General features: G+C 43.5%; 2 protein-coding genes across 7 annotated transcripts; one reads left to right on the top strand and one right to left on the bottom strand.

Moving 5' to 3' along the window:
* Window positions 1-48,520: 48,520 nt before the first annotated feature.
* On the bottom strand, window positions 48,521-91,298 carry USO1 (USO1 vesicle transport factor). 5 transcript variants are annotated; one of them, XM_065634446.1, is made up of 26 exons: window positions 91,123-91,298; window positions 87,254-87,340; window positions 87,069-87,133; window positions 78,309-78,388; window positions 76,085-76,096; window positions 72,904-73,004; window positions 70,833-70,935; window positions 70,614-70,669; window positions 69,863-69,983; window positions 67,923-68,101; window positions 67,012-67,152; window positions 66,091-66,179; window positions 65,183-65,337; window positions 64,719-64,930; window positions 63,837-63,857; window positions 59,537-59,647; window positions 58,788-58,906; window positions 58,011-58,192; window positions 56,968-57,089; window positions 55,858-55,996; window positions 54,470-54,633; window positions 53,802-53,888; window positions 52,945-53,031; window positions 51,323-51,421; window positions 50,643-50,858; window positions 48,521-49,450 (listed from the first exon to the last, which is right to left on the bottom strand). In XM_065634446.1, the coding sequence occupies exons 3-26, from the start codon at window positions 87,101-87,103 to the stop codon at window positions 49,373-49,375; spliced, it is 2,709 nt and encodes a 902-aa protein (XP_065490518.1). In that variant the 5' UTR covers window positions 87,104-87,133; window positions 87,254-87,340; window positions 91,123-91,298; the 3' UTR covers window positions 48,521-49,372. The 5 variants fall into 5 exon arrangements, with proteins under 5 accessions (XP_065490518.1, XP_065490514.1, XP_065490516.1 ...); XM_065634442.1 differs by lacking the exon at window positions 91,123-91,298 and adding an exon at window positions 88,064-88,207; XM_065634444.1 differs by lacking the exons at window positions 63,837-63,857; window positions 91,123-91,298 and adding an exon at window positions 88,064-88,207.
* Window positions 91,299-91,419: 121 nt separating this feature from the next.
* Window positions 91,420-118,931, top strand: G3BP2 (G3BP stress granule assembly factor 2). Of its 2 annotated transcripts, XM_065634476.1 has the most exons (12): window positions 91,420-91,593; window positions 100,513-100,631; window positions 105,567-105,648; window positions 106,671-106,844; window positions 107,745-107,835; window positions 108,824-108,926; window positions 110,372-110,549; window positions 111,824-111,922; window positions 115,173-115,275; window positions 117,397-117,525; window positions 117,720-117,838; window positions 118,562-118,931. In XM_065634476.1, exons 2-12 carry the CDS (start codon window positions 100,537-100,539, stop codon window positions 118,832-118,834), a joined length of 1,446 nt encoding a protein of 481 aa, XP_065490548.1. In that variant the 5' UTR covers window positions 91,420-91,593; window positions 100,513-100,536; the 3' UTR covers window positions 118,835-118,931. The 2 variants fall into 2 exon arrangements, with proteins under 2 accessions (XP_065490548.1, XP_065490549.1); XM_065634477.1 differs by lacking the exon at window positions 111,824-111,922.
* Window positions 118,932-144,179: the final 25,248 nt, after the last annotated feature.

Below are 144,179 nucleotides of genomic sequence, written 5' to 3'. Positions count from 1 at the left end.
CAGACACAAGATCACTCTGCTGTAGATGTGCCATGTACTAAGGATGCAGCTGACAAAACCTCACTGTGTCCCAGTGTCTCTTCAAGACCACGTCAGAGATGGCCTGGAGAGGGGGCTAGATCAGGCCTTCTCTTGCTGCAACATTGCATGTGGTTCTCTGCACTGTGTCGTAGCTAGTTTTTGCCCGGCTCTAAAGTTTACTCATACTTTATGTGAGTGTGGCGTATGTAATGCAAGAAGTCTCTAATTTGAGTTGAGAATTAGCTAAGCATCTGGAAAATTCTTCGTGGAGGAAACAAAATAATTACAATGCGTTCCAGCTTCTCTTAAGAGACTGTGGCTTCTGGTATCATTTTGGAGTGAGCAGTAGGAAATTACAGTGAATCCGTTACACATTGCAATCCCTCATAAGCCACAAATAATGTATATTAGAGCCCCGTCACATCCTAGGACTGAAAGAGGGGTGTCCGCCCTGATGGAGACAGTACATGCAGTGGACACGCTCTACTCTGCCAAGGGGCAGAAAGGATTGTCACTGTAAATACTTGTGCTGTTCTGCACAGTTCTTCTTTGTTTCATTGTGCCACTTCAGTTGACACAGCGTGTCATGCTTGCCATAGTGAACCTGTTGGCATCTTTTAGATTTACGTAAATTCTGGTGTTGATGAATTCAGCTGCTTCCTCTTGAAAACCTTTATTGGGTGGCTTTCATGCTTCCCCCACACAGCCCTGTTCCTTGAAGTCAGTGGGAGATCTAGGTGTGGTGAAAAGTCAAGATCAGACCTGTAAATCAGATGATAAAGTGAATTAGTAGGAAATGCTCTTGGGGAACAACATATTCCTCTCCCATCAGTTAAAAGCACAGGGAATGGCTCCGGAATAGCTTCCCTCTGACACATAAGAAACTATATTTCAGCAGCATAATGATCTAATAGAACTTTCTAATAGGTTGACGACGTAAAAGCATGCTTGTACTAAATAAATTGTTAAGGCCATCTAATAAAATCCATTTCTGAAGAAGGATATGCAAATTTGTGTGGTTGCTCCAATGATGTTTTCAGACCTCTTGTATAGCATTAGCATATCCTGTGGCAGAGCCCAGTCCCCAACAAATTGACCTGCTATATACTATGCCCAAAAATGTTTGATGTGGCTATTTGGCTATTCGGGCTTCAGGTGCTCAGCCCTAAGGGAACATATTCTGCTGCATCCAAATGTCTTAGGTATTCTGAAAGTCTCCCTTATTCACTGGCTCCTCCAGAAATATCCACGGCACATCACCATGGAAATTATGTGCCATGTCTGTCCTTTTGTTTGCTGTGTTTATTTAATTATTGTTATTCCAGCTTTCTTCCTGACTTTCTTCTCTCTTCATTGTTTTATAAGCTAGTGGTACTTAGCCTGTTGTGGGTCATAAGTCATCAAAAGGTTGCCCATGACATCATTGCAAATAAAATAAAAATGCATAAAAACATGCCCATGCACGCAGAGGACCAAAGTGGAGAGACCGAAGTAGTAAATGAATGTGCAGGTTTTCACTGACAGCAGTTGCAATGTTCCTGGTACTGTTTGCTCATGTGAGCTGCTCTGGCACAAGCCGATTCTTGAACTTTGTCCCCAGAAAATTAGGTAGGCTTCCATTAGAAAACAGACAGAGAAATGGCATTGCCAGTGCTGGACATCTCTGCTCATGTTGCCTGCACTTGCAGCATTTCCTGTACTCCTCCCTTGCCCATGTTGCCACGGCTCTGCTTGTGCCACCACCCCATCTTGGGACTTTCTGTATTGCTTACAGGGCAGTGTTTGTGCAGCTGAGTGCCTTTTCATGAGCTGTTTCATCATGTTGCTTGAATCATGAACAGCAGCGGGGCTAATAAAAGAACCTTTGAATGCTCTACAGATGGAAGATGTCATACTGGGAAAATCAATCTGCAGATCTGCTCTTTGATGGAATCTAGCTGCAGGCAGATGCTTTCATGTACAACAGCATCTTCCCAGACAAATTATTTCCTTGCTCACATTGTGTACAGTCATGCAAGTCCTGGGATAAGCAGCTTTGCACTGCAGCACTTTTATAAACATAGCTAGAGTTCCTTTCTCATCCAGACTGCTTCCTTTTGGAGGTGTTGGGGGATGAATAAAAGAGAAAACAGACTGGCAGTGACCATCTGACTCAGTAAATCTAGTCCCTGGGTTAACAAATAGCGATTCAACAGCAGATTGCAGGAGAGACCCATTCAGTTCATGTGAGCTGCAGTCACGTCTCCAGACAGCCCTCAGTGCGATACACACTGAGATAAATGAGATGATATAGCAAATATCTGGCATGTCCAGTTGCTGAGAAAAGGCAGGAAGTTGTTTTGTCAGCATTTCCATCTAGTTTCCTCACAATTTTTAAGGTTAAAAAAAGAAAAGGTACAGCCATCTCTGTTGCTAGGAGTGGAACGATAAAGATCAGATAGGAGCTCTATTCAGGCAGCTGTGCAGAAATGGTCTGGGTTCTCATCAGAAGACAAGGCACATTGAAACATGTTGCGATACTTTCTTCTATTATTCATTATCACATTTGTACCTAGAAACAGCATGAAACTCCCAACAGGCCAAGTGTTACATCTACCAAGCTCCAGAGAGCCTCTATAAACAGAGAAAAGGGCATCCCTTTGTACATGCAGATCTCTCATCACACGCTGAAACAATAATAAACCCAACTACTCAACTCGTTACATTTTTATGAGCCTACGTTTTGGGTGGGAGTTTCTTTTTAGTGAGATTTTGTTTGGTATCCTTTTTCAGCAGCTAAAACTAGAAATAGTAAATTACCACTTAATCTAATCTAGTGACTCAATTACATCTTCCAGGTTTATTTGTTTTTCATCTCAATGTCAGTTACTGAATATTAACAGCCTTCCACAAGAGAACTTATAGGCAGTGCCAGTTCAGGGGAAACACAGGAAAATACAGTGTAGTGTGAAGGTTTGTGAACTTTTTTAATGAGGATTGTGCCTTGCAATGGACATTGCCTCCTAGCACACCTTCCCAATCCATTTGCCTTTGTAATGCCCTCTCTTCCACCCATAGTTGCCCTAAACACACCTTGTGGCAATGTGAAAAGGTATTTATTTACATGGAAAAGAAACCTTGGGATAGTGCCAGTGTGCTTTGTCTTTGGTATGAAAAGCAAGTGGCCTTTGTCTTTAAAAAGTTTTTTATTTTTTTAGCTTTTATTTCTTATTTTACTTCTCATTGTATATTTTTCTTCCTATTTTGCTGCCCACAGCCCTGGAAGCTTATTTCCACCAGGAGGTGCACCTGTGCATTACCCATGGACAAGAGAAGTTGGCTCTGCTCCACATCACGCATGAGAGGGGCTGTTAAAGAAGAACAGGCAGACTGAAATTCCACCTGAGGCATTTGCATTCAGCCATCCCTGAATTCCCACGTAAGTGTTGCTAAAATTTAAACCAAACTATTTGGCAGTTCTGGCTGTGGGGCACAGCACTATACATATATAATAGTCTGTCCATCTTTCCTACACAACATTTCAGTGACTTCCTTATAACAATTTGGTCTCTATTGTTTTGCTGTTTGTTCTTCCAAAGTGCAGAAAGGTTATTTCACTTCAGATCTCAGAGTTAATGGCAGACAAAAGGAAGTGGGTGTGAAGTAGCTTATGTGAAGGTAGCACTGTGAAAACCAGGTGCCCTTTCTATTTATAGGTCTACTTGAACTTTCATTCACTTAGTTGCTATTTTGGTATGGCAAACATTCCATCTCTCAGGGAAAGTACGTTAGCAGTATACATGAGCAGGAGGGAGAAAACGTTGGTCATGCAGACAAATATTTAATGGCCCTAGAAACCATTGCCATTCCCAGAAAGCATATATAACCAAAGCGATATTGAAGTGAAGCTTCCCTTGCACAGTCATTCAGCTAATAAGCAGACCAATGTTTTGAGGTAAACCAAAACCTTTTTACTGACTTCATATCTTTTATTAAATTTTAAATCAAAGGATTTTTCAATATTTCTGATCTCAGTGGAATAGATTTTTCTAATAAAATGAATACCCGTGGTCACTTGTGCTATGCTCTGCTTTCTGGATAGAGAGCTGGCTAACAAGCATTAAAAAGCTTTAGGTGGGATTTTTAGTCCTGGCCAAGGGGTTTCCTTAGCTGTTCAGTGTCTCACATCTTTCTGTTACAGTGCAGCCAGGATTGGCCGCGAGTCCAGATCACCAGGCAGGTCCATAGTGCTCAGAGAGGTCCGAGGTCAGGTGGGAAGGTGACCCACAGGTTGAAATCAGTGCCCAGATCAATGAAGATTATTACTTAACTTCTAACATGGCTAAACTGATATGCAACAAGTTTAATTCCCATGGTAACACAAAGCAGAAAAGCGTGGGTTTCCAGTGGTCCATAGACTCTTCACAAGAGAGAGAGCTGAACAACTTCATGGTTGGATGTCCTATCACATTGAGCCAGGAGCTCACATTGGCTATCTCCAGCTGCCCCTAACTGCTCAGCCCGAATGACCAGGCACCCATCTGCATCTGTTTGAAATAAGAGTAGTGTTTGTCTTGAAACAAATTTATGAATAATTGTTACACAGACCTATGCTCTAGTAGCCTCTGTGACACTTCTGAAAGTAAGGGGTCGTCTCAGTACTGCTTGTTGGCGATGGTGGGACTTCGAAAGAGGGGTATGCTTGGAAGTGGGTACTTCAGAGATAAGCTGTCAGCTCTAACTAGATATCAACTACATTGCCATTGTCTGTGTTGCAGAAGGTGTGAGAAACTCTGTAAGCCCACTTTGCCAGCAGGCATGAAATTATCTTAGTTAGAACTGCTGATAAAAGGGGTTCAGTTTGTGTGAGATAGGTAAGTTAGGCAGGTGTCACTCTTGCACAAGCTGTAGCTGTAGCCATACTGCATATGATGGGTGCAGTTGCAGTATAAAAGGGAAGATCAGTTTCACAGCAGATGGGCTGATATGAGTCTGTTCTCAGCCCAGTATTCTGTGGACCACATTGTTAAATGGTGGAAATCTGTCTCTGCACACTTATTATTTTCTCTAGCCAGAGCTCTCACATCTTTCAAAGGCTAAAATCTGTTTAAGTCCTGCTCATTTCTTCAAAGAGAAGATGGAAAATTTCAGGCAAAGGCCAAATCCTGCCTTTGCGCTGTAGCTGCCTCCAGTGATTAGTGATGATACTGTCCCTGGAGTAGGTGGAGAGTTTGCTTGCTCTATCCGCTATGCTTAAGGGTCTCTCCACTTGAGAGAGAGAGTCCCTGGCCATACTACGGCCATACTTACAGTTAACACCTTCCTCCACATTGTCATTATTTAGCCATCATCAGAGTTTACTTGCTCACTGGCTTGGCTAACTGATAGATGGTATTTTTAAAGAACCAGAGTTGTTGGTTCCTGCCTTCTTCTCCCATTTTTATCCAATAATAGTTTTATCCTCCAATACAGACCTTCTTTGCATACTGAAGTGTCTTCTCACTGAACACTGATATTTACCTGCTGAACAGGCAGGGCTTCCTTCAGAGAAAAAGTCTGAGGCATTGGCTTCAATTGCAGCAACTTCATGAAGGAAAATTCTGGACGTGGTCTGATGTAGCCCGTAATTCAAGGCCTTATGTGAAGCAGATGTATTAACAGGCAGAATGAAGGTTCATTATGAATTTTGACTGCTGGGCTTGAGAACCTCAATAATACTGCAGCACAAGCTGGGAGAGGGAACTGTATGTGTACATATCACTGAGGCCTGAGGCAGGCATTTCCAGAGAACTGTTTGCTAGTCTATGGCCAATCTGAGTACTACTGAATTTAATGAGAAACCAGGAGACTTGACGTGTCACTTACGGCACGACAAATTACTGATATATTTGGCATGAGGACATTAGGCAGCCAGGTCCAGATACTCAAAGATCTTTTTTCTCCAACAAGAATTTAGAGTCTTACTGTCTTTGAGGATCTGGCCTTTCTGCCACAATTTGGGGACACCCAGATGTGTTCTAACATAATGTCATGTCTCAGGAGTCACAGGAGGCTCCCATATATTTCTTGTATGTCAGTTATTGTGGAGCTAATAGAAAGGCTTAAAAAAAAAGAACAAAAGGAAAGAAGAGTAGAAAACTGCTTTCCTAATTCATCACCTTTACTGTCTCTTCCCTGGAGCACAGAGAAGTCAGTAGCAAAACTTGTGCCTTAGAAATTTCCTGGATCAGAAATGTGACATTTGACTCATTGATAATAAAGAAAACCAGGAGTTACAGGCCAGCTTACCAATTGAGAGACTCTGTAGTGCTTTGGGACAGGTACGAGAATCTGCCGCAAGCATCTTTCCTTCCTATGGGAGAGGCACCTCTTGCCGCATTTTTCTCACATCTAATCCTGACTACTAATAGTCACAGGTCTTTGTTTACCAACGCTGCCTTCACAGAGTTACATGAATCATTTTAATCAGTGTTGTAGCCAGGTTAGGAACCTAGTTGTAACACAAGGCACACTGACTGCTGCTGAAGGTCTCCCTCTAGCTCAGGGTGAAAGATTTACTTCAAATGTGAACACCTGCCCTGCAACCATTTAACTGTGGTCTTTATTTCAACTCAGAGTTTCGCAGGACAAGTTCTCGGCCTATTGTATTAGCACCAGACTGCTTGGTTTCTTGCTCATTTCAGAACTTCTCCAGGTTACACTGGCATGAGGATTTAGGTGCCTCCTTCACCCAACACCTATCCCCAGCTCCTACCCACCATCTATTTCCTTGGATCTTGTGCTTGCAAAATAGTCTCTGCACCTCAGCTGGGACAAGGAGGAATTAATATCAAGCAACTCCCCTCAACCTCTAACCCCTCTTAACCCAGTTTGGGCTACAATGGCCAAAATCTGCTAGTCAGTGACTTAGTTGACTACTATCAATACACATCTTTTCTTCTGGTTATGGACGCAAAATAAGAATTCTTGCCATTTTCCTGGTAGATACTGAGGACACAGATGTGAAATGGCATTTGCTTCAAGCTGTTGTTTGCTTTATGAAGAGAAGTATACACTTAGTGATTTTATGACCAAAAGTAGCCCCTTTCTATTTCTGTGGCAGGTCAGCCAGGTGTTATGCAGGAGGTAATATTGTGGAGCCACAAGTCTCTGTTTGAAGAAAACTGAAAACCTGTTACTTTGACTTGCCTCTAATTGCACGTGAGTTTATCTGAAGAGGTGGAAGGTCTTCCACTAGATGGAATAGTAGAAGAGAGAACTTCCTTGATCCTTTTCTGCAGTCAGTTTGTAGAAGCGAAGAACTTTGCAAGCATATCACTCAACAGGTGTCACTCTTTCTCTCCATCCTGGGGTTAAGATCCGAGGGCAGAAGCAGACATTGAGAAGAGAGCTGTCCTGTGACTATAAATGAAGATGTGTGTATCGATACTGACATCTCCTATGGCTTGAGCAATCCTGGACATGGGGCGAGGTCATTCACACTTTCATGTGCTAGCCAGCGAGTTGAATTCTCACACCCTTATCTATTATACTGGCTAAGGCGTCACTCTGTTTTCTCTTCTATCTGCATAACCAGGTGTTGAGCAACTGGAATGTCATTCCAGAAATTCTGACTGGCTTGGGTGTGTGCTCCTCACAGGAATTACTTCTGGGAATCACTCGGGAGGGCCAAACAATATAGTTTTCAAAAATTATGTTGCTGTACAGTATGCATTTAAATGAATTGCATAATATAGCATTATATAGTTGTAGAGTGGCAGACTCCTCTGCCTGCTGTTTCAGAAGGTTATCCATCTCCTAGGAGCTGCATGCTATTTACATAGTTATAATGTTTATTTATAGTATGTATATGTGCCAGCAGGGAATTAGGGTTTGTTTAATATTTTCTCTTGTTTTAAAGTTGCAGCAGCACTCTTCAGCCTCCCACAGCCACGTCTTCATAATTCAGCCCCATCATTCATTTCACTTGGCTACAGGCAGGACACATTCCCAAATGGAAGTGACAATGCCACAGGCACAGGTGTTGAGAGGGAGCAGCCTTCAACAAGGTTAAACACTACTTTCTGTGCCTCTGAGCAAAACCCTGGCATCTAGAGCAAAAGACTGCATCGTTGTGAGCAAGGGGGCACAGCATGCAGGAAAGATTGGCCAGCCAGGGAGCTGCCTTCCTGCTGAGCCCCTATCTTTCTGGGTACACATAAGGGGGATTCCCCTGCCAAGAGCAGCTGCAGGGCAGTTCCCAGCCAGAGACAGAGGGCAGAATGAACCACATATCCCTCCCAGGCACCACAGCAGCATCAGAAGCCCCCCATACTGGCCCAAACAGATTAGAAGCAGCCTTTAATGGCCAAGTCTGTTGTCTGTGTTGTTGCCACATCACGTGGAGTTGCCCTAGCTTTGCTTACACCGATTCAGTGTCCGAAGGCTACATCTCAGTCACTTGTCATCTGTACTGTTTACAGGCGGGCTGGCACTTTGGCTTTCACCTGAAGCAAATCAACCCACTCTCCAGGGAGGAAAAGTCACTGCTCAGAGTGATACCTGGTTGCACAAAAGCTCCACCCTTACAAGTAGTGTGGCAGTCCTCTGCTGTTGGAGCAGCAAACCCAGAGAGAGAACAGTTGCCAGAAGGCACATAGACATAGCTCAGAAACACATGATGAAGAATTCTGCCCTTTTTCTTCACTTGATAGCTTCCATTTTTAATCTCTTTTTCTGGTACTTTAGGGGAAGCCAAGGGATCTGACAAAGCAGCCAAGATCAGTGGGAGTCAAAGGAAGGCAAAGCTGCAAACTCTTCAGGTGCCTGTCACCAAATTGCAAGGGTCATTTTGAGCACTGGGAGCTCAACAGCCAGGACACAGAGGAGTATCTTCTGAGGGAATTACCCTGTACGCTTTTGCTGGCAGGGAGCAGGCAGTAGAGAGCTGTTTGCCATTCAACGCAGCATAGAAACTAAGAGCTCAGTCTAGCTTGTGCTGTACTTGTATGTAGTAGCTTGTATGTAACTCCACTGGATGTTATCTGATGGCCTAGGATACAGCTGCCTTATATTATAAATATGGTCCAAAGCTTATATAAAGACAATCAAGACCTTTTAATAGAGGCTATGACAAAAGAAGATAAACAGGGCCTTGAATGGGGCATAGTTAATGTTGTCTTAGCAAGCAAACGGGATGTGACAGCTGCCCTGAGTCATCAGAACTGACCATATATGCAGAATACCAAAGCAATTCATTCTGCACTTGTGTGCAATACACCAGGCTTTAGCAGCTTTTCTAAAGGTTGAGATTTCCATTTTGTTTGTATGATTCTACTTACACGTGTGGCCAGGGCTAACATAGGTAAGTGACTATGCAGTTGTCTAACCACAATGTCTGGCTTACTGCTTGTGTGGCTTCTGAGACTCCCTCTGAATATCTAGCAATTTCATTGCATCTAGATCTCCCTTCAGTCTCTCCTGCTTTGAGTCTCGGCGCTCAGGGTTCCCTGAGAGTTAAAGGACAACATGCCATATTTGACACTTGAGTTCCCTGTTGGTCAGGTGCAATGAGTGACCATGGCCTGCAAACCTTTCAGACTCTAGTTAAAATTAAAGCCACAACGATGTATTCTATGTGATCCAAGAGCAGGGCAGATGCACAGCACTGGGTCTCATCCAGTTTTCGTGGAAGTCGCTGAAAAGCCTGTCATTTGGTAAAGCTCAACTCCACAGCTCTTCAACTGCTGTGAATTTCCTCCCTCCACCTGCTGGGCAGTAACCCTTCCAGAGGTCTCCCGAGGTTTTGCACAGGGAGAGCAATGACAAGGTGAGCTCATATCTCCTTCCAGACTATGGCCAATTGTGCAGCACTTAAGTGAAGGATTATGCTAGAGTTAGTGCAATGACTTTGTGATATCTTGAAACATGGCCCCGTTTAGAGCATTTACAAAGATAAATTCAGCTGTAATGATGAGGACAGATACTAGTTTAAAAACTTTGACTGGCAATCATACCTCATACTTAGCTTACTGTACAACCGTGTTTCAGCTGTATGTTATGCAACTGCTATTAGCATTAATGAATTACAAGGCTAATATACTGATACTGTTCCTAGAAACAGTCTGCCTGGGAATGCACTCTTTTGAACTAGTTAGGGGAGTTAGATGAAGCAGAGGGGACCTGCATACTTTGATGCTGTATGGGATATCTGGATCCAAATCCAGATGTGGGTCTGGTCTTCAGCCGTGAATTTCAAAAGTAAAAAAAAAAAAAAAAAAAAAAAAGCAGCCTCTGTCTGGAAAAGCTACCTCTGTCTGAGTTTGATATCCAACCTGATGTGGATATAGGGGACCAATTTAAAAGCAACTATTTAAGACCTATATGCTGAAGAGCAAAATAAAATTCACCCCCAAGAAGATAACCTGCCATGGAAATCTCATTTAATCTTTATTTTCAGTAAGATGAAAATAACTTTCAAGTGTTAACATTTCTAGTACTGGTGTACAGAATTACATTTAGAAGAAGCCTTCCGCCTTAAAAGGAAGATCTACAATAGCCATGAGCATAGCTTCATCCATCTCTAATAGACCACTGATGTCAATAAATTGGCATTGGTTTCTCGTGACTGAACTTTGTACTTGTTTTTGGGCTAGCAAAGTAAACCCCAGCTTTCTGGGGCTGTCAGACATGAAATTGAGGTCTCAGATTTGTGTGCTCTCTCCAAAGGCTGCACTTGCACTCACCAAGAACTATTTGCATGTCCAGACCAGGCAGTGGTGCAGCTGTGTACTTAGCTTCACAAACCGGTACTGATTTTGCTTGTGCAAAATGCAAACACTCTCAATTACCTGTGGAAAATCCTCACCAAAGCTTGAGATTTCTGATCTGCTTGGATGTGACACTTCCTATCATGTGCCCTGGCAGCTGCACAGAAGAGCCTGGAGGAAGACGAGGAGACTATGATAGTTTTGGTTGAAAGGTAAACAGATCAAAGGCAGGTGATTAGCATCAGAGCCTCTCATCAGGACGAGGTGTCTGAGTGCAGCCTTCCCCTGTATCTCACCCCAAGAGACGGGTCACTCCTTTGTTTGCATCAAAGCCTCTCGGGTAAGGGGCAGCCTGTGCATGGGTCACACATCAAACAAGCACAGGCAGGAGCCCAGACAAAACATGCGGCTGGGACCAGCAAGATGCAACTGGAGATTCCCAGGATGCCCTCAGCCAAACACGAGACCTGAAAGACTGGTGGGAGATGGCCAGGTAACCAGAGAATAAAAGCTGGGGTTCTTGAGCACATAAACAATAGAAACCACAGAACAATCACACTTGCTCTGGAAAATGGCACCTCACTTTTGGGATCAAACAGCTGGCCAGATGCTCAGGCTTCAAAGGCAGTAACTCAAAGCTAATACCAGCCCCTGATTCACTGCCTCATGCCTAAAAGCCATGACATCCTCAAGGCTGTCACAGAGTGGTGTTGAGGAGAAAATTGTCTTGTCGTATCTCTGTTGTCTGCTTTCGTGTCGAGATACTGCATCACAGCCTGCAGTGCTGAGCCTAATGCTGATCTATGGATATAGATCAGGAAAAGCTTGGCTGAAGTAAAGAATCATTCCAGACTAAACTGGGAACGAGAAAGAAGTCTGCAGACTTCATTCACATGTTCTCACGCTGTTTTAAAAGCCTGAGCAATCCTGTTTTCCCTAGCCAGACTGCAGAAGTGCATTTAGCTGTCTACACATAACTTGGTCTGTAGCGCCCAAGGACCCTGTGCTACTTTAGGGTGTTTATAGAGATTTAAGGGCTAAGAGATAACTGGGGAATTTTCTGAAGCACCAGAGCAGGTTAGGCGCCTAGTGCTGGAGTAGGTGGTGCCTAGAGAAGACTCCTTGAGTATATCCACTGCTTCTTGCCTATTCCCTTTGGGTTACGGGAATCATCCTCAAAAAGCCGTGCCTTAAGCACATCATCCCAGGTGTGCCTTTCTCTAATTCCCTCCTTTAGGCCCCACAGGGATCATAGCCTTTTTCAGGTAGAGGTTTAGCTGTTTATTGTAAATACGTAGACAGGGTGCTCTGGTGTTAACCAATTTCTGCCTTCGTTGCTGTCACTGGCGTCTCTGCTTTGGGGGAAGCAGAGGTGGACTACTGCGAGCATGAAGGGAACCTTCATCAGCATCTTTCCACCTAGCCCCTATGCTTTTCTAGGGTGCAGTGCCAGGGATCAGGCCAACCTTTCTACCATTAACTCTGGCAGTCTGTATGCATTAGTGCTGTTCCTGTAGCTTTGTAGCGCATGCTTGGCACCCTAGCATTAACCATCAGAAGAGGAGACATCCATCTCTGCTGATTGTCTGCTGTCAGTGGAAAAGGCGGTAGTTTCACCAAGAGGGCAGTTTGTTGCCCTGTGTCAGGTAGCTCCTCAAGGATGGTACTCTGAACTCCAAGGAGATGAATCTGCACAAAACAGATTGTTGTGTACACAGAGGAGGCTATGGACTTGCCACAAGTACTGTTTTCCTGAGATGTGCAGCATACAGTTTTGCAAGGTATTCGCTGTTCACAAGTATTTAGAAATAGTCTTGTATTCCACTGAAAGTGGAAGAAAGTCTTCTGTAGGGCTGGGCATGTACCTTCAGCTGCCATTTTTTATCTCTTTTCCACAGCCCTCCATACTGGGTATGGCTGTGGGAAATATTCCCAGATCTGTATACTTATGCGTAGTCAGTGTATACAGAATTGTACGTGTATGCTCAGCTCCCATTGTCAGCAAAAAGAACATGTGCTCAATGTTGTCTTGGGATAGATGTGCTCTGAGGCACATGTCTTTGGTCTGAAGTAAGCTCCTTCTCCACAAAAATCTGTCAAAGGAGAGTTTGACTTGTAGGTCCCACAGAAAAACCTCCATGTGCAGATGGTTTCATTCACCCATATAGTTACTGTCCAAAAGACTGGGAAAACCTTCACTGTTTCCCAATCGAAGCAGCAGCAAATAAATCCGCTACAATTATATCTGTCATAAACACAGAGGAAAGGAGAAATCACAAAGAGCAGAAAAAGGAAGAGACTTCTACTGAAGTCCAAATGCTTGGTGTTAACACAATTTTCTTCATGCCCAATTAGAGCCTGATGCTATGTACTCTTTTGCATGCCAGTTTTACAGTCTTGGATGCAGCCTAAAAATAACTTGGGAAGGATTTTTTTTTTTTTCTCAGAGGCACAGATGAAGCTTAAAAAATGCTTCGTATGACTAGTTGCCAAACAATCACAAAACAAAACCACCCCCAAACTTACAGGGGAAAGAGACAACTTTAGCAGAAAGTAAACCTCTCTTGAGTTTTGCCCATCTCTGGTGATAAGCCACTGACATACTTTTCTCTCATTCTTTCTGCAGATTGGCTGCTGATGCCCTGCTCTCTAAGTAGGCCCTCTCCAGCTTTGTGGAAGAGGTGAGAGTCTACATGTACAAAACGGGTACACAACAATAATGTGTCTGTGGTACTGTTCCAGCCCAGAAAGACAGTGCTTGCCTGCCCACATCTATGTTCTTTGTGGAGCTCCTAGGATATAAAAGCAACTTTCTCTGCCAGGTAAGGAGGAAGATGCTGCAAACAAAATGTGGTTAGCTGCAGGAGATAGTTAGAGAGATGTGGTCATGTGCACAGACAGCTAGGCAGAAATTCATCCTGCAGGTTCAAGCATTTAGGGCAGGGGCCACAATGTACAGTGGGCTACATTACATTGCTGATAATTCCTCTGCTCTACTACACTGTCACTGCACCAGTGACAGTGAGGGACAAAAATTTCTCAAAATACTAACATTTCCTGACCTTGGCATACCAAACAAGAAACACTATGTGACCAGGTCAGTTGCCCCAACCAGTATGGGACAAGCCCAACATTTGCACAGTTATCACTGTGGATAACAAACCCCACCTGTGCCTGCACAGGAGAGGTGAAAAGCTGTATTATCTGAGGAAGGCCATGGCCAAGCTTTAAATGCATCAGCTGCTTGGCCATTCGAGCATCTGTGTTTGCATTCCATATGAAGCCCTTGCACAGCTCCAGACAGAAGCAACGTTACCAATAATTAACAATGGAAATTTAATTTCCACATGCCCTTGGATAACAGGGTAATTTAAAGGAGGTGTTTTTCTTAGCCTCTCAAATTCCTGACAAGGTGTTGTAAAGCTGGTTAATTTGCATGGGTGCTGTGCTTGGAGTGAACACTTACCTACAACAGAGGGAGTAGTCTTCGTCTGTCATTAGCCTCTGTGAGACTTTGGATCCACCTTGCTTGAGTACAGTTTTTAAAAGTTCCTATGTGATTTAGGATTTCTTCACACAGTTCAGTGGCCAGGTCCTGTAGTGTGGATGCAGTCGGGGCTTACAGGTACAGAGGGCCAATATACCTCACTGAGCAGACCAGCCTCTGAAAGCAAATCCAAGCAGCCATGATCTTCATGAGAAATCTTTCCAGATAAACTCATCAGTGATCAGAGACTAACATGTTTGCTTTTCTTTCCTTTCCAGACTGCTCTGACAAAGAAGGATCCCCTGACAGCCATTCTGCCTTGTTCCCATGTTGCTGCTGGCCTTCTCAGGTGCATGCTGCCTTCCTGGGAGGATGTTGCAGGTCCTCCTCCAGATCCCACATACTGTGTCTGCACCTCCAGCCAGACCATCTTGGCCAGTCTCTGGTAACTCAAGTCCTTTGCTGACCCGTAGGGGAAAATCTATCTTGTTGGCCATGTTGCAGGATTAAGCTAGCCCTCCTGTGGTGCCTGGCTATGTATTTTGTCCAGTCTTGTGCAGACAGGAGTTGGATGGCAGGCATGCTGGTGTCACAGTAGCATGAGGAAAGGCAGAAATAAGACCTCCACATGTGAGGCCTTTTGTGGACGGTGTGTGCACCGATATCTTAGTATTATCCCCAAGACAGACAAAAGGATGGCATAGTGCTTCTTGAAGGGATGTGCTACTGGAATAGCAAAGGTTTGTGAATCAGCTTCTCTTCAGAAAGCCTTAAGATGCACTTGTGGTGGGGCTTTCGGCCCAGGGATCCAACTGTGTAAAAAGGATGTACTAGGGCCTTGTATGTGAATGACTTCAATCCAGATCTGCTCCTAGTATGCCATGCTTGATGGTAGTACTGACATAGCTACTCTGAATTGTGCATAGCTTCACCCAGGTGAATGCGTCAGAGCTGTAAGATGTATGTTTCCTCAGGTAGTGGGTAATCAAGGAAATATATGGGTTGTGATGTGAGAAAGTGCAGTAGCAAGTCTGTGGATTCTCCAGAACCAGAAATCACTGAAGAAGGAAACAAGCTAGAGGGATTAGGTCCAACGTTTGTGTTTTAACTGTACCTTCTCTCCTCCCAGGGCAAACAACGGACATAGAGATGAAGACAGTGTCATTGTGCATTGAACGGGCTGTGGAAGATGAAAGATGGCAGTGAAGGCAAGTCCTCACTTTTATCAAATCTACACTAGTAATCCTCACACCACAGTTGACTCCCTTTGGAATAACTGCACTAACAAGACCCTCCCTCCCCATACGGGAGAATGGCAGCAGGACTTAGAGCCGTGGTTCCCAGACCTGGGGAACATCAACTCGAAGCAGGCTGTCTTTGTGGTTGTTTCAGGTGGGAGTCTGATAATAAAGGAGCAGGAGAGTCTGCCAGAAAAAGTGCAAGGGTCATCAAACAGAGTTCTTAACCAGCTGATTGAGAAGGCTTGGGAACTGTTATTTCTGACATCACTCCTGTCATTAGTCCTCTTCTGTGGAACTGGACAGGCCACTTAACCTCTTCACAGACAAAGTGAGTAGAAATCTTAATTTCTGGTCTTTTCTGGGTAGTGCATTTTTTCTCTTCATCAACGGATTGTTTACAAAGCCAGTCAGCAACACATTTAGTGAACACTCAATGATTTCCATACCTAACCCTCACCCTGCAGAGCCTATTTTGAGCTGCAACTTTGAATTTTGCAATCTACAGTGGCAGCATGGTGGTCCCAGGAAAATCCTGCCAACTCCCTTACTTCAGGCAGCTTTTCGGAAGTCTCTTCCCCAAACATTATCCATGGCTAAATTTATAGTCTAGCAGTTTCACAGCTTAGGGCCTCAGCAAAGGCCCTTGCATAAATAGCAAATCTGCTGTGACTAAGCAATCAGCTGCAATTTTAGGGTGATGGTGTTTTAAAGATTAGGACATGTTTGACTACATGGAACAAAAACAAATATCTCCTCACTCATGGACCTACCATTTCCAGATCTGCATGTGGAAAATTCTTTTGTTTTGTGTCTCTTGTTTTCTCTTTCATGGTAATAGTTGGGCATGACTGTGGGTTTCCTTGTTTGTTTTTAAAGGCAGTAGATGGAACTGGAAAAGGTTTTCTATGCAGGAGGCGTGAGCCTGCTGATTTAGCTCTGAGTAAGGGGATTATAGAGTCAGAAACGTGGGGAAACCCTGTTCTGGTAGGTCCTGTACACATTCCTTCAAACTGTTTTGGCGTGTGTCCAAAAACAATGGTGGTTTATGTAAGGTGTTATGAGAGAATGACAGGAACATGAGTATAAATCTGCCTCTCAGTAAGAAGAGAAAATATGCTTGCTATTTCGTTCAAGCTTGTTCAGGGGTAGAAAGGTTAGGCAGGCATAATGCTGAGTAGTAAGGTAGGCGTTGCCAGTATCCACTGAGGAAACCAGGATGGTTTCTCACATTAGTAATCATTCCTCCTCTCATTTTAAGGTGAACAGTTCAAAACAATTCAGCTTGGCAGTGCTGAAGATCTTTGGGAAAGGGGTGCAGTATTATAATTCAAATCAAAACTAAAATGCTTAGGAATACCTTGGGTTTGAAAGGATGTGGAGGCCAAGGGTGGGGTTAGCTAGGCCGTTCTGGCTGCAGCTGAACCATGTAAGAAGCTTCTGCCCCTATAGCTCAGCACTGTCTTACCCAGATGGAGGATGTTGCCCCTCACCAGACTGATCCCTTGGGGTTGGTGCCTGATCTTGGCTCCAGGAGGAGACAGGCTGAAAGCAGCCGTTGCAGTCACCGGCAGGAGCCTGTCTTGACTCCAGACCCCACTCCCCAACTTTCTCGTTCCATCTTCCTTGAGGAGTGAATATTGACTTTCATGGTGAAAGCATTCCCCTCTTCACGGGCATGAGTTACATCCCACATAAAGCTCTGCTGCATTCTGTGTTTACTCCCCAGACTGTCCTTTTCCCAAAACACAGCCCTCATGGGCTCCATTTTTTTCCCTGTAGCGAATTTCCCCTCAAAAACCAGGAAGAAACTATACTACTCTCTCTTCTTACTTGCCATGTGAATAAGCAGTAATTCTGCTGACCCAAACCTCTTCCAAAGTGCCAAAACCATTCCATTTGGCTTTTTGATTGAATTAGTTGTATATAAGGATCCTTTGGACTGTACTAGAGTCAGAGATGCTAGCAGTACCTCCTGGGGTGTAAATCTCAACCAACCCACATGGCCACTTGTTGTCCAGGAGCTCAGTTATTCTAGCACTTTGTCATGGCGCTCTTTGCACCCTGGGCTGAAATCTCACAGTTGGCTTTGTCCAGGCTCCGCACTTTGTGCCATGAGAGGGGTGCTTTTGTCGCCAGCGCTCAGCGATCCCCCAACACCTTCGACAGAGTGACTACTCCTTGCAAAGTCAAGGTGAAGACTGCCACCTACTGAGTCACCAGAGCTGCCTTCAGGTACACTTAAGTGTGCCTTTGAGGTTTCTAAGCAGGCAAGCAGGCACACCGAGCCTCATTTCCAGCCCTTCAGCAGCCAGTTGCTCTATTGCAACCAAATGTGAGACATACGCGTGTCTCTTAGCACTCTGTATGCCCTTTCTGCTCATCTCACTGACCAACCCCGGAGCTCTGCAAGAAGCTGTGTTTGCATTACCCTAATCCAACAGAAACAGGGGCACATGCCGACAGTGCCACAGGCACAGGTCTCAGCACAGGATTCAGCAGTACACTTCAATCTGAATTTTTGATAAGCAGCATCAATCTCTTGCACTGTTTTTACATTTAGACACATTTCATTTGGATAGAAGGACTTTGGTATGAGTTTGCTCAATGCAGTCTTGCTTTTTTAAGGAAGAATCATCTTCAAAACCACTGCAAGGATGTTACCCCTTGTTACCAGTCCATGACAAGAGGCTCCCATGGGAGCTATTGAAAACCGCTTCTGAAAGTTATGCCCAAGACTAAATACTGGGGAAGCCAACCACAGAGGAAATCATATAATCACTCCTGATCTTTAAGTGCTCATGTTCTGACTGATGTGACACTTGACAGTTTGAAAGGATTGGAAAAGAAGGGCTTTTTTCCTCCCTCTCAAAATCTTGAAATTAAAAGCATTTAGTCACCAGGAACTCTTGTTGATCCCTGTCAGCACACACGTACACAGACATAGAGTAATTCCTGTGTTTCCAGCTCTCCCAAATAAGTTTTTAACTCTGTGAGGAATTCATTCTACTCAGAAGGTGCCTCCTGAGAGCTGCATGCTGCCTGGTCTGATAATGCAGATCATTAATTGCCTGGCTGCTGACATTTGCAGATTTCCCTTTCTGTTCCACACATACTCATGGAACTTTATACCAGTCAGGCAAATGATACTGATCTGCCAACTTCGAGATTTTTTCTCCTGTATTAGGATGAGGCAAGAGTCCCCTTGGACTTCTCGCATCAAATCTTACATTGGAGCAACCTCCTGTTTATTCTTGTACTCAGGTCTCTGCACACACTAAGGTGGGCTTTATTGTAGTTAACTTTGGTAGTCTATATATTAAGCATCCCATGCCTATCCTCCTTTATAGCCAGTAGAAAGAAACATCTCCAGTGGATGATTCGTCTGGATTATTTTAGATACCTCATTTTAAATTAATTTCCCTGTGGAAGTGCCTTCTCCTTCACTCTCTCAAAACAACTAACTGAAGTTTGGCACTTATCCACTCAGTGGGTAAACATGGGGTGGGTGAACACAGCATTAGTTTCTACAGATAATTCAATACTTTAGACCTCACTGAAGTAAAAAAGGCCACAAGGGATAGACTGACTGTGTATAACAGTGGATATTTAGCCACTGAACTCTCTAACATGAGTGGTACTAGATGCCAGATTTACTAGAATCATGTTCTTAAGGCAATTAAGATCTGATTGTATAATGAATGAATTGGAGATCACCACAAAACTACGAGTTTTCCACCCTTGTTTCAAATTGCAAAGACCTGGGATCATCTCATATAAGCATCTGTTGCAAATACAGTTTATTGTGCCATTGCTGGGAGGATTATGATAAGGGAACAAAGCTGCAGATTTAATTAATTAACTGGAGGGGGAGTACAGTCAGGCTACAGGGTTCTCCATACCTTTCTCAGGGCTCTTGTTACTCTGGAATATGCTCATGGCTGCTGCCGTGAGCCGGAATTGACTTTGATCTGCAGATGGTCACAGGCCTGCTTACAGCTGGTGGATGTGTTTGCACTCTTCTGTCAGGCTTCATGGAAGGCACAATTAAACCCCACTTATGTAGGAGATAGCCTCAAAACAAGAGAAGCCAGCACCCCGAGAATCACAGGAGAAAGCCTGCTCAAAGTTAGATTTTATGGGTAACTGAAAGGGTCTTGCTATTCAGCTTGCAGTTACTGGGGAAAACATACTGTTTCTGTTTGTATTAAGCGAACTTCTTCAGGAAAAGATGGTTTTCATTTTTTTTTTCCAATGCCTGTTTTTAATTAATAATTGATTAAGCCCAGACAGGTTTTTGGTTTGGTTGAATGGGACTCTAGTCTGACTACCTGCTGACAGAGGTAAGGCTGAAGAGCTCTGAGTAACAGCACTGAAAAGGGAATGATAGCAAGGTACTGCCTTTGGAAACTTCAAACACATCACTTTATCGAAGTGTGATTCAAGACATCACTCAGGAAGTTGCTACAGACAGCTGAATACCAAGCACATTCCAATAACTGCCTCTGAAATGAGAAGAGAACATTTCTTACTCAATATTGGTCAGTATTACATCCTTCCCCTTTTGAACAGATGTGAGAAGAACTTTTTGTCTTAGCTGAGATGACAGGCCTGGGATCCACTGAAAGTTCTGGGAACTAGCAAAAATTTCTAGGAAGAAGAGCTCAACATTTTTTAAATGTGCCTAGTTATTTAGAAAAAGAAAAAAAATAATATTTGCAAAAGCTATGGCAGTCCAGTAAGGAGTTTGAACTTTCAAAGACAGAAAGGAACCCTGGAAGCCACTTCACTACATGCACATATGAACTGCTTTGCACTCTCTTCTCCCTGCAAGAGCAGTCTCCCCAGATTCAAACCTGAACTGACAAGAGAGGGAACCGTGGGCTGGAAATACCCTTTGTTTCTCTGCATGGTTTGTTGTGCAGTGAGTCACAGTGCAAGGAGAAAGCAACTGTCAAGGGCACAAGGGATGGACAGCCTGCCCAAGGCACAGCTCTATCCTGATTCTGGCTGCTCCTGTCAGGGGATGTGGACATGAAGACCACGCTTACACACCTTCCTCTCCTCTTTGGAGAGAAAGCTGCCTGAAGTTCATGTGCCAAAGTGCTTTGCAGTACAGAAACCTCACGTTGCTTGGTGAAGCCACAGAAGGCGGGCAACTATGCTGCATCACAGTACAGTATCTTCAGCTTATTTTCCTAAGGAAATGAGGCTTAGCTATTGTGCAACATGTGTCTCTCTTAGTCCCGTTCTAACAACAAGCCAAATTCAGACACATATCAGGGATATCAAGGATATGGTGTTCCTGTCTGTGTCATGAGTACAGCTCACTGCAGAAAGAACAAAATCCCCCTGGTGCCCCCACTAAGCAGAAACTGTCAGTGCAAGCTCACATCCAAGAGCTTGCGGGATCCACCCCCAGATACTTACCCAGAAGAGACCTGGGATCATCAGTCCCTGGGGAGCAAGTGCTTTTGAACAGGCAGCGCAGGGACAGTCAGAGGAGTGAAGATAAGAAAACTGTAGGAAAAAGCCTTTCTAAAGCTCAAGCCCATCCTTCCTTTAGTCTTGCTCTGATCACATTGTTTATGCAAATAATTTGATAAGCCTTAAGAAGTTGAACCAGTTGGCTGTTGACGTAAGCACCTGTCAACTCGCTGGCTGAGGATACCCACTGGTCTGGCAGGATGAAAGCCCAGTGTGAAGCTATGATCTGGTTTAGCACTCCTGACCTGTATCAGCAACATGAACCAGAGAAAAAGCAGCAGAACTTTTCCCATCACTTTTCTCTCTGATGCCAAGACAGTGTTTTATTTACAACTCAGGCAGCTCATCTCGGTCACGAAGTACAATTGAAAGGGGTCAAAAGAGCATTCAACTACAACTACTTGTTATAGACCACAGCAAGCATGTAAAATATAAGTGACTGGGCCTCATAACATTGAAACTGCACAGCAACTGTTTTATTCTAAAAAAACCCCACAACATATTAGAGATACTTTCTTGTTTATCAACTGGTTTCTTGGCATTTTGGATGCACTGAAATAATGTTTTCAATTTTTGTGTCCACAGCCCTGAGGGAATAAACAGCTTCATACCTTGTTGAGAAATCCACATCTTCTGGGGTCTTAAAATCTTGCCAAACTAGCAAGAACTGGTAATTCTTAGTCTAATATGTCAGAGAAGTTTGAATGGATTGTGTATACACCTAATAGCGCTATTCCAAGCATTTTGTCTCCTGGCCTGCTTGAAATTTACTGATGCCTGGAATAAAGTTGTCCACTTAGAGAAGCAGCTGCAAACATGGCCAATGGGCATCCAAGGCCTACAAAGCCTTGACCAAAATCCTCCAGCTCTAGAAGTAGACTGGTATGAGGCACTTCACCAAGCTACATTAGCTCTTCGATGCTTGTCTGCAGTAGTCACTGGGGCCTTGTTTGTTCCCTGCAACACACACAGAAAACCTAGTACCTTGAATTTGGAATTGGCTTACCACTAGAAATATCAGATAACCCACATGGAGCTCAGCTGTGAATTACTCATTCACACAGATCAGGAGGGAATGCATTTTGGGCTCTGATCCTTGTGATGGTCACAGAAATATATGAGACAACATGTCTTAGGAGGCTGGTGCCTTGGGATCAGTAGAGTTGTGTGAACACTACCTTTCTCTTTGTTGTTGAATCCTGCTGGAGATTTACATGCTGCACTGCATTCAAGGTGGTGCAAGCAATGCACCAGCAGTAACCTAAAGTGAGCTGAATTCTGCATGAGCAGCCCGCGTAACTGGGGTTCTCATTCACTAAATTCACAAGCAAAGAGCAGGGGCAATGTCTGAGCTGTGAGGGTCCTGGACAATTGTTTAACACATGCATTTTTGTCAATTTTGTGGAACCTGACAGCCTTACATATCACAGCAGCAGTTTCCTCCCTCCTCCACCAATGTCCATTTGCCTTTAAACAGCAGGCAAGATTCAAAGTAGGATGTGTAGGAAAAGCGTACCCCTACTTTCACTGAATGTGCTACATGGGAGTGAATGTAGAGGTCACAAATCAAACTGTATGTCCTTTGAAGAGTTTCTCTAGAGCAGACACATTTTCTGGATAAAGGCTCTGTCCTCTTTCTCCCCCTAATTTATCAATAGCAGAAAGCAACAGCATCCTGGCTATGCGTTTGGTGGGCATAAAAGAATGTCTCATTAGCTTAATGGAGAGTTATCTGGACAATAAATACATGAATAAGAAAACATGACAATGAGTCACCATTTGATTGTATGCCTAGGTAGAACAGATGCAGGTACCATTTTGCTAGGGATTGGTGTAGGTCAGAGTTCAAGATGGGTTCAGGATGCTTTTTTTATAGCTAAACTACAGACGTTTAGCTGTAAGATGCAGTTGCCAAGCTCATCTGGATTCACTTCACTAGCAGCATCACCCAAATAGGATCAGTCTTGCTGGATGGAGAGATCTTGGAGCTACAAAACTTCATAGGCACCATCACACAACAAACAATTGCAGCTGTTTTGGGGAGTAGAGTCACCACCCTGAAGTATGGTCTGTACCACTGCTTTGCTTGCATTTTTCCAGGGTGTGAACTGGATTTGCAGGTGCTAGTGGAGTTGCTTTATGCAAGGCCATACAGTAGGCAGGGGCTGCAGCTGACCTGGGAGAGTTCATGGGCTTTCTGATAAATATGAAAAGAGAGCAACTGGATCTGGGGATGCAGATGTGGATGTAGGACTTCACTTCTGCATGGTTATGTTATGTCTCTTGCCTCAAGCTCGAAGATGACTTCGACAAACGTGTGTGGCCAGTAGCAGTTGTGCTGGGGTGTCATCTACACTGGTGGTGTTAGTCCAGAATCAGTGTGCTCCCTGCGTTAACCCCATATTGTTTATGGCAATGCTTCCCATTGTTCACATCAGGGCAGTCACATCTTTTTAGAGGAACATCTACCCCAGTCAAGCTGAGCCTAAACCCCAGGCCTACCTGAATCTCAAGCAGGGAGTAAACAGGAAGCACAATCCCCATGCAACTCTGAGCACTAATGTTTGATGTGTCTCACTTCCCCAGAGACAGCCAAATTCCCACCCTCCACAGTGGTCGGGGCAACAGGACAAACAAGCAGGACCAATATGACACTGCTGCCAGGTGTTTTGACACTAAGGATTTGAGGGAATTCACAGCAGAATAACAAATGCTACTGCTCAAAAAAATACTTTCCCCCTCTTCTAACAACTCTGGCAAAAGCCAACAATCAGTCCGAAGTGCCACACACAGGACTTGGTAATTGCATGAAATCATATAGTCACATGATGACAGGTCATAGAAGTCTATGGGGCATATTGCTCAACCCTCTTAGCGTCTTTCTATACCTGGAGTGGCTCCTCATCCAGGGGAGATCTGCCAAGGGGATCTAGCAAGGAAAAGGCCAAACTAATATGGCTCGTTGGAGCAAATACTTTCAGTCATATCTCACTACAAGAGTTCTTCTGTCTTGATAGAAAAACAAAGCACATGAACTTACAGGAAAAAAACATGTGGCTGCCACAGCATCAAATCTTTCCTTTTCCTAACTGCTATCATCAAATGTCAGGCACACTGCTTGCGTGTTCATGGGCACACGGGACTGCAAGCTGGCTGGGGAAAGCAGGGAACTGCCTGTCCAAGGGAACTTAAACCGATCACAGGCAGTCCCACATTTCAAAAGCAGGGAAATTCAGGAGCACCCAGGAACCAAACTGCAAACCATATAGCAAAATTTAGGTTAACATTTACATACATGAGTGCTATGTGTGTGAATTGTAGTGTTAGTATAAAATACATAATGACAAAACTTGAAATATAGACAAACTGGGTGTTTTTTTCCCCTGTGCCGCACCTGTGCAACATCTAATGAGGTCAGGGAGCACTTTTATTTAGATGGTTTAATATGCATTTTAGGCTTTGTGTATAAATATAGAACTGGAAGGTAATTCCTAATGGCTCAAGTCCAGCCTCAGAAGTAACAATATAATTTAATTTAAAATAAGGTTTTCATTGTTCCCTGGAATTGCATGCCTCAAAAATTAGTAAATGTGATACTGATTTAGAGTTTTATGTATAAGGTAACAATTAATTTTTAATGGTGCAGTTCTCCTCTCTCAGCTTGATTTTCTAGCTATTTTATGTCTGTCTTCCCTGATGGACCCTAGTCCCCTGTGTTCGGCAGCTCATGGGCAAATTGTCTGTAAGGTGCTTGGTTCATGAAAAACAAAAGGGACATGAAATGCACTTTTTATTATTATTATTTGGGAAAGTTTTTTTTTTTTCTTTTTTTTCTCTTTTTTTTTAATTTATGTACCACAAGAAGTGTTGTGGTTTGTCATTGTAGGATCTTGTTCTTTCTAACTACTCAAAGAAATGGTGATAACATTGGTAAACTGCTACGGAACAACATTATTTGATGTCTGCCACTGGGCTGGTTTGTATATAAGGGTACTGTCTAGCTCTCCTGAGACAAATACAGAAATTCATACTCATCTCCATGAGGATCGACACCAGTATTGCTAAAGACAGATTTTTTAATGTTTCTTTTTAAAAAGATCACGACCCAAGAGCATTTATGTGAAACACAATCAGTACACAGGCAAGTCATTTGTTTGTGAACACAAACAGAACTTTAGCTGCCAAGAACCTGAGCCCGCATCACCTGTGCCCTGAGACAAGAGGGAAGGAGAAGAGAGAGAGGCCACTGCTTGTACCAGGAGCATGTCCCAAAACCTGTAGCTGACCCCAGTAACTGTTGTGGCTTCTCTGGACTTCAGTCAGGCCCCTCTCTGGTTGGTGGGCACACATCAGCCCTGCAGTTGTGGACATAAAAGAAAAATCAGGGCCCAAGCCTGAGGATCAGGGCCTTTTCCAAAGGAAAAAAAAAAAAAACAAAACCACAAAACTCCCCTTCTGATGCTTCTTCCTTCCTTTCCAACCTCTCCCCTAAATCCAGGTTGCCCAATTCCAACATGATTTATCTCACAGCTGCCACTTTGAAATGCTTTCCTTCTGTTACCCTTGTCTGCCCTTCACTATTTCTTAACCATTCTGTCATATGCCTTGCATTGCATGACTTAATCATTTGAGACTTTGGACTAAATTTACATATATAAACAAATAAAATGATACACATCTGCAGTTGCTTTGGCCAACTGGCAACTGCCTGAGCAATAGCTGCATTCCTGGATCATGACATTTAGCAGAGCAAGAGTTGTGGCTTACACAAGCTCCTCCTCACTGATGAGCATTCGCAGCAACCAGTGCCTTTGCTCCCCTTGGCCCTTCTCCCATGAAGTTGAGGCACAGTGAGAGGAAGGCCAAGAGCACCAGATCAAGCCATCGCTGCTTCTTTTTGTGCAAGCACCTTGCATCTCCTCCAGCACACAGCCCAGGACATTCAACCAGAATTGTGGGAGTGGCTGAGAATCTCCAGGCAGAAATTGAGATGCAGTTTTATCTGCAGTCGTTCACACAAGTAGCAAAGACAGGGCATGTTCCTGCTACCTCGTTGTCTCAATCCAATAGCTTCCAGTGGGAAAGGAGAATCGAAAGTGTGGGATGAGAAAACAGACATATTCATGTCAAGCCTTGGCTTCCTTCAAAAGATTAGCAAACTTCCCTTTGCCTTCTGTGTATGGGCAAAAACCTCAGCTATGTTGTCTTTATAATCTGAGACAGATGACAGTTGTGGCCCGGGGTATCCCCTTTGTCCCTACCACATAAGCTGTTCAAGTATTTCATCTCAGCTGTAAGCTTACATACAGCTTGACAAAAATACATGTTACCACCAAGGGCCACCATCAAAGCGTCCTGATATTTAAGTTTTGTGTGCGAATGTCAAAGCTTAGCTTCTATCTTGAAAATTTTGACAGAAATGGTTCCAGATATTATAGACTCCGACTGAATGCAGCTCAGAGGCAAACAAAAATCTACTGATAGCTATTGCCCTGACAAAATCCAGACATTTCTTTAGCAAGAAAAGAAAGATGTAGCTAGAGCCCTGCTTAGTTTCAAGGGCACATTAAGTGCTCAGTGCTTTCTGATGAGGGATTTTGAGTAGGACATGTGAGGAACTGAGGTTAATAAATGTTCAAACATTTTTGATAGTTAACATTTCTTGGCATTGTGTGAAAAGCATTGGTAGCTCCTCTGGCAGAAATGAGAGTGCCCACATTTTAAGTCAGGCATGTGTTTAAACACTTGAGTCAATTAAAACTCCAGGGCAGCACAAGTTTCATCAATGATAATCCAGTGTTTCGCCACAGGATACTCTAATGGTTCCTCATCAGGAAGATGTGATTCCAGGGACAGAAAGATTAAGCTTTTAAGAAGATCAAATGATAACATTGAAAGCACTACCCTAAATGATAATGAATTGCCTGTTCATCTTGTAGACTTTGATGACAGCAACCAAAACACATGCATGTTGTGCAGCTGGTTTTGGGGACAGACTTCTTCTGGATCACAGCAAACCACCAGATAGGAACCTATCACAGTTTGAGGAGTCACAGTACATCATGCTACCAGTTCAATTTTCATTAGACACTTGGGAGCTTTGCAACACACTAATTAAGCTTTTCTATTGAGAAAAAAAACATGCAGGAGCAACACAGCATCTCAGCATAAGCAATGAGAAGTCTAGATGATTGTTGTGATTTGGGAAACCCTGTGCAGAGACGGTGCTGCTCCCTGCTCCCAGGTGGCAACTCAAAACTTTACCCAATGTAATCCTTGTCATGGGGTAACTGTGCAGAAGGCACTGGCTGTGGAGACACCTTTGGAATTCAAACAGCAAATGAAAGCAACAAAGATCAGAGGGAAGGATCAAGACTGTCTCACGGACATCTGGAGAACTTTTTCTATGTCAGGATTCATTCTCCCTACCTAATCGCTAGCCGCCCTGGCCTTTTCTCTGCACTCTGCTGCTTGTGACCAGGAACTGTGCAGGAAAGATGTCTGGAACACATGTGCAGCCACACAAGAGACTTGTGTGTGGAGGAACTTCTCTCTCTTTTTCCTCACATTTAGAAAACTGCTCCCTGTCTCATTTCCTCTATCCTCTGTTGGACAACTGACCATCCATTAGGTGCTGCAGGATGAAGTGAAGTGGGTGGATATCCGTGACATAAGTGAAAAGGAAATCCAACTCCTGATCACCACAATCCCTTCTCACCATGGCCCTAGAAGGTATTTACTCCTGTTGCCTGCAGAGCAGCTAAGAGAAGTGATATTTGGGACTTCAGCTCCTGTTGGTCAGCCTCTAAGGGCATGCAGGCAAGAACAGTTAAGGTTCTCATAAGCACTCTCACCCAGCAAGTTACTTCTCCAGTAGGATTTTATCCTGTATTGTATTTTGAGCTACCACCAAGAATTCTCCTGCTCCTCATGTGCAGAGATTCGTAGGCAAAAGCCATGTTATAAAGACAAAGAAGAAAGGGGGGGAAAAAAAAGTTATTTTATTGCAGTTGTGCAGATGAAAGGGAACCGAAAGCAGGGCTGTGAAACTGCTGGGAATTAAACTAATGAGCAGAGAGTTGCAGTGCATTCAGGAGCTTGGAAAGATCTCCCCAGACGTGCGAGTGCTGTTCAGAGCAGGTTATGCAGAGAGGAGACATCCCAACGGACTGCTTACAGATGGATGGCATGAAGAGAACACCTGGTGTGAATAGCTTCAATGGGCAAAGTAATTAATAAGAAAATACAGGATAAACACATGGGAGAAGCTTATAGGAGAATATGTGACAGAAAGAAGATGAAGCAGCTTCAACCCAGATGAAGGGTGATCATGGGATCTATTAGGAAGGCTGGGCAAATAGTGTCCTCTGTGTCAAGAAGATAGCCACCAGCTATCACCTGTGTCACCTTGAATAAAGGGGCATTCCTGTCAAACCCTCTTTGGAGTTTAGCCTTATGGCGGGGCAAGGCTGGGAGCAGTTGGATCAGAAACCAGCTCTGGAGCACTTGGGCTATGGCAGCAGAGGAGCAGCTGCCTGCTGGGGTACTGATAATGGGAGAGGCAGACCCTGGAAGCAGCAACCACCAGCAGCACCTTGGCATGTCAGCGCAAAGCACCCAGGCACCCGGCTCTGTTGACTCATTGTGTGACAGCAAACATGCCCTTCTGCATTGAGAAAAACTTTGGGGATCAAGCCCCAAAGACAAGCTGCTGCTGTCCCCACATCTGTCAAGAAAGCCAGCAGCAGCCATACTGTGAACAAGGCAAAGAGATGAGCATGGAGGAAGCCAGGCAGCTCTCGAGGCTCTCCAGACCAGTGCTGCAGCAATGGAATCTGAGATGTTTACCCAGGGCAGGTTAAAACTGGACAGAAGGCAGCATTAAAGACAGATCCAGAGATAAAAACCCTCAGATTTACATATATTACCTCGCCACATCATTCATAATAACACTTTGATCTTAAGTCATCTGTTGCTATAATTACTGAAAGATTCTTGATGCAAACATACTTCCCAGTGTGGCCGGGTCACTGCAACTGGGACTTGCTTGTTCTGGCACTGACCCAGGCTTGTGTTGCCATTCTTTTATAGCAAGGGCTTCACACTGTGTGTTTTCTGACAAGTAACTATTCTTTGGATATCAAACCTTCTTGACAGGCAGTCAGTTAGCCCTTTACCATATATATGAAGCAATCACTGTGGAAACAGGCTCTGGTATAAGGGAGAGAGATAGGCTCTTCAGAGCTCATCTTGGGCAAACTACTAAGCCATGCCTGGGGGTAGCTCAGGATCAGACAGTTTGGGCGCTTATCTGCAGATGATCACTGCACCTTTTGATGTTCCCCTGCTGCTGTTTGGACAAGCCTATTCAGGAGCTGTTCCAGAACAGCCACTGCACTTTTCAGTTTTAGCAGAGTAAGACAGGATCTGATCCTATATGTAAACACACCTTCAATAAAACAGGTGCATTTTATCTTCTGCAGCTGCCTCCCTCACAGCCTGCCTCCATCAGCGAGGTCAGTCCTGCACAGCTCCCACTGCTCCCTCGGCTTGTGGATGGCATTCCTGTGGGACAGGCCACAACCTGCAGGCGTTTGCTTTGATGCTGCCTGCAAGCTGCAGAGGATATGCCGATGTGGGGAAGAAATTGCTGCTTCATGAAAAAGAGAGTAGGGAAATTGCTGGAAGCAGGGATAGCAGCAGGAGAAGCCTACAACCTGTTGTGGACAAGAGGGAAAAGGAGGTACTTTAGAGATGCTGTCTCCCTTGAGCTGGCATACAATCATTAATCCAGGGGCTGGAGTTTAGTCTTAATTAAAAACGGTCATGGACTCCAAATCGTCTTCATAGAGGAGCCAGCACTGTCAGGTTTTGTTGTGAGACTCATGCAAAATGTTACTGACACAGGCCTTATAAACAGCCAGCACGAGGAAGAATCATCTGCACAAGCACAGCAGCATGAACTGCTGAAGGACAGATTTGCATCTGTAGAAAGTCTGCAGGGCTGGTGCTCAGACACAGGCCCACGGGTTCCTAAAGGCTGCCTGAAATAAAGATAGTGGTGTTCATTCCAGAGAGAGGACCAGAGTGAGATGCAAACGTCTCTGGGTGCAGCATGGAAGAGAGGAAGAGGTCCGCGGACACACCACATAGGGCCTTCCTTTAGTAAGCACTTGAACATTAAAACACTTCCAGCAAAATATTTCTCTGTGTCTTGGGCTGGATATCTCCCTGTCTCAATGCAAAGGTCTTTCATCTTCTACTAAGCATGATAAAGCCTTGCAGAGAGACTGTGCAGAGCATGGCAGCTGCTTGTACCCACGGTGGAAAGGACAATTTGGCCTCCATTGTTTTCTGTGGTGAGGGAGAAGGAGTTTTAATGAGGAGGTGGTCAGAGGCCCTGGACACTGCTGCCTTCCTAGAGTTTGGTGTGTGACATCCCATCCATTTTGAGTTAGAAATTTCCCTGGTCCTATCTGAACTTGCTGCTTTTTCTCTCTTTTCATGCCAACAGCAGGAATGACATCAGAGGCACTGAGTCATGAGCGGATGTGCCTTAGACTCTGCCATGTTAGCTCAAATGCTGTGCCCTCTGCTTTTTTATAGAAAACACAATCCTTCCTGAAACGGGTCTCTGTTACCGATGTCAAAGGCCACTTTACCAATGTAGCCCATTGCCCATCAGGAAAGGAGAGGGATTTTATTGGTTTTATCAGTTTGCATTTTGCCATATGAGTGGTTTCGTTTCCATTCACTGTCCATCCAGTTTCACTTGCTCCTAGGGCAGTTACAGTCAGATTATGTATGTTAGCAGTTGTCACATGGTAATTTGACTTAAATAACAAGTAGCACACAGGAAATGAGAAAATATTTATGGGAAGTGTAATTTTTGAGAAACAGGCCACTTAGTGAAGTTTGTTTCAGATACTTTGTTTGGAGGTTCTTCTGCTTATATGTCACATAATTCGTTAGGCAGGAGAAGGGGGAATTCCCCTGTATATGTAACTGTAAGGTTTTTTATAATAACACTGCAGAAGAGACTCACATGGGAATACAGACTTTGAAAGGCCAGGATTTCACAAGCAGAAGATCCATGCTGAAAATTCCAAGTTAATGCTCAATGTTGCAATGGCGATGCAACCTCTAAGAAGAGCATTTTCCAGGTTTCCTGGTTTCTTTGCTGTGGATCAAAAGTAAGTCACGGGCCCAGAAAGCCTGCAGCTTGTCTCCATCCTTGGTGCATCCTTGACATCCTCAAACCTGAGTAAGGAAGCCTAGTGTACCTGTGATCTAAAGTTGGATGCGAGTTCCTCTCATTCCACCCATGGCTTGAGGGTAAATAGTTCTGGTGTTACAGCCCATCAGCCCTAGTGAGGAGGTCAAGGGAAGTAAGGGTAGTTGTCGGCAGTCATCTCAAGCAAATCCACAGTGATGGCAATCCAGCAAGGCCATTCACTGTACCGGGTACTTGAAACCTGAGTTCTGCTTCTCTCCCACACAACCCAAGGCCGCTCTGCCCACTAGAAATCAAAACCTATTCCTGTAGAAGATCTCAGGAGTGAGGTCCTGAGGGAAGGACTCAACATAGCACTGGACCTTCACTACTTCCTGCTCCTCTCCTGCTTCTTTCTGTAGATCTTCAGCCTTCCTAGGGCATCCTTAGTCCCCTTCTGACTGTTTTCCTGCTCTTGTTGTAAGAAGACAAGAAGAATCTGTTACAGGCCCTATCTGCTCCCTCCTGAAACAGCCCTTCCAATACAGCAGTTCTTCAGCCCCACCACTTCCTTACCTCTCACCAGGTCTGTTGCAACACACAGGAGTCAAGGCCTTGCTCCAAGAAGTCAGCTCTAGCTTGTCTTCTGCACAGAAAAGAAAAAACTGAGAGTTTCTGTTCCAATCTTTACCTCTTGGGACACACAAACACTTCCTCAAGTCAAAATGTTTTATTGGAGCAGGAAGCTGAGATTCAAACTATAGTCTACGATCAAGATTCAGTAGGAACATGTTCATCTTTCACGTCATGGTGCATGTGCGCACCAGTGGCGACCAGGACAGGTGCATCTGCTCATCAGCCAGACTCTTGTCTTCCCAACCACTCCCGTGTGCCAGGTATTCTTCCTCTTTCTTCTCTTCAGGTTTCCTTCTCATAAGGACTGCTCCTCATCCTGCCTCCAAAGACTATAATTTTCATTTATTTATTTTGTGTTACTATTTCCATTTCATAGTTATGTTTAATACTGTCTCAGGTATTAAATGAAATATGTCATTACTGCCTTTTGACAGACTAGTATTTTCACCATTGTCAAAATGAAACACACTAATGCTATGGCAACAAAGCAATTGCATTGTCAAAACAGAAAGTTCAAGTTCTTTAGGATTCCCATTCTGTGGGAAATCACCAGCTCTGGAGTTTTGCTTGTATTTGGCCATGGGGGACCCTAGAAAGTCACTGCTGAATGAAAAGAGGCTCCAGAGACTTTAACCCTCCTGTTTTTCAGTCATCTCCAGTGACCAGTAACACAAATCATTAAATATGTATTATATGGGTCCATTCCAATTCCAACTGCAGGAGCTTTCTGGAAGGAAGGAAGGAATGTCTGAAATCTCTCATATCTGAAAATATTATAAATACTGTTGTACTTTACTTTGTGTTAGCCAAATCTGACCTCACTCTCTGCAAAGATCAGCCTCACTAAAGTGCATCCACGTCTAACAGCCTGGTTACCAGCTCCTTGGTAGGAAAGCAAATGGAAAAGTACTGCCAAGGCAGACTTCCCTCACCCCCTCATCAAGGGCCGATGATACAACATAGCATGTCTGGTATCCTCTATTTCTCAAGCATCCTCTGCAATAGATGGAGCTGATAAAATGTGCCCACAGCAACTACGAGGAGGTCACAAGGAGGCATGGCTTAAGATGGTAGCATTGAGAATTATGTCACATGTGCCTGCTCCATGTATCACCACCTCTGTTGCAAAAAAAAAAGATAGGATCAAAGCATCTATAAATAGTTTAAGTAACCTGTGGCCTTGTGAAGGACTGTAAGGAATACTGGTTTTTAGGTCACAAAACAAGCAATTATGTGCCAAGAGGAAATTGTCTAAATATTTGCAATGCATTGTTGCTTTTCTTAATTTCGCCTTCATAGTACGTCAGTTACAAAGGGTCAATTATGCTTCCAAAAGATAAATGTTTCTGTAATTATACTGGGTCCACAGTTAAGCTAAAGTGTGCCCTACAATCTGACACTTGACTATGTGAAATACTGTGGGTATGGGTAAGACAGCCCAGGCAACCCTTAAGCATCCTCACCTAATGACTGCCTTTCATTTCAGTTAATTGCTGGTCTGCTTTGAGAAGCACCACACCTTTCTCAGGCTACCAAAGACCCAAGGTTTCTGCCTCTGCTCCATGCCTTGATCAGTTCCCAAAGTCCATCAGGGACCCCAGTCTTGGGGTGGGAGGGGCGTTACAGGAGACAGCAGAGAAACACAGTGGTGTCCTGAGCCAGAAGTGAATTTCACTGGGAGAAGAAGGGTGCATTTTAAATATCCATAGTCCTAGGAAGAAGGCAAGTCAGATCATATAATTGAAACAAGGCATCTCATGTAAAGAGGTGCAATTCCTTTATGTTTGATTCTCGGTTTTTAATTCACCGAACTTGAAATAGTTTGGGAAAAGAGTTTGCAATGCAAAAGAAAGTTTGGCCCAAGATTCACACCAAAGGTTTTACCTGGCACACTCTGCCAGCATTCACAAAAAACAGCTGCCATGTAGGAAGCTGCAAGTCACATCTTCCATCTAGTGTATGAAAAGGGATGCAGGAAGTGGGGCATCTCCCTCCAATCCAAGTGGGGCATCTAAGCAGTGAGGAGGTACTGAGCCACTGAGCTCCCATCTGGATGGTGGTCAGGGTGGCTGGCAGTACACTCCTCTCCTAGGGGGCAGCAAGCCAGTGGGGTGGCAGAGCAAGAGTCTTTTCCCTCTTGTTTCTGCTCTGCCTGTTTAGTTCGTGGGTCGGGGTGGCCCATGTCCGGCCAGACATGCACCTCACATGCTGGCCTCACTGAACATGGGTAGTCCTGCTTCTGAAATGAGTAATACTAACTGGGAGAGAGGTGATAAACAGCAGCCCAATCTGTGAAACTCTGTTTACTTGTGACACTGGTCTTGGGAGTTGTGTAACTCTTTTCCAACCTCTGCTTTGAGGCCTGCTGCACCAGCCTCTTTCTTCAATATTTGGTTTGTTTCTAGAGCTTTCTCATAATTCATGAGGCTATTCTGCTAGGAAACGAAGGCAGGAGAAGCCCATCTATGGCAAAAACCCTGATGGCAGGAAGGAAGTGTTCAGCAGGTGGCATTCAGAGCTCCCACTCGTAGCCAGCCCTTCCCTACCAACAAAAAATGCCCCAGCTTTGAAGTTTATTTGTAAAGCTTTAAAAATACTTACTAATTGCTTTGCATAGATGAATTGGGATACAAAGAACATTTTGCAATGTAAATATGCTCCCTTGGTACGCTGAGAATTAAATAACAATACCAAGCTCATGCCTCCTGCAGGAAACATAGCTCGTCACCACTGCAGACTCCGTCTCCAGAGACCTTGAGTTATTCTTTTGCCTTTTCATAGTGAGTGGTTTCTGTGCTGAAAAAAATGACATGTGAAAATGTATATGCTTAGTGTCTCTCTGATCAATTTTATGTTCCATCTGTAGCACTAGCCAAAGGCTTTTCTCCCAGACAACTCTGCAATTCACCCAGCCCGGTCCATCTTTGTCAGCAGACGATTAAAATAAGTTCCCATTTCCCAAAAAAAGCATATCTGAAAAGCAAAAGGAGTAACTGGCCATTGCAGAGATAAAGTCTTTCCCCATTCTGTTGCAGGGCCTGACCTGTGGCTGTTGGCACAGATGCACAGAGCTGGGAGCGCAGCAGAGTCTCCAGGAAGACAGGGAGGTCCCATAATGCAAAAAACTGAAATGGAGCCCAATGCCAGGTGGGAGAACACCCCTAAACCAGAAAACGCAAGTGATTGATTGTTTCTACAAGATAAATACATGTAATGTTAGCTGGAGCCAATCTGAAGTAACATGGGCATGCTGGGGCAAGGGAGGTGTGTGGATAGGGAAATGAAAAATCTACTGCTAGAAAGAGCGGGTGGATTTCAGAAAAGATGTGTTACTCTAACAAAGATTCAGGCCAGGTGAAATGGGATGCCAGAGAGAAAAGTATGGGGCTGTTGTTCCAGGCTGCTTCTTCCTGGTGAGTATTGGCTATGTTTACAGCTGTCTTACCTTATCTGTGAAATATGCACCTCTATCTATTGCCCTGTAATCTTTGTCAGCTTTCAAATATCTGTGAAGGAACAGCAAAGATAGGAGCAAAGACATTTTACTCCATTTTACATCCACGACCTGGTTCTACCAAGAATTTTAGCCTTCCTTCTAGCTCATGGACATAATTCCCTTTCCTCATTCCTCAGCCAGCCCTAAATGTTCTGAGACTGTGACCCAGCTGTCTATAAAGGTACTGGCTGGCAGAAGTGCTCCTTTGACACCTACATCATAACAAAGTGCCATTGATTCAAGGAGACCAGGATCAGGTCTTCAGAAAGGAGAGAACCTACCAGTTAGTGGAAACTGGTCAGGGGAGATAGCAAGGGCTGATTTTTCACTCATCTGATAACGTTACTGTAGAAGTAAGGGAACTTCTCCTTCAGGTGTGGGCACGTTCCAGGTCCTGGCTGGGTGGGGGATTTCCTGGCTGCATTTAGTTTGTGCCTCTTCCAAAGCTTGCGGTTTGCAGGGTGGTTTGTGCCTTCCATTAACATCTGCTGGATGTTTAATTCATTTTTAATTTTACGACTGAGGAAGTGAGTCCTGACTTCTGCAACTGGGAGAATGCATCCTGGCAGCTGAGTCTGTGCTGCCTTCTTGTGCCTGCTGTAAGCCGGACCGTTTGCTCGGTTTTGTTTCACTGACAATTAAGTTGGTAATTGGAAATGGAAACCAAATAGATATAAAGAAAAGGAGCAATGCAGGAGCATAGTTTCTGAGTTATCTTTGTTGATTTGCCAGCAGGTTGTGCAAAGCCTTGCATTCTTTATGCAGGCTCTAAAAAGCACCCTTTGCCCTCCCAAATATAAAATAAAACTCATGAAATCTTCCCAGTCTACACGTGAAGCTGCCTCAAATGTGGCCAGATTACAATGAAGGAACCAAAATCCTCCAATTTCCTGAACACATGTGAGCTGCCAGTATTTGTGAGTACTCATAGACACTGTGTATTCTGAATTCATAGGGAGTCAGCTTAACCCTCTTTTTCCCCAACTCCAGATCATACAAGATCAACTAGATCAGCTACAGCAGCCTTCCCTTTGGAGCAACCATGCCACAGAAACCTACTGCCTTTCACATGCAACCATCTGCTTCAATGAGCAGGACAGGCACTTCATCTCAGCCCATTTTTGATCAAGCAGTGTTTGCACCTTGGAGTCTGGTGGAGCTGGAGAAACAGCATCAACTTGGAAGTGCTGCTTTTATTTTTCAGTTTCAACTTCACAACCTCACAGACTGTGAACAGCTATATTTAAAATACATCTGCTGTGAGTAGATACATTCAAAAAGTGAGATTGAGAAGGGCATTTTTGTTAAGGATGAACCAAAAAAAGTCAAAGAAAATACTTATCTTTTGCATTAGCCTGAAAGTATTTTTTCAACAGAGTGAAAGGAAGACTCATAAAACTTCCTTTGGTGTTGACCAAAACATTTCCTTTTTTTCAGCCTCTAATCCTAGCTATTTTCACCATGAACGCATCTAGAAAGTAAAAAATCCAAAGCATTTCCTTGAAAAGAAATGAAATTATATTAAACTAAAATGAAACAAAAATGAAAAGTGTCACACCCTCCTAATCCTTGACTCAGACAAATGTATTTGCCAAATCCAAGTTATAATCCTCGTTTCCTGAAAATGTATTTCTTTGACTGTACAAACAATCCACCAGATTAAAATAATATTAATTCATCCAGTGGTAGTATTTAAATACATTCTTGCCATAGTTTTTTTTCCAGTTTCATGCCGCAATAAAGATCTTTATGTTTTTTGACAGATTTTAAGCCACAGGCTTCTCAGGTCAATGGGAACTTTTCATCAGAAGCTGTGGGTTTTGCTGTGACCCAGACATACTGGTCACCTGAGGGTGTCCTGGCTGCAGTTAACCCCAGCACAGCAATATCTCTCTTTCAAGACAGATACTGAGGAGCAGCCCCCTGTCAGGACAAAGTCTTTGAAATAACAGGGAGGTGCGCCCCACCCTGCTGATGCATGGAAGGATCTTTGAGGCATTTGAAGTTATTTCATTTGACCTGCAGCCATGGCAATAAATTTTAATTAGAGTCTTAAGCAGATTAAAGGTAGAGTCATGGATGTGTACATCCATACTCAAGCAAAATCTATCTCTGAGGTGCAGTGTTTCCATCACATGCCATAAATCAATCTCCAGGACACATTTCAGTCCTGTTTCATAAATATGCAGTTGGCATGAATTCATATGAGGTGCTTTTTAAGTACCACCTTTTTTTGAGCTCCATTCAAAACTTTGTGCAATAATAATGACTAAAAAATGCTTCTATGAGGCCACTCTTGTAAAGAATTTTCTAGTAACTCAGAGGAGCTAGAAAGCATTAACTAACAGTATCAGCATCCTAGATGCATAAGTCAAAGCTGCTATGTCTGATTTCCTTTTGCTAAATCCAGAGCAGGCTCACTTCGGCTAACCTGCTACTTTTCAGAAGGATAAACAAGTGCATATATATACATATATAAGGTATAATGCAATATATATGTAGTTGGTTTTAGTTTTTTTTTGAAAACTAGGAAGTCAGGTTTGGGAAAATACACAGTCATTCAAGTTTCCTCACTGACACCAGGTATGACTCCAAAGTTCTGGCATTTCCTTTCAGTGTTAACAGCCCTCCCTACAGCAGAGCACAGCCAACACAGAACAAAACTACTCAGCATGAAGCCAGAAATCCCCACAGACCAGAAGCACACCAGAGCCGTAGTTGCCCTGTGTGCCATTACAGTCTTTAGAGCTGTCAGGTCTGCAACTCTTGGGAGTCTTAGTGCTTTGAGGAGAACAAAAGCCATGGTATAGAAAGGCAAAAATGCTTCTTGTACTCTTACTCAACACTCTTCTGTCAGCACAGGGTGTGCAGGTTTTTAGTATGAAGCCATATTAGCTGTAAGTCTTTGTTCTGCTGGAAGTTTCTAAAGAAATCCTCCACCCTTTAGGGCTGAGGCAATGGGAGCACAGTTGAGTAAAAGACCAGCTCTTGGCACGGAGGTCTCCGTGGCGTGTGATGGATGTCTGGGTGGCTGTACATGCTCGGCTTATGACAAGGCAATGTGGGAGGGCTGGGATGTGTCCGAGCAGCCCAGGGTTCCTGAGTGCCTTTGTTTGCACAAACTGAGCAACTCCCCCACTGCCAATGGTGATGGGACAAAACCCAGCTGCACACAAAACAAACACCACAGCGGAAGCTGTGATTTTACAGAATACCTCCTGCTGCCAAGATCTCACAGGAGATTGCTTGCCGTTTAGTCAGTAGACAGAGTTTGTCTTTGCCCATTTGGTATTCTGCCAGGCACACTGGCTGCTGTTGCTCAGACACACTGAGTGTCTTCTGAGGTGTTACAAGAACGCAGCTTGCATGAGGCCAACTCCTTCATTCCTAATTTGCCTTCTGCTTTGAGACAGAAAACTCTAAGCAGGTAGGACCTCTTCTGTTCTCCTCTTGTCCAGCTGAGCTATCAGAGGGGCTGGGCAGCAAGGAGCCATGCACAGGCCATGTGAATATTATTGTCCTTAGGCCACAACTGAAAGGTGGTCCCCATTTCTGTCCCCATTAGGGTGACTTTGCCATCACACCAGCAACCCTCTCTTTTCTTGTTCTTTAGACAAAAAACAGAGAGACAAAGAGTTGAAACTGTTTTGCCCTATACTCACCTATGTCTGAGGAAACTGGAAGGCTGCTGCAGAAAGCACATATGTGGTACATGCATGGTTTGAGACCTTGCAAGAGTGAGGCCATTTGAAGTGGGGATTTCCCTCCCTCTATTTCTCTCCTGAGGATTCCAGGACTCATGTGTTTATTTGGGGCTTAGACAGATGCAAGACATATGCACACACCTGGAAATCTGACTGGGAAACCACAGTTAGAGATGTGGGGAGAAAACGAGTGTGAGCTTTACTCTGCAAGAGTGCTCTTCCCTCCTAGCTTGCTCCTTCCTTCCATGCAGCATCACAGCCTGTAGCAGTTGTCAGGCATGGACACTGTATGCGAGCAGACAGTCAGAGCAGGCCCTGAGATCTTCAGGCAGCTCATGCACATTGCTAAATAACAGGTGCAACAAACACTCAGTAGCACATCTCTGCCAGCATCCTCCAAGGAAAGGGTTACTGCTTTCCCCTGGTGGCAGAGACAACTGGATATAAGGAGCATCTCTGGCAGAAAGCAAGGATCCTCCATGCAGTTCTCTGTCTCATGTTGACTTATAGCTGCTGTCAGTCCTGTCATCTTCTTAGAGATGGAAAGACGTGCTACATCATCAATCCTGTTGCCCTGACACTTCACTTGGGAGATGCTTCAGGGAAATATAGCAGCAAATCTGCAAGTAGCAGATATTTGTAGATAGGTCGTTCCTGAAACAGCAGGTTCCTGGAAGCAGCTGTTTTGACTAATGTCCTGTTGCAAATCATGAAGCAACAGGGAAGAAAGGGTAACCGTCACATTATCTGCTCAATCAGAAGTCGGCACAAACTTCTGATGACGAGCTGGGAGCGTCAACAGGAACATTCAAACAGGAGTTGAACATTGAAGAAAAATACTGTCTGGCCAGACCCATTGTAAAAGCTACATTTCAAGGGTAAAAGCAGAAATGGGGGGGGATTTCTCACTTCATCTTTTCTGCTGTCTGCTGAGGTCAAAGCAGGAGATTCCTAGAGCAAAGGGCAGATGTGACTCAAGAGTATATAACATTTCACCAGAAAATTGTCTCAAGTACCGCAGCAATCACATCAGAGCACTTCACACACAGCGCTGGGCCTTGCATGCTCTCTGTGTACACAGCAGAACCAACTCAGTGATTTGTATGGATGATGCAACCAGCCTGAGAGTGCACATCTAGAGCATAGCTTTGGATAAAGGGCATCTTTTTGAAGTTGTCTGATGTCTGACATAGCTGTCCTAAGTCCAGCTGCTTCTGTGAACTTGCAAAGCGCACAATAAACAAGTGCAAGTCGTGACACTAATTGTCATTGGGGTAGCCCTTCAAGGCCACCAAGTCAGTCACAGCCAGAAAACATAGCACTGCTGGTAGGACTGCTTGGTAGCATCGGTCATTCAGGGAATAGTAGTGCAGAGTCTCCAGGTATGCACAGAGTTATGAAAGCCATGTGCGCAGTGGCACAGACAGCTATTTGAGCCCGAACTTATTTTAAAACCAAGCCAAAAAAAAAAAAAGCCATTTATACTGTATCCATCTGCAATGGTGGTTGGGGGAACACCACAAACACAACACACAGGTGACCAGGGCAAAGCATGATCAGCCAAGAGCTGGGAATGAAACTCCTGAGGGTCCTTGTTTACTCCATTCCCTTTTAGACATGCACTCACATGTGTGGGAAATAGGCAGACACACAGGTTGTAGAAAAGATGCCTCTAAATCTGGGCTTGGATTAAGAATAATGTGTTGAAAATGTTGTTGGGAATGAAGGTATAATCTTGCTGAAAGATTCTAGCCTCTAGACAAAAGGTACCCGATGTCCCTCTTGTACAACAGAGCAGAAAATTGGGGAGAGCAGTTACTCTCAGTCCATAGCAGCTGCAGGAGGAAGACAGACCTGGAAGGGCTGCCCAGAGGGTGGCAGAACTCCCAGCAATTCATGACCCTTCAGACCTCAGTCCAAGTCCCACTAGTTTTGGCATGGCAGTCTGTCCTGTAGCCTGCAGCTACATGTGTTCAGAAATACTTTGAAAAGCAGGTAGACTGGGCCCTGCCAGGAAGAGGAGTGAGTAATCAACTAGCTGAAGCCAAGGTTGCTCAGAGTGGAAGCCTTGTATCAGTTGCCCAACCATCACCCCCTTCCCATTGAAGTGCACGGATAAAAATCAGCTCCAGACAGCTTGTGACCAAAAGTTGACTGTAGGTGTCTGAGAGATTTTTAAAAAATCATAGAGAAAGTTTGTTCTTATCCAAGCGGATTTCCTGGAGTGATGAGTGAGCCTGGCATGTTTCTAGTCTACCTTTGGCATGTGCCTGTACAGCTGGGCTTGCTGACGCCACCCTGTCCGTTTCTTCTGAGAAGGGATCAGTTACCCTTAAAAACGCTCTGTTAAAGCCTGCTCTATCCTCGCCTCTGCTGCACCAGCCAAAGCACCAGCCCCATGCACATTTGCAGTACACCCTCTGGGGCAGCTGCAATGGAGGTAGCAGGGGAGAACTCACCTCCATGGAGAGCATCTTGCTGCTGTCACCTTGGGGTACCATATATGCTGTGTTTGCATGTTGCTTTGGCCCACAACTTACTGCCTCCTACCACAAGCAGCTCCATTAAACTGAACCTTTGGCAGCCTCATGTATTCTTGTACTCAGTTATGGCTGTGATAGGCCAGAGAAGCCCTTTGCTCATTCACCAAGCTTCCTAACATATGCTGTACTCTCTAGCCATGTGGGGAAATGTTTTTCCAACCAAGAGCTGTTTGGCAGAACCGCTCCATCTGAAAAGAAAACAAAAAACAATCTTCCCAACAAATAAACAACTTTATGCATTTAAAGTTTTCAGGCAGTCCTTCCCTGGTGTTTGTGTGAGCTGAGACATTGACACATTTTGTACTGAAAAATGTGGAAGTTTAATTTTGTGAAGCACTGTTTTTATTTCCAGACTTTTTTCCCCTTTTGTGTTTTAAAACAGCTTAGAAACCTTTAACAAGGTATCTGAAAGACTTTCACCTGCTGCTCACACTGTGTGATCTCAAGCATGCCGATATTTCCGGTCAGATAAAGCTTTTCATTCAACCTGGGTGATTTTTTACTAACTCCGTGATTTACTGAGACTTAAGTAAACAAGGAGCCCTGCAGTCACCTTGCAATAAACTCAGGAACAGCAATTTAACAAAAAGGAGCCAGTGAGAGGGGAGGAGAGAGGATGGGAAGGCAGCACAATGCCCGAACTTGTCCTCAGACTGGGAGTTAGTTGTGCCTGCCTTCTCACCTGCATTTCCCAGGAGCCCCACAGCCTCTCGGGAAAGGAGCAACAGAGATGTTGGCTCCATATCCACATACAGCATGACCTGCATCACTGGAGTTTGCAGAAGCCCAGGAGAGGAAGTTGCGTGGAGGTTGAGGCAAATCACACCGCTCATCTGCACAGGTTGTGTGGTGGATCAGTGGTAAAATGGGACTTTTTAACTTGGTCCAGCACTCTTCCTCTTACAATCTGTTACTTCTCCATTGAATAGTGGAAAGATGGGCGTTCAGGTTTCCACATGCATCACCACAACGCTGAATGGGAGTTTGTAAGGTTTGAACCCAACCCAACACAGTCCTGGCTTCAGCCTGACACACCGGATACATAAACAGGTTTCTTTCTGTCCCACCTGGGACTGACCAGCTTGTGAGTGCCAGGCACAACCCTGTGGAATTCAGCAGAAGAGCCACATTTGCTGCTTAACAAGTACACGACAGACATACCAGGATTTCAGAGGCTGCTAAGCAGAAGCATAGTAACAAGTAGCCACTGCAGACATGCAAAGAGGAGGTGCTGGAGCATGGAGCCCACACTGGCTGTGCCCTCCTGCAGCTGCAGTTTCACTATATGCATCCCTGGAGGCACAGCCCTCCCCGCAGAGCCCAACGCTGGCTGTGAGCAGCCAATCCCATGCCACTGTGAGTGCATTGCAGGACAGCCTCGCTGGCTGCTCTGCCTCAAGAAGGCAACGTGCTCACTGCAGCTGAAGTCCAAACCTAAGTTCCACTATGAGCTCATGTTTCAGATAAACATGTCCTCAAACTGTGCTAACTGCTAACACTATTTTGGGTTGAGAATTTCTAGACTTGGATAGCAGGAGAGTAAGCTATACTGTAGCTCTTTGCCTTACAGTTTTGTTTAAAACCAAATGGATCCAGTTAGCTTGGAAACCCTTCCACCTGCTTAGGTTTCCGGCCTGCAACTCAGGGCTGCTTTAGCTGGGTCTCTGTTCCATATGTGGGAAGACCATGACCTCTGGTGGCCACGCTGCAACTTGACGAGCAAAGCGTTCCCCAGGATCATTGCGGTAGGCCCAGCTGGCTACAGAGGCCGCCTAAGGATAAACAAGGTCTAACTAATTAATTATCTCAGCATCTTTCTCCCTCCTAGCCACATGCATGCCTGCTCGAGCCACTGGGAGAAGAATGCAGCCTGCAGTAAACCGCTGTCCCTTGCATCATCATTTTGGGGGCTGAAAGCACACAGATTAGAGTCTGGCGTTCTCCAGGAGGGCAGGTTGAGCCATGCCTTGCGAATTTGTGCTGTCATGCATTATGAGTGATGACATGAAACAATATTTGGATGTGCTTTGGTCTCAGTTTAGACTGCATGTCACTGTGAATGTTCAGCAGGCTCATACTGATAGCTTAAATTAATACGTGTCTCAGGACTCCCTTAATTACTGGGGAAACCTCATTTCTCCTTTGCCTTGGGACTGTATGTTTATCCAGGAGCTATCCAGTGTAATGTTCAAATCCGTGATGGATTTACTGGTGTAAATACAAACCACAGAGGGAGCCTGTAGAGTTAGAGATGTGAGCATGCAGCAACCTGGCCCCTCCTCCACTGAGGCAGCAGAGATCCTACTATTTTGCACCTACTTTGTGCCTTAAGCTGTGAATATGCAGACCCTTTGTTCCACTCTGCCCTGTATTCTAAAGGGAGGGGTATGAGCAGACAAGCTAAAACCTGGGATAAGCCAGATACAGAATGAATCAGAAAGGTCTTTCAGATAACATCCCTGGAAATATCTTAAGATACCGGTAACAAATTTGTCCGCAGGGGGAAGAGCAGGTGATCAGGAGTTCAAGAAGCAAATGCAGAGTCATGCGAGTGCCAGCAAAGTTTCTTCATAGACTTCTGTGCTTCCGCAAGTTGGCTCCTGCCTGTTGGAAATCCGGGGCAAGCATGATCGAGAAGCTCAAAAGCACCAGCCCTGTCTTTGGCCCTGATGTGGCCCAAATGGAGAGCCAAGAAGCCAAAAAGTAAGGTGTTTTCCTGTTGTGGATGCAGAACTTGCCTTCCTTGGGCTCACCACATGGCTCCTTGGCGTATGACAGGGCTTTTAGAAATCCCTGCCCTGCCAAGAGCCTTGGCTGCACGAGGTAACTCATCTGTCATCAGGGAAGCTCTGGGAACCCCTTGTTGGTGGTGACAGAGACTTCTCGCTCTCTGGATGTGGGGCATAGTCCTCTCATGCTGTCTTAGATGAGGAAAAAGACTGCAGAGCCAGGCACATGGCCATACTGCCCAGTTATTTTCTGGATGATGCTTCCAGGCACAGCCAGGGACTCACAGAAAAAAATCTGTTCTTCCCTTGCCTAAATGGAAATGCAGCAACAGAAGAGGCAAAATCATTTCTGTAGTGTAGACCTGATTCTGTGACCTGTGTCAGCCCTGTGAGCTGGAAAGCACCTCTCTCACCCAGTCTTTCACATAGCCTCCACACCCCGGGTCAGTAAGGAAATACTGATCTGGCTGCAAGGGCTGGCTCTGTTGAGATGTCTGGGAGCAGCCTCAGCTGTCCTGTCATTTTTCTTAGTGCTGAGCTTATCACTCACTCTCCTGGGAGTTGGTCTGAGGCCCCTCTGGAACAGTAACCCCAAGCATGTGCTTTCTCAAGGATCTTCCCATGTGTAAATGCAGCAGCCTGCAGAGCAGCAGCTCTTCTTGACTGGCACTTGTATCTCCCTCCAATCAAGTAGGCTGTCTGCCCTGTGATTTATTTTACTGCTGCTAGTGAAACACATGCTGCCTGCGAGCAACTGTTAATGACCATGCACTGTCCCCTCTTTTGCCCAGCAGTGAAATTTTCAGCTTCAAGGAGCAATACTATGTACCAATGGTATTTTCAGCCTTGGCCTGACCTTCACCATTAGCCTCAGGTTCTGAGTCTGTTGCATCACAGTTTGCTCCCACTAGAATATCCTTTATCAAGCACAGTATCATAAAGTTATTGGTTTCTTATATAAGCAGTAGAAAGTGATCCCAGGCTCAGCCAGACCCATTTCTTATTTCTGAACTGTAATTTTAAAGAAATGTCATGTTCTGTGGCTGCTTCATGGAGCAAAGGAATCAGATATGCACAGAAAACCCTACAGCCTTCTCAACAGAGCTACAAATTTCAGAGAGCAGTTTCTAAGGGCTGCAACTACCTATCTAGTGACAGAGATTCACCACTTGTTTCCACCAAGAGCTCTTGTGGTTTTTCAAAAATCAGTTTAGTTGGATCAGTATGCCAAATGATGTACATCATCTCATCTGGTACAGACTTGAGCTGTAGCTGTCACTTCCCAACACCCATTTCTGCAAAGGGTCTGTAATTAGGCTGTTTCACACACAGCACACATGCAGCACGGTGCCATGCAGGTACAAGGTGTGATTTAGAAACTTGTCAAATGGTGTAACAGAGAGAAATAAGTAGTATGATGCTAGTCTCACCTTAAATAGCAGTTGAGAGGAATAGCAAACAAATCAAATGTGTTTCACTTTACAACAGAGTTGTGCTACAGAAGAAAAGTGTACAGCTCAGCCAGCCACAGGGACTTTGTTCTTGTTTTATGGTGATTGTCCCTTTGCAACTGGTATCATTTTGCTCACAAGTGCACAAGGCAGGGGGAACCCAGTCAGCTATTTATTTAAAGTGGAAATGCTGTTTGGCCAACACTTGGGCACTCAGGAGGAATAGCTGAAAAGGTCCTCACTCTCCTCCAGCATATCTTGGGAGCTGAGGGATTGCTTGGAAACTAGCTCCCCACTCAGTCTCCCATCTCTTCCACATTCAGGCTTTCCCTTATTCTTGTAATTTTAAGAAAGGGAGACTTTTTCTTTCTAGTGAAGTATTTACAAAAAAACCTCCTAATCTGAACACTTTGTTTTGATTTTACTTTCTAGTAAATGAAGAGGGTTTGGCGATTTTTGAGCTTGCAAATCAGCATTAGGCAGAGGCTTTGTATCACAGGTAAGGCTGCTTTTGCTTCCCTGAAGTCTGTACTTTGCAAACAACTGATCCAGAAGATTGTATAGCAGCTGTCTTAAAGAAATCACAAAGACTTACCCTGTTCAGACAAAGCAGCACTGGACCTTTTCTGAAAACCCTTGCACTGAAAGGATGTATATGACAGCACCCACACTGCCTGGTCTGGGTAGGCACTCCCAGTGGGTTATGGTGTTCTACTGTTAGCATACAATAATCAGAATTAGTTGCTTCTGCTTTTCACTCCTGGTACTCTCTGCAGCTCAGCACTCCTGGGCCTGTTTTTCTGTACCAAGGTCAGTATGTGCAACAAGCAAGCTAGAAATCAGGGATATATTTATCTCCTCACTATCCCTTGCTTGCTTTGACAAAGAGACTATGTGGATAGGATCCAAGCCCTGCAGAGAGTGCGGAAAAATACCCTGCATTCATGATGTCCCAGTTATGATGGGACAAGATTCCAAAGAAACAAAAATAAATCTAATTCTCACAACACAGCGAAGAATGCACAGTGAATATCTTCCAGTCAAAGGCCAGCTGTTTGCCAATCATACAGTTGTAATCCAGACATCTACTAAGAGCAGGAAGGTGCACCACTAGAATGGTGCAATAAAATCATAAACAAAACAGAATTTCTAAAAAGCACTTTGAACAGGCTTTTTTAAAACCTGTTTGCAATCAGTTTGTCTCCTGAACTTCCTATTCCACCTAGTTGTTTCTTCCTTCATTTTTTGCCATTTCAAACATTTTGAAGTTGCTTTCAAAATAAAGAACTTCTCAAGCATAACACTGCAGAGAATGACAACAAAAATGTTGAAGCAAACCATCTTTTGGGAGTGGCACTGATGTCAAGGTAAGGTTACCAGACTAAGAGCTCCCAATCAACATCAGGCCAGACCATCAATCACATCCTGTGTTTTTTCATACTGAGTCTGTGTTTATGCTTATGAGCAACCTGACAACTAGTATGATCTAGGTCATTATATAAAACTCATACCATGAAGCCCAAATTTAAACTTATTTTTTTCTTTAACAGATTACAGACACCATGCACCATGCTTCAGCTATCTGTAATAATGCCACCTTGTGACTGTAGTATCTGTAAGGATGACAGCATACCATTTCACCTATTTTGTGATCAGTCCTAGCACAGAAAGCTTGGGCAGAAGTTACACTTTTTATTATTATTCCCCTTGCTAACTTCAAGCACCATTCATCACTCAATCTAGTTTGACAAGAGCTCCAAAATACCCTTGGCAAAGCAAATAGCCTTCACTTCCCTCCTATGCACGAAAAACAAAATACATCAAGACACTTCATACCTTCCTTGCTGACTCTTGGGTTTGGTGGTGTGATTATTTGTTTCCTGGTGCTTGTTTGTGGGGGGGTTTTTTGTTGGTTTTTTCTTTGTTTAGTTGGTTGGTTTTGGGGTTGTTTGTTGTTGTTGGTTTTTGTTGTTGTGTTTGGGGTTTTTTTTGTTGTTGTTGGTTTTTGTTTGTTTTGTTTTGGGTTTTTTTAGTGCATGCATCTCTTGCCTTAAAAAAAAAATACTGCCTCAGAATCAAAGTACTCAATCTGCAACTCTTGCTACATAAACAAACATGGCAAAGCCATCTAGAAGAGCCCTCTGGAGTCTGCATGCTTCTGCCCTCATTCTTGGATTTTGCACAGAAAAAGAGAAGGTGGACAGGCAACACCTGTGAACTGTTTGCTCACATCTCCTTGTTCACGTGCAATGTTCGGCAGAAAGCAAGTCACATTGAAGATAAGAACTAGGCCTTCTGCTATGTAAGTCCCTCACACTACTCACATACTATTTCAGCTCCTCTTCTACCATTGCTTCTCATCCTTGCCCTTTTCTCCCCAATTCCACAAAAATATGCCTAAGGAACAAGGTCAAGAGCAGAGCTTATTTGAACTACTCCTTCCAATGATTTCATATTAGACACACACTTAGTGTGTAAGGTGACTTCTATGAAGTCTTTCCTTCTTGGTCTTTCTCAAATTATCATTTAAGGAATTATTGTATAAAAAACCCAACAAACTCTAAGGAAGTTAAGCAGCTACTGAAGTCTACATTGTTGAAAAATGCAAAAACTGAACCAGCATCCCTGTATATCCATGTGATGAGAACCTCCAGTACATGGTATATTATTACCTTCATCTGCCACTGTAGACTGGATTTTAGACAATTCTACATGTGTATTAAAATACATTATTAAAACAGGACAAGATAATTAAATGAGTACTAAATGGACATACCTATTTTTATTACCAAAAAATGAAGTTGATGCATTTACTGTATTCAGTTTCTTTTAAAACTTCATCTTTTATTCACTTGTCAAGAGCCAATAAGTTATATAAATCATAGTAGCTTTCATTTCCTTACTGAAGTAGTCAACAAGATTTTTACTTATTTTTATGCTGACTTGGTAGTACATTAGATCTTTAGAAAGAGTGTATTGGACTTTGTTTTTCCAAAGAGACTGTTCTTAAAAACACTACCTACCTTGCGCAGGTTTCCTTGAAACCTCTTCCACATTATTAGCACAGCATTGTGGTTCCCTCCAGGAGGTTCCAAATGCAGCTGTATCGGGTGTTGAGGCACTCCAGGCTGTGCAGGTCCCTTCATGCCTGGAGAACCAGCCCAGAGGCCGACACAGCGGCCAACGCACACTGCAGCCACCACCAACCCTTCCACCTTGCCACTGCTCTTTCAAACAAGCCACAAATTACATTGAAGCTCCATGCTGAAGGCAGAGGCAATTATACTGTTGTACTTAATTATGTTAAGAGTCCTAGAAAGTTAAAACCATAGACAAATGGACAGGACTTTTGTCAATGACTGAGGCAGCAACATTGCCATCTCCATGCTCTAAACAGTGTCTAAAGCAACTTCTAAACAGGTACAATTTGGGAGACTCATGTGTAACTTAAACAGTGATTTTTGTTGGCTTTACCTAATATGAATTGTTTTCAAACACTTCAGTAACTTATAACCAGTCCCACAGTTGTCATTTTCCCATCTGCTTCTCATAAGCAGATGTTTTGCTTTGTATACCAATAATAGATTTTTTTCCCCAATAGCAATGCAATCTAGTTTTCATGGTAACACACACAAGCATTCTAGTCTTGTTCCTCTTCATCCCCATCCTCATCTTCATCCCCTTGATCTCCAGATTCAATGTCATCTTCATCTTCAACCTGAAATTAAGAAAGATCTGTTGTGAGCAGTAACGTCCCTTAGTCTGATCCAACCTTTTGAAGGCAAGACAAATGCTGAGGGACTGAAAATAAACTTAAAACTAACCTCAGATTATCATGCTGTATCAGTATTAGCACTTAATAAAGGCAACTGTCACCTTGTATTGTCACACAGTTTAACTTCTCTGCTAAGGATGGCTGACTACTGCAAACAGCAGCCTCTGTTGAGCACCATCAGTTCTGCCCTGTAAATTTGAACAAGTTTCTTCACACACATTTCAGTTTCCCAGAGTTGCATGAACTAAAACCAACATTTGTGACCAAATAGCTTGAGGAAGAAAACATATCTGTCCAGTGCTTTGCAATGCCACGAGTGAAGCTGCTAATGTTTCCTGGGGTACTTTCTCCCTATTTAATTCATTTAGAAGTTGATGGATTCAAAGACTCCTTGTCTACACTTCGATGATCTATACTTGGTACAAATATTTTAAAATACAAATAATGCCTCCACCCACTGCAGACTCTGTAAAACCCTATCAATGCAGCTGAAGCTAAACAGATAACTGTTAACTACCAAGATGTAATCCTTCCTTTACGAAGAACTGCATAAAGGACAGAATTACTGTCTCCTGACAGGAAGCCCAGGCTCTAGCCTGGGGTTCAGTCACAGTAACTGCAGCACAACAGTTGGTTATGTCCATCTTGCAGTCACACTTTCAGATGTGAGTCACAAGGATTCTTGAAAAAAACTGCCCATAAGACAAGGCTCCCAGAAACTGCCCTGACAGTTCGCAGCACTGCTTAAGACTAAAGCTTTTTAGTTATGACTTGTATTATCTGTGGAACCATCCTTTAGGATTAGAACATGGCCATGATCTACTTTCTAGTTGGCAGCAGCAAGCCCAGGCACATGGTCAGGTATCATTCCAGACACACATGACAAGTAGCTTTCATCACAGGAGTTTGGCAAGTACCTCTCAACATCCCTAACTCAACACTGCTTTCAAGAAACAGTAATCATCTTTTACTGATGAATGCCAATATAAGTTCAGAAAGCAATTCTGATAGATTCAACAGCCCCCTACTCATAGAAAGATGCCTCGCCAGATGTACTGGATCAACTACTACCATACCCAGCCCACTCAGCCCTGCCACAAACCTGAGAACTCACTTGATCCATTGTTCTGCTTACCGGTACACCAAGATCTTTCAATTTGATCTTCAGTGCAGATAGTTTCTGATCCTGGTCAGCCAAAAGCACCAGAAGGTCATCCTGTTCTTTCTTTGATTCTGCAACTTCTTGCTGAAGTTTACTTTTCTCATCTTGCAATATAGCAACTGTACTACTGGATGAATCCAGGTGCTCTTTTAGTGATGCTTTTTCCTCAGAAAGGGCTTTGACTTCACTCTGGCAACAGGAAAAAAAAATCCCACACCAAATTACACCATAAGCACAGGAACAGCTGAAACCTTGTTTCCTACCAACACGTTCCATACACTACTTGCAACAGCTCCAGCTCCACCAAGCACCCTGTGGCTTTGCTCCTATACACTTCCTTACCCAAACACCCCTTATTACCAACCAGGAGTAAGGTAGATAGAAGTCTTAAACAGTGGCTACCTTCCTCCCAGCCAAACTGGATTGCTCATGTCAGAGTAAAGCTATTTCCTAGGCTCTCCTTACCAGCTATTTAAAGGCAGACATTTCCCAAGTGAAAAAAATGGAAGAGACACATCCAGTTTCCCTTCCATAACCTGAAACACCTAGGATGCTGAAGAAACAAACCACTTATATCCAAAGCCTTTCCTATTGTAGAAGTCCCCACTGAAGGCTGAGTATCAAGTGACTTAATTTGGTGATCCAATACCAACCTTCAATTCTTTTATTTCTTGCTCAAGTCGTCCCTTCCATTCAGAGTTCTGTGCTGCTGTTGCACTGCTGTGTCCTAACACAGGATCTGCAGTTGCATTCTGTGGAGAAGTTCGGTATCAGAGCACTGAATGCCACACATACAATGACAGCAAGCTAAGACACTACAGTCAGTTGTAGAATTTAAAAACATATCTTCTTCTTACAGCATAGCCAAGATGTGATAGTTATATATCTCCTGCACTGCAAGGCATCAGGGAACAGATCTGTGCTTCCTGGGGTCTCAAACACATATGCACATGCACACAAAAAGGCAAACACAATATGCATCCCCTATTTCACAGAAGCTGCACTGTATAGGGACGTCCCCCCACCCTTCTCAGCAGATCCTGTCTTTTACAGGCCACCGGCTTTCACTCAAATACTTCCTACATGCCAAAGATTTTTTAATTAGGCTAAACATCCAAATTTTCTATGTGACTACTAAAAAAAGCAATAGCTTAGTCTCAGCCAGCCCTACCCAAACTTGCTATTTCCAAACTGTGGCAGTTGTCTTTCAGCTAAAACTGCAATATGGCATGAGTTGCTTCTCCAGTTATACACGTTCAAGTCAAAGTTCTAGGAAAGGTAGGCAGTCTGCAGGATGGCAGTTAAGTGGCCTGACAACTGGCAGCAGCATGAAGCAGTTGAACAGGCCTTTGCCCCATGAGCATAAATAGCCAACATATGTGCAATGGCATCTTAGAGCAGCTGAGACTTTAGATGATGGAGGTTTTAAAAGCCTTCCTCTCTCAGATGATCTGTACATTAAACATTTCATGTTTTATCTGGCACAAGTCCTCTTTCTCACAATGCCGAAATTAGAACTCTGTGTACAAGTCAGAACAAGCCAGCCACAAGCAAGAGCCTAAGTGAGTCCAGCCACCACAGACCAGCTACCCTGTCTTTATTATAGCAGAGCTGTCAAGCAGGGCACACAGGAGCTACTCTCATTCTGCTTGAACACCAATCATCACTTATTGTTTGCATGACCTGTGCTCCTGCAGCTCTGTCAGCTCTGCAGTGGAAATGTCTCTAATGTTTTCATGCAACTCGCTGTTTAAGTGCTCTAGATGAACATTCACTGTCTAATGCCATCCGCTGGTTTTGAGGACAGAATCACATTTAGTTATTCTCTAAGGCTCAAAGTTCTGAAGCATTTGGAGGTCTGCATAGACAGATGTACCTACTATTTGCCATTCAGCTGTATATCAACTTTCAAATTAGTATCCTCAGCTGTTTAGAATAATAATGATCCCTCTAAAATACATGATATCATGCATTTGTCTCTCATGGGGGACTATTACCTTTGATTAAGGTGTAAGCTTGAAACACTGAATAGTTGGTATTCCTTTGTTTAAAAATACCATAGACCAATGGCCTCACAGAGCACTAACTTCACTGCAAGTTCCCCTCTTTCCTCATGAAGGATTTATCTAGGTAACATGTTCCTTCATTTAAAACACTGTTGGAATCACTTGCTGATGTGCATTTTTAAAATAGTAGCTACAGACAGCCTAAGCAGGAAAGCAAAGCCTTCAAGATTTAGTCCCCAAAGAGAAAACAAGCAAGTTTTCACTACTACCATTACTTGTAGCTTTTGATTCTCAGTCTGAAGTTGAGAGATTTCTGCAGACTGTAGTTGTATCTGACTCCTGAGCCTTTCCAGTTCCTTTGGGGAACAAAGAAGAAACATACTTAAGTTAATTTGATAAAACAAGGTAGTTATTCACATTAATTTTTTAAGTTAATTGCTACCAGACCAACTGCTTCCTACTAGCATACATGAGAGGGAAGCTGTATCTTTCTCTCTCAATAAGAGCACAGCAACCATTTCTCTAGAAGCCAAAATTAGTCAGCAACAAGCACTATTTTCCACCCTGGTCTTACAAACTCTCTTCTGTAGAATGCTCAACTAAGCCACCTGTCTGAGCCTTGGACAGGTGTATAAAGGTGTTTCACACCGCTAGCATTTCCATTAGCATCCTCTACCATATTTATTCTTGGTGCAGAAACACATTATGACTTATCAGCCCAGGCATTATTAGTTTCCTAATCACAGTATTATTTGAGCCACAGCTGCCTTAGATTATTGAACCTTCAGATATTTAAACATTTACTCTATGGGGTACATCTAATACCTGGAAGCTTTCATTCAACATTTAAAAGTATGTTTTCCAATGGGTGAACAGTATTGCAAGACCAAAGCATCAGTTCATGTGTCTTTGGCTGGCTCAAACTGGCTTAGCAAAAGCAACTAATTCATTTTTGGATGCATAATCTTCATGCTCCAAGATTATTACCGTCACCACATAAACATACACCATTAAAAACATCAACATGCTCAGGAATCCATGCTCCTCCCTGAAGCCTGACAAAGCTCCCTTCCCATCCCCAGCTACCACTGTTCACTGCAGCTTTGCTAAAATACCACAAGTTCACCTTCTGTAGCTCATTGTTGTGCTCCAAGCCACCAGATTTGCTGGTCTGTGAAGACTGCTCTGTTCCCACTTCCAAATGTGAAGACTTCTGCAATAGCAACAGGAGAATCAGCCATAGAACCAGACACAAACTGTGTTCTGACAACATGACTATATTTAAAGTTCCCAGTAGACAAGGTGCAAAAAGGATAAGAAATCCACATCATAAAGCTTTCCAATTACAACAGAGCAGCTGGATAGTCTCTTGTAAAGTGGATGTGAAAACATCTTTCACCAATTCAAATGCATAAGACACACACACACACAAAATCAAAGCAGCATGCATCATCCTGCATTTTGACAAGGAGGCCAAATGCAGGCCACCCTAAGTATGTCTTAGGCATCACCCCCCGTAAGCTCCTAGGAGACACCTACCATTTTTTCCCCACCCAAAACACACTAAACAACACAGATTCTATAGTACAACAGGGCAACTGCACAAAGTACTCGTGGGAACAATGTGAAGCAGAAAAGGCTCTGCTCAAACCCTCTCTCACCATAGCTCCTGTTATCAGAATGCAGTTATGATTGCTTGACTGCCACCATAATGAGGACTTACACAGCTTGCAGCAAACTACAACTGAAAACAGGAACTGAAGCCACACCAAATTCTTCTGAGACAGCACTTACTAATTTTTCAATCACGGAATCTTTTTCCCTTAACTGTCCTTGCAGCAGTTCATGCTTAGTTTTCCATTCCTCCAACTCCTCTTTCAATTTGCTCACTTCTTCTGTCTGAATGCCGTTCATCTGAAACGTATCACCATGGGAATTATGATGCTGAGTGTCCTTTCCTAAAAGACAGAGTTTATAACAAAGGTCAAACACGAACATCATTTTGAAGTTGGCTTCAAACACAAAGTATTTATTGACTGGCCTCCTCCCACCCCACAGGGCAATACAGGCCATTCTAACTCAAGAACCAAAGCAGAGTGTTTAAAAATTATTTATCAAAAGTTCAAAGACTTCTAATTTACCATTCCTTCAAGTATGTGGCTGTGTCTGTGTGTTGGTTTAGTAATTCAGTTCATCCAAAGTAAGTTTATAGACAGATCATTCAATACAAGAAGGACAATTGTTTCCTTACCTCTTTTAATCGTAAAAAATTCCAAAGATAGAATTACTTTTTGAAATCATGTCATATACAGCTTATCAGGCATCTTGACCTCAAAATAACATGAATATACTGTCCTGATTTAAACATTCAGTTAGCAGTCTCTCTAATGACAGTAACAGGCCTCATATTGCACACCTTGTCATACGACAGTTCTTCCCTAATTCATGCTTTCATTCACAGATCCAAACTTCAGCAAAGAACATGGCTCATCTGTTCACCCTCCAAGTCTGAACAGGCAATGACTATTTTGGACTAACTTATGAAACAAAGCTGTAGAAAGCCTCTACCAGCCGCTCCCTGGCAGCCAACAGTTACTACAGCAAGCTTCAGCTCTTACCCTTCACCAGGCACCTGTCGTGACATCAGCATCAGGTCAGAAGCTGTTACTAATCCCAGTATTTCCATGTGTCTATTTAAGTGACCTGTCTGGTCTATAGTAGTCTTCTTCAGGTGCCTGTTTTACCAGTGCACAGGCTTACACAGCAGAGAGACCCTAGCTCATGTGCTTAAACGGATCTTGCAGAAAACTGACCTCTTATTTCAAGAAATGCAAAACTTGAGCACAAAGCAAGAACAAGTTAACTCACATTTTTTCAAGCTGTCCTTTCAGTTATTCCCATGCTTTACTCTGTAGTGTCAAGGCACTTAAAGCAAAACCTAGTATTTGTAGGAAATGAAGCAAGTCTGATGCTTAAACAAAATTGTTTGCAATACTCACATCACCTTGCATAAAGTGTGTTTTATCTCTCTTGCAAGTTTGCATATGCTACAGAAGATACAACAGCAAGCCTGAAGTGACAGAAGGTTGTCTGCTGGAGCTGTTCTGTAGCTTGCCATAAATTACACAATAACTTTAGCACTGGAAAGATTTTTTTTTTTTATTATTCTTTCTAAAGCCTACCTAGCTGTACTTTAAGGAGATTATATTGGTCCTTATGCTGCTGGATCTGTGACACTTGCTGTGTAACTGTTGCTTGGAGCTGTTCATTTTGAGATTTTAAAGTGTTAATTTGTTGTTTTAATTCTTCGAGCTCCTGGTCCTGTGAAAAGAAAAACAAAAGGCACTTTGAGTAATAATACTTTTGAATGCAACAACATCAGGAAGGAAAGAACAGAAAAACCTTTACACCACCAGTACACACTACCGGTTCATGACACTGCCAGTGTTACCTGTGAGAGATGAACAGAAAAGTCTCATGCAAACCGAGATAGCTATTTCTAGGAAAAAAGGCAGGGAGAAACAGAAGCAGCCTGTCACACCAGACCAATGCCTTCCAAATCTTTCAAAAGAAAGCTCCAGCATCCCTTTAGCAGGGACAGCAGAAGGAGAAAAAAAAAAAAAGGAAATAGATGAAATCTTGACAATTGTAATTTTTCTTCATCACACTGAAGCCTCAACACATTTGCTCCACTTCAAGAGTATTTAAAGCCTCACTGGAGGTTGAAAAGCGTCCCTTAATTCCTCATCTACTGCTATATTTTGTGTCTATTCCATATCCCTGAACTACAAACACCTGCTTCAGCTCCCCATTAGCTAAGTTAATTAGCTTTGCGCTCTAAGCTGTGGCAACAAAACAAGTTAACTACTGTTTGGGAAGAAAAAGATTTGAGAGTCTAACCACAGCAAGTATACCCAGGCTTCATTGACGAACTTCATTTCTTCATTCAGCCACATTTTACCTGTCATCTTTTCAAAGGTGAGATCATAGAAGAATTACATCTTTTTTTGAAAGGCTGCAACTACTGCAGTTCCTCATTTGAAAAGACAGACTTAAATACAGGAAAGAGTTGATGTACCCCAGGAAAAGAATTAAACTTAACCATTATTCTAAACACTGACATTTCAGTTGAGCCAGAAATTCTTGGCTTAAGTGTTTTTATAATTGTTTCTGCATTGCTAGATTTCTTATTACTTGTTTTGGAACGTCGGGTATCAAACAGCCCTGCAGTGCCTCCAAAAGCCAGAACAAACAAGTTCTAGATGCACATGTACAGTGTAACTTCCTCTTACCTGCTCTCTAATGACTTTTTTGTAGTGAGTCACAATGTTGTCATGCTGTTCCAGTGTCTTCTTGACCTCCTCCTCCTTTTTATCTTCCTCACTGGACTTGTAAATAGCTTTACTTATGACACCTGTCAAAAACAGTTTGCCAGCTAAAGCCTAGTTCACATATCGCTTTTGTCCTCAAAATAGTCTCACAATTTAACTGAGTTCAGGGCATTAGAAACTCAACCTGCACTTTTGAAAAAGTAGTTGTCACAAACAGGTTTAAGAAAATTGGAAATAATATTTTTTAATAGCAAGCTTTGCACACTTTCTGCTTTACACAGTTTCATAAAAGCAAAAGGGTGTTTTTAGTCCTTTCTCTCAAAAAAGCTATGTTTCACTTGCATGAGGGCTCCCCTACAGCTGTTGACCAAGTGAAAGACTTAAGACTACAAGGACAATATGCAGATGAAATATGATTGGGGAAAACCATCTTTACTGTTGCTGCTTCAAGTTTTTTTTCCTTCTCTGGACTGACATAAATTGGGCAATATTATAATGATAAACAGTACGAGTTTAGGTTGCCATCATCCTTAACATCTCTCTCTTTTGTGAAGGACAAAAACCAGTAAATAAAGTCCCTATTGTTTTCTAACAGGCCAGAAAATTCAACATTTGTAATTTTTCTTAATGAATCAGTTAGAAACAGCAGATACCTATATTGCATACATACATGAATCAAGCTCCTATGACCATCATATGTGCTCAATACTTTAGTCTCTGTATGAGCAGAGGTAAATACACCTCTTGGACACAGTGCGATAACTCACAGCATGTATCAAGAATCATTTCACTTAAGAATATGAAGAGATCTATTTAGTATTTTTACTAAATACTTCAACTGTGAGCTTGGGTTTATGATCACTTAAAGCTATTACTGTAACACGTATTTCAGAATATTCCGTTTTAGTATCATCACACTACTTTTAACAGCGTTACAATTAAGCGCATTTGGTAGTTCAGTCATCAGTTCATCACAAACTACAGAAATGAGCATAACATTTCACCTTCCAATTCCTTTACAAGTTTGGTAAATTCATGATCAAACATCATGTGGTCTGGGCTAGAAAAACTAGGCTGTGGTTTTTGAGCAGCTCTGGAATAAAGTTCATGTTTGCTAATAAAGCCAAGCTTCTCAATGAAGTTCTCTCTTCCAATTCTCTTCTCAATCAGCTGTTTCAGCTTCTCCCTAAAAGGAACAGATAAATCAATCACAGTGTAACAGCTGAAAAGAAGCAAACCCAATCTTCCCTGAAGGTGGTTTTTCCAGTTATGACTAATTATCTGTCTCAAGTTTTAACCACACTAGATGCTTTACATTCAAGATGCAATTTTCCTTGGTGTGCCACTTGCATCTGTTCTGAGCTCAAGAATATGCAGGTTAGGAGGACCTGTGCAAAACAACCACCTGCTTTGCCTAGCTAGCCATGGATCAGTTATTCTGTATCCCATAAGGAACATGCATAGAAAATATTCAAAAAACAGAAATAAATTTTTTACAATGCGGGTGGTAAAATACCAGCCCAGGTTGCCCAGAAAGGTGGTAGATGCCCCATCTCAGGCCAGGCTGGGCTCTGAGCAACCTGATCTGGTTGAAGATGTCCCTGCTCATGGCAGGGGGTTTGTTGGAAGGATGAGCTTTGAAGGTCCCTTCCAACCCAGACTATTCTATGATTCAACCAAATATTGTTGATTGCATCGCCTCAGTTAAAAGCCTCTTAAACCACCATCTGCCATTCACAGAACCTTTCCCTACCATCCTCTTATTTCTACACCATACTTACTTCCTGTAATTTTCAAGAGAATTGTCATTATAGTAGATAGAAATGCCAAGCAAAAGTGCACACAGGCCTTGGACGAGCTGCTCCTCTTCTCCAAGGTTTTCAGCTATCTGACCTGTGAGCTAGAGCTCTTGTTAAGGGTATTTGAGATATTTCATAAGCACAATACATATAACACACTTGTCTCTATATAAATTCCCAATTAAAATTATTTTCACATGTAAAACCAAGCTTAATTAGCAAGTGGGCAAAGTAGTTGATGGAATCCTCAGAAAGCTAGCTCCTGTTTTCCCTGAAGCTTCTTTTCTCATAAACTGTCTGCTTAACCTAAGATAGATAGTTGTTCCAAAACAAGCTTTCAGTTTAGATACGGTGTCAGTTTAGCCTTGTGTACTTTAGTCAGATCTTTTCCTGAAAAGCAAGCATTAGAAATAAGCTTCAACAGAAATAGGAAGCATTCTTCCTATCTCTTGGGTGTCAGCATAAGTCACACTAAAAATATAAATGGGCTTGTCACAATAAAAAACATACTGGCAGAATGACATTGCTTTCCACTGTTCTTTGTTACATGCACATCTTAAAGATAGGTCAGCATACACAAATAGCTGATTGTATCTCTTGCCCCAATGCATTTTCTTTCTGTGTCATGCAGCATCCCTGCAAACTGATCTAAATGAACATGTGACTTGAACATGAATAATCCAAGTAATTTCTAGGCAAGCAGTTCTACTCTGCAAGCAGGTCAAGGATACAAAAGGTACATTGGCTGGATTGTGAAGGAAGTGTGTAACAGCAATTGAGCAGTTGCTTAGCCAAGTGCAAAGCAACATCAGTAGTCCAACCCTGGTCTGTACTTTGCTGCCCTGAAAAGAATAAACCCCTCCATCATTATATTTCCACAGTACAGAACTAAAAAAACCAACCAACCAAACCCAAAACACAACCAAACCAACAAACAAATCAAAACAAAAACCCCCAAACCAACAAGCTGTACAGGTTCAAAACTCACACACTTTCACCTCATTATAAAAACCACAAGTCATGTCTTTCAAAATACCCATTTGTTAGTTATACTGAACACAGCTTAAGTGCTTTGATGAAGCAAGTATTAAATCATCCATACTTAACTTTTCAGAGCAAAACAAGCAACACAGATGTGAAAAGTGACTCAATGCAAATCAGCACTGATACAAAAATCATAACAAATTAGTTTTGCATTTATAATACTAGGGTAACATGAAATAACATACACACAACACCAGTAAAGAAGTAACAAGGCACAAATTAAGCCAGGTAAGGATTCCCTATAAAAAGAGATGCATCACTAGGACTTCCCCTGCTGACTAAAAATTGCCATGTGCTCCCATTATTATTTTCTAAGTAAAGAAAGATAATACTCAAGTGGCTTTTGATTCAGACAATCAGCACATTAAGCCAGCAAGAAGAATGTTAACTGCAGTATTTGTTTTTGTTAACTAGGGAAAATGAGCTTTTATCTAAAAACTGACTGCCTTTTCAATTCTGTCCCCCTTGTCTTTGCTGCAGGTACTGTGGGCACAGCAGCATTCTAGACAGGCATACATCTCTTCCAACAGTCAATGTTCAGAAGGCAACCAAGGAAAATGTTCCCTATATGGAAAAATTAAATTTTACACATGCATCTAATAAACCAGGTAAAGTAACTGGAAGATAAAGTGAAGTCTTGAAGGCAGGAAGAGGCTTATGGAACTGCTGGGATATCTTCAAAAGGAAGGCAAGAAAATACACTGGAATGAGCAGTCACATAAATCAAGACAGTGGCAAAAGAGAGGTATTAATCAACAGCAGAGAGTCTCTGCTGGAGAGGTCTCTGCGCTTGAGACATTGAATTTCCATCCATGCCTCTGGTAACCCCTGTGCTTTAGAGCTGAAGGCAGTGTTGTTTTTAAATTTAGAGAAGCATTAAAAAAACCCACCAACACCCCCTACGGTCTTTGAATAAGCCAGTTTTCCATTGAAATAGCCAGTAAGCAGCTGTCCAGCAAGCAGCAGTCTGGCAGGCTCCCAGCTACCCCTGCAGACCACAGAACAGGCAAGAACTGAGTCCAGCAACTCTGGAAGACAATACCTAGCCCTGAAGAGACTGCCTTCAAGGACTTCCTTTTGAGTTGCTGTGATTTGCTGCAGTATACCACCATCACCAAGATGAAGCCATCTCCTTAAAGGAGTAGAACACAGATGACAGATATTGAGACTGTGGTAGCCACCTCTAATGCTGCACACATAGGAAATGGAGCTTCTGTCCCTTTTTCTTTGTGACCATCCTCATTACTGCCAGAGACCCAAATAAACTGTGTCAGAACCACAGAGAATACAGCCATCACCACAAATTGCACAGCACCTGCCTGATACGTTTCACTGTAAGTACTACATGCCATACTAGCAATCGTTGTTCAGTTCTTGCTGTATGTTTGTCTGCAGCTTTGTTGTGATCCTGCCATGATGTTGTATAAACACAGATTATCTTCCTTGCTGCTACATGCCACAACTGGTTTCCACTGATCTAGACCTCACTGCAAGTTGCACAGTCCCCAAACTGTATTCTCTTCCCCCGCAACTGGCTCCTTTAGCTTTCCCCATCACCATTGTGTATTTCCCCTACCCACTTCATACTTGGTAAATAGTTCATTAATTGTATGCAACACAGCACTTTCAAGTCTCTACTCATGAGGTGACATTTATTTCCAAGACAATCTAATGACAAGATATGTTTAAGAGATAGTCACTATCATATAGCAGGTTTACCCACAAAAGCAAGACAGGATACTAAAAGAGCTGTCTCACCACTTTTTATTATCCACAAACTAAGGCCAAGGACTGTGTTCACACTCCAGTCTTCAGGTGAAGCATAAATTAGGACACAAGGTCACAAATCAGAGGTCTTTCAAGCTCATACGGGAAATCATCTGCCACACCACACTGCTGTAGTGAACGGCAATAATATTGTCTTGTCAAACAACTTAGCTAAAGAACCTGCTGACCACACAGGCCCTTCTTGCTATACTGAAGCCTCTAGACAGGCAATTTTCTTCGTCATTGCCATCTCACATAACTACAGGGTCACTTAGGTTGAAAGGGACCCTGGAAATCACAGACTCCACACTCCTTTAGCACAAGAGCTATGTAAAAGCACCACACCAATTCTGCCTAAATTACTTCCAGATCAGATGCAGTAACAGCCTCCTGATACTGCCAACTATGTAACTTATCCTGCCACAGAAACCTCTTTGGGGGAACATGACCCTGACACAGCACTAGAGGATGGAGTGTCCTTGTGTCCACTGGATGGATGGAGCATTCATCCTCCACACTTGCAGCTTGACCCCACCTACAAGTACCATTATGCAGTGGTCAGAGAAACTGCCCTTTTTCCCCCCATTCATTGCTCCTCACACCTCAGACTGGTTGAAAACTCCTGCAAATTGCTTTCCCCAGCCCTTCTGCTCTGAAGGGATGACTATGTCCCTCAACCTATGTTCAGCCTTAATCTCTCTAGCAAATCTGAGAACAGGCCACTGGGCTTGACCAATTCTACCATGCTCCTCTTTCTATAAATGACAGACTTATGTTAGACTTAAGCAGTTTAATTGCTGACAGTCTGCATTTAACCAACAGTAACCACCCATGCAACATTGCTTCCACTCTTCTGACACAGATGGAAGTTACTTGGAGGGACCAGAATCAGCCCAAGTGTAAGAGTTCAGACTAATTACCAACAACATGGCTATGACATCCATCATCTGTGCAGAGACCTCAGTCACAGCAACTTAATGCTGTTCATCAAAAGATAGAGTCAATTCTTCTCTAACTGAACAAAAATAAATGCTTGCTTCAAATAAAACAAACAAGCAGCACTAGAAATCCCTTTCCCTTCATTTACATTTACAAATAGTGGCTCTTATCATCCTGACATTGAGCCAGTTCATACACACTAGGAATAACTGCTGTAACTGGCAGTCTTGCCTTACATCACATTGCCACACCTCATACTTCTTAGGAGACACTGGTAGAAGTGTCACTTATTAAAATCTTGTCAGAAACGCGCAGTTGCTTTTGCGTGTGCTACCTAGCATTTACAGCACATGTTGTCTGCCGGAAGCAATTGCACACCACATTTATTCTCAAGCACATGCTATTTTGTGGTCAAACTAACAAGTTCTGCTTAAGCTTTTCCACACAGACCAAAACACCCTCAGAAAAAAAAAAAAAACAAACAACACACAACAACACAAAAACCACCACACAGCTATTTCCTAGACATTGCACAATAACCCCTACTGAGATAGATGACAGCTCCCCATGGCTGCTGCTCTAACAATTTAGGACTGAGAACAATAACACCATCCCTCAGGACAACTGTGATAAATGTGGTAAATACAGCAGACACAGCAGCGGTATTTCAGAATTGCTTTTTCTGCTGCTGATAACCAACTTAGCAGCACTTCAAGTAACACAGCCTGAAACCCTAACAACTCACTTCAGGGGTCACTTGCTAGTAATGAGATCCCTTGCTATTCACAACTAGTAGCTCCAAGGTTAAAACTTTTTGCTGGTAAGGAGAACATATAAAGTGGTTGGAACACAGGTTTAACAACAGTTTTTCTTTTAGCAGTCAGGAAATAATCACCATGTTCCTACTTTAGATTGTGTCAGCTGTTTGCTACAGGCCAGTCTGGGAAAACAGTATTTCTAAAAGTTTTAATTTTTCTTACAAGAAAGTGCATCTGTTAGGTGAACAGATGGTGAATGAGTCTGCCGCACTGGAAAGAAAGCACCCATCCTACCCAAGATATTTATCTCATAGTTTTGTGGAGTATCCCCAGAGAATCCCCTGGAGAAACAGAAAGAGCTTTTTACGCTAGGAAAAAACCCAAACCCAAGTGCAACACAAAGCCGTAAGTGGAAACACATCAAAAAGCTGTTAAAGAACACCTCCCCAGCAAAACCCAAGACAAGAAGAAAAGGTCTGCTTTTGGCAAGAAAATGCCAAAGCCGTGCTGAAAACATACATACCCGTCTGTCGATCTTATCACCCTGTAAGTTACACACGCATTATTTAAGAACTTTTAAGTGGAACACATTTCAGAAATGTCCCCTCAAAGTCTGAGTCCCTTGTAGTTTTTAAGGCTAAAGAGCCACAGTCAGTTTTACTGACTCAAATTTACTGTCAGCAAAAATGCCAGGAAAAGGATACAAAAGCATACTGTTTGTTTTCAGGTAAAGTGGATGAAAAGTCACATGAATGAATTCAAAATACAAGAATTCTGCCTTTATTCTTAATTGCAGGAAAGTCTAATCACTGCCAGAGTTACAGTAGCTCCTTATCATTACAACCATTCAGGGTAAAAGTATGCATAATGGAAGTGCACATCACAAGAAAGTGTGGTCTAGGATACAAAGTTTAATCACTTGGCATTTGCAAAGCCAAGCATTAACACACCCAAAAAGGTAAAAAAAATCTCTTAGCTTTAAATAGCAAAACCAAAAACAATCAACACATGAGAGCCTGGTATTTTCAAAATGTTACAAGTTAGCAGTTACAGACTAAATACTAACCAGGCACTTCTTCAGCAACAAAATGTGACTGGGGATCCTGCCAGTTTGCCTTGTCTTTTAAACCAAGTTTAATTATAGATGCTTTAGGACCCTCTGCCTGCTGAGAGTAGACAACATCAAGCAGCAATCACTCATGAAAAAGCAACATTTGCCGTTTTTCTCCTCCCCCTCAAGCATATGGTGCTTTAAGCAAAGCTTAAGAACTCTCATCAGGGGAGAGAATCCTCCTTCTCATTAAGCTAGCACTCGCATCTTCCTGTGATGCATCTGCAACAAGAGCAGCATTTTTCCTGGATACCCAGAGTTTTATCCCAAAGCCGGGAGCAGTCAGTGCCGTACCTGCGAGAGTATGTTGGTGCACTGCTGCAGCAGTGACACTGGCGGGTTGCCGATACTCGTTGCAAGCTGAACTCTCAGGAGCTGTTCTTTCAGAGTTGCATTTTCCTGTAAGGCATGGGCCAGGGCCACAGCGGCACACCAGTTTGAGAGAGAGTCCGTGGAAAAGAGGCCCCCACAAAGCAGCTGACCAGCTGAGACAGAGTTACCTGTAGCTACCAGAATGGTAAAGAGTTCCAAGTGAGATTAAAACAAGACACAAAACCAGCAAAATATTTAAGATGTAAGCATACTGTTAAAACCCAGAAAAACAGAACTCGTGAAGACTTAGGGAAATCATAAGCCAAATCATCTTGCTTGGATCTGACACTCAATTGCAGGTAAATAATTTTGCAGAAGATATCACTTGATGCATTAAACATTTGTGCTAGTTCACAACTCACTGCAGAGGTGTTAGTTCTGCATACCATCAATAGTAGATGGCAGAAGCGTTGAAACAATCTCTCCTTGTCCTTTTTGGTTTTTGTATAAAAAGCACTGGAAACAGTAGAGAACAGCACAACGTAGCACAAAAGGCTGCCTTTCATTTACCATGGACATCAACAGCACTACAATTGCAGGCCTGTTTGGAAAGGAAAGGAAAGCAAGATCATTAGGACAAAGTTGTGTATGAAGACAACTGCACATCGACAATTTAGAGTGTATTCTCCAGGTAAACAAAAAGACTTTTGCCTACTCCATCTATTGCCATTTCACACACTTCAATAAAGCCTTTTATTTTAATGCCAAAGCTTTTCAGTTAGTCGAAACACAAACCAGTAGATTATCCATGACTGCAGCGAGCCACTGTTCCCCAGCAATATTCCCGTTTCACACTGAGTTCCCTGCTAGCTTCAGTAATATCATAGAGGATGCCTCATAAAACCACTAGCAACTTGTAATACAGAATGCTCTTCTTCTACCCTCACCTTCATATTCAAATGTTGAGTTTAAGTTTTCATTAAGGTAACACTTGCTGTTCCCCAGTCTGAGCAAACATCAATTACCTGCCTGATTTCCTTGCCTCAATCTTTTTGTCAACTGTCCTCTGGCTGATAGTGGCAGCTCATCCTCATCCAGGAATTTCTCAGCTATTGCTCGTTCACTTTTCAGGTACCACATAATATAAAAAAACCCATCAGTTCTAGGCCTCATCTCTGTGGAAACACACCTCACAACGTTCTTGCTGTAACTAACATATCCAATGTGAAGTTGAACCTGTTGGCTCCATATCATAATTACAGACTCTGAACTTAAACAATCCTTTGCATTAGACTGCCATTGTCCACACCAATACATCATTACCTAACACAGTTAAATACTTTTCTTCCTCTACCTTGGTGGATTAGAAGGTGCATTTACAGAGGCAAAGTAGTCTTGATTCATTTGGCATCCTCGAATGACCTCTGATACAGTATTAATGGTCTACAGAAAGGGCAGAAAAAATAAATGTAGTTAGATGTGAGCCACAATCTACTACCTAGATCACTCAAAATTATTCAAGATCACCCTGACAGCTTGATATCAAAAAATACATACCACATCTCAGCACAGATTTATTCCATAAAACCATTTGAAATGAAATCCAAGCAGCTAACAGCTGTGAAGCATGCTGAGCAAAGGTTAAGGGACAGAAAGCTCAGACAGCTCTATCATACCCAGTTACCTCCAACTCTTTTTATGTCAGATCAGTTCTGCTATGACAGCCAGTTAAACTGGACATTTTAGAGAAGTCGAAAAAAGGTGAAACATCTGCAACTCATCTTTTAAGAGATAAACACATTGAAATGGAGGCCACGCTAAAGGAACTGGTCTACACTTGAAGTAGATCATTTTATCAAGGGGAAAAACACCTTATCCTAAATTGCTGGTGAGGCTTTCTATTACAGAAGCCAGAAGTGTCTCATCATTGGAAACCTGCCAAGTCAGAATACTTCTAGACTCCCTCAGGAAAAAAAAGTAACAAACCCAAATAAATAATAATAATACACCACCTACACAAAACCAGTGAAAAACATTAATTAATTCAGCCCCTCTGCAATATGCTAAAATCCAACAGGAAAAAAAGTAAACAAATCTGAATACCTTCTGGTTGCAAAATATCACAGAAAATACTATCTTACATTGATGTTGCCCACACAGGAAACTGATATCTCTGCCATCTGAAATAAATTCTTGGCAAATATGATTATTTCAGTATGCCTCTGCCATATCCATTTAGTTGCCCCTGTCCCTACATCTATTTGCTCCCTCTTACTTCTGTCAGGATATCAGCAGGAACTCCAGTTGCCATCAGGATTGTGCACAGCTGCTGTAACAGCCCACAGTGAAACATCGCCTTCTGACAGCTGCTGGTGGCACCAGGAGGATTCGTGGGAGACACGAGTACCCGCACAAGCTAGAAAAAATAAATGTTTCTGTGTCAAGAGAGCCCGAGATCTTCTGAAATGCAGAATGAAACAAGTCAGTCCATTTGCAGTTTAGCCATGAAATGGAATTGCTCCTAAAAATGGACATAAACAATTAAACAGCACGTTCATCTCATTACTATGCGTAGCCATTGGATTTTGAGTTTAGTGAAACCCTCTAAAGTCTTCAAATATCTGAATCCATTGCAAATGTTGCAACAAAATGATAAGAAATTAAGCTGTAACTATTTTATTATTTGGCTTACCATTTGTCAGAACTGCGTTTCAGAAGTGAGAAACTACCTTCATCATTGATCTTCAGTTTCCACACGAAGTACCATAGAACAGGAAAACATTTCATTTTTTGGAGGGGTGAGCAGAATGGAAGATGCCCAACAATCAATAATTATGAACCCACAGCAAAGACAGCTACTGGAACTCTGTTCATGCACCACAGGCATACATGAATTCATACAGGCAGATTCTTTATATAGAACCCCTCTAATTATGAACTTAAATCACTGTTACTTCTTAAGTTACATGAAATGAAGTTATGTGATATGCCAGCTATTACAAATTCACAATTTGGAAATAGTATTTGTGCTGAAAGTAGTATCTCTCATGAATGTCAGTAGCTAATACTGAGCTCAAGACAACATACAGATTTCACAGTTAAGTGTTACATTGTACTTATTCTTCATTGCAAGAGAGGTGGAAAAGTCCTGACATGGGTACTTAAGAGTTAGTTTAAGAGTGTTACCTGCAGCATTAGATGAAGATTGGTTACTTTCTGTGCAGACCACCCACAGTTGTCATCTCCAACTTCAAACCAAGGCTTCATACGCTGAATGTATGAACCTTCTTTGAAGAAATTCTGATTGGAATTATTATTCTTCAACAAGTTTTGTAATAGGAGGAGACAGTCTTCCACTACTATTCCTGGTGAGAGAAAAATAAAAGATTAATCAAAACATGACACCTCGAAAACTAACTAGCTTCTCCATGCACAAAGTATGTTCTAGATGGAACAGAGCACGCATTTCTGAACTCTTTGTTTTTACAAACAGTAGATTTGGCCCTAGAACTGTAAACCTCATGCATGTGAAAATAATCAAAGGCCACTCTAAATTAAATGTATCAATGTTGATCAAGCGTATTTCCAAGGAAACCACAATTGTAGTTCTTCCACAAGTCTGAAGCAAAAAAAATCTTATTTCCAAAGAATATACATTTTGTATGAATTAATTGGGTAGGAATGGGAAGAACTTCAAACAAAAGCTCACAATCACTTTGTGTCTTGAAGTATAACTACTTCATAGTCAGGCTACACTACTGTCTCTTTGTATTTTAATGCTTAAAATAAAGCTCCTCTTATGCTGCATCGTGATTCAAATGCAGCAATTCTTACTGGATTACACATTTGTTATCTTTAATCACTGTCTAAATATTAAACTCATTTCAAAACTACTTTTTGACTTTTTTGGTAGAGAAATAATTCCTAAAAATAGCCCATACAACAAGCCAATTCAAACTCAACTCCTTGGACTTGCGACAGCTTTTTTTCCCCTCCCTCAGGTTATCTGTCCTGAAAAAGAACTACACATAGGAATCAACTATGTACTCTGTGAAGAAAAAAATGCTCGGACAACACAGTCCAGAAGACAACATGAATAAAGGCAGCCTGCTTCTGATACTGCTGGGATGCCTCTAAATCTAGAATCTACAAAAAGGATAAAGATTTACTCCTTGTGCTTCTGAAAACACACAGGCAGTGCCAGACTTTGGAGCAGGAGAACAAATGGAGACCAGCTGTCACATTTCCCCCTTCCCACTCCTGCTGCAAAGCCACAGCTGGTAATCCAGCCTTCGGCGGGCTGCAGAGAAGAAGACGGGACATGTAGAACGGGAGAAGCAGAGACCTCTTAGTACTTAGGAATTTACATACCAAGTCTCCCAAAACTATTAGCTGCCTAAAAATAGCACCTTTGATTCAAAGATTCGCATAATCCTTCCATGTCAACATACCTGGAATAATTCAGCTGGGAGAGAAGCATTACGTGAACTGCTCCTGCAGCCCAGAGAAAGGTCTTTTTATTGAAATAGATCCTGTAGCCAACTATGATTAGTGGTAAAGGGATAATGTGTCACTAAAAAACAAGAGGCACCTAAGTGCTGCATCACTAGCTTTTTTTTTTTTTTTTTTTTTTTTAACTCCAACAGGTAAATGATTTGGCAAGGAGCTGATCGGAAAACTGAAGTTATTAGCAAGGCGGAAGAAACTCTGCAAGCTGTTACTTCCTGCCACTCCAAGCATCCAAGGATCTTGCAGGAGGAATGCAGATGATTAACTCTGTAAGTGGCAAGTGCAGCATACACATATCTGACACTACTGTTCAAAGTATATACATTCACAGACATAAGCCAAGCAGAAACACAAACTCACACTCACATGCCCAGAGAAATTAAGTGATGTTTTAATTAAGTATCTCAAGGGTAGTTTTCAAAAGATATTGAAACCTTCCCTAGTTACTCAGTCTGGTTTTGCTTGTTTCAGTACAACCAGGCTGTGTTTTAATCCTTCCACCCATTTACCCATTGACCTAGCTCCAATTGCATACTAACATCAGCCTGTAAACACTGTCACCTAATAGTTCATACAGAAGCACAGGAGTATGAAAAAAGTCTTGGACTTCTGTGTACCTCCATCACTGTTTCCTTCTTCTGTTATGATATCCAGAAGTCTCTCAAAGGCGTTTTCAAAGGCAACAATCTTCTGTATGGCTGCATTACTTTTTGTCAATTGCTGTAACAACAAGACTCCCTTGACAAGGTGGGGAGAGAAAAAATTAAACTTAGTTTTACTAGAACTAAATTGCTTTTCACAAGTCACAGCTCTTAAAAGGATGCTAAGTCAGCAGCATAACCTTTGGCCAGAATCACAGGACAGAACTGCACACCTTGCAATTCAGCACATGTAACAAAATCAACTGTGGACACCGTGCAATAGTTCCCTCACGCCTCACTGCACTTCACAATAGAAGCACAGTAAAAAGACTGCTAAGTGGCTGTACAGAAGAAAGAGGGAAGTTGTAAAGCACCTCATCTCTTCTGTAGTACTTAGAGCATTTTGCCATCTGATGAGTAAAAAGGAAGAACTGAAGTGAGCCTGACAGAACACCAAGACAAAGATCAGCTAACACACTAGGAAAACCCTACACAAGGGTCAATGTTGGCATTGCACATACAGTAACGGTTTGCCTTCATTAAGTGAATTGTGATGAGACATCCAAAAGCCACCCAACTCCACTGGAGAATGAAATGCTCCCAATGAGCAACCACAATGATTTCTTCACATGCATTCATTTAACTTAATGCAAATTCTGCACAAGTACTAAACAATTCAATTGACAGTTACTATTAAGAGGATAAACTGCCTTTCTTCTGTACTTACATCATTTCTTATAACTTCCCTAGAGTCTGCTAGTAAATCCATGAGTCTGGAAACACCTGTAAGAAACGCATTTTTTTAAAAAAAAGAGCATAAAGACAGTGCAGCTTTTTCATGCTGGATGTCTTTAAAACACCTTGCTCAAGCCTCCTCTAGCCCTCCGCCATGATGTTTGCTGAGTTTCCAGCTTCAAGTTTATCAGGAATAAAATCAATCACTTACCCATAGGGCTGACAAGAATTATCTGCTGCACCTGAGGCCCTTGCTGCTTTAAGAGAGATGTAAGTAGTTTCACTCCAGGCCAACGAACATGGAAATCAAATTCCTGCAGAGGTAGAGAGGAGTACATTAAATTCCTCAGTATTCAACTTTCTCTTCTAGACACCAGTTATGAATAGACACCAAACAAATAAGGAATTTCATCTCTTGTCTGTTTCTTCATCAATCCTATTCCAGCACATGGCCAGCAACTCAAAAAGCTATCATATTCCATGGTTCCTTCTATTTCATGATCAGCAATGAGAACTCCCAGCAGTTTCCTTTCCTCCAGGATAGCTTTCCTAGCTTTTTTTTTTTTTTTAACAAAAACCAGCTAGTCCAATCCTCCAGGGATAAGCCCATATTACCTAGAAATCCAAGAGGTAAAAAAAAGTGAGCCTTTTTGTATCTTCTTCCTATTCCCAAACTGTAACAGCAGCTTCTCTGTTAAAATTTGGTCTTATCGGGAAGAGAAAATTCAAGCACTAATGAGTCCATGGACAGATTGACCACCACCACCAAACCTTTGGACTCCCTAGGTCAGCTCAAGCTCATTCAACAGTTGGTAACTGGACCCACATCTCAACTGAGTCACTTCACAGAGCTTTCTGTACTTCTAATCCTGCTGGGTTTAAAGCATCAGCTTGAAGCAAACCAGCACAACACTAACAAGTAGTCTTATTTTAACCCTGTTCCAAGTGAAAACTGAATGTCATCCCCTTCCTCAGCATCTTACTTACCTCAGCTCTGGCCAGGATACACAGCTGAACTCTCACTGCTGCAGACAGGTGGTAACTAATAAATTTTCCATTTCCAAACAAGCTAGATGGTTTATAAAGCTTTTTCTAAAGCTGACTCTTGTACAGTACAAACCCTCAATGGCACAATATTGTTAGCAAAGAGGATGCTGGACTAATGCATAGCATGTGCAGAGAAAAAACAACATAACACAAAACACATTGAAAGCTTCCAGTTCTGCAAAACACTGTATACATCTTTATGAAAAGACACTTCCGTGTGCAGTTGCACACCAAGCTAGCTTCAACAGTCACACAGCTCCACCTATAGGTGTCACCTATCTTGAGGACCCATGTTTGCTGTTTGAAACTTGCAGATCTCAGATTTGGATCAATAGTTAGAATCCTGCTGCAGAATAAGGCTAACTTGTAACAGATACATCCATTAAGTATATCCTGGATTTTCTGTAACAGATATATCAGTCAAGTATATCCTGGATTTTCCAAAAATATGTATTGCATTTTTGAATGTCAGGAGTATATTTATAAGGCAACCTTTCATACAAAGTGGTTTTATAGGATGTTCAGCCACAAACAGAAGTTTCAGAAAGATCATTTCACTAACTCACTAATCCCAGACTACATATTTCTACTGAGGCTGAAATTCAGCATTCAGGTATTAAGCCTCAGAAATACTGACAAATGTTTGATACTGCTGAGAGCATGACATAAGTTCCATATGGGAAGAGCAGAACATCATCTTTTTACTGAAGATGGACTACCAGGAAAACAAAAAATCATGTTGCTTTTTTTTTTGTCAAACAATAATATTCTTACTTTGGAAAGAAAACTTGTAACAGCTAACAATCAAGAGGCATTCCTTGAATATAAAACTGTTGGTAGATGAGTTGAACTTAGGCTGATGAAAAGCAGTCACCCTTTCTACTCAAACTGCATCTCAGACATTACCTTCTCATTACCATTTAATGATCATCTGGAAAATTATCCTTGCACAAGTGACAGAAGTTGTTATTTATGGAGCAATAATCTTTACTGTTTGTAATGAAATATCTAAACCACTTTCAATGTTACTCTACATTAAAAGCTGCACCAATGGCCTTCATCCAGGTCATAGTCTTTAGTTACCTCTAACCCCACATTCACTGTGTCAAAGAAAAAAATGTAGATTTGACATAGCCTTCACTAGAAAGACAAAAACAAAGCTTTATCCATTAAGATAACCTCCCTGTACAGTACTACATGTTCGTCAGCATTTCAAGTATGATACTGTCACTCACCTCCACAAGAGTCAACAAGAGTGTGACATTTTCTTGCTGTTTAATGAAAATCTCTGTAAACTGACTTCCCAAATCATCAACTTGTTTTGGTAAGTTTTCTTCTGCAATAGTAAAAAACAATATATTACAACGTGATTGGAAGAACTTCAGGTAGTTGTGATTTTTATTCTTACTAAAATAGGGCCACAGGTGACAAAAGGGTTTAGAGTTATTGCTGTAATGGTAAGTAAATTCTTTTCAAAACAAACACTGACACAAGCTTTGTACAAAAGAAAATCTACATTATTCTAAATATAACTTTTATCAAGAGGTATTAAAAAAAACAAACAGGAGGGAACCAACAATCTATTAAACTCAATTCAGCATTAAAAGAAAAAAAAAAATCCTGTTTCCATTGATCATATCTGACCAGATTCAGAGTTCACCCTCAGCTGGCTGTTACAGATATAAGCAAGCACACTCTTAAGTCAGCAGAGAATTCAGAGAGAAAAGAGAACCCTCACAGCAGAGGAGGAGCAGAAAGCCTCCAAATGGCTACATTCGCCTGCAGCTGAACTGATCCAGTAGAGAAGTTCCCCATAAGGACCATTCACTAATGTGTGAAAGCAAAGGAGGCTTGATAAGAGCACTGGGGAATATACACTATCTAAAGCTAAACGGCTTAAACACCTCATTTGTTTATTTGTTTTGGTTTAGCAACAGGAAAGACCTAAACATCAGGAAGGGAGTGTAAGTTTGGAACAGATGAGCATCAAAACATCTCAGTCTTAGCCTCTGAATTCATTTCGTGAGGAGAAATGAAGTGTCATTCTGTTCTTTACTCCTCAGTTGTGTAGAATTAGGGTAGCACACCAATTTCATCTTACACAATTGTCTCATGCATCATTGTTGCACAAACGAAAAAAAAGTATCACACAAAACAACAGAAAACATGCAAATCACATCTGAACACCACTGCTGTTTTTCTAGGCTGAGTGACAATTTACAAAGCTATTTCACAAACCAATCATTTTTAGGTACTACTGGCTGACATTGGTAAGGAATTCCAATTAAAAAATTGAGGGACAGCAATTCTAATTCAAAGGGACTTTTTAAAATATACTTCCATTTTGGACAGGAAGAGAACACACTTCATTCAAGTCCAACACAGTTTCCGAGACTTCCGTTTTTCAGCTGCTTAGCAATAGGGTCAAATCCAATCCCACTCAGCAGAGGCAGGAATTTAGTTGTAAATTACACCAGTGGGCACCCATATGAAACAAGTCTCTCATCAAGTATAAAAAATAGGTTGGTTCTTTGCTTGGTTGTGTTCACACAAGGTTTCTCACAGCAGCACAGAAAGACAAGGGGCTAAATGAACACAAATTAGCTACTAGGGGAGCACCATGCCAGACACATCCACTCATATCTAATACCAGTCAAGTACCCTTCTCCCTACAAAGCTTCCTCTCCCCACACATCCCCCCAAATAACTTCCTTCTTTACCCCCTTCACACTGTCCCATGTGAGCTGATGAAATCACAGGCACAGGATCTGCTTGAAGCATGAAGCACAGAAAATATGTGGTAATACCACTGAATTTCTGACCAAATCTGAAGGTCTCGTTTGGGTAACTGAAGGCAAAACAAGAATTTTTCTCCCAGCTTTAACGGCAGTATTCACAGCCTTATCAAAAGAGTCACTAACCAACCCTTAACAACTAAGCACCTATAAAAAGGGTCAAAGACCACACAATCTTAAAACTCTGTAGCCTGGTACAGGGTATGGCAAAACAAAGAAATCAAAGGACTCTACCATAAAAAATTGGTGCCAAGAAAACAATTCAACCAACCTGATTTCCTTTGAATTCAAACCATTGGCTACAGTGATTTACTGCAAGCTATCAGTTTATAACATCTAATTTGTAAGGATTCCCAATACAGGAAGGAGGTTTTTACTTGGCCTTTCAGATATCTGAGAATAGCTGATCATTTATCTAATGTAGCACAGCTATATTTCTCCCTTGAAGCAGGCTTACAAGGGGGACAGAGAAGCATCACCCATCACCTGTAAATTTTTAGCAGCTGAAACTATAGAATAAGAGGCAACTCAGCTGAGAATCATACATGGATTGTGCTGTAGCTTGCTGCAAACCAAGGGAAAAACATAGGGCTATTTTTGTTTTGGTTTGTTTTTTTTTTTTTTCCTTTTAAATAGATGCTTAAACCAAAATATTTCACTTTGAATTTTCTACGAGCTGTGACTGAACATCTTGTCCTTTACCCAATCTCAGTTATAAATAGCAGTTGTTTGAACTATGGATTCCTCCTAATCACAGCCCTTGTCCTTGCACAAGTTCTGGGTGTTAAGGCAAAACCAGAGCAGTACACACAACTTACACAGCCTCTTAGAAGCTTGATGTAGTTTTTATTTATTGCAAAAGCTTGCCTCTAATTCAGGATGGTTTGGATTCTTCTATAAAAGACTACTATAATTTGGTCAATATTTTTCTCCAACTCTTGCTTTTCCCATATTTTTACTAGTAAACTTAAAAAAAGAGGAGCCAGACAGAAAGAAATGGGCAAAGAGAAACTGCATCTTCTACTTACGCAGATACACCACGTATCTTGCAACCACACTTCTACCTGTAATTGCTCTTTAAATCTACAGTCACATGGCTCAAATGAAGGGAACAGTTTCCACCTATTAAGATTAACTTGTAGTGATTCACTAACATCCAGCAATGAATTTGATCTTAAAATCAGACTAAGTGCATTTTGATAAAAGCAGTTTAAAAAAAAGAGAGCACATGAAGTGTTAGTGGTAAGCTTACAGTAAAAGCGAACAGTCTATTTTAACATGCATTGCTTAAAAGAGACACTGTGAAGGATGCTTACATGCAGCACAAACATTTGTGTTGAACTTCAGGGCTTCTTGAGAACAGAAACTCTGACAACCTTTTTTGCTCATTAAAACTCTACTAGTGCTGAGGCTGCACACTTTCAAGACACCCTAAACAAGAAGTAAAACTGGGAAGACACTTCAGCTAAGAAAATGCACACAGCAGAACACAAAAAGCTTTCACTGAGCTCCAATGCAGTCTTTACAGTGTCCTTTTTAAACAGCAAGGAGTGTTATGGGTGATAGTAGCAACTAGACCAATAACGAAGTGCCACATTTATATAAGTAAAGGTTCTTTTACCTTCAGAATCATCTGTCAGTGCAGATAGGAAAAAAAAAAAAAAAAAAAAGAAAGAAACAAGAGAAAGGTTCACAACTTGAATAGCTTTCCAAACAGCACAACCAACAGTCACCTAAGCTCAGATTTTCAAAGCAGCCATCCCAGCTTTCTACAGCAGCAGTTACTCCTGCAGGTAGTTCTTAGAAAAGCAGCCATAGAAAATAACCCCACACTCTTGTAACACTGGTGATCTCGCATAAATAACAAGTTTGTCAATTCTTTGCTCTTCTTAAGAGATTGCTAATAAGATTCTTGTCAAGTTCATAATCAAGGCCACTACCATAAATATGGATTCACCAGCACTGTAAAACTCTTATCTTGTTCAAAACCTCGTTCACCAAAATCAGTCAGCTAGATGAATAAGGAAAAGAAGGACAAGTAAGCAAAGCAATGATTTGAGAGATTGTTAAGAATAAGATACCACAGAAAGACTTCAGCTTGCAAGTCTCTTACAGCTATGTAAAAGACAATTCATTGTAAAAGGCACCATGAAAGGACATATTGCACAACATACTGCCAACATACTGGCAGAAATTTATCCAGATTGGAGAACTATCACCTACTTTCCATAAGGTTATTTATCACTTAAGGAACCTTTGAAGAAATACCTCAGAGTAAATAATACAGGTAAGAGACTGCAGTTCCAATGGCACTATCGCCTCACATTTTACCCATTCACAGGAGAATTTGCACTCCACTACAGGTAATGGAAACTGAAAAATTAAATACAAAGGTTATCAATAACTATAAAGACTCTTGCGGTGCATGGCAAATGGAAGGCATTATGAACCCACAGGTGTTCGGTCATCTTCAATGTAGACTTCTGCTCACACTGTATTCATGCTTGCTCAGGGCATCTGATTTTTTTTTTTTTGACAAACCTGATCATCATGTTCATTCATCCAAAAGCAGAATGAATGTCCTACAACCCTTTTTATTTGTTGTTGTTTTCCTCTTAAAACCTTGGAAAGCAAGTCTAGGGCCATTTTGCTTTGATTACCAGTTTAAACAGTGATCAAGTCGAGACTTGATTTGCAAATACAAACAGAAGTGATTTTCCAAAGAACACCCACAAAAAGGCACAAGTGAAGTGTCAGAAAGGACAACTGAATCCCACAGTTGGCTCTACTACACCAAGTACTGCAGTTTAACAGCTGGTAACTTTTCTGGCAGTCACCTACTCAGCAGTTGCTCGCATGACTGTAACTGCATTTTCCCCAGTGATAGGAGTGAGCACACGCAGGCTCAGCAGCTGACAGACACAGCTTCTTCTGGGCCAGCACTCACACAGCCCAGCCCCACTCTCTAGACACATCCTTGATGCTAAAAGGAAGGCAACTTGGACTGTCCTGCCCTCCACACAAATCACCCTTCAAAAGCCTGAAATGGTTAAACTCAGCAGCTGTTTTACTTGTCAGAAGCATCTGGCTCTTCCTCAGTCTGGAGACTCATGGCTCCGATTCATGCTTTTAGTTTTAAGAACAGTCTTTTTGCCCAAGCCTAATTTGGGTTACTGATGTCATTTTCTTCAGCATACTGATGTTTCTGTGAAATATGGTGTTATTTTTAATAGCTGCAAGCATTTCATTGTCCACTGAAACCAGTTTTGATGGCCTATCAAGAAAGGCCTTCAAAAATAAAATGCAGGCAGGAGCAGCAGGGAGTTTCACAACCTGGCTGTATAGTGTCTACTTCTCCATCTATCTTGGGAAGAACAGAGTCTCTTTCTAAAATGCCACAGTAAGGCTGGAAAAGAAGATTTTTCACACTTAGATATAGGCACCTTATCATAAGTACTTGAGGTTTTCTCTTTCAATATCCCTGCAAAATCATCAGTTAGCAGTGTCCCTTTTGACCCTAACAGCCAGAACTGTCCTTTACCAATAGCAAAGACAGACCTGATTATTTATTTACAAACTACAAAAACATGAAAAATGAATTATCCTATTCCAATCTGGCTGCTGTTCACAGAACATAGATTTTAAAATGAATAAGCAAGAGATCCAGTATTACTTTAATGCAAGCTGCGCAAAAGATTTTTAGCATTGTAATAACAGCTACACAATAACAAAGCAAGTTTCAACATTAGTCAATCACATAGTATTACAATTTATAATTCGAGCAAAACCACCAAGGAAAGCAGCTCCACAGTCAATACAACTATTACTTGGTGCCAAGCGCTTACCTTGCTCCTCCTCTTCTAGGTCATTCGATATTACATTGTAGAGAGTGTCCAAGGCATAGCCAATTATTTCAGAATCTGAACTGCAAATGAAAGAACCACTTTTCTTTAATGACTTATTTCCAACTCCTCTTACAACAGTGTTTTTCTGCACAGGCAGCTCCTTTTGCAGCATTAGAACAAGTGAGAAGGACTGATGTTGACAGATATTGTATAATACCATATAATCATAAGCTGTCCAGTCCCTAAATGGAGTCAAACTCCTTTTTTCAGTTATGTTCCCCCAGGCAGCCACATCATGACCATAGGAAGTTTCACTGTAAGCGTGTCTTCCATTTCCTGAGTCACTCCTTCCAACCTGCTTCTCATGTATACCAGCAGCAACCTCTAGGAGGGATTCAGACCCCTTCCCGAAAAGTCACCCAAGGAAACTGCACACAAGCTTCAGCATCACCACAGGAAAGACCCTCCCTGCTACCCATCAGCAAGAATTCGAGGCCAAAACCTCGTGTTCCACTTGAATGCTGTGATGACAGCTGGGGATTCTCCCGAACAGGCCAGCCTCTGTGTCACCAACGCAGACTACACCCAGTCATTAAGAGATTTGTAACTCCAAGTATCCCCAGGAAGCTGCCAGGCAGTCAATCTCATCCCAAAGTGTTAGTTCACCTGCTTACACCAAGACTCTTAGTAAGCCCTGCTTTAAGAGAGACCTGTTTATTCTGCATTACAAAGCCTGGACAATCTGTCAATACTATACTAAAACAAAGACAAGGTACAAGTGTTTTGGAATAACCATTTTTGCTGCTTGCTTTGTTGCTTATAAACCAGAAAAGTATGAATGCACAGCTGCTCAAAAAAACGAAAAGAAAACGTAACATCACAAAGACAGGCACATCAGAAGGCAGAAGGACAAACTTCACAGATATTTTCATGTCTTGCCCAAGCATCAGAAGAGCACACTGTCAAAGCAAGATCTCATTCAAACTTTTAAGTATTTGCTTTCCCTGATCACTAAGGCATACAAAGTAAAGCCTCCACACCAAAGACAAATTTGCATCTTAAGAAGCTACTAAGTCAGTTCAGAGCAGAGGCCTAAAAAACAACCCGTCTAACCAGCAATCTTGAAAGCTAAGCCCTAATTGAGGCCAGCTATCTCTGTTAGACCAGTAATTAAAGATGACAAACATACAGCAGTTGTCACAACTGAGAAAACTAGAGATGCCTCAAGGTGATCCACCAGCTTTAAAAAGACAGAAAGAAGCAATCTGTACCTACATGTCTTGCATCACTACAGCAAGGACTTTAGTGGAGCTGTCAAAGTGACACCTAATCTCCCTATCAATCTCACACTAAAACAAAAGCTAGAAATAATCAGGTATCAGTGTAGTTTGCTCTTTTATGTTGGGTTTTGAATTGAATCCTTGTGCTGCTGATGCCCTCCCAGGACACATGTATATTTCCTCAGTGTGTGTCACTTCATTCATACCACCTACTTTTAAACTGGCCTATAATGAAAACAAAAGAAAAAAAATTATCTTCTCTGCTGAACTGTTAGTCAAAGCAAGTCAAGGAAGCTTTTAGTCCATGTAAACAGTCTCGTGCAGAAAGTATGCTCATATTTCCATCCTGCCTATATTTTCCCTTCCTTGCAATTTTAGTTTTTCAACACAATACTACAAAGACTATGGTTTCCTTTTCATGCAACTGAAACAATTCCATATCTGAAACACACAAAGAAATTATTTCCTGGAGGCTTTAACAAAAACAAGCAAACGAACAAATAAACCCCAATACAACAACAAAAACCAAAACCAAGTCTCAGTCTTACTCTTCCTTTTCTTTGTTAGGGAAATCACAACAGCTACAAAAGAATAAGCAAATTTTACATAGAAGTTGAAAAAGCAGGTCTTGTTTCTCTTGTCCAAAGAAGAACATATCACAAAATGAGAATAGCAGCATCCTTCCGATCTTTGCTGTTCTATTTCACTACCATCTGCTATTCACCACATACAACATGTTATTGATAATTCTGTTCAGACTGAAGCTGTGCAGCTTCTGCTCTATAGTGAGAGGGGGGGAAAAAAAAATCAGTCAAATAGACTTCCAGTCTCTCTTGCATCCATAAAAGATGCAGCCTTTATGCACTGCAACAATCCAGCATAAGCCACCTAAGGCATCTTCCCTCTGATAAGAGTGCTTTTATGTGGCACTCAATCGAAATGTCAGAGCAGCACTCCATGAGTTCACAAAAAAGAGCAGAAAAGAATCATGTGGAAGTGAAGGCACCTGTGTATTATCCTGCCCAGGAGGGTGCCTCAAAAATGCTTTTATCTGTTCTTCTAAAATTACAGCACTTCACTGTCAGAATAGAGACAAGCATAATCTATACTGTCAAGAAAAGCATCAAAAAGCAAAGTGTTTCTACCAGGTCATCAGTGACAGCATGACTGGAAAGGAGGGCATATTGTTACCCCTAAAAACTCAGCTCATGGAAAAGCTACAAAAGGGGTAACAAAAAACACATTACCTCTTACAGAAGTTTTAATAAGAAGCCTGTCAAAATTTGAAAATTTTGAACTAGTAATATATGAATAGCTGAGGTTTGTATCTTAAGAAAAAAATAATTCTTTCTCTTAGGTTCATGTTAGATTTCAAACTATTAGAATGGTCATACTGAAATTTAAAAACCTTGCTACCCAAGTAGAACCAAAGGAGTTAAAGATCCAGTTAACATCTTGCTCTATTGCCCTTTCCCACACCAACAGTTAAGTGGTACTGGCCTATTCTACAGTCAATGCCAATATTTTCTTCCAAAAAATCCCTGGTGGTATGTGGCAACATCTATACAGCAAATCAGGAAATGGAAAGCTCTTCTAGTAGATCACAGTTCCTACTTTATCATTACAAAATAAACATATGGCATAAGAACACTGGTATGTATAAGAGTCTGGAACCTTTAAAGGCTGACTCAGGAGTGTTATCGAGCTCCAGGCTGGCTGACACGCATAGCTGAAAAGCTAGTGAAAAAAAATTGTTCTACAGAAAACTGACTTTAAGTCATCTCAGCCCAGGCAGGAGACAGAGCTTAAGGCGATCTGCAACTAAACCGTATAACAAGTGGAACTCTGTGCTCATTTAAAATGAGACAAAAGTGTCATATTTTTGTTCAAGAATAAAGGCTGTATAAACTCTGAGGACAGAAATGAGAACAGGACACAAGAAGCACTTGCCGTTTCAGCACAGTCATACAAACCAGGCCCTTTCCCTCCTAAAGATAGGAAATGAAACTATAAATGCCTCTCATCTTGTACTATCAACTTCAGAATTAAGAAAATATCAGCATGCCTTAGAACACAAAGAGCTCAAAAAAAACCCAACAGAATTTACTACAAGGAAATTATATGATTAGCACAGAAATGAGGTTGCAAATGCAAGAATAGAAAGAACTACTACTACAGAGTTGATACAGTACTTGTGCCTATCACTTCACATTTCAATGGAAGGAACAATTGATTCACCAAAATCACGAGATACGCCAGAGATGAAAGCTACTTTTTAACTCAAGGACTACATGAATAATAGTTAATATAATTCTTGAGAAAATATAAAAGTTGTGTTGTCATACTTTGTTGAAAAGGTCTTAAAGCCAAATGACTTTTCTATTAAATAGCAATTTCACAATGAGCTTATTTGCATTAGAAAATAATCTCTTACCAGCAGAGTTGCTTCAGTTTTTCATACTGGAATAATAGAATCACAGAATCAATGTTAGGGATTGGAAAGGACCTCAAAAGATCACCTAGTCCAATCCCCCTGCCGGAGCAGGAACACCTAGATGAGGTTACACAGGAAGGTGTCCAGGCAGGTTTTGAATGTCTCCAGAGAAGGAGACTCCACAACCTCCCTGGGCAGCCTGTTCCAGGGTTCTGTTACCCTCACTCAGAAGAAGTTTCTTCTCAAATTTAAGTGGAAGCTCTTGTGTTCCAGTTTGAACCCATTACCCCTTGTCTTACCATTAGTTGTCACTGAGAAGAGCCTGGCTCCATCCTTGTGACACTCACCTGTTACATATTTATAAACATTAATGAGGTCACTCCTCAGTCTCCTCCAAGCTAAAGAGATCCAGATCCCTCAGCCTTTCCTCCTAAGGGAGATGCTCCACTCCATCATCTTCGTTGCCCTGTGCTGGACTCTCTCAAGCAGTTCCCTGTCCTTCTTGAACTGAGGGGCCCAGAACTGGACACAATATTCCAGATGTGGTCTCACCAGGGCAGAGTAGAGGGGAAGGAGAACCTCTCTCGACCTACTAACCACCCCCCTTCTAATACACCTCAGGATGCCATTGGCCTTTTTGGCCACAAGGGCACAGTGCTGGCTCATGGTCATCCTGCTGTCCACCAGGACCCCCAGGTCCCTTTCACCTACACTGCTCTCTAATAGGTCATTCCCCAACCTATACTGGAACCTGAGGTTGTTCCTACTCAGATGCAAGACACTACACTTGCCCTTGTTATGTTTCATTAAATTTTTCCCCGCCCAACTCTCCAGCCTGTCCAGGTCTCGCTGGATGGCAGCACAGCCTTCTGGTGTGTCAGCCACTCCTCCCAGTTTGGTGTCATCAGCAAACTTGCTGACAGTGCACTCTACTCCCTCATCCAAGTCATTGATGAATATATTGAATAATACTGGCCCCAGCACTGACCCTTGAGGCACTCCACTAGATACAGTCCTCCAACCAGACTCCACCCCATTGACCACGACTCTCTGGCTTCTTTCCTTCAGCCAGTTCGCAGTCCACCTCACTACCCGATTGTCCAGACCACACTTCTTCAGTTTAGCAGCAAGGATGCTGTGGGAGACTGTGTCAAATACTTTACTGAAGTCAAGATAGACCACACCCACTGCTCTGCCATCATCTATCCACCTCGTTATGTTCTCATAAAAGGCTATGAGGTTGGTCAAGCATGACTTCCCCTTGGTGAAGCCATGCTGACTGCCCCTATTGACCCTCTTATCCTTGATATGCCTTGAGATGACACCAAGGATAAGTTGTTCCATCACTTTCCCAGGGATGGAGGTGAGGCCGACCGGTCTATAGTTACTTGGGTCCTCCTTCTTGCCCTTTTTGAAGACTAGACTGACATTTGCTTTCCTCCAGTCCTCAGGCACCTCTCCCGGTTCCCAAGATTTGGCAAAGATGATGGAGAGTGGCCTAGCAATAACTTCAGCCAACTCCCTCAGCACCCATGGGTGCATCCCATCATGGATTTATGGATGTCCAGATTGCTTAACTGGTCCCTAACCCAGTCCTCGTCAACCAAGGCAAACTCCTCCATTGCCTGACTTCCTCTGGGGCCTCAGGGGTACGGGGCTCCTCAGGACAGCCTCCGGCAGAGTAGACAGAGACAAAGAAGGCATTCAGTAATTCTGCCTTCTCTGTATCTTCTGTCACCTGGGCACCCCTCCCATTCATCAGTGGGCCTATATTGCCTCTGGCATTAGCTTTATCTGTCATGTATTTGAAAAAACTCTTTCTGTTGTCCTTGACCCCTCTCGACAGGTCTAATTCTAAGGAGGCCTTAGCTTTCCTAATTGCCTCCCTACATCCTCTGACAGCAGCCTTATATTCTTCCCAAGTGGCCAGCCCCTCCTTCCATGATCTGTAAACTCTCTCTCCTCTTACACTTGAGTTTGCGCAGCAGTTCCCTGTTCAACCACGCAGGTCTCCTGGCTCCCTTCCTTGACTTCCTATGTGTCGGGATGCTCTGATCTTGAGCTTGGTAGAAGCAGTCCCTGAATGCTAACCAACTGTCTTGGGCCCCTTTACCTTCAAGCAGCCTTGCCCATGGGATTTCCCCTAGCAATTGTTTGAAAAGGCCGAAGTTCATCCTGCTGAAGTCCACAGTTGGAATTCTGCTTGGTATTCTGTTCCTGCCACACGAGATCCTGAACTCCACCATTTCATGGTCGCTGCAACCAAGGCAGCCCTCAACCTTTACTGCTTCAACCAGACCCTCCTTGTTAGTGAGGATGAGATCCAGCAGTGCCCCTCTCCTAGTCGGCTTCTCCACCACTTGCACCATATTCCAGCAAAACCAATGCTACTAAAGATCGAACAGTCGTGCATCTTGAACTATTCCATTTATTTTGGTAAATACATAATAGGAAAGGGTGGTTGCACGTGCCATTCTTCTCATGTTACAGCACTCTATACCAGCTATCCATTTCACACACACTAAGGCTCTGTGGATTCAGACACACATGCCTGCTGCTGGCTCACCACCCAGTAATTCTTTCCACCCAAACATCCCATCCCTGCAAAAAAGGCTGGAGAGCAAATTAAGCACTATCTGATACAGGAGAACTAAGTCCTGCCTCTACTTAAATGAGAAGTAAGAGGTGAATCCCACAGGTTATGTTCACACTGTGATGCACAAAAACCACGGCAATTACATGTGTACATCCGAGACAATGGGCAGATAAATGCGTGATATCTCCGGTCTGTAACATGATAACCATCAGCAGGTTCATAGCTAAAAAGTTTTAACTCAGTCACCCATCTTCAGGCCAATCTAATAATCACTGAAAAAGCATACTTGCCTAAAACTAAACTACAGAAGAAAACAAAAGTCACAATTTTGACTTCAGCATTCTCTGTTCTTGGTCCTTGCCTATTTCTAAACAAATTAGACCTTCTGTAATCTGAAACTCCACAGCAACACAGTCAACATACAGGACCAACATATGTAAGTCACTCATATGACACCTCAGAAGACAACTTCAGTCAATAACTCTTCTATGAAGTTGCATTGCTGCCTCTTGAAAATAATCTTAAGTGGCTGCAATGGAAAAAAAATAGAGGACAACAGGAGGAAGAAATAAGCATTTTCCATTTCAGAAAGCTTCAGGACACCTCAAGTGGACACTAGAAAGGTCCAAAGATCACACCCACAGGCACACACTGCAACACTGACGACACAACAGCACTGTTCTCTGTCAGACCATCAACCTCCCAGTTCAATACACCAGTCCCACTGGGTATTGGGACAGCTGAGCCTGCAACTCATTTATCAAGCAGTTATTCAGGTGAGCTGGCACTGATTTGTATTCTTACAACTGAAAGAGTCCCCATGGCCTCAGCTCTACAATTACTGACAACAAATGGTGCATTCATACCACCTGTAACACGTACCTGAATGTATCAGACAGAGAAGCTACAAATAAACTGCCATCACATGAGCATACAACATGTAGGCCAGCTGCTGTGCTAGTCCACCATAGACTCATTTCCTAATGCATGTTTTATCAACATTTTGTGGAAGACACCATCTTCTCAGCTGAAAACCCAAAAACCAAGAAGATGTATTTACTGGTTTTTATTGAACTGCAGCCTGAGTTGCCCCAGATATCTGAACAGAGCTCCAGCACACACAACTTCTAAAGAGACAAATGAAGCCCAAAAAGCACAGAAAAGCTCTTAACTCCCTACTCTCAAGGGATCTCAAAGGAAAGGAGATCAATAGACTCTGCCTCCCTTCTCAAAGTTCAAATTGGCCTCAAGAGCAGATAAGTGGATGAAAGGAGGGTCCCTGACCTAATTTTTTGAAGGGCTTCCCCTTCACATCAGTAACAGTTACTCCTATAACCTTCCCTTCTACTGTTTTCGTCATACAAGTTACATGCAGGCCAAACATCCATTTTTAACTACCCAGCCAAAAGAATGGAAATAACATGTACTCATCTAGACACCAGCCCCATACCTTCTTCCCAGCTGGCATAACCGGCCAAGCAAGGAAGGCCACCAACAGCCTTCAGCTAAGCACTGAAAGGTTTCTTGTCCTCTACACATAAGCAGAGCAAGATGCCTCCTTCTAGACACTGCACTGCTACTTTCCTAATTCCTGTTTCTCATGTATGCGCATGCAAGTATTCCACACATGCCCTTATGACAGCTTTTTTTTTTACCAGTTTTATGTTCAAATCCAGATTGAAAAGCAGCTACAGAACACTTGCCTACCTAAGCACCAACAATGTGCAGTATTTGAAGCTTAAATCAGAGCACCGCAAACAGGTTCCAAGTTACAACACGTGAGTGCTATCAAGTACAGAAACGCAATCGCTTGCAGAAAGAGATGGACAGCAAAGATACTTTAAATTCTGAATTGCATAAGTGTTACATTCTAATCCATGTAAAGTATTCAGAATGCTGTCATACCTTAACAGCAGCCCTTTCTACATGGAGTCCAGCTCTCACATTAACTTGAACCCTTCAATATAAGCACCTGCATTATTCCCCAAGACAGATGTATTCTACCAATTCAGCTGATGACAACACATATGAAAAAAAACATTTGCTGACTTCATTCATTTCCTCTGAATTCTGTCTAGTTCACTTTTTGCCCAGTAACAGATTGACTTGGGTTATTTCAAATACATTATTTAGCTAACCTTCTAACTTTGGATTTACCTTGCACTGTTTCCACAGTAGTAGAAACTGACCACTTGGGAGCATTAAGATACGCTTTGGTACCATCTTTACTCTAGAACTGATCTTTCTGTCCCTCTCATCCACATTTCAAGAAAACTGTTCTTTTCACCTGTAAATATGCTCCAATTCAGTTTGTCATCATGGAAAGCCACCAGGACGGAAAAGTTGTTAAAAATCCTAGCATTATCAGTATGAAGTCTGTCAGTTTTAGCAGCAGAGCAGGGTCAGGTTATCAGCTGAAGGTCACCACCAGAGGCTAGCAACATCCTTACCGGTCTGTCTGAAGAACATGGATGAGATGTTCCATAGCTTGTATGCCCACCTCCAGTCGGTATTTCTATTTGGAGAAAAATAGAATAGTCAGTGGTCTAGGCCAAAGTCCAAACAAAGCTTTTTAAGCAACACATCACAAAACTACAAAAAACCCATACAACTCTTCAGGAAATTCGGTACTTACCTTTGATAACGATTTAAGAGCACGTACGGCATCTCTCCGGTCATCCAATAAGGTAGAAGAAGCCACACGGTCACACAGCTTCTGAATCTGGAAATGTACAAGACACATGGTAAAGACAACACACCACAACAACATAACTGATTCCAAATCAGTCCACAAAATACAGCCTCGTTTCGGCCATTGCAAGGCAAAGCTGTTAATTCACCACATTCAAACGATAACTTATCTGAGCAGAATAAGGCACCGCACATTCAGACTACCTGAACATAACCAAAACTGTCACAGCAAGGCAGACAAACCCAGGATACTTGCAGAAACCTAGAACGGCTTCCAGGACCTGCCTGCTGGCAACAGTAGCAAATCGTTTTCCCGGCCGGCTGCACTTCCCAGACCGGGAATGGAGAGGCAAGGCCGTTCCCCGCCCCTATGCTGGCACTCCAAGGCACCAGGCCGGCCCTGCCTGTCTCCCAAACACTCAGCTGACGCGGGACACACTGTCACCACCCAGCGCCAGGGGCAGCTGGAAGGACCCTCACGGCCGCGACTCGGGGACGCTCCAGCAGCGCCTCCCCCACGCTGCCCTGCGAGAACGGCCCCGGCAGCACTCCCCTCCGGTCCAGCCGGCCGCAGCCTGCCGAAAACAAGCCGCAGCCAGGGTCCGAGCGGCGCCCCGCGGCCGCCAGCTTCCGCCGCAGCCCCAGTGCAGCGGGCGAGGGACGCGGCGCACCGGCGCACCCCTGCGCCTCACCGACTCCACCGGGCCACTCGGGAGCGCCTAGGCCCCGCCGAGCGGCCGCCTGTCCCGCTCACCGTCTCAGCGCCGGAGGGCTGCGGCCCGGCGCTGGGGCCGCCCATGACTCCCCGCAAGAAGTTCATGGCGGCTCGGCTGGCGGAGCTCAACTCGCGTCCCCCGGACCCCTCTCTCGGACCCGCCGCCTCCCTCCGCGACGGAAGCGGCCACCGCGCCTGCGCCGCGACGTGGCGCGTACGTGGCCGGCAGTGAGGGGGCGGGCTCAGAGAGAAGCCCGGCCCCGCGCGGCCGTGCCCAGGTATCGCCGGCGCTGGTATCGTCCTTTATCCGCTCCTCAGCTGTCTTGTGACATGGCGCACCCCTCCCTGGGTCCTGCAGCTGCACTCTGCGAGCCCGCACAGGCTCCACAGCGCACACGGGGGACGAGACGCTCCCGCTTCTGGTTATGTGTTGAGCAGGATCCCTCGAAGCCCACAGCTGTGACCCACAGCCCTGTCACCCCATCCAGCGTGCAAACACTGCCTGTGCTGTTGCATTTCATCCCACCTAGAATTAATGGAGCCAAAACAACCTTCCTTCCCATAATTATCAGCCTTATTAAGCTTTTTTAAAATTTGGTAGAACACAAGGAAGATCAACATTCACTCCCAGATCAGCCCCAGCTAATAATGCTTTTTGCCATAATCACTTGTTACCCACATTGCTGCCTGTGTTTGTCACTATTACCAAAAAAAAAAAAAAAAAAAAAATTAGGAAACAGGTCTGAATAGTACATGAGACATTAGAACATTTTGCAGATCCACAGGGGCTGGGGGTATTAACCTGCCCTAAAAACTAAACCCAGCACATTCCTGTAAGCAGTTCCTCTCCTCGTGCCTCAGGAGTTTGTGTGTCCAGAATAACCCCAAGTCCTAAGGCTTGGAACTCAGAAATTAATTGCTTTTAAAGGAAAAAGAAAACTAACTAGAAGAAGAAAGCTGCTGTATTACATTTTTGGAACAGAATCAACTCAGTGAGAAACAGCAGCTTAGCCAGATACCACTGATGGTTAAGTCTAAGAGAACATCAAGAAGTTTCATTCAGGTGCTGAATTTCCCTTCATTTGATGCTACTGCAACACTCTCCATATTCCTACTAAGAAACAACATCCAACATCCAGCCCTCCAAATGCTGCAGGCACCACATCTGCCCATCAGCTTTGAGCCTGATGCAGCCCTCCTGATGGTTACCAAGATAATTTGTGGTTTTGTAGTATTTTGTTTTTTCTGCATATCAAATTACAGTAAATTTCATAGCAACTAGCAAATTAACACAGAAAGGAACCGATAATTCTACTTGGGACTAAAATTATTTCATTTCCTTCCAGGGAAAAAACACATCTCACATCGAAATTTAATGTAAGAGCTTTGGAGATTTTATTTTCATAATCAACTAAAGAATTAAATATTTTTTTAACTAACATATGTAATTGAAGCTAAATATTGTCAGTATTCTGAAACTAACAGCTTCCTCCTCCATCTAAAAACAGACACCAAAACCAAATGCATTTATCTAAAAAGACACCACAAAAGTCAGTAAAAAAATAAGCTTTTGTCAAGCAGTTGTTGATTTATTACTGCTTTTCTTGTGAAGTCCTGAGCACTTCCAGTCCTTAAGAAGCTACATAACCTTTTAGATGCTGTAAACCCCTCAACCTAATAAAACAATGCAGAACAACTACTCATTTCTGTAGTACTTCACAAACACACACCTGCAATTCATCTTTAACCTGCCCTGCATTCTGCCTCTTTTAAGTAAACGCTTTTTCTAAGCAATTGCCTTTTCCAGCAATCTTAACTCAAAACTCTCAGAGGGCTCTACTGTATCTCTAAGAACCAAATGCCTCCTGCTGGCCATGTTTTTCCTTTTCCATTGACCCTGTTTTCCCCTGCACAGCAACAACCTGGCACATGGCCCCAGAGCTTTTCTACCTTGCTGAACAGCAAGCAAACCCCTCAAAGATATTTATTTGCCAAATTACATGTTTACAACAAACATGGCCACGTCAGCAGTGCTCTTGAGCCAAAACTGGACAAGGCCAGGCTCTCTAAATTTTTGGGATGCTTTCTTATACTTCATTGCTCAATATCAGAGAAACACGTGTTATTATTTTAAAAAACACTTTTCCTAAGTAAAAGGGCTTTGGATACCATAAGGGTTAAGAAAGGATCCTACCACCCTTTCCAATGGGGATGGTTCAAGGTACTTAGCTTTCTGGATGAGTGGTAGGCACAAACACCACAACTCATCAGAAATGTTTAATTTGGGCATAAGGAAATATTGGCCCATCTCTAGAGAAAATAAATAAATAAATAAATACAGGTTCTCCCACAAAACACTGAATTCTTTATTTGAAAGTTTTCCATCCATACATATACAACCTCAGTGAAAAGCCATTTGCCTTTCAGAAAGATATATGATGTGCCCCTACTGCTGAAGACACCCACACCTCAAACGTCAAATTCTTTAAAAGTCAATGGGACAAGCCAGAGTCCCAAACAAGGAGTTTGGACACAGAATACACTCTAAAGTCCAGGTGTTGTCACATTGGGAAGTAATTATCTGATAGCTATTTGATATTTGAACCAAAACCACTGATTACTTTAGAGGTCAGCATAACTCTCTATTTTCAGTGAGGAACTCTGAAATTTTAGGTGACTTATAAATGAGGGTGCCACACAACGACACCCATTTTAAACTAACTGTGATTACACCCTTCACTTTTCAGGTTGCTGGAACTAACTCAGAGATGTAACGGGCAAAACTCCATGTCTGACCCCAGCGAACTCGTGAGCCCGTGTACTGCTGCAGCTCCCAGCCACACTCCCACCACGGACACCCGTGTCCTGTTTCCACCACAGCCAACAGCAGGATAAGACCTCACTACGAAATCGTACCTTTTACAAGCCTGTAAAGCAGAATAAGATTAGTTAAACAAAGAGGACGGAGCTTCCGCGCTCTGGGGGCAACCGGTGGAGCTGCGGAGTCCAGGGGAGCCACTACGGGCACCCGAAGCCTCCCAGCCGCCATCCCTGAAGCCCAGCAAAGCAGCAAAACAGACAAACGAAGCCAAGATCACCTCAGCCTTTCGCCTTTTAAGCGTTGCTCCTTCGCCCGTTAACGGTCGCTCGCCCCACCAGCGAGCACGCGCCGCCCGCCCCACCGCCGCTGAGCGGGAAGCGGGCGCCCTAGCAGACGCCACAGCGGGCAAGCGCCGGAGATCGGCAGACGGCCCTCGGAGGGCGGGCGGGCTCGCGCACGCAGAGCCCAGACAATGCGGGGGGCGCGGGCGGGCGCGCCCGCCCCGTCCCCCCCGGCCCCGCCCAGCTCCCTCCTTTCTCCGCTCCGCGCACGCGCGCACAGGCACGCGCGCACCGGAGCCCTGGCCGCCCCTCCTCCGCCCGGCCGTGACATCGCCGCCGCCGTGCTCCGGTCGCTCCGTCCTGCCCCCGCTGCGGGACGCGCCGAGGGACAGGCTCACCGCGCCCGACAGCGAGCAGGTCCTGGGGAGGACGCGCCCCGGCCCCGCGCCCTGAGACTTTTTCCCTAGGTGAGCGATGGGAGATCGGGGAGTTGGCCCCGCGGCGGTTCGGGAGGGGCGGCCGTTTAACGGTCGCGGGGCTGAGGGGAACGGCGCGGGAGGCGCCCACCAGGCGGCAGCGCCCTGGGGCCTGGCTTTGCCGTTCGCTGCTTGCCCCGCCTCGGCGCGGCCGGGCCCGGCCGCTGGCTCTCGGCCCGGTTTCTCGCCCGGTGTGGCGCGGGGGCGGCGGAGCCGGGCCGGGGCGCGGAGCGGGCAGTGGGGGGGGCTTTTGTTCGTCGTCACCTTGACGGCGTGTTGCCAGCCGACGATCTGGCTTCCACCTCGCCCCGAGCGGTGGGGGGAGGCCCGGGGAAAACGCGCCCGCTTACCCGCCGCTTCCAGGCGTAACGCCTCGAGCCCTGCGTTACTGGGTGCTTGCTGCAGCGTTCGGCCCTGTTCTCTACCCCTCATGCGTCGTCTCCCAGGGGCCTCTAGAGGTATCGGGACTTGGGCACGTGCAGGATGCTGCTTTCTCAGTCTCATTTGCACTGCAGAAGCAACCTTAGCTTTCCATCCTCAGCTCTCTGAGCCCTCCTTTTCTCTTAGGAATTGATGCTGCGATAGCATCACTGGCAGTAAAATCTCTCCCAGCTCTGCGGACTTTGCCTTTCTCTGCTTCCTCTTTTCCCTATCACAACCTGAGCATCTCTGTTTTCACACATAATATGGCTGAAGTTCTTATGAGCACCTTTTATTCTGCAAATCTGAATGCTTTGAGTGGATCTTCTGTGAGCTTCTCTAGTTTGGCTTCTGAGCTGAGCTTGGTGTGTTTTCAGGCTTTTGCTCCCCTTAACCTCGGAGGACTAAAGTAAAGGTCACTGCAGTTCCAGTGTGGGTGCACAGGAGCATCCTCAGGGCAAAGATTTCAGATTCCTTGGTAGCTGGTTGACCCTAGATCTTGAGCTTTGTTCCAACTAGTACCACTGCATGAAAGAAGTAATGTGGTAGAGAATGAGAGAATATAAGATTGTTTGATTTCAACCAGAAAGACTTAGTCAGTCGTCTTGAGTTTTTTAAATTGTGGCCTTCTGTGTGGGTTTGGCACTTCCTGAGCCCTCTAGGCATTTCAAGTTCAGTGTGCAAGTGTTCTGCTTTGTTTCAGAAAGAAATGTAAAGATACCCAAGATATTTTTGATCTGTCAAGAAACAGAATAAGTTATTTTGTTCCTTGCTCAGTTTTTGTGCAGGTAGACTACTTATATGCAACCTGTATTTTTAAAGCTAATATTCTTTGATCTATAATGGGATGGAGGAGTGTGAGGGGAAAGATAACCTCTCTTACTAAGAATTTATTTTTTGTGTAAAGTGCTCTCTACTGCCATTTCTCTTATGGATGCTTTTAATTAGGGAGGAGTAGCAGAATAAGATCAGTGACCAACTTAGAAGAAATGGTTACTTTATGGTATAGGCCATGCTGTCCTGCTCAGTGCTGTGTGGCAGACTTAAAATGAATTAATATGGAGCAAGCACTACTATGTATACCTAAGTTCCTCAAAATAGTATAGCTGTATTATCATAGCACTGTGAGTGGGTATAGGGTTTGTCAGCTTGCATTCTGAGCCAAGAAGGTCATGTTAGCAAGGAACTCTTCCAAAGTTAGGGATAATTTATAATTAAGGAGGCATTCTGTCTTCATTGTGATTGTAAGTATGCCTATAGGGCCATACCTGCCCTAGGAAAGCCTTTTCATTCTTAAGGAAACAACATCCTGCTGAACTTGTGGGCTCTGGTAGCTTGGGTGTAAGGGACATAATCCTTGTTTACCATTTGAAATGTTCTTGTAATATACTAATTGGCAGATGTGGGCTCGCTGTATGGAATCACGATCTATATCATAAGAATTTTTCAGTACCAGAATATCTTTTTTTGCTGTGACAGCTTGCTTAAACTGAAGAAAAAACAGAATGAGCTGACCGTCCAGTCTACTTATCTGCCAGCGTCCTTACGAACAAAGTGTTTTCCTTTATGGAACTGAGGTTTTCAATTATACATCTACTGTGTTATTTTTAAAGAATATTTTACAGTGCTGAAAATATGCTGAGGAAACACAGTATCTTAACACACAGTGTTGAATTAGAGTCTTCCTTCTTATTGTAGTAGTTGTGACACTGGATGTCATTTCTTTTGAGACTATTTGACAAATGAAGAACAGCATTGCAACTTAGGAACACGCGAAAAGATTAATATGTCAGACTAATAGGTATATCTGATGAGATATCAGAAGAAAGGCACTGAACCTGGCATTGGATGATGATACAGAGGTGTAGAGGCTTCCCCAGAAGGTGTGATACCATTGACTACAGTTGCTATTGTTATTGTTATTTGGGTGGGTGTTAGCCTTTTTGCATGGTGCAGTTTAACTGCCCAGAAGATGGTCCCCTCTAATAGTCATGTGCCTAAAATATAGAGTGCCATTAAATTCCTCTCTCAAAAAAAAAAATTAAAAAGAACCCCAAACTAAAAAAACAACACACCAACACCCAAACCACTGGACTGCTTAATTTGAAAGAGCTGCATACTGTGCCTTGGGACTCAGCCAGTTCAGATTGTAGCAGATTAGGTGAAGCAGATCATAAAGTAAAGGGATTTTATTAGTTTATACAGGTTGGCTGGCCCTTACTGCAGATGGAGGATGATCTGAGTGCTTACCTTGGAGAGCATGAAAGAGAGAGAAGGTACTTTCAGTACTGAACAGAGTTGTTTGGAACTTCCAATTGCTCTTTTAGTATTTTTTCTTTTTAGTCGATGCTTATTTTTACTTTACCATGGAGTACCTGCCAGCCTTTGCAGAGCTGTATGACAGATGCCCTAGCTTGTGCTAGCTGGACTGTCAGTTGCAGTTTGGTATTTTAGCTTTATTCAAGGTGTGGCTACTCTCACAATGGGTTGCAGTAGTGGCATCTCAGAGTCATGGTTATGGATCGTGGTAGAAAGCACACTATTTAAGGCATTATTTGCTTGTCTGTAGTAGGAAAAGCTGTTTAAAAGTGGTAATTTGGATTTAGGAAAAATGTGTCCAAGATAATGAAAGCTGTTCTCCTGTTCCTTTTTTTTTCTTCTCTTGGCTTCTGTGGTGTGGGAAACACCACAGTGTCCCTCATGGCTTCACGTCATGTGCTCACTGTGTCGGGAGCATCTTTCTGATTTGCAAGAGCATTTTGCCAAATTTTATTTTCAGTTTAAGTGGTATATTCAAATCTGATCTACGACTTGGACATGAGTTGCAGACTTTTGGATTTCAGAACAAGCCATGCTGTTGCAGATGTATGTGAAACTGTAGCTTGGTGTCTGTGTGCTTACGGTCACAGACTAATTGGTCTATGGAAGAATTGTTCAGAGGATGAAATTTACTTGTCAGTAAAGCGAAATATTTTACTTGCTCATGGTTTTTCAGTGAAGCCAATGGAGAGGCCTGCGTCTTCCTCCCACACCTTACAAGTTTGTCTTGATGAAGGTTAACTTCAAGTATAGATGATGCTTTCTTGAGCTCCTTTCAGAACTCTGTTCAGCTTTTTCTTTTAACGTAGAATTGGTGGGGCATCCTGGCAATGTCACTGTTGTTGGTCTGTCTTGAAACATGATGGAGGTAGGTTTGAATTACCTCTTTTTGTCGAGTTAAAGACTTTGTGCCAAAGTTTGTTCTTTGGATACCTAAATTTGAGGGTGTGTGCCACCATATGGTAATTCAGTCATCACTTCAGGTAACTTAGTGCCTTGCCACAGATAACTATTTACACTTCTTTTTCTATGGGTAAGGGAAATAATAATGAGAAAGCATACATATATTTTAGAAAAAAAGCTTCTCTGATGTGAGAGCTGCTTATTGAGCAAGATGTATGCCAGTGAACATTTTCACTACTCAGCACTTAGTGGCCTTCAGTACTACTTCAGAAACAAATTGCTACTGCCCTCCTGTGCAAACTGATGGGTGATAGTTTGGGTGGGTTTTGTATTTATTTGAAGAACTGACAAACACAGCTTAATAAATAAAGTTTTATGTATAAAGATGATTATGGGCTGAATGAATTTGCACACTTAATTCAGTGTGGACTTGAGAAATTATTGCGGCAGTTGACTCCCACATACTTCAGCATTGATGTCCCAATATGAGCTATATCTCATCGTTTTATCCCTTAGCAGTTTCATCTAGTTGCGAAGGCTATCATCTTCCTATATTCGTCACGGCTTGCATTTGTTATTCCAGGCCATCAAAAGATGGTTTTTGCAGAGCTGAGGAAAGTCTGTAATAATCTTGTATTTGAATCTAACAGAATGTAGTTTTGATGTTGTGACAAGGTTAAATTAATGTTACTATTTATTTCGAAACTAGCAGTTGCACTCAGTGTTGCTCTTTGGAGGAAAATAACCTTTGTGCTTTTGTTCATTTGCTTATCTTTGCATGCAAATAACAAATTTCTTTCTGTGCTAACTCTCCCTTTGTTTTTGTTTTCTTGAAAGAAGTGAACATGACAATAACTCAAGATAGGAACTTGGTTGTTTGAGGTAACAGTGACAAGCTTATCCAGTCCTGGCTGTAGGCTTAAGTTGTTGTTAAATTGTTATGAACTTGAGTTGTACAAATTGAAGTTGCAAGAAGTATTGCACTGGTGCATGTTACCTCAGGTTTGGAGTCTGCACCCTCAGGTAGGTGCCTCTGTATCCCTTACCTCTGAGCCTTGTCTAGAGAAGAAAAGAATTCCATGTTCCATTGGGTCCTCCAGTTTGAGAGTCTATTACAAAATGTATCACATGGCTGCCAGTTCTCCTTGGTTCAAGAATGCACTGCAAATCCAGGGTACCTTTCTGGCAGCACAGGAATTGGAAGTACTGAATATGGTGGAAATTAAATTTTGTTAGGTAATTGTTACGTCTGCTTGATGTAGGCAGAATTACTTGTGGATGAGCAACAATTGCATGGGTGTTAGCCTGTCTGTGTAGCTTATGGTTTTTATCAGTGTGTGTGATGGAGGGGCATTCTATAACACAACAGTTGTACCATAAAGAAACTAGTAGATAAATTTTCTTGATTTTTGGTGTTTGCCATCTCAGTTTCAGTATTTTGTTTCTGGGTAGTATGTACTCGAGTGTCACAAGCATTAAGTTCTCATTAAGACACTTTCCCAGTGGCTGTCCAAGCTGACGTAAGAATGTGGCTCATTTCATTCAAGTGAGACAAGTGCGCAGATTCTTCTTTCGTAGCTGTTATTCCTTTACTCTTGAGTATGTACCAATGAAAACTGGAAAAATAAGTATATGTATATGTATTATCTATGGGGCTTCTGTTAGTGCCTAGCAAAACATGGAGATACCATTCTTTGTGAGTTTAGACTATTTAAATTGTTGATGCCAATGCCTTGGGTTTTTGCTTAAATTTAATTGGTGCCTTTACCTCCAAACACCTCCTCGACCTGAAGAAGGTGCTATACTAATTGGGACATGTGGAGATGTTAACATTTTTAAAACCTGCTTTCACAGCACCCGTGTTGATAGGAAGGAGTATTGGCACTTTCATTTTACTGCCTTTTAATGTCTCAGGGACCTGAACAGTTCGTTAAGCCTCCGCTACCCCATAGAGATCTTTGAAGAGATAATGAAAGGAAGTAATACTGAGACAGGTGAAGAGTTTTACTGAGACATCCTGTAAAAAACTATGATTCTGTGATGTAAATCAGTAGTGCCATCACTTGAAATATGGACAGAGGTGGACTATACTAATCTCTTTGAGCATGTAAACCAACTTATGTTTTAAGTCGTTAGGGAAGAATTGACTGTGTGTGATTATTGCTTACTTGCCTTTCTCAGATTTTCTGAAAGGTTTCAGCAGCCTTTCCTGAAATAGCACAGCTTCCAGTGAAGAAAAGATCTAGTATGATACAGATCTGATGTAGTGTAATGACTTGTCACAGATTATTATGTTTTGTATCCAGCGGCATGTTCAGTGTTCCTTGCGGCATGCCAGCAATTTGTTAACATATATACTTTTCTTATTGCTATATTCATAAGAATGTGTGTTGGCTGTGATCTGCTTTTAAATAGTTTCTTTAATAAAAAAATAAAGGGATGAAGCTCTGTCCTTGTGTATTCTCACAAGTGCTTGTGGTAATGACTGTATCATCAGTTTTGTGTTCATCACCTGCTGATGGGCAGGGGAGCAAAAAAATAGCATACTCTTACCTGTAGAAACTGAGGTTCTTTTAAGGTTGGTTTCTAAGTAAAATTCCCATGTGTGTGCTATTACTGTAGCATGAGTCATGTTAGGAAGATCCCCAAATAGCTCAGTTTTTGTTTCTTTGGAGGTTCCCACTTTGAATATGCACAGAGCTCAAGCTCTTGATGTCCTTTAGTGTTCTTGATGGTTGGTTTTGGGTCTGATTATCAAAATCACTTCCTCCCAGGGGCTTGCCATGAGTCCCTGCTAATACTGTGTTTCAGAGTCTTGGAAGGTTATAATAAAAATTTTGGATAATCTTAAAGTAAGTTTTCTGATTTTTTTGACTCCAACTTGTATTCCAGGCTTTGCCTGCTGCCTTGCCTACAAGGTTTTCAGGCCATTGTTTCGAGTGTGATTCCTGGCTAGCTCTATTTGGGAACAGTTTTTGGTATTGTCTTGTGGCTTGGATTGCTGGGTTGAGATTATTTTGACAATCCATTAAGTGTAAACTATTTCAGCGAAGTACTTGGGTTTTTTTATTCAGAGTTCCCTTTTGATGCAAGATCTGACATGTTTGTGGCGCTTTTCCTGTTTATATTTTAACTTTATTACAGGCGCTTCTTGAGCTGAGGTTAATCTCTAAATTTCACTTCATGTGCTTGATGTCCTGGCCAGCTGTAATTGCAAACGGTCTTTTTTATTTGCTGTTGAGTTGAATTGCCTGGCTGAGGTTATTTTGGTAAGAAAACTAAAGTCTTATTCTAGCATTATCTCCAAGTTTGAAACTTGGATTTTTGACCTGGTATTCTTTGCCTGCTGTTTTGTCTACACATTTGTTACTTGAAAGAGAGAAAGTAGATAAAGCTTTCTTTAGAGAATGGGAGGGAATCTCATGATTGCAGGCCCTGGTATTTATGAGTGAGTTCAGCCTTCCTGACATGAACTGAAAAAAGCAACATATCAAGTCCTGGCAAGCCATCAAACAGACTTCTACAGTGCTGAAGATCATTTTATGACACAGGTGATCTGTGAGACAGGATGGGTGGGTAGGAGTATAGCAAGTGAAGAACTACTGTTGGAGGCAGGAGAAATTCCGGAAGTTATAGGTTGGCTGGCTTCTTGTTGGTCCCTGGAGAGGCTTGTAAAGCAAATCCTGGGAGTCGTGTTGAGGTCTGTGAAGGATAAGGTGTTTGGAACAGCCAGAGTGAATATACCAAGGGCAAATCATAAGTGACCAACTAGCTTGCCCTCTGTGATGACATGAATGGCTCAGTGGAAGAGGAAAGTACAATAAATGATGCTATGATTCTAAATGTGGTTTACCTTAATTTCAGTAAGGCCTTGGTTTTCTGTAGTACCCTTGAAGCCAAATTGGACAGCTACCCTATGAGGTGGATGGGGAAACTGGACAGCCAGGATCAACAGGTTGTGGTGAGTGATACAAAGTCCAACTGATAGCTGGCTGCTAGCAAAGTTTCTCCGGGAGCAATACTGGGGCTGATGCTGTTTAATGCTGTTTGACACTTTTCTTATGACCTGGATGATGGGCTAGAGTGATCCACAGCAAGTTTCTGGAGGGATAGCCTGGAAATATAGGCTGACAGGAACAGCACAAAGCTCAGTAAAGGCAAATTACCATCTCCTGCATGTGCATGGAAAAACTGCGTGCAGAAGTAAAGGCTGGGACATGACTGGGTAAGAAGCAGCTTTGCACAAATGGACCTTGGTATCCTGGCAGAAAAGTTGAATTTGAGTCAGCAGCGTACATTTGCAGTGATGAGGGCAGTTGTGTTCAAGGCCGAACAAGCAGGAGCGTAGTCAGCAGAAGTAATTCTTCCCTTCCACAGAGGATTTGAGCACCTGGAGAATGGAGGCTTTGAGAGGGCTGGGCTTGTTCAGCCTGAAGAACAGAGGAGCAGCGTGGGGAGGTGATACATTACTGCTGCCTTCAACTACCTGATGATAAAATGGCAGCCGACAGGCACAAACACAAATGGGAGTTCTGTTTACATGTTAGCAAATAATCTTATCCAGAACTTGTTTTAATGAGCAACATGTTAGAAACCGGCCCTTGGAGTTGAACCAGGTGACCCCCAGAAGTCCTTTCTGAAATAAATTATTCTATGACAAATGTGAAATGCAGTGAGCTTGGACAAGTAGTACCTAAGATTTTGGTCATCTCTGAGTTATAAAGGTTTCCCTTCTCAGTCTACAGGGAATGCGAATCCAGCTCAAATAATAACTTCAGAATATCAGTGCTACCACCTGTGTGCTACAGATGTGAGAGTAGCCTTTTGAAGCAGGTACACTTTGAGATAAAGGAATATTACTGTCCAACTTAGGAAAGTATACTCCTGTTTGTTTTGCAGTGCTGTTGAACTTGGATTTTTAATTGCTCATCTCTTTATTGCCAAAGTGTTACATGAATGGTGGTAGATGTTTTTAACAGTTTGTTTGTTTGTTCCTTGGTTGGTTTGTGTTAGTTTTGTTTTGTTTTTTTAAAGCACCTGTTCTTTAAGGGACTTAGTTTCCCCTATTCCTTCTTTGTCAAAGTAACACATGAATTGACTGAAATGTTTCTATTTACTCAAAGGAGGTGGGAGAGGTTGTCCTGAATTGGTGGAGAAGTTCTGTGTGAATTAACTTCCTACTCGCATAATTGTTTCAATTCTAACATCATTATGGTCACCCTTTTATGAGGGTTGTCTTCAAACTAATATGAATGTTCTTAATTACAGCATTTGACACTGCATACCAAAGAAATGGTGATGGAGAAGCCAAGTCCCCTGCTCGTAGGGCGGGAGTTTGTGAGACAGTACTACACTCTGCTAAATAAAGCTCCTGACTTCTTGCACAGGTAACACTTGCACACACAAAGTGACTAATGTTTTTGTACAAAAATGTGTATTGTTCATTACAAATCAGATAAATATTCATTTCTGAGTATGTCATGAAACAGACGTCACTAACTTCTGGGCTCTTAGAAAACTATTTCATCTTACTGAAAACTCTTCAGGCTCAAGAACCAAGTCTGACCATATGGTTGTATGGCATGTTAGCAAGGTATTTCCTGTGTGGAAAAGTGAGCTATTTCTTAGCTGATAAAATGGTAATTTGGACATATTCCAGAAATACTTGCCTAAAAAGACAGAAAAAAAGGAAAGAAAATGGAAGCACTTGCATTTAGTACCTACAACAAGCATGCTTATTATTTCAGGATACCATATTTTGCATTGCCTCTTAAAAGTTTTTCCCCAGATTATGACTGGAGATTTAATTGGAGATTTAAGTATAAATGTCATGGCCTGGACAAGGTAGGTGGAAAATACAGTAGTTTTCTTTACCTGTGTTCATCCTTTAAGTGGTACTCTGAATGTGTTTCTTCCTTCCTTTTTGTTGTTGTTGGTTTGTTTGGTTGTTGGTTTGTTTTGGTATTTTCCCCTTATTTTTCTGGTTTTGATTGGCTACATGCAGCTTGTCACTTAAGATTTTGTATTTCCACATTTGGACTTAGAACAGCTCAGACTTGTAATAAATAAAGGTGAAAGTAGCTTTGCCTGTGTATAAAAAGGAAAAAAGCAATCACTGCTTGGGTTGGTCTTGTCTGAGAACTTGACATAAGGTTCATGGTGAAGAATTGGACTGTCTGATGGAGAACAAGTTAAAGCTCTCAGATGGCTTACTTAAGAATTCACTGTTTTGAATAATGCCTCTTTTCATCTATAGCTTTGAGTTAAGGAAAATGAATGGTGTCATTTTTAATTAAATCACTGAACCACTGTGGAACCATGTTGTTTTCTGTGTTTAAATCTAGTTTTTAAGGCATCTGAGAATCTATGTTTTGTAATCTAACAGAAGTTGAAAGCAGGTTTTTTAGCCATTGCAGAATTTTTTTTTCTCACCCTCAAAACTTCAACAACTGAGACTGATCAAATTAACAACTGGGCAAATATGTTCATATAACACATTGATACCTGACATACAAACTGTCATCTCTCTTTGACCCAAGAACTACATTCATTAGGTACGTATCATAGCTGGGTGTTCTCCCCAAGTGGCATCGGAAAGGACCTCTGGCCTTGGAGGCACCTCTTTGGCAGGTCCGTCAGTAGTTAGCATCTTGTTGATACGCATTATTATCCATTGCCTATAAAGGTCAAGCAGTTGAAATTCTTTTAACAGACTTAAAGAGTGATTCTACCAGTTTTTCAAGGCAACAGTTATGTTGTGAGCGATGATGCAACAAAACTCCTGCTATTGAACAGCAGAGTCACTTTGGAATGATAGAAAAGCCCAAGTTATTAAGACAATTTTCTTGTTGAAGTGTGCTGTCATTTTGCTCTGTAACCCAAAAATTGTTTCTGTAAACAAAGATACAGGGAAGAGTTTATGAGGGCTGATTAGGCCATGTTTCCCAGCCTGATGTCAAAAGCAGAGCGAGAATGCTATCAATTCTGCACTGAGATTGTCTTTTGCTTTTGTAACATTTATTTTCAATTGCAGTTAAACTGTATATCGGGGTAAATCACCATGCCTCAAACCTGGTGTTGAAAATAGTCTCTGATTTTGCTCATAAGAGTGTTTACCTGTAATGATTGTGACTCTAACCTTGGCAGGATTTGAAGGGGGTGTATGCATTTTGATTTAAGAAGCAAAATACTGTTGGTATGTTTTTCCTCCCTGACTGCTTCAGTCCAAGGCGGACAGCCAGCTCTTCCAGGTTTACCTTCCCTCTGCCTTCCCTGAATATGGAAGCATTAGGGAGCTTGTGTTCCTGGTACGTTTGGGATGTAGACCGATGTTTCTAGATTGCGGTGATATGGCATTGGCAGAAATCTACATGTGGGGAAAAATGGTGTCTGTGGCCTGTTGAAGACAACTTTGATGCTTTATGGGAGGTACTAGATATTGTTCCCACCCCTCTAAATCTCAGGCTTGACTCAACTCTTGACATGCAGCTTTCCAAATTATGCTCTATGCCTAATAGGTTGAGTGGGAACAGGGAATTGTCCGTAGAGTCTACCTTCTTAAGGAAATTGTGTTTTCATCAAGGGCTCTAGTCCAGAGACACTACACTTCTTCGTTTTTAAGGCGGAGGTGCTGTTGATGGCTGGTTGGTTAGCTGTCTCCTGGAATGGCCCTGCTGAGATTGGGGGAGCTGGATAGACACTCATGAGGCAAACTCCCCATATGCAGGTGATACTCTGGGCTCAGGAATATTCTCTGTCAATCTGAAAGTTGGCACAGATGTCACTGAAAATAACATCTGTGAAATTTCTCTTAAATACCTCTGGACAGAACTGTCCTAGAGGTTTTGATGTGGTTTGGTTGAACAAGTTGTTAAAATCATAGCTGATTGTTGAGTTGCTTGTAGGAAATGTCTTCTAGCCATCTTTAGTCTCTGCCACTGCTGTCGCTTTTTTTGGACCACGTAGGTGACTACTTTTTTCTAGTAAGGCTCACTTACAGAGGACATTTGCCTTTCTGTTCTTTGGCCCCACATTGTTTATGAGTGATGTTCATCTGAGAGGGCATCTTATCTTCCATCTTCCTCTTGCTGTTAGTCTGAACAATTTGCTCACTGCAGTGGAAGGATTTTGGTTTTCATGGTTTCCTGGTGCTTGACATACTCCTTCTTGCAGGCAGTGAGTTTGAACAGCAAGTGTTTAAGTTATTTGTTGACAGCACGAAGTATCCTGTCACAATTCATTATCTAAAGCTTATCCATGGGTTGCAGGTAGGCAGAGATGAGCATGCCCTCCAATGGGTGTTACTCAGTGTAGTTTGCATGTGTCTTGCACTTTAGGTTAATTTGTGTGGCTTTCCTGGCTCTTTAACTTCAAATCTATAATTCCCTATAGCTGGGGATTCAACATTTAGTCCTTTTTTGATCTGCATTTCCCACTTGTTACATTTTCTGCCTACCAAAGAGTTTGAACGGTTCCTTAAAAGCAAGTTTAAACTCTTGGTCTCCCTGTGAAAGCACTTAGTAAGATATGCTGACTGTCAGAGAGTCTACTTCGGAATTTAAAGAGTGAAAATATGTTTTCCTATCTGCTTGTGTGCTGCCTCAACTGAACTTTTGTTTTTCTGTGCTGTTAGGAAAGTGCAGGACCATGCTCAAAAACGTGGTTATGCAGTTGGTGCCAAAGAAAACAATCTTCTATTTCCCAGACTTTTTTTTTACATAGTCATAGGAGTTAAAATCCTGGGTTTGTATTTTCAGGAGAGTAGAACTGGGAAGAGTTTCTAGGTTTAGAAATGCAAATGTGGAAGTGGTAGTGTTTAATTCCGTATGTTAAAACTGACCCTTTGCGTTGGCTTGTTTAGCTAGAGATAAATGTTCTGTGTCCTTGCCAATCTGTGTGACAGTGAGTTTATGAGAAGAACTTAATGAAAATTTTATTTCATATATGCAGTACGAGGGTGGATAATAATGGTATCCAGTAGAAGTAAGGCAAGTGTTAGGACTGAGACCTCATGGCAATCACTTCCTAGGCAAAAGGTGCTTCTAAATAAAAAAGGGTGTGATATTATGTTTTTGCCTGATCTTCTATTAATTTAAATGTGCAGAAAATATTAAGCATGTGTCACATACTTTATAACCTGCCAGTAAAAATCCAAAACAAAACTTAAAACTGTTCTGGGCTCGAAATTTGGAAGTGGAAAGAAAAATATTGGAAGCAAGTGTACGTATATTACATATAAAAAAATAAAAGTTTTTGAAATCCAATCCAGAAGCTTGGTCGAGAAAGGATTTTTGTTTGGTTTGGTTGGTGAATTTGTTTGTTTTTTTTCTGTTGTTATGGTGGTTTTTTGGTTTGGCATGGTTTTTTTGAGTGGTCGAAAGGTTTGTGCTATTTACAAGACCAAAAAGACACTGCTACTTGTCGGGTAGCATAAACGTGGAATATTAGTCTTGTGTCAAAAGTTACACAGTGGAGGCTGCTATAAGTAGTGATTCAATTACTGTAAAAAATGTTGCAATTAATACAAATGAAATATTGTTCACTGTCTAACTGTAAGAAAGATAGAGAAAATGCTGCTTTTGGGCTACATCTACTACTGAACTTATCCATTGGCATGGCAGCAGTAAGATGTAGTTTTGTTTGGCCTTCTTTCATTTGCTGTTTATAACACTTGATTTCAGACAGCATTTCTTGTGGAGGCTTTTTATTCAGCTATGGTGCTGAAAAGAAGAATCTGGTGTTTTCTAATAGTTTGGAGGTTTGTAATGAGCTCTTTGGCCATTGTTTCTGAGAAAGCTGAAGTGTGAAATGACAGACATACAGCAGAATAGATGAGGAGGCTGGGTGCCTGGATAGCCAAGTTGTATAGACTGAATCCAAGAGAGAATCCCTCGCTGCTGCCACAAGCTTTGAAGAAAAGGGCATTCAGAGGAGAGGCACACGGGTTGTTCCTCCATAGGCTAATGCATTGCCTGGACCGTGTAGCTTTAACACAGTCAGGTGATTTTGACACAGGGAACCTTCAAGCCGCCTTCCTGAAAGGAAAGAAATCAAAGGCCGAGGTTGATGTAGGAGCTTTAGAGATAGATAGATAGATAGATAGATAGATAGATAGATAGATATAGGGCAAACTGAAATGCTGACTATTGAGCTTGTTTGTTCCTGTATTCTGGGAGCCTTGGAAGTGGAAAATACATCTTGAGTTGCTGTTTGTGCTGGAATTCCTGATGCATTCATTGAGCTGTACAACTTTTGGCTAAAATATTTGCTGGATTTGTTTCTATTTTTTCATTGCTATGACCTTTACATCTCTTCACGTGCAGGTTTTACGGCAGGAATTCTTCTTATGTCCATGGAGGACTGGATGCCAGTGGGAAACCGCAAGAAGCAGTGTATGGTCAAGCTGTGCGTATCAAAATGAGTCCTGTGGTCCTCATTGATGTTCAGAACTTCCTGTATAAATCAGTCTTTTTCTTTAACCAACTACTTTGACTTTCTTATCTGGTAAATAATGTTTTGTAATACTGCCTTCTGTTCAGAGGCAGATAGGAATTTGTTGGCTTGATTTTTTTTTTTGCTTGATTGTTGCTGTTGTTACTGTGGGTTGTGTTTGATACATTGGCTTTGCATCTAGATGGCAGCAAATACATTGAGGATGGGAAACAAAATCAAGAGGACCTGTTAGACTAGCCTTATTTCAGTTAGAAGTGGTTCCTTGGGAAGGAGACTTTGATCTTTGTGGCTTACATTGAATTTTGTATGTTATAATACCAAATTCTCCTGTGGGTGGAGTTTTCTTCAAAAGGAATAAAAGTGAAATAAGTCGAGGAAACATAAGTTTTTGCTTTGGTTGTAGCTTTTTCTCAGAATAATGTCTGTTACCTAGGGGCATCTGTTCACGTGGTACCCACATCTTTGAGCAACGTTGCTCTTAGCCCAGGGCAGGTTTGGTTTCTTCTCCTTTTGCCAGCTGAACCTGGGTTGGCAGTAGGAAAATCTTGGCAGTGGAGATGTTACCCGCTCCTGTGATGTTTGGGTACTTCATGGATATACAGATGGGGGTTTATGTTTGCAGGAGTGGTCGTTGGTTTTTTTTTTTTTAAACACAAGGTAAATCCTCTCCCTCTCACAGGCTGTTTATAAAATGAAAGCCTTAAAATAGGTCCTGTGTAGTAATACAGCTGGAAAAAGTGGATAGCATGTTGTAAGCTATTTGACTACTCTGAGAAGTACTTCAACTCTGGTGGAAAACTCCAGAATAAAAATTACATGAGCTCAGGTAGACTGTTGTCAGGGAAAGACAATTCCTTGTTCCAGAGCTTCAGTGGGGTGCTTTTTTGTGTTACTTAAAAGTACTTAAAAGGTACTTAAAAGGTCTAAAGCTCTGTACAAAACTCAACGTAGCTGAAATTTAACTCTGTTTCTAGGAGATACACAAGAAAGTGATGTCATTACAGTTCAGTGAATGCCACACCAAGATTCGTCATGTGGATGCTCATGCTACTCTGAGCGATGGGGTGGTTGTGCAAGTCATGGGAGAGCTGTCAAACAACGGGCAGCCAATGAGGAAGTTCATGCAGACCTTTGTACTTGCTCCAGAAGTAAGTATACATAAAATTGGTTTTAACTACAACTAATGATGATGGAAGCCTGACCTGTAGCTACAACTTGTCATACTGGGGCAAAAGATATGATCTGGATTTTAGAGCTTGGCCCAGAGGCTGTCATTAAATGTGTCACAGTATATGAATGCAGAGAAATGGGTATATTGGACCCATCCTGAGCTGGCTTATTTTTTCAGACTTGAGATATTGGAGCAGTAGAGCAAAGCAAATTGGAGCTTGCATTTGGGAGCTGCCATTGGCACAAATAAATTAAAAACAAACAAAAAAAAATCAGCTCTGCAGATCCAGTCTCTAGTGCAGTTTTCTTAAAGTCTGCTGGCACATGTGAGTATGGGTTGATGCTGCACAAGTTACTGCTCAAATTTAGCTCCTAGCAAAAGCAGAGCAGTGCTAGGGTAAAGGGTGTTTTGTGTTCCTTATAGTTCTTTTCCTCCACTTCATCACAAACTATTGTGTGGCTGATAAATAATGTTTCAGAATCTTCTTGAATGTCTTTGTTGCTTTCCTATGGAATGCTGTAAGCATACAGCCTCCCTGTGAAAGCTCATTCTATTTTTTTATTGTAAGTTTTCATAATAGGGAAAATTCAGATTCCTTGATGAAACTGAGGGACTTTATGTTTAGTTAGAACCTATGATTGTCGTGACTTAGCAAAAGTGGGTTTTTTCTGCTTGAAACTTCTGTTTTCAGTTGAGCGGAAGTCACTGTTCGATTGTTTGCTTAGAGAAGAGGTACCACTTGCAAAATGGCATTAGTGAAATAGTCTTCTACCAAAATATTGGTGTGTGCCTCAAAGTTTATATCTCTAATCCATCCATGTTGTTGACTGCTAATTTATAGGATTAAAAAAAAAAGCAGCATGCTGCTCTTTTACAGGGGTCTGTTCCGAACAAGTTCTATGTCCATAATGATATCTTCAGATATGAAGATGAAGTATTTGGGGATTCAGAAGGAGAACTTGATGAAGGTGAGAAGAACTGTACTTGTGATGTAGAGTTTGTTTGTCTTGTTCTTGTTCCTCTAGCACATGTGTAGAGCTTTCAGAAGTGTACAGAGGAGCTGGAAAAACACAACCTATATTGCATTCTCAGAGAGCATTGTAATTTGGGAGGGGACTGAGGCAGGCAGTATAGCTTATGTTGCTGGAACTATCTGCTGGTCCAAAACATTATGTCAAATTAAGGTGGTGTAGATGTACCTTACTCCTTGAAGGACCAAACTGGCTCAGGGTGGGTGAGGCTTGGTACAGAATGGAAATAACAAGCAGTAGTACTTTTGCTGCAATTAGTTTCATCAGGTAGCCTTGATTTCTCTGCTCAGTCGAATTTGTAGATCAAGTGATTTGAAGGAAAGAATCTAATTGGCTTTTCAAATATGAGATGTAATTCACATTCATAGCATCATCACATTCATCAACTCATTTCTACTCACAAGCTGAACTTGACCTTACTGTTTGGGTGGATTGTTTCCCCTCTGTTCATTGAGGCAAAGCAAATCAAAGGAAAGTACAGCCAGGATGTATGGACATGTGTTCACGTGATAGTTTCTGGACATTTTTCATGTTGGTTCTATGGAACAAAGCATCTTCGGCAAATCGTCCTTGTATTTGAGGTTAATCATAGTTTTAGGTACTGAGATTTATGAGTTAACAATGCAATCTTTCTCTTTTACTGCCATCATATGAAAAGCATGTGCTGCGTTCAAAGACCCTTGAACCTTCTTCCCAGAACTTTCTAGTAGCAATATGTTTCTAGTTTCTCCTTTTTGTGAAAATAGTAAGAAACAAAGCCTCTTAAATGAGTGGAAGGGTCTTCTGCCTTTTCTTGCAGCTGATTTCACCTTATTTTGTTGATTAAGCTTTAATTTGATTACTACTAGTTTGATCTCCTTTTATTTTAAGTGCGGCTTGTGTACGCTTGCAGAGGTGCTTAAGGAAGGTTTTATTTTTGTGTCAGAATCTGAGGAAGAGGTGGAAGAGGAGCAGGAGGAAAGACAACCATCGCCTGAACCTGTGCAAGAGAATGCAAGCAGTACTTACTATGAAAACCATCCTGTAACGTAAGAAGTCAATTTTATTCTATGAAGTTGCTTTTTTAACTAAACCAGCAGAATTGCTTTAGCTTTGGATTCTGGATGTGATTTAGCAGGAAGTGTAGGAAACTACATTTAACTCGATGTGGATCTATGTTATGTTAACGTATTATTTTGAAGCATTGATTCTTGAAGGGAGAGAGGAAGTGGGGGCTGTTGTTATGTTTGTAAGTTATTTTCATTTCTGGTTTCAAATGTGAGGTGAAAGGTAGCAACCATGTTTGTATACTGACTTAATGTAGTCTTAATTATATAAACTTCGTGAGTTGCATGATGTAATTTATAGGAACAGGTGGTTTAACAAGGGGGTGGCTAATGATACATTACCTCTCAAATTTGGGTAGCATTTGAAGTTGAGAGGAAGGTCTACTTTCTGAGAAGCTGCTGTACAGCTACATTGGAGGAATGGGTTTATGCCCCAAGTGTCTTCAAAACTAAACAAGATTAAAGAAAAAGGTTTCTTTATGTTTTTACAAGAAAAATACGTTTTGTTTAAAAACAAAAACCAACAACAAACAAAACCAAACAACATCAAAAGCCTGTGGGTTTTTTTGAAACATAGTTTAAAGGGCTAGAACTGATCACCTGCTTTCCTTGTTCGAAAAAAAAAAAAAAAATTACGACATCACTAGATGAGGTCTTACCAGCATCATTGGTAAGACTAAATGCAGGTCACATAATGCTTTTCCTGAGAAACCTTATAGAAGAGGAGAGTCTGCTGGAATTCTGGCAGTGACTTGGGAAGTTTTTGGTGCCTAAAAGAGTTAAGTCATGTTTTGGGGTTACTGTACCAATTGGAAAGAAGTTGCAAAGGCAAGATTCATTAGATAGTCACTTAGACATAGGCTAACACATGGCAGGAGCTGCATAGGCAGAAGTAGGTGGAATTTGGTAAACTTTTGGGGTGACTGAAGAGAGAAGTGAAGATGTTCAGATCCCTTCCATTTTGCACACGCAGAGTGGAGAAGTTATGTGCTATTTTCAATAAACAAGACTTGCAACTCCTTGGGCAGTGAACTTACATGGTGTTTTTGTAAATCAGCTGCAGGTTTCATTCCAAAATTGGCTTCATTTCTCTGTATAGCTGAATCTTCCATTGGTCTCTCTCCATGTTTCTATTATTTTAGGAGCAGCAATTCTTAAGCACCCAAGGATTTATATGTCTCTGTAATTTTCAGATTCTCTGCAGAGAATTGTAAATCATGTCTTTGCTTCAGCAGGAACAAAGTTGGCTTTGTATGCAACTACAGGGCTTAACTTTTCACAGTATTGTCAATGTAGCTGCCATGTGGTAGCAACTGGAAGCAGAACAATCTTTTTAATACCAACCGTTACCATAGCATAGCTTATATAAAAAGTCATAAAATACAAAGCAATTGATGAGCTGCATAAAGTGCATTTGATTATTGTAGCAATGGGATAGAGGAGGCGCTAGAGGAACCATCTCATGAACCTGAGCCGGAACTGGAATCAGAAACAAAAACCGAGGAGCTGAAAGCTGAAGAAGAGAAGACTCTTGAGGAGCTAGAAGAGAAGTCTCCCTCTCCACCTCCTGCAGAACCTGTTTCACTACCACAAGAACCACCAAAGGTTAGTTAAGATTCATGTCTTTGCTTCTGGGTGCAAATTTGGGTTTGAACTTAGCCTTTTTGACTGGCCAAACTGGTACCTCTTTTCAGCATCATGCTGTATGAACAGTTAGACTTAAACCTTGAACTTGTGAAAATGTGAAGTTTCACTCAAAAAGGAAAGAAGGTTAAAGTGCTGCTGAAGTCACTATTGTAAATAGAATGCTTTTCTTGTAAAGTGTGCGTGTGGTTTTCTGCATGTATAAAACTTTTTAAACATGGAGTTAATTTATTTTAAGAAAATACCTCAAGCTACCACCACCAAAAATCTCATACAATGGGAACCACTGTACTTCCTTGAGAAAACCCATAATGCATTGACACTTGCAAGATTGCTGGCAGTATACATTCAGAATCGATATGAGGTCATTGAAAGGGGTCTTATAAGAAAAATGGGGACAGACTTTTTAGTAGGGCCTGTTGCGATAGGACGAAGGGTAATGGTTCTAAACTAAAAGAGGGTAAATTCAGACTAGGTATAAGGAAGGAATTTTTTACAGTGAGGGTGGTGAAACACTGGCCCAGGTTGCCCAGAAAGGTGGTGGGTGCCCCATCCCTGGAGACATTCCAGGCCAGGCTGGACGGGGCTCTGAGCAACCTGATCTGGTTGAAGATATCCCTGCTCATTGCAGGGGTTTGGACTAGGTGAGCTTTAAATGTCCCTTCCAGCCCAAAGTATTTTATGATTCCGTGAATTACCATCTCCCTTAGAGGCAGGATGCCTAATCTTAAAAACCATCATGCAACCCATGTATCATCTGATGTAGTTACACCTAGGTAGTTTGAAAGAGATGGGAGGAACCGGTGAAAGCTGGAGAGGGGTCATTTTCTAGCTCCAGCATGTGTCCCCTATCTTTTTTTTCAATCCTTTTCCTCTTCATTTTTACTTCTGACTTCTGGCATCCACTTTCTTTCTTTGTGTAGAAGACACATAACGCTACAGGGTTTGCAGTCCGTGGTTTGGTTACATCATGGAAAGCAGTAATCTGGGGATGCTGAGGGAACCAGGCTCACTCAAGAAGTGACAGTGGGTACGGTACATACTTGCTCCACACTGTTGGAGTCCCCAGACAGCTAGAACTGCAAATCTTTGTGTATCTTTGTTGTAATGCTTGCGCAACAATTATTTAATAGTTCAATGTGAACCAAAAGTGTATTTTCAGCAGATGAGTTTCCCTGTAGGAAAATCAGTGGTTTGCGATGATTAGTAGTGTAGGTGTGTTGCCTTTCCTGCAGGCTTTCTCTTGGGCTTCAGTGACCAGTAAAAACCTGCCTCCTAGTGGTACTGTTTCTTCCTCTGGAATTCCACCCCATGTTAAAGCACCAGTCTCACAGGTAACCCATCTGTGAACACTTTGGATTGTCTCATTACTTCTGCAAACTGCTTCAGTTCTTAAACTAACAGAGCAATTTGTTTGACTTAAAATTGCACAGATTAATTGTGTCTTAAATGTTAATGCACTCACCTTGTTGCAAGCAAAGGCACGTACATGTAACAGGTGTAACTTTGGATGATTGTGACGTTAAAATCTGTTCATGTGGAAACAAGTAATCACTGCTGAACTTTTTTTGATCTATCTTAATGGGACATGGTTTTGTTTACACGGAGAAAAAAAAAAAGGAGGAAAAAACCCCTCCTCACAAAATGGTAGTTTTCTAAACTGTGTTCGACGGGGGTATTTCATTGCCAGAAGTGCGCCAGCAGTGAAAAACGATAGCACCATTTCCAAGAAGGTGCAAGATGGTCTTGTAATGCAAATGTCTACCGAAATACACTGGATTTCATGATCGGTTTATAATTAACTTGTCATAGAACCCTGTACCAACTTATGACTGTGTGAGGAATGGAAGGATTCATATTTCCTTGCCAAGACAATGCTGTCTTCCCATTCCTAGGTTGGTTGGGGGAGGAGGAGAAAAAGGAAAGAAGGTCTGACTGGGTGATTGCTGATGTCATGCACATGCCAAGCTGGTGTGAGATGGTCCGAGACTCTCAGTTCAGCTGCCTCCATGTTATAAAAATCCTTAAAATAAAAATTTGTGCTTTAATCTCTTCTACTGATGCTGCACACCAAAGCACTGCGTGTTGGAGTAGCTCATGTCCAACCTGTTTTAAAAGACCTCAGTAGAGCAGCAGGGTTACTGCATCTGTTGGGTTTGCACTGATATTTTTCTCAATTTTTTACTGACAGAGAAGAGCCTGTCTAGGATTGCCCTTCAACCAAATGCAGGTTAAAAAAAGAAAACAGAGAAAAATATAAAGGGAGGGGAAAAAAAGAAAAAATACCCCTTGTGTGGTGTTACTTCTGGTTTGTCAGGGCTGTCATGGAAATCAAATCATGGCTGTGTAACGAGTTGGGAAGCCTGTCTGTCTTCATCAGCTTCAAGAGGGCTTTGAACATTGAGGTAGTATTTAAGCAGTAAATGCTGTGGTTTTTCTAGTACAGAATAGATTTTCCTTATGCAAAACCAAAATTGTTTTTCTAGTTATGATTGATTTGCAGAAGAGAGGGTTGATTTTTGTAATATGACAGCAAGAATCATTTAAAATTACCTGTATAGGAGAGCAGAATATAGCTTAGAGGCATCCACTTAAAACTCTTTTGCATTGCCTATACAGCTTGTCATGCTTTCTGCCTTTTCAATTACTTTTGCTGTGACCGTGTTTAAGTAATTCTGCATGGAAGTTTCTGAATGATTCTTAAGTGGCAAGAATTTAAAGTCTTGGCTCTTCTGGAGACAGAATTAGTCAGTTCTCAGCTCATCTTCTTGCACGCTTCTCAGACATGGCATACAGAAAACTGGTAGAAAAGGCACGTGAACAATTTCTACAAGGGGTCACAAATCAGCAGCAGCTTTTTCCTCTTCTGGATCCATTGATGTCAGGTACTGTGCATGTAAATGAGGACAGTAGGTGGCCCCAATGGATGGGTGGCTCCTTTGGGATGCTGTTCTAGCCAGCATCTGTGATGTTAAAAGGCTGCTGTTAACTGTCCTTCTCATTCCTTTCTCCACATCACTCCCAATTTTTCCCCCACCTTTTATCAAGTTAAAAATATAGCCTCTGTAAGTACTAACTCAGCACTACTCTAAGGATGTGCACATACTGCTTTGGTTAGAAACCAGTTCTGTTCCTGTTTTGGTACAGCTATGGAGTTAAACAAGTCAGTGTTTCTTGCCCTTTTTCTTCTTAGAAATCAACAGGGACGGAAGAACTGAGTACTTAACCCTGATAGCAATAAGTATCTAAGAAATGGAGGTCTGAATGTACCGAGTTTCTCTTTAGAGGTATAATTTATAATGCAGTAAAGATATGTGAGTAAAAGATGGCAGGGGAGCTCCAGTGACCCATGAGGTGATATGACGAAAAGAGATTCAACAGGAAGGCTGACTCTTCTAGCTGATTCTTGGAATTAAAAAACTGATCCTAGCAATGCTGGAAGGACAAGCTAATGCCTAGCTGGGTAGAGCATGAGCAATAGGAGGGCTGAAACCTTTATTTGGTACGTAATACCTGCATATTTCCTGTAAAGTAGTCTTTTTACCCCAGTGAGGTAGTCTGGCTGGAACCGTCACTTGTCCTGAGTCCTCAAAGGAAAATAAGGGAGGTGTTTCACATAAGCCACTTCTCCACTGCAGTCTGGGCCTATAGCTGTTCTCCTTGTGTTTAGTGTTCCTCAGAAGTTAGTGTTCTTCTTTCTGCTCCTAAGGATAATTTTGTTTTTCCAAGTTAAGAACCCAGCACAGCAGCAGCTGCTGGACTATTGTACAGAAAATGGAATTTAAAACATGGTGGAAATTGCTTAAGTAACGAACAGGCTGTGTAGAAATATTTTTGATTGTTCTGTCTCTTTTTCCCCAAATTATCTTTAAAAGCATTTTTTGCTTGCAAAAATTGGAATAGATGTTTTAGTTCCTGCGAATTTGAAGGATGTCCTTTGAGCATCATGGTCTTGACATCAGGAAAGTTGAAGACTCCCCTCAGCAGGTAGTCTATAGAAACTGTCATTTCAGGGGGCTTTATTGTATCGGAAATACTTATTACACTTCAGAAGGCTTTTGTTTTGTTCTCCTCTTTCTTTGTGGTAGTTTCCCTGTAGTTGTTCTGCAGTGGAGGAAAAGAATCCTTCAGAGACTTGGAGAGATCTCTTTGTGTTCATCTCACACAGCCTCTTAATGTGTGAAGTCTGATCTTGGCATGAGGAAGCTTCCGTTGAATGATGCGGGCTTTTTAGTCAGATTGAGGAATTCTTGAGTTCCAGGGTGTTGGGGTCTCAACACCCGGTCCAACATGGAAGATTCACCTTAGCTGTGTCTCGGGGATATGTTCTGATTGAGAGATGTTTGCTTTGAACACTGCAGTCCTGGATTGGTACAGAGGAATTTATAGAGGTAAAAAAATGACAACATATTCCCAGCCATATTGACATGGATATATCTCTTCTGGAGTTAGTTTTGTGCATGCCACTTATCTGTGTTTTGTGTTGTGGGTTGGGTTTTTTTTTGGTTTGGTGAGTTTTAGGGTTTTTTGTTTTGTTTTTTTACTGGCCAGTGTTTAATAATGCATATTCTCCTCCTGTTTTAGCCAAGAGTTGAAACTAAACCTGAAGCTCAGTCTCAGCCTCCTCGGGTACGTGAACAGCGACCCAGGGAAAGACCGGGTTTTCCACCTCGAGGACCTCGACCAGGTAACGTGGATCAGCATGTGTGTGTCTGTTTGGGACTAGTTAATGAGAAGTGTCTCCTTGATGGATCTTGCCCATACCTGTATTGTATTTGGCTGACAATGAACTGTCTGTTCCTGCTGTCTTCAACTAGAAATGAGGGAATGTGATCAGAAGTCCAAGCTGGTGATGAGTTCTTGCAAAGCTCAAGGCATTATTTCCAAGCTTCTGTTTTGTTGGAATGTTTTTTTTCATAGTCAGGCTACTAGCTTATGTGCTTGAGTACCTTTCACGTGGCTTGATGCAGTTCTGAAACAGGTCTGTAAATGTGGTGGTTTTTTTCCATGTCCTCTGATTTTGCTGAACCTTTGAAGGGTTAAATGCCTGTTGTTGCTCTTTGTTTTAGAAGAAAACCTTCACAACGTGTCAGCTGATAATTTTATACATATTTTTTCATCTTGTGTAATTGTCAAAAATGCTGTTCTCCATTCGTCTGCCTCATATTTGTCTTAGTTTATAAGCAGGCAGCTCTTTTTATTTTCTTACTCATACCAAGTATTCAAGTCTGTAGGATGGTCTGGCTAGAAAACATGCACGTTTCCTGACAGCCATCACAAGTGGTGTTATGATGTCAAAGTCTTCTGAGTTGCATTCCTCAGTCCAGCCTGATCACTTGGCAAGCCTCTGTGCAGTTGGACAAAACCTATCTAGTCAAAGGCCCAGAATTACAGGTTGTTTATGACTTCATCATCTTCCCTAAGCATGAAATGAAATCACGAGTTGTAAGGGGGAAGTGATGTTTGTGACTATCCTGAAGCGCTAGTGTAAAGCTGGCAGGGTTTTGGCAAAGCGCTGCCTGCAGAAGTGGTTAAGCCTCAGTGACTGTAAGCCTCTGCACCAGCTTTAGCTAAAATTGGCTGTAATTACGGTTTTCAGTAAGTGTATGCCAAACTGCAGTACAGACTGGGCTTAAAAGTACTTTTTTTCTTTTTGCTTGGATAATGCAAATATATCTTCACTTGGGGCAACACCGAAACTGAAAGGATTTAAGAACCATGACATCTGTTAGCAGTTAACATTTCTTGGGTTTTTTTTAATGTCATCTGTAGCAGGGAGCAAAAGCTACAACTTGTGGTTAAATGAAGTTGCAAATCTTCATTTCTGCTACTCTTGGATACAGGTGCAGCAAAACTGTAGTGCAAGTCCTACAGAGAGCATGTAACAGCGCCCGAGTGTTTGCATTCTGATCTTATGCTGGGAGGTACCAGGGGCAGGGGAGAAAAAGCTGAAATCTCAGTTGACCAAATGTTAGAACTTCAGCCCTATAGTCTTATTTTCAAAGGAAGTCAGCGAGCCATTTTATTTGTTTAAGGAAAGCTTTCAAACACGCTAGCAAGCTTGTTGTAAATGGGCTTGTGGGGGAAGCCGAGGAGAGAAAGAGGCACATACCTACGCTGTAATACTTCGGGTACAGAAGGGGTAACAGTGTGCTGCTGTCACACTGCAAGGCAAGGGACGATTTAGTAGGGAAATACAGGGGAAGATTTTATTTCATGTGCTGCTAAACATACTTTGGTTGAGCTAGAGAGAACATGAGGAGCTCTCCTGTATTTGGAACAGAATGGTGGAATATTAAAGCCAGAAGGGGTGACTGGCAAACACTGTTTTTAATGTGAGTGCCCAAGTAAGGATAGTGGTGTTGTGCTAAAGAATTAATGAGATGACCTAAATCCAAATCTTTGAAAAAGTATGTTGTAATAGGTGGCGAGTTCCTCTTCAGTATCATGATTTAAGATATAACAGGAACCTCTTACACAAACTTACCTGATATGCCAGATGTTTCAGTTAACATGGATTTATTTAACCTAACCATGGAAAATGAATGAATAGAAAACAAATACATTGTGGTATTACAGAAAAAATGTGATAGAGATGTGCTCGTAGGTGACAAAATTGTCAGGACTATGTGAAGAGGAAGATAGTATCCTCCACCCTGTGTCACCCATGGTGAATATAAGCCCAAGGGCTGAAGGTACAGAATTGTTTGAGTGACTATTCTCAGTGCTGTTTGTAGATGCATTCATCAGAGTCTACACGCATGTTGTAACCTCAGTGGCTCTACCTTCTTCTTTCTGTTGATGGCAGGGAGAGGGGACATGGAGCAGAATGAGTCAGATAATCGCCGAATAATTCGCTATCCAGACAGCCACCAGCTCTTTGTTGGGAACTTGCCACATGACATTGATGAGAGTGAACTGAAAGAGTTCTTTATGAGTAAGTAACAATTTCAGCTGCAGAGACTAAAAGGAAAAACTCTAAAAGGAAAAGTCACATAACATTCACTTAGGGCCACACGGGGGAATTTCTACATGATGGAACTCTACAGGTGTTGTCTGGAACAAGCAGAGCAGTGGTAGAGCTGGCACTGTGGTTTTTGATGACATGGCTTTTCCTTTATGTTTTCCCAGGCTTTGGAAATGTGGTAGAACTCCGCATAAATACTAAAGGAGTGGGAGGAAAACTGCCGAATTTTGGTTTCGTGGTATTTGATGATTCTGAGCCAGTCCAGCGAATTTTAGTTGCAAAAGTAAGTATTGGCATTGATTAGATATCACAAGATGGATTGAATGCCTTAACCCCGAGGAGTGTGGGCTGTCCCCATTTGTGTTGCTGTTGTTCCTGGCATTCATTCAGGGACGACAGTTGTCAGAAAAAGATCATTTTGGCTTAGATTAGCTGTGCCAGCATTCCTCAAACTGCATCGTAGGGAATTCAGGATTTTTAGCTCTGCACATAGACACTGCATGGATCTCAACGCTTACTTTTAGAGATCCTTTTAAGCTGAAAGCCAGGTATGTGACATTTTGAAGGCCATTGCCTAGATCTTTGAATTGTACATCCTGGGGCAAGAAAAAGAAGCGAGGTTAGTTGTTGTTGTGACATGAGGAATTGGGAGAGGAGAAAACAGCAGTTTTCATTTCTAGTATGTGGGAGCAAGACCTGGTAGAGCAGTTCTTCAGGAACATGAGCCCTGAAGTGAAGAGTCTAAAGACAACCCCTGCCCTTACTTGAGAAAGAGATTTTAATTCCTTGCATGTCGAATGAATTTTAAAATGCTGTTCCATTTACTGTAGACTTCTAGGGCTGAGGTTGTGTGTTGCAGGGAACCCTTAACACTTAATTTTTGTCTTTGGCATGTAAGTGAAGGTAGACTGTAGCATGCAGCAAATGCAGTGTTTTCATATGCCTTGTGTAAACGATCTTTGTGAAATGGTGACTAACATGTGCCTTGAAAACTTTTCCCTATAAGCCTATTATGTTCCGGGGTGAGGTGCGCTTGAACGTGGAAGAGAAAAAAACAAGAGCTGCTCGTGAAAGAGAGACCCGAGGTGGAGGCGATGATCGTAGGGATATTCGGCGCAATGATAGAGGCCCCGGGGGTCCCCGTGGAATAGTGGGTGGTGGCATGATGCGAGACCGTGACGGAAGAGGACCCCCTCCAAGAGGTGGCATGGCACAGAAACTTGGCTCTGGACGAGGAACCGGGCAAATGGAAGGCCGTTTCAGCGGACAGCGTCGCTGAAATTTCCACTGTGGGCAGACAGTCGTGGCAGTGGTACATTATCCATCGTGTTTGCATTCTTGTTAATTTCTTTTGGCTTTGGAATGTGACACAGCCCTTCTGATCATTTCTTTGATGTGAAAGCATCCTTTGGTTTCCAGTTTAAATTGAGGTGGACATTCTTTCCCCAGTTTCACAACAGGAGTCACACTGTTAACTTATAAATGTAGACTTGGAGAATTGAGGACTGGGAAAAAAAAAAAAAAAGACCGGTTAACTATCTGCAACAAAAGTGAACTTAAGGACATGCCCAATATAATTCAGGTCCTTTCAGTCAAAAACCCTCTGCTGCACATTTTGTTTAAGTGTTACTGTTTCTGCCTGTTACTGTTGGAAACACAGATAGTGCAATTGGTGCAATCGAAGAAGCTTGCCTCTTTTTTTTCCTTCTTAGAACACTCTGCTCGAAACAAACTCGTGTTTACGCACTCATCAAAATGCACTAATGGGTACTCTGAACTCATTTATATTGACATCTGCAGGAGGCATCGGAGGAAAAAAAACCTTCATCCTCTTATTCAGACAGAATAGCTTGTGAAACGATGCGGGCATCTGATCTGCTTGCTGTGACCAACATATGTACACACACAAACCTTAATAAGACTACAAGTTTCTTCCAGAAGGAACCCATTTAGCTGTAAACTATACAGAATCCAGAGTTTCAAAGTCATAGTCCTGAGTACGCACCAAGTTTGATAGCTGACGTGAGATTTTTCTATCTGCCCCTCTTCAGTACACTGATGGCTGCTCAACACGCTCCTCCTTACCCTTCCCTTTTCCCCTTCGATAAGCACTGTACAGTGAAATTTGTCTTGACTGTATTTGAGTTCTCTGGTAATGTAATAAGCATGATGGTGCCTTCTATGAATACATCATTCCAGTCTCGCTGGTGATTTTGTACAGTATAGTGTATGAATTACTGTGCTGCAAAGCCAATCGGCTGCAAAGCATTTAAAGGAAATCATTGAAAAATTGTATTAAAAAAAATTGCAGTATCTTTCAATCAGTAAACATTGCTAAAATTATCATCCCCCTTGCTCTTCAATTAACAAGTTTGCCTGGTTTTTTGCAGAGGGGGGGAAGGGAGGAAGAAGGCATCCAAGTAGTCTCCAGGTTGTCTCTTCTGTTTAATCAAAGAAAATGGAGTTGAAATCTCTCCTGAGTGTGAATTTCAGAAGTCAGCCAAGAAGGTTGAATGCTTTTGGCCAGCTCATAATCGGTAGAACTGAGCATCCTTTGTGAGGGTGAGCTTGTCAAAGGAGGATACTGCAATTTTCAGAGAACGAAATAGCAGCTCTGAAGTATTTGCATTTTCCAGTTGTGCTTTTCTAAAAACTCTTCCTCATTTTGCACATAACTCTCAGCTGAAGTTGTTGACACTTCTGTGGCTCCGAAGTAAAGGATAGAAAGGAGACATCCTCTTCTTCGGTGTGATGTGTGGGTTTTCCCAGCAGAGAGGTCCGTTTCTGGATGACGTTCTGGAGCACATTCCCATAACCGCGGCTGCAGCAGACGGGACGTTTTGGCTTGATGCCAGGGCATGCAGCAAGCGCCTGGCCCTGAGGTGTTGGGAGTAAAGGAAGGGGGTGTGTTTGTATGTACGTCTGTGTGAAAGCGTGACCACTTGAAGCTGCTTCTAAGCATGGAAGACCTCAAATAAAATAATTGCAATTTCAAGTAAAAGCAGATAGGGCATCATAGCAATCTGTCTCTGGGTTATGCAATCATTTACTGTTTGCGAGTACATCGGGAGATTTTGCACGTGTTTTTCTGATACGTTAGGCAAAGTCAAGTGGCATCTGTCTGTTTTCTCCCAGGCTCGAGGTCTTCTGTGTTTGATGGTAAGTCTTGCACTATTTTCATACACGTTTTTTCCAGGGCACATTTTTTCCAGTTTCTGTTTTCATATTTCAGGTTTTTGTTCAAAGTCTTGCATTTTCAGCTGTTACCTGGAAATCTGTAGTACTTGAACTGCTCACCACACCACGACCCCATTTAGGTTTGGACAAATTGCTGTCATCAGTTAGCAGTTTGACACCAGTGTGTTTTGTGTAGCCCTTTTTTTTTTTTTTTTTTCCCCCTTTTGTAGTGCTGTGGTGTTTTGCTGCCACCTGATCCATTTGTATGGCAAATGGCACTGGGAATAATGTCAACAACAAAAACCAGAGTATTAAAAAGAGCTACTGAGCCATTCTGCTTTCTGGCTTGCTTCTTAAGTGATGTGAAAAACCATTGGAACGTCATCCGGAGAAGTTTACATGGTGATAGCTCACCTGCTGTACTGTGGACTCCTTCCATGTTCTCGACCCTCTGGATAATAAATGTACCTCTTGGGGCAAAGGAAGAGATTCACTGACCATTACTGTTAGTTGCTGATTTGTGGCTGGTGGGAGTGTTTTGTCGTTACAGTTCTATTTCAATACACTTGGCTGACCATCTTGGCTTTAGTAGGTATACAAGACAGTGGATTACCATCTTTATTGCTGTAACATTGCAAGCATTACATGCTAGTAGATTCTAGTTTAATTGTTGCAGGTGGAAAGTATTTTTCCTTTTAAGTTTCCATTCTGAATGTGTTTTGACTAAACATACCAATAAACTACTGATGTCTGCAGCATTTATCCATGTCCCTCATTCTCTTGAATGCAGGTTGCTGTAGAGCACTGGTTCAGCCCTTGCTATATAGAAAATTTTTTTTGAAGAAAATTGCTGCTGGCTTGTCATGACGGTGGGAAGCCATAGTAGCGCAGTGTCACATACTGAAGTGTCATATATTTCAAGTGTTTGACACATGTCGACGAGCAGTGGTTTGTTGTGGCTGTATAAATTGATTTCCTGGGACACTGGCTTAAAAAAACACAGAGTTGGCAAGCCTGCCAGTGGCTGGAATGGAGCAAGGTGAAAAATCCATATGCATGCCATATGTGAGAGCTGGTGGGCTTTGAGCGGAGAAACAATTGAGGAAAGGTAAGGGGGCAGCTGAAAGATGTCAGCAGTGGCACGTTCAGTGCTGTGGTGGCCTCGACTGTTCCACTGGTAGTAACCACATGCAGACACAGCCTGCACTAAGGTGCCATTAGACAGGTGGCTGTGATTTTAGAAAGGCCTTCGCAGTCACAGCAATTGCTGGGATGTTTGCATTTCCTGTGGAGAAAATACTACAACTTTGACAAGAGAATTTCTTGGACATGATGGAAGACAGCCAGCTGCCTGATAAACCTTGGGAAAACTCCGCTTGGGGTGCGTGGATAAAGTCTGGCTTCTTTTAAAGGGGAGAAAAACAGGTTGGGACCTTAGTGTACCTGTCGTGCAAGTTCTGATTGGTGTCGCTTGAGCTGAGGCAGTCATGGTGCTTCTGACGCTGTCTGTGCAGCACCTCCTGTTCCCTCCAACAGCTGGGAACAGGGTGAAGTACAGCGCGTGTGTGTGCGTGCGTTGTTTTGCATGTCTGGGCATTAAAGTTGAGAACAGCTTTTGCAGATGCTGACATGATGCTCTCCTATGCTGCCTTATTTCTGTGCAGTTTTAATTGCAGCACCACTGGGGTCACATGAAATGCAACTCTGCCCTCCCTCTCCATATGGGTCCCCTTCCGTGGGGGTAGCAGTTCCCGCACCGGGGGCACTCGGGATAGCCTCTCACAAGACTTTACCAAGTGCTGCTGTGGGGGAGGAAGGAGGGGGACACACAGGTGTGGCAGCGGCCAGGACCGCGGGGGGGGCCCGGGGAGGTGTCCCCCTGCCAGCGAGGCTCGGCTATGTCCCGAGGAGGCGGCCCACGCGGCGTGAAACGGGTGGCTGTGGGCGGGCACGGGCTTGCGGGGAGAGCGAACACGGAACATAGTAGCGCCGTCCGGAGCCAACAGGGGGCGCCAGAAGCAGTGGGGGCGCTAAACTGGGGTCTTGCAACCAGCAGGGGCGGCAGCTGCAGCGGCGGGGCAGACGCCAGGGGACCGGCTGCCCCCGTTCTTCCTCCGGGCCCACCGAAACTGGTTCCCGCGGTCCAGTACAGGCGTCGAGGAGCAACGGGCTGTGCTGGAGCGTCGGCCCGGGAGCATCGGGGAAGTAGGCCGCGGCCTGCGGTACCGTCCCGGGATCGCAGGGGGGCGCTGCGGTGATAGGTGGCAGCCGCCAGGAGGCGTTACCGCACAAGCGCGGGGCGGCGGGAGGCTCTGCCTGCCCCGCCGGGCTGCAGCCTCGGGGCGGCCGGGACCAGGGACATGCACGGTAACTGCCTGGGGACGGATTCTACAGCGCGGGTCAGAACCGGGGGGTGCCCGTAGGGGCAGCGCTGACCGGGTCTGCGCCCAGGACTGCCTGGTTGGGGGAACCGCCACCGCCGGGCGCGGGCCGGGCATCTGGGGGCTTGCAGGAGTACAGCCAGGTCTTTTTTTTTTTCTGCCTAGCAAGACCATGCGTACAGGGAGGCTGTTGGGCGCCGGCGCGGGAGAGCTGGGAGCACTTTCTGGCTCCCAGCGGTGAGGACGAGAGCTGCCCGCAGGCCCGTGTAGCTCCGTCTGTGGCTCCTGGGCTGGGCTCTCAGCCGGGCGAGGCCACCGGCTGCCCTCCCTGGGCTGTGCCAGCAGCCCAGCTGGTCCCTCAGGGCTGGTGCCTCTCCAGGGGCCCACGCACGTGTCACCCGACGGAGGGAGCAGAGGGTGACCCCGAGCTGTGGCTGTGTGTACGCCAGTGCTTTTTGAAAAGCTGTTTCTGTTTGCTCAGACCTATTTTGGGAGAACCTGTGCTTGGAGAGCTGACAGCCAGAGCTGTGGTGAGGATGGGAGTCCCCCAGTTGCAGCCAACCAACTGCCCCTACAAAACTGGGAACACCTGGGGAAAGGCTTCCTGAGTGGCTGTGTCTCCCAAGGAGCATTAGGGACGGCTGAGCCTCATTACTGGGAAGCCTTATGTGGGTGGCCATTCTTCACACAGCTCAGTTCCTTCCTCTGGGCTGTGCAAATGGAGGCAAAGTTGCTGTGGGAGGACCAAACTGCATGTCAGGCTGGGAAGGGGGTGGTGGGGGCTGAGGGGGGCAGGTGGCGACCTGCAGCCAGGGCAGGGGGAAGGAAAGGAGGCAAAGTCCCTACTCTGCATCTTCTTCCTCACAAGGGGCTTTTTCAGCACAGACAGCAGAGCACGGGAGTAGCTGAGCCAACTTGTTCCAGTTTTATGTAATTTTGGGTCCAGCTTGTTGAAGCTCCAGCTCTTGCATGGCAGTTCTCACTTCTTACAGCTCCAGCTGATGGATATTCAGCTTTGTTTCAGCTCCATCTTGTTCCAGCTCTGTACAGCAGCTCTGGTGACAAGATGTACCTGCTACTCACAGTTCCAGGTATTTGAAGCTCCAAGTTATTTCAGCTCTGTCTTCTTGAAGATCTACATTGCAGCTCAGCTACTGCACAGTTGGGATGAGAGATGCTGCTGCTTGTCACAGTTCTGAGCAATGGACACTCAGGCTTGTTTCAAGTAATTTCAGCTCCAGCTCTAAGCAACAGCTCCAGCTTGTTCCAACTCTGCATGATGGACACTCCAGCTCCAATAATGTGAAGCTCCACAATATTTGAGCTTCTGCTTCTTACAGCTCTAGCTGACAGATGCTCAGCCTTGTTTCCCTTGCAGGGCCAGCTCCTTCCAGGTCCACTTTCTAGAAGCTCCACATGTGGCTACTGGATGCTGAGAGATGTTACTGCTCCAGTGATTTCAGCTTCTGCTTCTTCCAGCTTCGGTTGTCAGGTGCTTCAACTTGAGCTCATACATGCTCTACCTGCTGGATATTCTGACTTGTTAATTGATGCTCCTTCTTGTTACAAGCTAACTGAAGCTCCAGCTATCTTGGCTTTTGGCCAGGTCATAAATCAATCACTGTCATCTCTTCAGTATGAACTTTCAGAATTGTATATTGAATAAATATTGACTAATGATTCAATAACTAGTCTGGTGGATGTATACTCCTTGAATAAGAGGAGGGGGAGAAAAATCACTTTTTGTGCCAGAAACTAAGTCGAATGCTTAAATCAGCCTGGTGTACGCCAGCATCCCAAGCTTTGGAGACCAATGCAACTGGACCTCCACCTCCAGTGGGGGTCCACACACCTGCCCTCCACCCTCCCTACCCACCCAGTCCCCACCTCCATCCCACCACCCCCCCGCTCTGTCTCCCACCCACCCAAAGTCCCTCCTAAGCCTCTGTTTTGGGGGCTGAAAATGGATGACTCAGATTCTGTTTCCAAGTCCCCAAAACACAGCACTTAGCTTTGTTCTGAGGCCTAGAAGAACCACAGGACTCAGCCTGCATTTTCAAGCACTGAAGTGCTTCAGGTAAGACCACAAGTGGTCTTTCTCTGAGCTTCAGAAATGCAGTGCTCACCATCTGGCTTTGAATCCCAAAACCACAGCACTTAGTCTCCATTTTCCAGCCTGGAAAATGAAGGACTTAGGTTATTTTCTGAGCTGTGAAAACACAGGACTTAGTCTAAATTTTCAAATGCTGAAAACACAGGACTTAGTCTTTTTCTGAGCTTCACAAAAGGAGGACTCTGCCTTCAGGACCCAAAACCAGTCTTTCCCCCCCTGAGCTTGTTTGCAAGACCTAAAAACACAGCACTTAGTCTCTGTTTTCCGAAGGTGAAAACACAAGACTCAGACTCTATTTTTAGGCCGCAAAACACAGCACCTGGTCTCCATTTGGGTGGTTGAAACCCAGCACTGAAACTCCTTTTTCAGACCCCATGTGTGGTGTGATGGGGGGTGGTCAGGGAATATAGCCCACCCACAGCCCAGGGCCGCTGCATGCAGCTTTGGGGAGTGCTTGGGAACCGGGGTGGGGGCAGCCTCCCTGCAGTGAGGGTCCAGCCCCGTGACTCCGGGGGGCAGCACCAGCACACGCGGGGAACACGTTACTCTGCTTTAGTTCACCAGCACCACCGGCCCCGTACCCCAAACTGCCCCCGGGGCACAGCAGCCGCAGCGCCCTCTGTGGGGAGCCTTGCCCAGGCACCCCGGGGGCACAGCCCGGCCGGGCAAGGAAGGCTACAAGCCCCTCCCTGCCAGGGGAACGGCTGGCCCCCCGAACTCTTCCAGGGGAACCCCCTCTCCACCTCCATGAACTCCACGGGAACACACACGCACATCCCCTAACTTCGCCAAGGGAGCCGCCTCTCCACCGCCCCTCAAAATTCCTCCAAGTGAAACCCGCGGGGGGCAGCAGCCGAGACCCGTCCGGCACCGCAGGAGCCCCGCGGCCGCCGCTGCCCGAGCCGCGCTGGGGTGGGGCTGCCCTGCTCCCCCCCGGCCGGACACGGGCCCGGCCCCGAAACTGCCCGGCTGGCCCGGGGCAGCGCTCGGCCCGGGGCCGCCCCTGTCCCCAGAAGCAGAGCAGGGAAGAGCAGAACCCGAACCGGCCCGCGGGACAAGGGTTCCCATACGCCGACCCATATGCCGCCGCTGCCGTCGCCGCTGCTTTTCTGGCCCCGCGCAGGCGCTCCGGCCCCGGCCCCGGCCCCGCCCCGGTATCGGCCCCGCTCTGGCCCCGCCCCCCCCGGCCGCGCCGCCGGGGATCCCCGCCCGTCCCGTTCGGGCGCCCCCACCCCCCTGGGCGCAGGGAAGGGCTCGGGGTGCTGCGTCTCCATCGCCGGGGCTGTGTAGCGAAACCGGGGCCCGACCTCGCAGGACGCCGGTCGCTGCCCTCGGCCAGGTCCATCCTCTCCTGCCCCGCGAAAGGTGCGAGGCTGCGCTCCCACCGCTCACCTCCCCGGGGACCCCAAATGCACGCTGTCACCGCCGGCTGCTGCCCGGACCCTCGTCAGGGAAGCAGCCGGCCCAGGGCCCCAAAATTTCACCTGCAGGCCCCACTGGGCAGCTGGGGAGACCCCTGGTCCAAAGGGAAGGGTCCCACCAGCCCATCCCGGCGGTGCAGCTGCCCACGGGGCAGGGAGACGCCCCCTCAGCTCTTCCGTGGCCAGGAGACACGCACCGAGGGGAGAGCCTGGGGGGGGGTCTCCCGGAGCAGCCTCAGCTCCCGCAGCCACAGCTGCTGCCCACCCATCACCGGGCACAGCACCACCCCCAGTGTCCTCGGGGAAAACCGGGGAGACAAAACAAACCAACCAAACAAAACAAAACCAAAACCACACCAAACCTGCCAGAAGTCCTTGAGGAAGTATCCAGAGGAAAATGCATCTTGGGCAGACCTGAGCAAGCTCAGCCACCCCAGGGGTGTTCACTCATTCATTTGTGCTAAATACTGTCCTGGGACAAGCCAGGTACCTCTGAAATGACACATCCCAGCCCTGCCATCTGCAGAGCTATGAGAACATTGCCCTTCCTACCCACTGTCAGGTCCCAAACTCACTGGCCACACCAGCAAACCCACCCTGAGCACCAGAAGCTCAGGGGCTACAGAGCTGCAGGCTCTTCTGGCAGCATTAGGATAAGAACAGTGACAGGTTTTTCTCTCCTGCCTGGGGAACAGAGTGGCAGCTGAGCACAAGCCTTGGAGAAAGCCACACAAGGAGGTGTCCTCCCAAGGTGGGCCTATGCTGCCGGGGCAGGAACCACCGCAGGGTGGTCAGACCACCACTGTGGGTGCCTGGCACCCAGCCCATATGTGCAGAATGCTGGCATCGCCCCTGGCATTCAGCCGCTGAAGTCTTCAAATGGGGATCCCCAAGAGTCCAGCACTGCAGAAAGTGCAACAGAAACCAAAGCAGCCATCACACTAGCACTAACAAAGCAAGAAAGACAACCAAACCCAAACCAAAATAAACGCACTGTAAAGGAAAATACAAACCTCTCTGGAAAGGCAGAGAACAAAAAAACATGTCAGGTTTGGCCCCATGGAATGGCCGACTCCCCGCAACCCAGGCTGCACCAGTTACCCCAGCCCCAAAGACACCCCATGGCTACCTCCATGGTGAGACCAGCGTGGCAGGGCCACCTGCAAGTGGCCTTCTGCAAGGGGCACTGGGAGGGAGGGGAAGGCAGGGTACCTGGCAGTGAGGAGGCATGGGAGGCATTGCCTCAGCAGAGAACGGTTATGATCTAGGCAACAACTTCCTCCCAAAAGATTCTCCATGAAAAAATGAAAGTAAAACTGACAGTAGCAATCTGTTCCCTCAGGAGATGAGGAGGCTAAAGTGCTGCCTCAGTGCCATGAGCAAACACGACCTGGTCCTGGGCAGTAAAGCCCAGCACAACTCCATGTCGTGTTTGCTCAATCTGCAGGGATCTCTCTCACTTGGGTGTCCCTTGATGAACCAGCCTTCCCTGGAGCTCAGTGGAGAAAAAGAATCTCCCTTCCCAGGGAGCCACTGATGGGCTGCTGGAGGATGGGGAGCCACTCTGGGAGCAACACATCCCAGGCTCTACTGCATGGACACCACCTCCTGAGTGCCATGAGTGATCTGCACAGACGTTCCATGAAAACTGCCAGGGAAAACACAGCTTTTTGCCAGTTACCTTTCCCCCTTCAGGTTTTCCATTACAACCTTTAGAACAAAGTGTTTCCAGCCCAGGATCCTCCACGGCTCCATCATGTCACTGCAGGGAGCATAAGTTCACCAACTAGCCTGTGTGCTCTGGTACCTGCCATGCTCTTAGTATGTCTTGCATTGGCAGGAACCCACAAGGATCATCAAGTCCAACTCCTGTCCCTCCCTGTGACAACCCCACAGTTCGCACTGTATGTCTGAGGGCGTTGTCCAGTCTCTTCTTGAATACTGACAGGCTTGGGGCTGTGACATCTCCCTGGGAAGCCTATTCCAGTGCTCCACCACCCTCTGGGTGAAGAAACTTCCCTGCCCCGAACAGGCTGGCAGGGGGTAGGCTCTGGGCTTGAGTGCTAGGTCTGGCCAAGCTCAAACTTTCCCTCCCTAGAGGAAAAGGGACAGCGTCTTTGCCAGCTCCTCCTTGCCCATCAGGCAGCGGTTCCCTGCCTGCCTGCAGGGACTGGAGCAGGACACATACCTGTCCACTGGCAGCTGGGTCTGCGGGAGGCTATTAGTGATGGCCATGGAGTGAGAGAGAACAAGCAAAGACACTTCTTCCGTGGAGGAGCCTCAGAGAGTGGCATGCTGCATGATCAGCATCTGGACGTAAATAATGTTGAGGATTTCTGGCACCTGACTGGAAGGGACAAAAAGAGCCATTCTGTTCATGTTTTCCCCATCCTCCTACACAGCCCAGACACAGCTGTGCAGACAATGAGCAATTCCAGTTCCCCTAAAAGTTTCTCAAGATGCAGCCCAAAAGGTCACCCCGGCAGTTTGCAGTGAATCCCTTCTGCATGCAGAGTGCGCATCTGCCCTTTCCACCCAATCGACTCCATCAGTCTGATCTCCTGCATGAGGTACTCACCCTCCCTTCCAGATGAACCCAGCTCTCTGAGGATGCTTGCCTTTCCTCCAGCCTCTTCCTTTCTCCCACATGCAACTGCTTCCCTTGCAGGAGAGGACCTTCCCCTAAGCCTTCGAAGCTAGAAACTGCGATCAGGACAGACAAACAACGGGGTCACCGTTCTGTGAGAGTGCCTGGCTTCTTCTGATGGGGCTGGCCTCCAAACAGTGACACAGGCACTGTTTGTTCTCTCTCTTCACTGAGGTTGATGGCCATGCAGCCTAGGGGATACAGGATCACTGGTAACAGCCAAGCTCAGGAAAGACAACGCCAACATTGTACTATGCACCAAATACAGAGTAAAACTCAGGATGTAAGTGGAACTGGGAACCAATGAAGAAAGAGCAAGTAGGGGGATTTTGCTAGAAAATGTGTGAAAAAACTCAGCAGCACGAGGAGGACAAAACCCCCAGTGTCAACATCGTATTCCTCGTGGGGAAGGAACTGGGGTGCCAACAACTTGCTGAAGCCCCTGCACCTTCCTGTTCCGGAAGATGGTGCTGCCCTCCTTAGGACCAGGGGCAGGGAGGGCTGAGCAGCCTGGAAATGGAGAGCAACTGGGAAGTTTGGTGTCTCTGCTGCAACTGCCTCAGTCATGGGAACCAGCTGGGTTTGGCCTGGGAGTGTTACTGTCACTAGGCTGAGAAGTCCAGGATGTGGCTGCCTGCACTCAAATTGGACAAAGCCCTTGGCTGTCCACACCACATGTGCTTCTTCAGCCCACACCAACTACCTGCAGTGCACTGCAGCAGCTGAGATATAAGGTCCAGAGACAAAGGGAAAAAGTGTCTCTTTTACCTCTGTGAATAATCGTTCCTCCCCACATTTCTCCAGCAAGGTTAGCAGCCACTCACCAACTGCCTCAGAACACGTGGGTCTGGTGGACAGCATCCCACCCAGGAGAGCAGAAATGAAGTCAGTGTGGCCTGTGCTGGGCAGGGGGATGTATTTGCATCTCAGCAGTCTGTAGAGAAATCATAAACAGGAGATACCACATCGCAATTCTGGCTCTTCAAATAGCAGAGGAAACTCAGGCACATAATTAATGGGGCGGCCAGTCAGTCCTGGAGGGTGCAATTGTTTTACTATCCAGCAGCGCATACAGGGCTTTTGGTATTCTGTGTAGCTGAGAGATCTGGATGCGTCTCCCTGGCTCAGCAGGGCCACAGTAGCAAGAACATGACACAGTCCTGCCACGGGCCCACTTAGGGTAGTGAGGGCTGTGCTTTGGCATGTGCTGATGCATTAGCCTCTTCATCACTCACCACTGGGCACGACGAAGATGAAATCTGCCCTTTTGCTGCCAGCTGCAGTGAGGGAAAAGCTTGGGCTGATGGATACAGTGCCTAGGAATATTAGAAGCTTGTTGACAAGAAGTTGCTGTTGATGTGAAAAAACTTGGATACGAAATTTGACATAGTGACCTGAAACTGGGGTGATTTTATTGTCTTGCCAAGATGGTGTGTTTCACCCTATCATAAGAAATCTCTGTTTCTCTGGTCATCCTCTGAGGCAGGAGGCCCCTAAAATATCTGGCCCTGCTACTGCCAAGTTTGAAGCTTTCCTTGTCACCCAGCTACCACAAGCCACCATCTAACTCATCTGCAATGTTTTGTATTGGCCCAAAGCAGAGGAAGAGCTCTAAATTGTTCACTCAATTTCCCATCTCTCTCATGGATCTCCCTGGAGAGCTTCCACTGTGGAAAATTCATAAAACATGGGTCTATAGGAAACTACTAGGAAAATTTTAAAAAGCTGGCAGAAAGCTAGCATAGTCTCAGAGGCTCAGGAAAGCTCACCACGTGTCAGAAACCATGGGCTGGGATAGAGCTGCTGGGGCCTGGCAGCTGTGCAAAGAGTCTGACACCTGTCTCTTTCAGCCCCGTGGAGCTCCACAGCGGTGATGGACTCCAGCAGCTTTTCAGTGCCAAGGCAAACACCAGGGATGATGGACATCTGGGGCATGTGGCAGTTTTGGGGATCTCTGAAGCTGATGTGTGGTGGTTCAGGGGCAGTCTGCTGTCCAAATGAGCTTTTCTGCAGAGCATGTAACAAACAAGTCTCAGGTATCACAAGAAGCCAGAACTGCCACAGGATCATAGGATAATTCTGGTCAGAAGTGGGAGTGGGAGGTCTCTACTCCAACCTCCTGCTCAGATCAGGGTCAGCTCTGAGATCAGACTGGGTGGCTCAGGAATCTATCCTAGTCAAGGTTTGAAGACCTCCAAGGATAGGGACTCTACAGGCTCACCAGGCAACCGATTCCAGTGACTGACTGTCCTCATGATAAAGCTGTTTCCCCTTATACCCAGGTGGAAGGGAGAGCCTGTCTTGCAGGAGCAGAGACACAATGCTGTGGCTGTACAGTGCTTCAGCAGGGCAGTGGTGGTGGGAAAAATTTCCTGGGAATGGGCTTGCCAGGAGTGTCCTTCATTGCTTCTTTCAGTTTGCCTGGATCAGACCCATGTAGAGAAGCAGAGCTGACAGGAGAACAGAAATGGAAGAACACGTTTGCTGGTTAAATCAAGCAACTAAGTCAACATTCCCGATGGCCTGAACCCATATTCCACCGTGGGAATCTCTCTGGTTTTGTTTCAATTGTTTGAAGGCTAGCAGGAGAGGAAAAAGAGATAAGAGGATACATATGGATTTATCTCACTTTTCTCCCTCAAGTTTAGTCGTCAGGAAGGAACTGCAGTCCCTTCCCAGTGTGTGGGACAAAGAGGTGGGTGAGAGGAGGAGGAAGGAAATCTCTTCTTTCCTGAAGGGCAATGATTGTGAGTGAATGAAAAGTAACTCTGGTGCCAACTCCACCTCCTACTTCTTGACACAGGTTCATCAGTGAGACTTGTAAGGTAAAAATCTGTTATTTTTCTGAGCATCAAAATTGTATTCAGTACCCTCTTTCTAGCCTATTAATCCCTGCAAGTGTATTCCTCCTTCCCAGTGTACTGAAGAGTTGAAAAGCATAGTCTGGCAGGGCATGATGCACCTTATCAGTCAGATCTGTGTCAACTCCTCCAGGCTTTGAAAATATGGTGCCTGTAACTGAGAGCTACTTGACTGACACGTTCCAGGCCTTTATTTTAGTAGTTGTAGTACAGCAGGACTCATCTGCTGGCTGACAGTGTGAATCAGCCATGCAGAGCACTGTGCACACCACAGCTAGGAAGTCCCTCTTCCCAGCACCCCCATCTCCCAAGCCAAACTGGTGAGCGTGTGAAGAAGCCAGTGGTACTGTTTCCACAGATCTTGTTTTGCTGCTGAAGGACACGTTCGTCACCTTGCCAGCGCTTGTTTCTTGCTCCCTCCCTTCTGTCTATGCAGGCTGGGTTACCTCTCAGATCCGTTATGCCAATACCTGAGCTGTGCAGGGAAGGAGTTGTTGTAGGAACAGAAATGGGCATCCCAGGGCAGAAGGGACAGAGGGTGTATGGGAATGTAGCGGAAGATCGGTGAGGTGGTTAGTTAAATGTAAATACGCTCAAGTGACTTGCACCTGTCTGTAGAAAAAGCACATACATCACACTAATTGTTTTACTGACCTTGTGTGCTTGATGAGTAAAACATGTTAGATAACATAGGCCTGTGAGAAACTCCAGACACCTTATCACTATGTCTGAGATTCCTGCTTTGTTGTGGGAAAGAGCGGGAGGCTGTGCCTGCCTGAAGCCTTGAAATACAGGTGAGCTCAGCAGGCCCAGTGATTTTCCAGCAGGGCTGAACTTACCAGCGCCTGCGTCCCCGCTTGTGTCACCTCTGCCTGGGAGCTTAGGTGTTACTTTGGAGATTCCCCAGTAGAGAGGTAACTTAAAATAAAACTTGCTCTTTGCAATGCATTCGTGGCCTCTGGCTCTTCTTGCGACGTGCCTGCGTATGTGTACACATTTGGCGTTAGTCAGCAGTCGCTAGAACCAGCCATGCTGTGGTTTGCAAAAACACTGGGGACAGGGGAGGCCTTGAGGGTGACTCCCCACATTCCGGGATGGCCCAGTACGGAGCGCTGGGCCCCCGTGGCTGCTCTCCTGTCTGAATTGACTTCGCCGGAGGCATGGCCTCAGATTGATGATGGGGCGGTGATTACTCCACAGGTAATTCAAGCAGCTATGCTAAAGTTTCCATGGAGAGCGGCATTGACTTCTTCTCGCAAATTAGTGGGAAGATTGAGATGGTTATTTGTTACTGGTCTTAGAGCTCTTGATCGTGAAGTTGTTGCATTGCAGAGTAAAATAAGAGAATTGGAAAAGGAGGTTGAGATTTTATAGAATGCGAAGGTGATCGCACAAGAAGTAATTACTGTTCAAGCAGAGTGGTGCTACGAGCTGCAAGATAATGTAGACCAGTTGCTGGCGTGTATTGCTAAGGAACAAAGGGAAAAGTATGCAAAAACTGAGGGTTTGTGTTCTCAGGTTTGTGCTCTTACCACAAAATGCTCTTCAAATCCCAAGGAATGGGATGGAAATATTTGGAGTGAATCCTCAGACTCCAATACTGAGTTTGAATTTGATCCTGACTTAAATGGCAGGGAGGTGGTGGGAGCACAACCCCCCACACAAATGATGCGGCAGCACAAACAAGCAGATGGGGGGGTGCAGATCACACGTACTCGCTCTCCAAAGGAGTTAACGGCATTTTCAGAGATCTCTCAGCAGACAAGTGGGGAAGGAATACCGGCACAGATTTTGCCATCTTGGGATAGTGGAACTGTGTCTATCCATTTATTAGCAGATGAAAAAGGTTTATTAAGCCCTATAGCCAATGATGATCAGATAAAACAACGATATGCTCAGCTGCAAACTGTCAGCGGTCCAGACAGGCAAGATATTATTGCACCTAAGCTATATCAGTGTTTGTGTGCAGCAGTTTTAACAGCATATGCTGAACCTGTTGAATCTGTGTTGTCCCGTGGAAATTGGTGCACAACAGACGAAAGTATTTATTTAGTGTGGCAGATGGGGGTGGCGTATGCATTGATTATGGGATCTGATCCGGACAGGGTAGCAGTGACAAGAAGTAATAAAACGCAACTTTTGAGAGGAGCGCCTGCCTCACTAATACTCGTGATTCTGCCAGCAGTGACAAATGCCACAGGTAGTACAGGCACTCCAGCAAATGCCTTGAGGGGAATTGAGGCTGTAATTTCAGGACCCCCTGTTTGGATGGTGGATAATGGAAATCTGGCAAAACTGAAAGGAGTTACAGCACAGGTGATGAGAACACTAATGTGGAATGATTTAGTACAAGATGGTATCCCACCATCAGAAATGGGTGGGATCATACCATCAGAAATTTTTTGCCGCTTGCAAAAGTTAATACTTACGCAAAAAAGCCACCCAGCCCTAGGCCCCCCCGCCAACACAGCACCCACTCTCCACCCCACCTGCCACCTCAGTGCAAGACCAATTTGCCTTTACCTGGCAACAAAAGCAATATACTTGCCAAGTATTGTCTCAGAGATACAAACACAGTCCCTCTGTTTGCCACCAAATGGTAGTAGCTGATATACCGCTATGGTTCAGGTACCGTTACTGATTGCCATGATATTGATGATCTGTTGATTATGGCAGTGTCACAACAAGAACCCGAAACAGCTGCTGAATTTTTGAAGGTGCATTTGCAGGACTGAGGCTGGGCAATTAATCTGACTAAAACGCAGGGCCCTAGTGCTACTGTACTATTTTTAGAAATAGTTTGGCATAGGCAGCTTAGAGAAATACCAGATAAGGTACAGCACACAGTCCAGCAGTTTTCTGTACCAGCTGCAATAAAATAATTACATGCCTTTTTAGGATTTTTAGGGCATTGGAGAACTTTCATCCCTATATTTTCTGTGGAGGAGGATTCCCCTTGTGAAGGGTTAATAGCAGAGCACAATAAAGTTGATTCATTTGAGTCTCAAAACAGTAAGGAAGCAGATAATATGACCTCTGCCGAGCTGCATGCTCACGCTCTGAATGTGCATATAGCTTGTGGACATGGATCAGCTTATGCTGCACATGCATGTGACGTTGCTCACAATCAAACCCCTTTGCTGTTATATACTTGTAAAACATGCACACATCATTGTGCTACTTGTACACAGCTACATTTAAGAGCATGGGAAAAGGTAAAACAGGGTCAGTGGGCCTTGAACACCTGTCAGGCTGATTATATTGGCCATCTAGGGGGTGGCAATATGTATACACTTCTGTGGATACAGTGTCAGGACTAACTACAGGGGAAATGAAATTATTCACACCAATGGATTGTGAAGTGGGACTGCAGCCTATTGACATAGATGTAAAAATTCATATGACTCCAGAGAATGCTGTATGGTTTTGTACCCTGACTTCTCCTCTTATGCTACATCCTTTGCTAATATCAGATTCTCGAGTTCTTGTATTTCAGGTATCTTCAGTGAACACCTGTGTTTTATCTAAGGGAGACAACACTGGAACAATGTTATTGGTGTCACAGACTCAACATCCAACTGAAGTCCAATCTGAAAAAGTGCAGGCCACAACTTTCCAGTCTGTGTGGGCAATTAACCCACACCAGGTTGTTAAACTCAGAGTGATACCAGCTGAAGGAGCTGGAGCAGCAGTGTATGTATTACTGGAAGGTGACAACACTCCTGTTGATTAACTTAGATTTGTCTTGGTAAATTTAGTTTTGTTCAGCTGCTACTGTACCCTAATAATTTTCCTTTAATGCCTAGGAGAAATTAACGGCTGCAGATCTCTTAACAATGTGTTTCACTAGCATGACAACTCTCATAGCTGTATTACAGAGTTGTGCTATGCTAAGGGGTTTTAACATTAATGTTTCTTATTGTTGTTTCTCTGAGTAGGTAGTGGCTGCAAATGCTGCTTTGATCTTGAAGGCATGTGTTGCTTCAACATAGATGATGAACTAGCCAGCATGGAAGGCAACATCTCACATCTTTGGAACTAATGCAGCAAGTGAAACAATCTACTGATAATGCCTGGCTGAATGACTCATTGAATTCCTTGACGAGATAAATGGGACACCTGATTATTGTAGAAATTATGCATTATTGTAGAAATATTTTTTCCTTTTTCTGTATGTGTTTGTGTGCCCCTGTAAGTTGCTCTATGCTACACCTCACAAGCCCAAATGAATAACTCTGGCTTTGTCAGCCCCAGCAGAAGCAAGTCACATGAGCGAGGGGATGGAATGTACGGGAACGCAGTGGAAGATCGGCGAGGAAGTTGGTTAAATGTAAATACGCTCAAAGTGACTTGCACCTGTCTGTAGAAAAAGCACATACATCACACTAATTGTTTTACTGAGCTTGTGTGTTTGATGAGTAGAACCTCTGTGTTAGATAACATAGGCCTGTGAGAAACTCCAGGCACCTTATCACTATGTCTGAGATTCCTGCTTTGTTGTGAGAAAGAGCGGGAGGTTGCGCCGGCCTGAAGCCTTGAAATCCAGGCGAGCTCAGCAGGCCCAGTGATTTTCCAGCAGGGCTGAACTTACCAGCGCCTGCGTCCCTGCTTGTGCCACCTCTGCCTGGGAGCTTAGGTGCGACTTCAGAGATCCCCCAGTAGAGGGGTAACTAAAATAAAACTTGCTCTTTGCAATGCATTCGTGGCCTCTGGCTCTTCTTGCGACGTGCCTGCGTATGTGTACACAGAGGGATTGCTTATTTGCTCAGGCTGCAGCCCACAGACAGACAGACTCCATACCCCCTTGAGCATCCACCTGCCCAAATTGCCTTCCACTTCCTAACTACACAGGAGACTGTGCTTTCCTGAAATCCTAGGGAAACCTCACAAGCAAGCACCACATCTGAAATACTTACCTGCTGCTTCTGCTAAAGGTTTGGCCTTGGGCAAAACAATAGACCAGGAAAACTGGCCCTTTGCGCCACAAGCAATGTGGCTTATCTCCTTTTCTCCCTGACCTCTGCAAATTCTCCCTTTCTCAGTTGGATTCTCCTGTTCTGAAAACAAGCTTTGTTGCCACTTCATCTTAACTATGTTAGTTTTTTTGGTTAAAGTCAGATATTGTCACTTGTTAGCTAGCAACAGCCTCCTGCCCTCAAAATTCTTTGCCACCTTTGCAATGTCTGCAGGGAGAGGCCTGGAGTAAAAAAAAATGTGAAGATGAAATGTCTGTGCCTTTATAAAAGTAAATGCTCTCTGCACCAGGATCACAGTTTAGACCTAGGAGGAGAAAGTCGTGCTGCTGTCTGCACCTCCTCTGTGACTAGGCAGAGCATTTATATATCCAAAGTTGTCAAACAGCAATAAAAGTCTCACTTCGTGTGCTTGAAGTCTTTCAGTGCTAAATGCATATTAAATCACTCTACTTGTTATATTTCTTCTAATGAAAAATTAGCATTAGTGTCAAATCTGGTTAATGAAATATAAAAATTATTCTGTGACTAGATATATTACAAGCTCAATTTTTGTATGTTGCTATACTGAATAATACAGAAGGGAACAGGAACTTTCTATTAAACACAGTTATTGCAGTGTCTTGGTTGGCCTACACACCTGGGAGAACACTGGAGAGAAAGAATCGCAGTTATTATTTCTAAGTATGGATTTCTTACTGAAACCTTTCATTGAGGTAATTACTCTGGATATTATTTTTGACCTCAGGCAGTAACCTACAAGTATCAGCTTCCTTGTGTGCACAGATCAGTGTGTTCTTCAAAGAGTCTGTTTGTTTTTGTTAAACACGCCATAGAGAGTGAGCAAAAGTGGTGCTTATGAAGTCACATTATAGCATGACCCTCTGCCAAGCCATGCTTATGACATGCCAAACACACAGACATGGAAACCTGTGGCTTTAGCTTTCAAGCCCCTTTGGGATGTGACTCCAAGTTAACGCTGACTTTTCTTGCCTTTAAATCTGTGCCTATACACAGCAGTAACAGCAAGCACTTGATAATCCGGAATATCAGCCAGAAGGAGAGACCTTTCAGAAAGGGGTCATGGCTCAGTGCCCCACGCTCCAACAGACCCATGGCACCACCATCCTCACAGCCCTGCTGGGGACTGAGGTGCTGCTGAGGGCACTTGCAGCGTGGGCAGGGTGTGCAGATGCATCTTTCTGCTCATGCCAGTCCTCTGCCTGCGCTTCTCCTGGGGGTCCTATTCAGGCACAAACTTTGGCAGGGCCCATGTGGATATGGCAGGACTGGGTTCTCAGCAAGCAAAGAGCAGCTGCGGTTCCCACTGAGGCTGTCAGGATCTATAGCTGCTCACTACTCCTTTAAAACACCTAGCCTGTGCCAACTTCTGCAGGCTGCCCAAACTCAAATACAGCCAAAAGTAGATGTCACTTTTGTTTCTGTAGTTGAGCCTGGTGCTACCCATATTGGCTCACATCCTTTTCACTGCAAATCTTTCTATTGATAATCACCCATATGATTTTTGTCTAGCAAGGTGTCTCACCTTACTTCCCTCTCTATGTGAGAAGCATTTGGACTTGACTCAGCAGTGTAGAAACTTTTTACTTATAAACTTGATATTCAGTGTGAGATCCATGTGGCCCCAAACTGTGTTCACTAAACACTCTTATATCAAATTGCTTTTCCTTTTTACCTACTATACCCAATATAGCAATAAATCCTTTGTCTGTTTTTAAAACGAAGTATTTATCAGCAGACAATGCCCTATTTAATTATTTCATCTTCTTGATTGAGGTCTTAGAATAGTGTAGAACATCCAAGGCCTTAGCTAATTCTACCAGAATAGTTGTCAGGCATGGCATAAAATTTATTCCATAAGATGGAATTTGCCTGGCTGGCTCAGGCCACAGCAGGGCTGTGCTCCTCCAACAGCAGTGTCAGAGGAAGGAGTGAAACCTCCAGAAAGTACCTCCTTTTGTATTAATTCCATCCTATCCACAGGCTAACCAGTGTAAAACAGGCTCAGAAATAACAAACTAAACAAAAATTGCTCTCGTAGTGAATGAGATGACACTTAAAAATGAATTCCACCCTGCCTGCCACCACCCCAGTGCAGTTTGCCCAGTAAAAGCAGTAATGGGATAGTAAAGCTCTCTAAAGTGATTACAGACTCCTGTTGCATATATCAGACAACAAAATGGGATAACCATTTACAGAGCATTCAAATCCTCACAGCTGCACTTCAGCTCAAAGTATGTTTCCAAGTACAGTGGTACCTTATACTTCATGGTAAGCAGGGCTCCAGTTCTCAGGCCTTTTACTGAACCCTATATAGGCTGCAGCTTAGCGTGCCTATACAGAGGAGCAGCAAGAGCAGGTCACTCAAAGGCAGGCAAGCCAGGATGTCTGGCTGACTGTCAGCAGGCAGGGCTGTACTCTCAGCAACATGGGACAGAGTTCCTTGGTACTTAAATAAAGCAGCCACAAGTCTAATGAGGGCAACCCCAGTAAGCCACAACCTAACCTTAAAGAGACCACCTACTGCAATAAGACAACTCTGAAAGACACCCAAGGCAGCAGGACAGCAAGACACAGGTCTAAAAAACAGGTAAAAGCACAACATAACACCAAAAAGAAAAGGCAGCTCCATAATGCTGCAGATATATACTGTCCTAGCTGTATAACTTACCTATACTTCAGGAAAGAAACAACAGAGTTACTAAATGGATTGCAGTCCAGAAGAATGGGATAAGATTTGCCTCTGTGGGAACTAGTGATATTCTTTAATGTTTGTCATGTCTCCACTGTGTGGAAGGTTTGCCTAATATCCCAAAGCAAGAATGGCATAATAATATCAACAATAAAAATAAATAAAATATACACATGATGTTCTGCTTCAAGATTTACAGGTTCTTTGAAAGGAACATGTGTCCTTTCCTCTGCTGTCTTAAAAGCAGAGCAAAAGTGATGGGAGGTGAGATTCCTCTATAGATGAGACAAAGGGCCAGAAAGTTTGTCTAGCTGGAATGCAAATTAATGGAGATTTGAACCATTTGACTTTTCATGCTATGACATCTCTCCTGTCGGAAGCAGCTGGCATAGCATAGATGGATGTCCTTTTACCTCCTAGGTTTATCTGTCTGTAACGCACATCAGGACCTCAAGCGTAATGCATTCTGACTTATTGGTAGGGAATGTGTCTGTCTCCTTGAGCATGGGAAAACCTTCCAGGGAGCTAAAGAAACCACCTGCAGGGCCCCTCCAATGTGGAGCAGGGTGTTGTGCAGTGGGGCACAGGGTTGGCTGGCGCACCTCTCTTTTTGGATCAGAAGTTTGTAGCATGTTGACAACAGCAGTAGCTGTAACCAATGTCACTCTTGCTGTGGAAAGTTGTCTCTTTTAAACACAAGTTGGACACACTCAGGTAATTCTGTTCCTTGGTATAAATTAGTACATACAGATTTCCTCAAGGCCTCGTTGAGATGCAGTCCCCCTACAGAAGCTAATAGGTGCCTGAAGTTTAAGTGCCCCATACCGACACCAACGGATGGATCAACATGCCAGTTCTGTACTTTCTGGTCTCACTGGCTCCCAGAAATCCCCCTCCAGCTCTGTTTTTACATGGAGGAAGTTTCCTGTGACTCATGCAATGTTCTTTTATTTCCTTTTTTTTAAAAGGAAAATTCTTACTGTCAGTATTTAAGCAGTTTGACAGGGCCATGCTTAGCTTGGAGGGAACACAGCTAAATGGAATGAAATGTTTCTGCAGAAGGGTTTCTGTGATAGGAGGAAGAGTTTGCTCTTCACTGAAAGAAAATGTTTTGATCTCATATTTGGGAACACTTCTGCGCTTTGTTTCATCACAATTGAGAGGGCATCAACAAAGAGGAACCTGGACAGGATATTTCAGTGTTAGCAAAACATAGTGTTTTAGTGGTCCTCAAAGTACCTTTTTCCTCCTGCCATAAGCCAGTTTTGTACAAACTGGTCTGCTAACTTGACTGCCTATCCTCTCATGGTGTGAATACCCTTTCTTCATTATCTCTGTGCTCTCTTCCAAGAAACAAACAAAAGTAAAGACATGCATGCAGTTACCTGGCTGCACGCTTTATGGCTCTAAACAAGGAGAAAAGTTCCTGGATCTGTATGTGTTACTTTCTCATCTCCAAAACGAACTTTGATGGGGAAATAAGCAAACAAAAAACCACAGGGAGCACAAAGGCAACACAGTCTCATCCACCAATTTGCTGTGTCTTGCATGGCTCTGTAGAGTCTGCCTAAGTCTCTTCAGGTTGCCTTTTGTGCTGTTTTGTGGCTAATTTCTCCTGGATGGTGTTTCTTTCCTCCAATGCCAAATCACTGCCTCCAAGCTTTGTAAAATAGATAGGTTTTCTAGGGGACGTGAATTTGCCAGTCTTCGCAGATACTTTAGCCTTCCTAAAGGCTTATAAGATGCTAACAATATAGCACATGGGAAGAATTTTTTTGCAGTGGATCCTGTTCTGCCAGTGCAGAGTCACTTGTCAAGCACAATAGCTGTTGGCAGAGCATTAATATAACAGAATTGGGCATATGGTCAAGGAAAGCAAACTCTTTTGTTGTTTATGCCATGTTTTGCTGACCTGTCAGTTTGAGATCACCATTGATGGCAAACTGAAAACTGCCTTTCACCATTAGTAGAAAAAAAAAGACTATTCAGCAAAATGGATGATGGATTTCACTGAACACGCACAGTAAGAAAAGCAGGTTGGGTAGATGATGCATGCCTGCATCTGTGTGTGTGTTTGTCTTACAACAACTGCCCTCTGTGTTGGAGGAGCCCCGCACATTAGGTGGCAAAGGTTACTGTCTGCAAAATGGAAGTTGGAGTGTGGTCCTCTTTACATTGGCTTCTAAGAAAACTCAGAGATGGTGCTGATTGCATGAAACAAAGAGTCTTTCACCTTCAGAGATTTTGGCTACAGGGCCATCTTTGTACTTGGAAATGCTGCCTGCTTGCTGCTCCAGGGACCCCTGGATCATCCAAATTAGCTTTAAGAAGCTAAGAGATCCCCTGACATTGAACAAACTAAATGGACAGTTGCAACTGAGGCTCATGAAGTTTCAATTATTTTTTGAGATGTCTGGGTTAGGAAGAAGAGTGCTTATTGATTTTCATCCTGTCATTCATTCATGGGAAGTACCCCTGAACTCTTGGAAAAAGGCTATGTCTAAAAAGCTAAATGTCCGTAATGGTTTTAATTCACAGAAGGAAGGAGCTATGTGGCTGTGACCATACCAAGCTGTTAGTGATATTTGTGACTTATCTGAAATCACAGCCTGATATACACTGATTGCTCTTGTCTCTAGACACGTGACTTCTAACCTTTCCTTTTTGCTCACACTTTTTAGTCTCCTAATCCTTAAAAAGGAGCCTGCTTCTGCTCTACTTACTCATGTACTAAAATGAGGTAAGCCAAAAGAACGGTACTTTATTTCTAACTAGGAATGCCCACACCACTTCATTGTCATCCGATTAATCCATTTTCTCTTAGTGCCCTTATGTCAGAAGACTTTTTGAGCATCCTGGGGAAAACAATCTGCTGGTGTAATAAAATGGCAGCTGTGGCTTTCGAGGCTGCCACTGTGCAGCATCCCCTTGTACAGTATCCTGACAGAAAACAGAGAATGGAAATGATGCTGCATGATGTGGCCAATCTCATCATTGCACAAGCTGCTTCAAAATACATAGAAGAACATATGCTACTGAAGGATTATGACCATGCCCCATGTACTCCTAGAAACCATCTGAAACAACACATGCAGACAGCGCACATGAAATGACAGGGCGTGTGTTTGGGGCTTGTTGCCTGGTTCCTCGTTCCAGCTGCTTGAACAGTGGTAGTACAAGCTGCTGTAAGCTATGTCCCTCTCTTTGGGGAAAGGCACAATGGTCCGTACACTGCAGAACATGAGCTTTAGGCTGCTGAATCAGCAGAAGGCTGGTTTTCTGTCACCTCTAACTGCCTTGAGTTTCATAGAGAAATGTTTTTAAGACAGCACTGGAGCATTTCCTCTTTGACCGCAGCTTCCTGTTTTGCCTATGTGCTCCGTCTCCATGCGTTGCACTTCCTCCTCCTTTCCCTTCCCTGTCTAGAGTGGCTATTGCTTTTCATTTCTCTGGTGTCAATGTGCTCAGTGCATGAAGAGAATCCTAACTACTTCTCTGTCACCCAAAAAACAACCCTCTCAAACACTAAATTCTCTGCATGGTTGAATATCAAGGTGGTTTCAAAGGATGCAAACAAACATTTTCTGTAGCTTCCAGTAGATTGTATGATAATTTCATTGCCAAGCCATTTTTTCTAGATATTTGATTTGGTAAGGGAAATGTATTGTTATAAAGAGAACTTGCTGGGACTAGCAGGTGTTTGTGCCTCTTGGGTGCAGGTGTACAGAGAGACTTCAAGTTCAGAAAGCATGAAACACTCTTCACTCCTGCTTAAGGCGTTGTTCTTAATTGGGTGACTTTGCTTTTAAAATAATAAAGTTTATGCAACGCTCTATGACACATAACATGCTAACCAGTGTGACCAGGAGACTGCCACCAGCTCTGCCATCTGAGGTTGTAGAGATTTCTTTGTTTTGCCATGTCCTGTCCAGAAAGCATATCAAGACCTTAGAAGGGAAGATTATATTATAGTTACAAAGTGACTCCACTGCTGTGATTGATTCTGTGGCTCAAGAGCAGTGGCTACCTATGGGATGGAGCCCTTCCTCTGGAGATGAAATGTTTCCCTTTGGCTACAGCTGCCAGTGCTTTAGCCCAAGCACCCTGCCAAAGACTTTGTAGCCTACATAAAATAGCATGAGATACTCAACGAGCTGGTACAAAGGGATGAAAGAAAGTGATTTTGTGCTAAGAGCCCAGAGCTTCAGGAATGAGAGAAGCTGCTGCACTAGGGGGTCTCAGAGACATGATTCAGGTCAGATCTGATTTCCATTATTTTAAAAATGCATTTCAGCAGAGATGGAGTCTGTGAGGAATACACTACAGAAATAGCACAAT

Source organism: Caloenas nicobarica, chromosome 4 (genome assembly GCF_036013445.1).
Source record: "Caloenas nicobarica isolate bCalNic1 chromosome 4, bCalNic1.hap1, whole genome shotgun sequence".
Lineage (NCBI taxonomy): Eukaryota > Metazoa > Chordata > Aves > Columbiformes > Columbidae > Caloenas > Caloenas nicobarica.
This window is presented reverse-complemented; position numbering and strand designations above follow the sequence as displayed.

Coding starts and splice junctions, on each gene's coding strand:
- USO1 (XM_065634442.1), bottom strand. CDS start 88,129: ATGAACTTCTTGCGGGGAGTCATGGGCGGCCCCAGCGCCGGGCCGCAG. Junction 68,102..69,862: donor AGAAGGAAACAGTGATGGAG/GTACACAGAAGT, acceptor TTCTCTCACCAG/GAATAGTAGTGGAAGACTGT. Junction 67,153..67,922: donor ATCTTCATCTAATGCTGCAG/GTAACACTCTTA, acceptor TATTTTTTCTAG/CTTGTGCGGGTACTCGTGTC.
- G3BP2 (XM_065634476.1), top strand. CDS start 100,537: ATGGTGATGGAGAAGCCAAGTCCCCTGCTCGTAGGGCGGGAGTTTGTG. Junction 108,927..110,371: donor TATGAAAACCATCCTGTAAC/GTAAGAAGTCAA, acceptor TGATTATTGTAG/CAATGGGATAGAGGAGGCGC. Junction 115,276..117,396: donor ACCTCGAGGACCTCGACCAG/GTAACGTGGATC, acceptor TGTTGATGGCAG/GGAGAGGGGACATGGAGCAG.